The following is a 144,179-nucleotide window of genomic DNA, read 5'->3' on the forward strand; positions in this document are numbered from 1 at the left end:
TAGCATCCATGAATCAACTATATCTTTACAGTTTGGGCGTTTAGGGAAGACTGTGACAAAGGGAGAAGTTCATGATGATTATTTGGAGATTTAACGTGCGCTTTCCTACATAATGGTTATTTCACACACGAGCCCGACAGGCCATTTAGAGGCCATAGAAAGATGGGTGATTATGACTGAAAGTTATGGCAACCTGAAGGGGGCGTTAGTGTTGCATAGTTAAATTTGTATGAATTTTGAATTTGGAAATTTGCCAAAAGTTGTAGGGGGCATGAGCTATGGGATGGTTTGGTATTTGTTAGATTTGCGACATAAAAGGCCAGTTTTGACAAGAAATATGCCTACGGTTTTGAAGGTTTGGGTGTTATTTAGTAGACTTAGGAGTGTTTGCAGTGATAGGTGTGTACTTGTCCAGTGAACTCTGGAGAAGGCGTTACTGACCCTTAACTACCGACAGATGTCGTGAGTTTCAGCCAATGGGAACTGGCGCTGAATATGAATGAGCCGTAAAGGTACGTTTCTAAAAATATTGAAAACAGTCATTCTGCAGTAAGGGGATGCACATATATATCTTGATGCGTTTATTGCGGTAAAACATCAGATGAGGTGAGGTGAAATTGGGTTTAACGTCGTGCTGGAGAATATTTCGCTCATATGACGACGTGCATGCGTGTGTATGTGTAGGTGCGGCTGCTTGTACTAGCCCAGACTGAAGCTGGTTTTATAGTGCTAGCCCACTGAGATACCATGCCGCAGTGAAGCATGAATACCCCACTCAGACACATTATACTGACTCCGAGCCGACCAGTCCTTGTTGTACCCATTAATGCCGAGCGCCAGGCAGGGACCAACAAGTACCATATTATAACGTCTTTTGGTATGACGCGGTCGGGGATAGAACCCGCGACCTTCCGCTCTCCGGGCGGACGTTCTAACCATTACACCACTTACAAAACACGTTGGCATCATGTATCTTTTGCCGGGTTCGATTCCCCACATGGGTACAATGAGTGAAGCCCATTTCTGGCGTCCCCCCGCCGTGATATAGCTGGAATATTGCTAAAAGCGGCGTAAAACTAAACTCACTCACTCACTCTTGTATCTTTTGAGGGCTGATCTATGACGGTGCCAGACCCAGTAATAACTTGTTTAAAAGTAACTGTATAATCTGAATGATTTCTTGTGTTTTTCATGATGTTGGTACGTGATACTGGTACGTGATCTGACTGATTTCATTTCTTTTTCATGATGCTGGTACGAAGTGTATCAGACCCGCGAAGATCCGGGTTAGAATTGATCTTCAGTAACCCATGCTTGTCGTAAGAGGCGACTAACGGGATCGGGTGGTCAGGCTCGCTGACTTGGTTGACACATGTCATCGGTTCCCAATTGCGCTGCTCATGCTGTTGATCAATGGATTGTCTGGTCCAGACTCGATTATTGACAGACCGCCGCCATATAGCTGGAATATTGCTGAATGCGGCGTAAAACTGAACTCACTAACCCACTCACTCACTACAAGTGTATCAGCGGGTGTAACATCATAAACAACTCATAGGAACAGAATATGGACAAACAAAAGCTTCATCTCAGAACATTTCAGACAATTATAGTTGTATAATATAGTTGTTAACAAAATAATTTTGTCCGAACCCGAAGATGACACTCAGGTGAACATTGTTCTTTCCATACGCCATACTTACTTTGGCGAGAAGTCATCTGGGGCACTGAGACTGTAGCAGCATACAGCCATGGGTCTGAACAGGATCCCTTGTTACTTACTGAATGTGTACGAAAGTACCTTTGAAACATTTCTCCACTATTAGATTGTTAGTACGTCTATATCTGAAACGACTATGTATATTACTGTGTCCTACGTTGATACACCGTGAATGTAGAGTCGACAGAACAAATGGTGAGAAACTCAGTAAGGCAGGTAAAGCATGCACTTGAGGATATCTACCAGTCAAGCATCAACGGACAGTTTAAACACACATGCTGATGGGACTGGTAAAATAAGACGCATGGGTTAATAGGCACATTTAGGAAGGTATTCAATGACGAATTCTAATATGAAATATTATCTCACAGTTTGCGTATGCTACGAATGGACCTCAACTGACATTCGTAATTTGGCATTTACACTTGACGACCTTTTTTGTTTGTCTTTAAATCCTTTGAACTTTCTGCTCAACAAGGGAGGGGGAGGGTTACCATCCCGAATTCGAACCTCCACAGCACAGATCCCCAACACCTCTTACTCGTCTCCTTTACATGGATGACATCGAGCTCCTTGCCAAAGGTGATACCAGTTTGAAAGAACAGGTTCTCCCTGTCGAGTTCTTTTCTTATGATATTGGCATGACATTTTGACTAATGTAATACTCTGCATGTGAAACGTGGCAAGGTAAATAATGATAGATCGGTCAGGTTACAAGGGGAAGGAGTTATTGAGCATCTTGTGCAAGATCAGGCCTACACTTATCTGGGAATGCAAGTTGACGACAAGCCGAGTATAAACCTCGCTTAAGAAAATCTGGAGCTCAGAGCTAAATGCTCGAAACAAGGTCAAAGCCACCAATACGTTTGTTGTGCCAGTCCTTTCCTATTCCTTTTGAGTATGGACAAAACAAGACAACAGTTTTGCACATATTTATTTATCGGATGATTCTCTGGTGATGCATGTCAAGACTCATGATGAAAGCAAGGAATTCCACAGCTATTTTAAGCGTGCTAAGGTTGTTGGACAGATTCTGAAATTTGAGGTTGAATTTGTTGATGGTGATGTACTGCTGGATGCTACAGTGGTGGGAGTAAACCAGGTGAAGTCCTTCACCAAGTCCGCCCAGAGTCGGTCATTTGTGGAGATGCTTTCCGAGAAGCCACTGTATCGTGTATACATGCAGTGTGTGGAACAGAAGGGCAATCCCACCGACTCCTTCGCCTGGATGAAGTCAGATGGTCTTAAATGTGAAACTGAGGGTTTCTTTTGCTGCCCAGGACCAGTCACTTCCCACTCGCAATCGCTTAAATGTGATTCTTGAAGAAAATATTAATATGAAATGTCGACTGTGTAATGAAGTTACAGAGACTAGCCAACACTTCGTCAGTGTATGCCCTTCCTTGGCACAAACATCATATCTTAAAAGATCCGGAAGGTTCTTGGTGGGTTCAACTAGGAAGCGTTTCCAGGGAGAAGTCCCATTCGCTGTCTGGGCCAGGATCACCCAAACCCTCTCTGCTGCATTTTGCATCTTAATCTGTAAAATAATAATAATAATAATAATAATAATAAGGGCCTGATGATGTACGCCTCTCCGTGGTGGGCCTAGATAGGGGAATTATATTCCCTGAACCAAACGTACATCACCCAGTTAGGGCTGACCCCCCGAAGCTGGTTTTTCACTGGGTTACTAACAGCCAAGAAGAGTATAGTCTTTCACTTCCGCAGCCCAGTCAGCCTTTCTCCGGTAGTCAAACCAACCTTACTGGAGATGGGACTTGCCCCAGGGGAAGGCACAGAACCCGACCAAGAATATCTTGGTCAAACCATCTAAAATCCACACTACTAGAGTGTGCGAAAGCGACAGGATGGCCTGATAATCCACGAATAAATGGCAAGTCGCTTAAGCTGCATTGGGACAATGCCATGCCCATGTATGCTTACCTGACGGAGCAAAATCTTCGAGATCAATTCCGGCGGCTTAAAATCTCTTGCCCCGTGAGCCAGTTCAACCCACAACTGGTGCCCGTCAGGAACCTTTGCATGAACAGAATGCTCATGGCAGCAGACCCGAAACTTCTAATGGACGTCCGTGTCAACCTCTTTCCTCTTGCTGATGGAAACTCTTCCGACAAAGAGCTAATTGGCCCCGAAATTTCAGACCCTCACTCTTCCTTCTTCAGTTGCAGATCTTTCCGAAAACCCTGTCTATATTTTGTTTCATTCTATTTATGATGAAATATCTGGCATACCTTTAGAAAATCGGAGGCCAATTAAACAAACAAATGAATCTTTTCCCAAAAATGAAATCAATTTATTAAATGATATTATTTCTATGAAACTTTCATCGGACTGTTCATTACATGAAGTTAATTGTTGTGTCTATGCTGCCGCTCGAACCTTGGAGGAAATTCACACAGTTTCCAAAGAAAAAACATCTAACACTAAGAACAATACACCAAAGAAAAACCGGTTTCAAGTAAAACTAACGGAAACTAGAAAATACATTTCCTGGATAGAACTGTGCCTGAAGTTAAGATCATCAGGGAGTCCAATGTCAAAACGGCAAAAGACAATTTGGAGAAAATTAAAAATACAATACAAGACAACAAAAGAAAAGGTACTTCTCCAAATTGTCGATTCCCTTAAGGCCAAAATAAAGGTTTGGACTGAAAGAAAGAAAAAATGGGAAAAGAAAAATAAATTCATCAAACAAAATAAACTTTTTAGAACCAATGAAAAACACTTCTACAGGCAACTGAAAACAAAAGGTGACGGTGAACATGACAAACGGCCTCCAATGGATGCCAATGAAAGGTTCTGGAAACAGTTGTGGTCTGTACCCGGCAACTGTAACCTTGAGGCACCATGGGTCCGTGATTATGACCATGCAATGCATGAGAAGGTAACTAGGTCGTTTGTCTGTTACATCTCACCAGATTGCCTGAAAAGTGTTATAAAAAAGTCCAAATCTAATACAGCTCCAGGGCCTGATGGCATTCGAAACCGGTATTGGAAACTGTTCCCCTGTGTCCAAACACCATTACTACACTGTTTCAATACTCTCGTGGACACAGGTGATGTTCCTCCATGGTTCTGCAAAGGTCGCACAATACTTCTCCCCAAGAAAGGAGACTTGACTGATCCCAAAACTTCCGCCCTATCACATGTTTGAATACACAATACAAAATATTCACAGGGTGTTTGACAAACCTCGTGTCATCTTACTGCTCTTCCAATGATATCATTTACAGAGAGCAGAAGGGAGCAAGAAAGGGATGTTGGGGGTGCAAGGATCAACTTCTTGTACAGAAAATGATTTTGGAAGAGGCTAAAACTTATCACCGCAACCTCTCCATGTGCTGGATTGACTACAAAAAAGCATACGACTCTGTCCCTCACGAATGGATTCTGAAGTCTCTTCATTGTATTGACCTCCTGAGCGACTACTTGATTTACTCAAGTCTTTGATGAGTTGCTGGTCGACTCAACTTGAGATGTACTCGCAAGGGCAGGTGCAGACTTCGGAATCTATTCCAATCAGAAGGGGAATATTTCAGGGGGGATTCCTTTAGTCCTTTGCTTTTTTGTCTTTCTCTAAATCCTTTGAGCTTTCTGCTCAATAAAGAGGAGGGTTACCATCCCGGACCTCCTCAGCACAGATCCCCAACACCTCTTACTCATCTCCTTTACATGGATGACATCGAACTCCTTGCCAAAGGAGATTCCAATTTGAAAGAGCAGGTTCTCCTTGTCGAGTCCTTTTCTAATGATATTGGCATGACATTTGGACTCGACAAATGTAATACTCTTCATTTGAAACGTGGCAAGGTAACTAATGATGGATCGGTCAGGTTACAAGGGGGGAGGAGTTATTGAGCATCTTGTGGAAGATCAGGCCTACACCTATCTTGGAATGCAAGTTCGAGACAAGCTCCAGAATGCCCAGATTCAAGACAAACTTCGGGCCGAGTATAAATCTCGTTTAAAGAAAATCTGGAGCTCAGAGCTAAATGCTCGTAACAAGGTCAAAGCCACCAATACTTTTGCTGTGCCAGTCCTCTCCTATTCCTTTGGAGTAGCTGATTGGACAAAACAAGACATCCAGAGTCTTGACCGTCTGACCAGAAGAATCATGTCTGCTAACAGAGCCCACCACCCTCGTTCCTCTCTTAACCGTTTATACATGCCAATCAATTCTGGAGGTCGGGGTTTGATTAATGTGGAGGCTCTTCATGACAGAATTTTATTGTGTACTTTTGCACATATTTATTTATCGGATGATCCTCTGGTGATGCATGTGAAGACTCATGATGAAAGCAAGGAATTCCACAGTTATTTTAAGCGTGCCAAGGTTGTTGGACAGAATCTGAAATTTGAGGTTGACTTTGCTGATGGCAATGTACTGCTGGACGGTACAGCGATGGGAGTAAACCAGGTGAAGTCCTTTACCAAGTCTGCCCAGAGTCGGTCTTTGTGGAGAAGCTTTCTGAGAAGCCATTGCATCGTGTGTACATGCAGTGTGTTGAACAGAATAGCCATCCCACCGACTCCTTCGCCTGGATGAAGTCGGCTGGTCTTAAATGTGAAACTGAGGGCTTCCTTTTGCTGCTCAGGACCAGTCACTTCCACTCGTAATCGCCTAAATGTGATTCTTAAAGAGAATATTAACATGAAATGTCGACTTTGCAATGAATTTACAGAGACTGTCCAACACCTTGTCAGTGGATGCCCTTCCTTGGCACAAACAGCATATCTTAAACGACATGATGGCATGGCTCGTTGCTTTTACTACCGTCTCCGACATGCCTGTGGCTTTGACTCAGAGGTCCATCCATGGTACGACCCTGAACATGTCCAGGGCGTCATGGAAAATGATGCTTTCAAACTTCTGTGGAATAGGCCAATATACAGCCTCAGAAGAATTCCAGCTAACAAACCTGATCTTGTCCTTTTTGATAAAGCCAATGAATTTATTTATATCATTGAATTTTCTGTCCCTTTTGACACCAATGTGATTGGCAAGATTAAGGAAAAGCATGATAAATATGCGGACCTCGCCTTTGAAATGTCTCGCTTGCATCCCAAGTACACTGTCGTCAGGCTCCCCATTGTTCTCGGTGCCCTTGGTTTGGTACCTCCTGATCTCTTGGCGCAGATCAGGAGAGTGCCTGGGTTCTCCACCGGGAGTACAGCCCTTCTGACACTCTGGGTAATGCAGAAGGCTGCAGTGTTGGGGAGCCTTCATATTCTCCGGAAAGTTCTTGGTGGGTTCGACTAGGCAGCGTTTCCTGGGAGAAGTCCCATTCGCTGTCTGGGCTGCGTGTAGAGGGGGCAAGGGCCCTGAGCTGATGATGAGCCTTACCAGCCTGACTGTGCCAGGATCACCCGAACCCTCTCTGCTGCATACAATTTTTAATCTGTAAAACATAATAATAATAATAATAATAATAATAATAATAATAATAATAATAATACCACCTTGTCAGTGGATGCCCTTCTTTGGCACAAAAACAGCATATCTTAAACGACATCATGGCATGGCTCGTTGCTTTTACTACCGTCTCCGCCATGCCTGTGGCTTTGACTCAGAGGTCCATCCATGGTACGACCCTGAACATGTCCAGGGCGTCATGGAAAATGATGCTTTAAAACTTTTGTGCAATAGGCCCATATACAGCCTCAGAAGAATTCCTGTCAACAAACCTGGATCAGATCTTGTCCTTTTTGATAAAGCCAATGAATTTATTTATATCATTGAATTTTCTGTCCCTTTTGACTGCATCGTGATTGGCAAGATGAAGGAAAAGCATGATAAATATGCGGACCTCGCCTTTGAAATGTCTCGCTTGCATCCCAAGTACACAGTCGTCAGGCTCCCCATTGTACTCAGTGCCCTTGTTTTGGTAGTAAATTGGTACCTCCTGATCTATTGGCGCAGATCAGGAGAGTGCCCGGGTTCTCCACCGGGCACTCTGGGTAATGCAGAAGGCTGCAGTGATGGGGAGCCTTAATATTCTCCGGAAAGTTCTTGGGGGGTTCGACTAGGCAGCGTTTCCTGGGAGAAGTCCTATTCGCTGTCTGGGCTGCGTGTAGAGGGGGCGAGGGCCCTGAGCTGATGATGAGCCTTACCAGCCTGACTGTGCCAGGATCACCCGAACCATCTCTGCTGCATATTATCTTTAATCTGTAAAACATAATAATAATAGCATGTTTGTACCGTGCATATACCCATGCTTAAGGACCCGGGTTCGAATCCCCACATGGGTACAATGTGTGAAGCCTATTTCTGGTGTCCCCCGCCGTGATGTTGCTGGAATATTGCTAAAAGCGGCGTAAAACCAAACTCAGTCCATGCTTAAGCATGTTTTACACGCACAAAATAAAATGCAATTGAGACAAAGAGCTACAGTGGAAAGGCTTTCTTGAACATGTGTGGTTTTAGATTGGAACTGAAAGTTTGAAAGTCACAACAGTCTCTGGGGCTCTTCGGCTCATGCCATTGATCCTGCATGGACAAAGGACCTGTTTCCATACTGCACTGTCTTTACTTTGGGAACAACAAGTAAGTTCTTATCCTGTGAGCGGAGAGATCGGGAAGGCGTGTACACAGCTACAAGATTGAATAGATAAGAAGGTGCAGTTCCAGTGAGACAGCGGAAAACAAGACATAAGAGTAGAAGGGTTGGACCATCCCTTTACTACATTTAAAATTTCAGGCTAGTGAATTATTTTGTGGGCTAGTAACTTTGAGGCATAGTTAGCCCGACTGGAAACTATTTTGCACACTGTTTTAACTGATGACAACTTTGCAAACACCGCTGTGACAGATGAACCCGTGCCTGAAACACAACAGGCCTCCGATGCAATATTGCCGTCAGAATAGCCAGATTCAGAGTCTGGAACATTAGATGTGGTATTGTTGCCAGGGGAACAGGGCAATTGCCACCGGATAATTGCCACCTAGGACAATTGCCACCCAGTTATTTTTACTGTAATAGTTAGGACAATTGACACCCAACATTTTTATGTATTTTTCTTTTCTCAAAATAAGCAAAAACCTTTGAAGTTTTGGAGCATTTTGTTTAATCCCACATAACTGGATATATATTTTGTCAGATAAGATAGTATGATTCAATAATCTATTAGTGTATAATGTTCAAAACCAAACAGGGTATTATAACAGACTAAGTTCTTTTTTAGTATAGATAATCCCATGTGAAAACTTGTATTGGAAATCAAGTAGTTTGACATCTTTCTGTAAGTCATAAACATCCTATTCCAATCAAAGGTTACATTAGCAAAAGATGCTTGCCATTTAAGACACACCTTAGGTAAATGTCCATTAGAAATCAAGGCGTCATAAAAAGATCTAGAGCCTTTGCATGATTTCAATAAATTCAAATGGCATTCAGTTATGAGTAAATCAAAAACTGGGATATTGCACAGAATCTTATCAATGCTTATTTTAAGTCCTGACATTTTATAAAAAAAACTAATCATTTCATCAATAGCAGCCTTTAAGAGGTACAGTGACAGAGAATGATACTCCTTCCTGCATTCGCGTTCATTTACGAAAAATTCAGAGAGTTTACCAGGTTGGATTTCACAGGATGTTATTTTATATGTCAGTATTATTTATCTAACGAATGATTTCAGGACCAAAACCAAATTTAGCTAAAACAATAGTCAAGAATTCTTTATTAGATACTGTTTCGAACGCCTTCTCAATATGAAAAGTGGTTATATGGAAGAATATGTTATTATTTGTTATCGATTACCATGTCAAACTCAATTAAAGTTGGTAAAGAAACTGAATTATTAATTTTCTTCTTTTTTTTTCCTTCTTATTTTTGGGGGGTTGGGGTGGGGGTTGGGTGGCATTTGTCCGGGTGGCAATTGTCCTGGGTGGCACCGTATATATAGGTGTCGACTGAAGGGCTGTTGCGGATGTTTAATGGGTGTAATTAAGGCTTTGTTTAGGATCCCATTGAGCCCATTTTAGGCAAACGTGTTTGAAGGTGCGCTTTGTCTTACCCTCCTATATTTCTTCCGCATGCATGCATCGCCTTACAGCAACAATCTCCAATTTACTTGGTTTCGTTTATTTTTTGGTCTTGGGTATACACTTAGAAGGAACATAAAACATACGTGAAAATACATAGCCTGTGAAAATATTATCCGTTTTGATACAAATCCATTTCGTCCCTGGTCCGTTTTGATTGACTGTTGCATTACCTCCCCGGTCAACCTCGACCTTCATCAACTTCCGGCTATTGGTAAAATGACAACACAGATCTCCGATATGTCACAGTGTCAAATGGATTTCAGCTGATATTCATCTATTACTAGGTATCATGATTTAACACCTTTCATGAAGGCTTTCCTATGTGGTTTCAATTCTTTCCCCATATTCTGCATATTGTGAATCCTTGGGTTACCTATATACCTCGGTCAATAACTTTGTGACAAGTACCAAATCGGGCAAGATTAGAGAGGATGTAAATTTCGTGTTCCTAGCCGAAACCATATCAACACCATTTAATAAACAGTAGCTGACACTATCAGACGTTCCTTCCTTTAAATCAGTACGACACAAGAACACATGATTGTTTTAGGTGTTGTTGCATTGTGTTTCTGTAATGAAAGCCGATTTCTGGCCGCTATTGTTTTGTATCGAACGGTCCTCTCAGAAGTGATTACTTTACGTACGAGAATCTGATTATTATTTTGCAAGGTCCTAACAAGATCTATACGAACAACTCTCTCAAGTGGTATAGAGAAGGGTTCACCTTTGTTTTGTGCCATTTTGCAGATTGTTTACTTTTGCTATTGGGGACGTGGCGACAGGCACCAAGGTGTAGGTCATTTTCCATCAGTACAATGAAAACCACCACGAAACAAACTATTTCAACATGCTTGGTTTAACTTGTTTTGTATGATTCAGTCATATTCTTATTGAAATGAGTTTTCTTTCATAGATAGTTTAAATTTGGCATATTTTCTACATATGTTGTTTGTGACAGATCTGACACAGTATGGGAAGTTTTCCTTCAATGACACAATGTCAACATAAGACATTTCTTCTTTTACTCAAAAGACTGTGGTTACAATAAACAAATATTTTGACTGAAAAGAACTGACTATTGCTAAATAAATAACTTTACACAAAGTTCTGAGAGATAAGGCCTTGAAAATGCCCAGGGGACCGTTTTATCCAAGAGTCCATCCCACAAAAAAAAACATACACATGCAAAATCTAAGGTAATTATGTCAATCTATGAACAAATCCTGTCCCAAGTTTTTTTTTAAGTCCGCTGCAGCATTTGAAATTTCTAAATTGCTGTTTTTATAGCACAAATAAGGGTTTCAGTGGGTGAGGATGAAGGCTTTTGGCTGTTTGGTAGCTGTGCTATTATTGTTAACATCTACACTGAAACATTGCTTTGGTTTTTAAAGAAATACAGTTCGCTCTACCCCAGTGTATAGTGTAATAAAGGACACTTGTGCGAGGTTGAAGTTGAAGTACGAGGCTGCTTGCGTCCAATTGCATTAAGATTATTATTGTACATGACAAAAGGTACTTTATTACACTATACATGGGGGTAGAGCGAACTGTATTTCTTTTCTAAGATGCCAATTTAATACACACAGGAATTAATCTAGGCTGAAAACAAACGGAAAAGTGACAGTGTTGGTGACCTAAATTAACAACCCTCGTTAAAATGCATGTTACCAGTAAAATGAAATGATAACAGTTTTATGACGGTTTACGTTCGATTTAAATATCTTCTCTAAATTATTTCAATTACATATGTGATTCAAGTAAACCATTAGGTGCAATATGAACGTCACATTTTTACTACCAACGTAAGTTACCGTAGATCAGGCCCCGAGGTTATAAAACTTTCTTGAGTACGATCTCATGCTCAAATCGGGTTTCGTGCTCAACTCAAAACTCAGACTTGGTAAATGGAGGTTATTAAAAATTCTGAGTACGTTTTCCTGCTCAACTTGAGCATGAAATGCTATGATCTCAAGTATGCTCTGGACCGTGCTCAACGCTGAGTTCGATGTCAACAATGGCAGCTCACCTGCGTCAGATTCGGCAAGCTCGGCGGACATCCCGTGTACCGAGAGTGTTCCGAGATCGCACGAACCCGCTCGAAGATTTAGGAGTCGATGAAGTGTTTGAGAGGTATCGCTTTAGACTAAGAACAATAATATATTTGTTTGGGCTTCTGGATTTACCCATACACACAGCTCGGAACTGTTCACTGCCACCTCTGTTGCAACTACTCCTCTGCCTGCTCGCTTTTGACGACAGGTATGCCATGCATCTGTTGGTTGGGGACAGTCTCAACATTTCTAGATCAACAGCGGGCAGATGTATACGGGCAGTGTCAGTAAAATAGCCGAACTGTCATGATTTTATCCAGTTTCCAGTTGGAAGGAGCGTACGTCAGTAAAGGAGGCATTCTGCAACATTGCAGGTACGCATACATGGGGTTTTCCCAATCTAAACATACATAAATGATTTCATTGGTGTGTGGTTCGCCAGTGATATTTTGATTGGCCACTGTATTGGGTCAGGGGTGGAGGACGGTCACAGATAACAACAAACCCTTAGAATTTAACGATGATTTTAATCTGGGGCTTTGGATTAATGAAAACTGTTTTAAAACTGAAAAATAAAATATGCTATCTATTGTGAGACTATGATATATTGTACTTGCAGGATTCCCGAATGTCGCTAAGTGCATCGACGGTACTTTTATCCTCAATACAGCGGGCCGACTGCAAAACGAGGGAGACTTCTGAACTGGGCGAGGTTACCATTCCCCTAACTGTTCAGGTAACCATCGATATGAATAAACATGAATTAACATAATGGAATGAGTTTAGGGTCTGCTCAAGATGGTGTAGGTGTTGGGTGTGATTTCTGATATGTACATTTGGAATGATGATATTAAATTTTTCTTCTGTTATAATCCTACAGATGCTGTGATGCAAACTTTAAAATCACCAGTTGCAACGCCTAGCTGGTCCGGATCAGTGCATGACAGCCGCATCTTCCTCGGACATCAACACTCAGCCGCTCTGTTTGAAAATGGTAACCTATATTTCAGAACATTTACCTAACAGTATTGTGCAAGTAAAGCAAGATATAGTTGATGGTTTTTACATATAATGCCAAAATATTACAAATAATGTTATTGTTATTATTGGTTAATATGTAGAGTGAAAGTAGTGATTAATTCTGAAAGTAGTAGATACTTTATTGAGTTTCAGTTGATATACTATGATAAACATTGTCTTTAATCAAGATGAATATAAGTATTCCAGCAGAAAGTGTTATTTCACACAATATGTATAATTTCAGCATTGCAATTCTTAATATCTGAAATTAATATCACATATGTTATATGTACACATTTCGCTTAATACATTATGCTGTCATCTTTTACAAGTTTTCAAATTTTTTTTGTTTAAGGACAGTACACTGGCTTTCTACTGGGGGACTCAGGCTACCCATGTCGTTGGTTCCTCCTGACTCCTTTACTGAACCCAACCAATCGTGTTGAGGAGCCGCATATAATGGTTCTTTGTGCAGGACAAGGGTGCTCATTGAGCAGACATTTGGCATTCTGAAAAGCGGGTTTCAGTGCCTGCACAATGAGCTTCAGGCCACACCTAAGAATGCAGTCACCTATGTTGTTGCATGTGTTGTCTTACACAATCTGGGGATTGAAAGGGGTGATATAATTAATAATGAAGAAAATCTTGTGCCTCCAACACCAAATGCTAATGACAATTATGTACCATTAGTTACAGGTCAAAATGATGGAGCTGATGTGAGACATCACATTATTCGACATTTTTCAATCAGTAATCATACTGCCATTGCCTCATTACAATTATATCCCTTTTATTGATTGTAAGTGAATATTGCTCTGCAGAAATTATTGTCACCCTAAAAAATACATGAATAAAGCTGACATTGTGTAACACTATTCCTTTAGAGGGGAATACAATACTGTCAAAATGTTATTAAAAACAACTGACAGAACTGAAGTAATATGGTACTTAGTAGACTTAATGAATTCTGCAGCAATACCATCTGGACCAGGAGAGTGGTGCAAATACTGTTTCAATTAAAGGTTAGGCTGATGAAATACTACAATTTACATCTTCTTGATGAAATAGTTCTTACTTTCCTATTTCAAACATTTCTGCTTAAAATGTAAGACAAAATCTTGAGTAAAATTTGATGTCATTTATTCTTCAGTTTTCCAGTTTTCCAATGACACTCCAAATTCGCATTCATCTTAAGTTGATAGTATATTGATCTGACATGGAGCAACTGAATTTCGAATCTAATTTCTTTTGATTTTTGCTAACATTTCAATTTCCATTTGCAGCTTCTTTTTGTTCAAGTTTAATCCTTTTAGTGTCTCCTCTATTAGTTGTGATATGTTGCCTCAGCTTGATTTCTTCTCTGCTTCCGCTTTTTATCTCTGTAAGCATAATGAAACAGACATTTGATATGTTTAGTGTAAAGTCAATTATCTAACAATGTTCTATCATACGCTCTGTTAAAATGACAACTTGGGATGATATTTCATGCAAATATGTTACTGTTTGCTAGTATTGCACTTGTATTATGGTAACCAAACTGTAACTTTGATATCATGTAACATATAAGCATATGTGGGATTACACTCTTTTCTAGTAGCACAGATTCTAGTGATCTTTTTCATCTGAGTCTCATTCAGGATTCGAACCCACACCCTCAGTGTCAGGCACCTAATCGCCAGCACACAAAGTCAAATGCCGATAACCCATTCAGCCACCGTGATTGTGTGCTGGTGATTAGGTGCCTGACTCTGAGGGTGTGGTTTCAATCCTGGATGGGACTCAATCCAAAAAGGTACTAGAATCTCAGACTTTTACTACTTAAAGTGTAATCCCACATATAACATATGTTACATTTGACCACTTTCTAAATGGCATTGTGTAATCATAACTTTGACAATACTGAAATATGCACATTAGTTCAAATTTTGTTTTTACATATATTATATAATATTTCAAATGTACCATCTGAATCGCTTTTCCTGTTGAGGCACTGCCCTTTCACCTTGTGGTTCTTCTCACCTACTGGGCCTGTAAAAGATGAATACCATTTTTCACATTCAAGGAATTAAAAATAACTTATCTTTTCCAAGACAGTATACTTATATTGTTCACATTAATGGAATTGATATTTTCACAAAATAAAGGTTATTGGTAATACTATTAGTTGAGATTTTAGGAATTATGCTCTTGAAATATGTAATTTAAGGGAAACAATCCAGCAAGTACTACAGATGTTTCATGTTATACATGAGATGTGTATATTACTGTATTACATGTAAATAGTATTCAGAGACCTTAAATGTTTGTTTTACCTTCTGCTGCAGTGTCAGTTTCATCTGTACAGGCATAAGCAATTGTTGTAAATAGGGAAAGCAAAATGTATTTTTCTAGCTATTTTAACTTTTTCAATTCTATTACAGTTACATACAAATACTCTGTACCTTCAAATGTTATGACTGAGTAATTGTCTTCAAATATATTATTTGACACAGATTAATCATTACCTGAATGCTTTGAAATCGATGTAATACACAACAAAATGCATTATATTTACTATGATCACTATGAATAGCAAGCTTTGTGTCTTAAAAATAGTAATTTGTTGTATTTGTCTCGACAGTACTTGATTTGTCCATGATGGTGGTGTCAAGAAAGTTTTTCTTATTCCTTGTTTGGTCATCAGAATGAAAATGTTCCAGGTTTTAAGTCTCACCACAGGCAGCAGTATTATCTGAATGTTTGCACAAAAATTGATATCATTCTTTAAAAAATATGGAAAAAGACTCCTTACCATCAGTGTCAATGCCATGGTCTAGGCCATGAATGCCTGGCCTCCCTTCCAATGAGACTGGACTGGGAAAGCACCTCATCTGCACTTGTTAGTGCTGGTGGTGGAGGCCCTCCTCCAGTAACGCCATTGACCTTTTGAGGCCATCGATCTTTATGCTAGCTACAATAAACAAATTGCAGGTTAAATTCACTTATTAATACACATATTTTATATTTGGAATATATCTGAATAATAAACAATGATTCTTACATGCTGACATGTATTCATGTGTTATGGAGAGATTAAGAATCATTTTCTGTATTTAAATAATAAGTACCTAATACATTATCATGGATGAAAACAAACCCACTACTATTTACATCAAATGTGAAAGAGTACCCTCTTTGCTTCAGATTAAAATACTTCTTCTTCACCTCCAGTGTCTCTCGCTTACATTGATGTCTACTGAAAGTATACAAGTTTTATTATCAAATTTGATATTTCCACACACAAATGATCAGTTACATAATTATGCCACCCATCAAAAGTTTAGACTCACTTAAAGCACTCACAATATGTTATGTGTAAAATATATAAGTGGTTACATTGAAGATGAATTTCTCCACTTACTTTGGGGAAACTTATTCAGATGAATTGCATGAGGTTCATGCATCAAATTACTGAAAAGAATGTGCAGATATCTTGCATGCGAACAGCTGCATTTTGGTGTAAAGTTTTGTTACGATTCACCAATTTTCACTGAGTTTCATCATTTATTGAACTCATGACAATAATTTTTCTCTAACGTTATGGATTTGTTTTTTGCAATACATCAGTTCATGTAAACAGTATCCTTAAACAGTATGGTATATTTTGCAAAAATCTAGTTTTCCACAGTTGACTGAAGTAAGTGGCAACATTTACACTAGTGAGTCTAAACTTTTGATGGGTAGTATACATTTGTGGGTGGGGTATGGGGAACAGGTTACAGTTTCACACAATACAGGTCACACAATATATATTCATCTCATTTAACAATGACATTTGTCAACAGTAAATAAATTCATAGCTATACAGGCATTGCTTTGATCATCTGATCCAGGCATAAATCAATAATCTCAATGTTAACAACATGAACAAATGGGACCATTCATAAGTTTTGACTGGGGTCAGGGTTTGGGAGTCATTCCCATTGTACATGCTTCTCCAATAAATTAATCAACCACTCACCCCGTGAGGCCATAAATTATGAACAGTCATAGATCGAAATTGTTTCGCTTTTGGAAATGTTATTGTCTTTACAAACTAAGATAATTTGTTATTATTTTCATTGTTGGGAAAATATGGTAGTGGGAGTGGTGAGGGCTTTGGTGATCTTTTTTGAGGAACAGTAAATACAGAATATGGAACGATGTTGAACAACTTACGCCGCTTAGGGTGTTCAGATTTCTTGCCATCCATCGTACGCTTGTCGATGGATGGACTTTACTCCACACCCTTTCATGTCTCCAAAGAGAGTTTTTCTCGCTGGAGCACTTCTTGTATGAGGCAAACCTCCTCCGGCCCTCCTCACCATCCTTTCCCACGCTTTCTTCAACTCAGGCACTCCGCGTTGCCATTGTAAATATAGCAGACGCACAACATCCGGTCGCTTTTCTTACCTTCTTCACAGAAGAGTTCCAAATTGCCGCCAGTGATAAACAAACAAAGAGTACCTTGAGCATACTCAAGCCGAGTGTGAGTTGTACTCAGCTGAGTACGTGCTCAAAACGTTTTATAACCTCTGCTTGAGTACGATACTCAGCTGAGCGCGATTTTGAGCATGAGCACGAATTTGAGCATGAAATTGAGTTGAGCACGAAAATTTTTTTATAACCTCGGGGCCAGTACATCCAGATGAAGCTGACTAGTCACGCGACAATCCACAGATGCATTGTTGGAATAAACAATGCGAATGTTGTGGTACCGCTGTTTAATTGTGAGTCGAAACTGAGAAATTTTTTCCGTCGAAAAACATAAATGTAATGTTTCCACCAGTGATGTTAGCCAAAAGAAGCAACTGCAAACCAAGAATTGGGATGCTACGGAGTAGTTTACTGTAGGAGGCTGTATGAGGCGATAACAGTTGGCATCCATTGTGATGTCTGTTTCAAGGGTACATGTGATAATGAAGGGGCAGAGAATGGCGTAGTGATGTCAATAAAGGGTGACGTCATGCAAAAAGTGTACTTTATCGCCTGACCTTTTATCAAAGCATCTTTGAAAATATAATGTTGATCCTCCATGCCTTCTTGTGAGTAATGACCGCCTCCGTGGTGTAGTGGTTAGAGCGTCCGCCTGGAGAGCGGAAGGTCACGGGTTCGATCCCCGACCGCGTCATACCAAAAGACGTTAAAATATGGTACTTGTTGGTCCCTGCCTGGCGCTCGGCATTATTGGGTACAACAAGGACTGGTCGGCTCGGAGTCAGTATACTGTGTCTGAGTGGGGTATTCATGCTTCACTGCGACATGGTATCTCAGTGAGCTAGCACTATAAAACCAGCTTAAGTCTGGGCTAGTACAAGCAGCCACACATACACATACACACACATGCATGTCGTCATATGAGCGAAATATTCTCAAGCATGACGTTAAACCTAATTTCACCTCACCTCACCTCACCATGTGAGTAATGTGCCAACCAGAATCTAAATGCCACTCAAAGACCATGTAATAATTGATGTGGCCCCATCATACCTGTCTATCTCACTTTACTGCAAATTTTGCTTCCTATAAACTTCTGGGTTTATAAAGTTTGTGCATTGTGTATTTGTCCTGCAATTGTGTATCTAAAAATTCATTCAAGATTCCAATAAAATTCTATTTCACCATTTCTGGGAGTGTCTGTGGGTCAGCTTGTTTAAGTTTTTAATTGAAAATTCAGGTGTTTATGTCAATATATAACGTGTCCCTTGTCATGCTTGCTATGTTAACATGGTTACGTAACACCTCTTGCAGGTTGCTACATCTCATACACACATATGAAGAGGCATATTTCACCTAAAGTACAACTGTATTCAAACGTTTTATCTGAATATTGTACTTTTATGTTGTTAAGACCTCTTTAAGATTTAGGGTAGCTAGGATTTCATTTTTTTTCCTTTTTTTTAGAAGTAAAGTACAAACTAATAACACATTTATCCATGTGTAATTGTTTATTCAATCAAGCTTGTGGCCATCATGTCAACTTTCTCTATGAGAATGACCAATGTCCGTCAGTCCCAGGATAAATTAATGGTATCTGGAAGCTTAATTATTCATATTGCTTACAAAAAATAGGGTCGGCACCAGAATTCAAGGGTCAGGCGGGTAATCGGAACCACAACAATATTTTGGTTTTGCCTTTTGCAGAGAGAGGGATCATGTATGAATTTACGTTTGTTCTGTTTGCAGAGATTTTATCGTATTCTTTACGAAAGAACAACATAATATACGCGACTACGATAGCAGTAGAAATATACCAATTTTATAAAAGATACATTAAATCAAATTATCAAATAGCATACGTACCATACACATTAAATTTCAACCACAGTATATTCAGTATCAAGCTATATGTGGATACCTAATACTAATTTAGATGAGTACACTGTTGATAACAAGCTCTAAGAATATATATATATATATTATATATGACCCCAAAATACTAATTTTTGCATCATTTTTTGGTCAAAATACTTATTGGGCTAAATTAGGGTTGGCATCTGTGTGTTTGAAGTGCAGCTGTGTTCTGGTTTGCAGGCAGGATGGAGAGTTGGCCTCGCGAACATGCCGGCAACCCTGGAGGATCTCTGTGTGCAGTACTGTGTGAAGAACCTGGAGACCTTTCACACACCAGGCCACAACAACACACCACACCACAATGTATACCCTCTTCCCAGGAGTGTCCCTGCCCAAAACAATCTGTGATAAGATATTTCACTTCTACATGGAGCATGTCGATCATGCACATTCCACTGCAGATGGCTTCCTCAATATATTCAGTAACGTTCGAGGGACACAGCTCAGTCGACTAACCTTAGCAAATTCTTATGTGAGTGACTGTGGACTAGGTCTAGTAAAACATCAACCTATTGTAGAACTAGACCTGTCCTGTTGTACAAGACTGTCATCGGACTGCATCCCGTTCATCAACAAAATGGGGAAAACCTCCACGGTCACTGCGGCTTGGAGAACACTACAGATATGTTTGAGGAGCTTAGAGATCATGTAGATTCTATTTCTGCTGCACAGAACGAAGATTATATTGAAAAAGTGCCAGTAGAAAATGTTGAACAGAATGATGACCCTATTTTGAACTGTCCTCATCTCCTCAGTAAATTGTGCATGAGAGATTTCCAGTTGGAAGACAACTTGCTGATTGGAAACGTCCAACTACATGATGTATTCCGGCTGGTGTAAGCTGCTGACACACCTGGACCTATCTCAATGTACTGTTGCCATGGAAACCTTTCCCCACTTCCAGTGCTTACATCACCTATTGTCACTCAGCCTTGCGGATGTCGACATTCAAGACATGGATGCAGTCATTGACAACTTGTGCCAACTCAAACAGCTCAAGTAAGTACTGTACAGTTATAGGTATTACCTTTGAATTACGCCTCCGTGGGTGTAGTGGTTAGAGCGTCAGCTGGAGAGGGAAGGTCGCTGGTTGATCCCGACCGCCATACCAAAAGACGTTTAAATGTGGTACTTGTTGGTCCCTGCCTGGCGCTCGGCATTAATGGGTACAACAAGGACTGGTCGGCTCGGAGTCAGTATACTGTGTCTGAGTGGGGTATTCATGCTTCACTGCGGCATGGTATCTCAGTGGGCTAGCACTATAAAACCAGCTTCAGTCTGGGCTAGTACAAGCAGCCGCACATACACACGCATGCACTTGTCATATGAGCGAAATATTCTCAAGCACGACGTTAAACCCAATTTCACCTCACCTCACCTTTTGAATTCTTAGGCCTTATGCATTTCTAGGACAGAATGAGATTCATGCTTGATTCGAAGAAATTATGTGTGTGTTCAGCATGTGCTTTGATGGGCATTGTAACATGACACAGAGCAGCCTCATGTAAATGAGTAAGTGAATATGGTTTTATGCTGCTTTTAGCAGTATTCCAGCAATATCACGGCAGGGGACACCAGAAATGAGCACCACATGTAAATGGGGATGTTTGAATTCCCCAAGGAAATTGCTTCTGTCACATTCTGTTTTGGTACTGCACTGTAAGTGAACGTCCTAGTTTATAATGTCATGGATGTCTCCTGTGTATAGCCCTGAGAAACCTTTTGGGCTTATTGATTAGTAATTTCTAAAGGCATTTAAAGAATAACTCAAGAATCATTGTAAGGAGATGACACTGAGATATGAACATAGCATCCTAGGGACAGGAACACCATTTAAAAAGTTTGTGAGTGACCTATGGAAAGGTCAAGGTCACAGTGAAGGTCAGTAAGAATATATGTTTTACATGTCCACAAAATGTCCTAGTAAAGGTAATCCTATGCCATCTTGTGTTGTTGAGAGTGGCAGTGGGGTAGCCTAGTGGTTAAAGCGTTGGCTCGTCACGCCGAAGACCCGGGTTCGATTCCCCACATGGGCACAATGTGTTAAGCCTACTTCTGGGGTCCCCCGCCGTGATATTGCTGGAATATTGCTAAAAGCGGCGTAAAACTAAACTCAGTCAGTCAGTTGTGTTGTTGAGTGAGTGAGTGAGTTTGGTTTTACACTCTTTTTAGCAATATTCCAGCAATATCATGGCTGAGGACACCAGAAATGGGCTTCACACATTGTACCCATGTGCGGAATCGAACCCGGGTTTTCGACGTGACGAGTAAATGCTTTAACCACTAGGCTACCCCACCGCCACTCTTGTGTTGTTGACCTACTTTCAGTGACTGGCATACGCTATATACCCCCATGAAAAAATGTGGTGTTTGTACATTTTATATCTGTATATCTTTAATTTAGGGGCCGCCATATAGCTGGAATTTGCTGAGTGCAGCGTAAAACTAAAGTCACTCACTCACACCTGTATTGTATCTCTACATCATGATCACACACCTGTATTGTATCTCTACATCATGATATCATCACACCTGTATTGAATCTCTACATCATGATCACACACCTGTATTGTATCTCTACATCATGATCACACACCTGTATTGTATTTCTACATCATGATCACACACGTGTATTGTATCTCTACATCATGATGAAACACCTGTATTGTATCTCTACATCATGATCACACACCTGTATTGTATTTCTGCATCATGATCACACACGTGTATTGTATCTCTACATCATGATGACACACCTGTATTGTATCTCTACATCATGATATCATCACAACTGTGTATTGAATCTCTACATCATGATCACACACCTGTATTGAATCTCTACATCATGATCACACACCTGTATTGCATCTCTACATTTGATCACACACCTGTATTGTATCTCTACATCAGGATCACACACCTGTATTGTATCTCTACATCATGATATCATCACACCTGTATTGAATCTCGACATCACAATCACACACCTGTATTGTAATTTGTATCTCTACATCATGATATCATCACACCTGTATTGAATCTCTGCATCATGATCACACACCTGTATTGTATCTCTACATCATCATCACACACCTGTATTGTATCTCTACATCATGATATCATCACACCTGTCTTGAATCTCGACATCATGATCACACACCTGTATTGTATCTCTACATCATGATCACACACCTGTATTGCATCTCTACATCATGATCACACACCTGTATTGTATCTCTGCATCATCATCACACACCTGTATGGTATCTCTACATCATGATATCATCACACCTGTCTTGAATCTCGACATCATGATCACACACCTGTATTGTATCTCTACATCATGATCACACACCTGTATTGCATCTCTACATCTTGATCACACACCTGTATTGTATCTCTACATCATGATGACACACCTGTATTGTATCTCTACATCATGATATCATCACACCTGTATTGAGTCTACATCATGATCACACACCTGTATTGTATCTCTACATCATGATCACACACCTCTATTGTATCTCTACATCATGATATCATCACACCTGTATTGAATCTCAACATCATGATCACACACCTGTTGTGCTCTACATCATGATTACACACGTGTATTGTATCTCTACATCATGATGAAACACCTGTATTGTATTTCTACATCATGATCACACACGTGTATTGTATCTCTACATCATGATGATACACCTGTATTGTATCTCTACATCATGATATCATCACACCTGTATTGTATCTCTACATCATGATCACACACCTGTATTGTATCTCTACATCATGATCAAACACCTGTATTGTATGTATACATCATGATCACACACCTGTATTGTATCTCTACATCATGATGACACACCTGTATTGTATCTTTACATCATGATCACACACCTGTATTGAATCTCTACATCATGATCACACACCTGTATTGTATCTCTACATCATGATCACACACCTGTATTGTATCTCTACATCATGATCACACACCTGTATTGTATCTCTACATCATGATCACACACCTGTATTGTATCTCTACATGATGATCACACACCTGTATTGTATCTCTACATCATGATCACACACCTGTATTGTATCTCTACATCATGATCCCACACCTGTATTGTATCTCTACATCATGATCACACACCTGTATTGTATCTCTACATCATGATATCATCACACCTGTATTGTATCTCTACATCATGATCACACACCTGTATTATATGTATACATCACTATATCTTCCCACCTGTATTGTATCTCTACATCATGCTCACACCTGTATTGTATGTATACATCATGATATCATCACACCTGTATTGTATCTCTACATCATGATCACACACCTGTATTGTATCTCTACATCATGATATCATCACACCTGTATTGTATCTCTACATCATGATCACACACCTGTATTGTATCTCTACATCAGGATCACACACCTGTATTGTATCGGTACATCATGATCACACACCTGTATTGTATGTCTACATCATGATCACACACCTGTGTTGTATGTATACATCATGATATCATCACACCTGTATTGTATGAATACATCATGATATCACACCTGTATTGTATTTCTCATGATTTCATCACACCCGCTTTGCTACATAAAAGATGCCTATGAAATAATGGCTCATCAATACCATATTTTCCGTCATGCATGTATGTGTGTTATTTAGACACCTGGATGTTTCTCAAGGCCAGTTAGACACTCCTGTGATGTACCTCCATCCTGAACAGTATCTCCAGCAGCTCATTGCCGGCCTCCCTCTTGTGACATCACTTGACATCTCAGGCACCAACCTGGCTGGCTTTGAGAAGACTGAGATCCAGTCATTCAGGCCCAGTAAGAACCACCATGAGGAGGCATCACAAGAAGCAGACAGGTATGGATATATCACACCTGACACATGCAGCCACCGTCTTATCTACAGTACATCATCTAATTACTGGTTACAAAGTTAAAAGTTGACTTAACGATATAAGCTCAAACATAAGCTATATGAATAGCTAATAACTAGAAATGACACGATTGCAATACATGATTGCTTTGTTTTATTATTGATTAAGATTTTGACATATCTATTATTATTTTAATGTTGCAGCAATGTTCGTGTAAAAATCCTTACTAAAGCCTGTTTGTAATCCATTTAGCCCAGTGGCGAATATGAGACTGTCCTGTCAAGTCTTGCTAGCTTTACCTTTTAGCCAAAGATAATACATACAGTGGAATCTGTCTATTAAGGACTGGCCTGGGACCGACTCATTTGTCCGGATTGTAAAGCAGTCCGGATTAGAGTCAATTTAGACAACTTTTGCCCGTTACCGTAGACACTGCTACGATGACTTATGCTATTTTCTTTTCAAAAAGCTGACGGTATTAATGTTCACTTTGCTAATACACTCTGTTTGCTTATCTTGTACTTCTCAGTGAGATCTTTCTGTTTTGACCTCTCTGACTAGTCAATAAGTTTCACTTTGTCAGCAAGTGACAAAACAGGCCGCCTACGTTCCGCTGGTTGGTCTGCCATAACTATGAAGTGAATGTGAAACAAGCAAGTAATCTGTCGTTAATAAGACTGCGAAGTGACACTGAGTTAACTGACATTAATTAATGTGTGTTCATAGAATTAATTCATTCATTAACCATTGTGAACAGAAGTAACGGAAATGTTTATTCAACAGACTGTTATTTTAGTCAGCTATGTCCTGATTACAAAGCATTATTTTCATAGCAAGTTGATTTTCTGGACTGTTATTTTAGTTAGTAATCTGTAACTGAGAGAGTCCAGATTATAAAGCAAGCTTTAATGATAAAATATGAACAATTTTGCTGGGACTCAGAGAGTAGTCCGGATTATGGAGAAAACCGGATTATGGAGAAAACCGGATTACACAGAGTCCGGTATTGACAGATTCCACTGTATATGATTGGAAAAGGCCAGACTATGCTAGAGACACTAGCCAACCAGATACAATGAATACCAGTAGCATCCTGGATTTTGCTAAAGGCAAGTTTGAGAACACGCTTTGTTTTGTTTGGCTGGTTGTTGTTTAATGCCGCACTCTATGATAGCGGTCTGTAAGTAATCATGTCTGGGCCAGACAATCCAGTAATCAACATCTTTTGCATTGATCAAGTGTGTATAGTCAGTTCTCATCTGATGCAGCAGATGTTGTAGAGTCAGTGGTTATTAGGGGTGGGCGATAATACCGGTTAACCAGTATATTGCAATTCGAACTTCACAATACGACATATTGCGGTACACTTTTCGCGAACCGATACGATTGGTAATTTTCGTCATGTAGTCAAAACTAGTAATAGCATTGGTATTTCCTTGATATTATTGTACATTAATAGTTTTGAGAATGTTTATTGGTCATATATTTGCATTTGCGTGACTTTTAAGCCATTTAAATAGAAAAATAGATTGGTACCGGCTAAGGGTGCAACGATACACCGGTACACCGATGCATCGCGATCTATGGCGTACGATACGATACGCGATACGTATTTGCCCGTGAATCGATCCGCTACGATACAAAACTGTAAACAGTGTTTTGTGTGCTGTCAATTACAGTAAATGATCTTGTTCACATAATATAGCGTCCATGTTGTTAACATTGAATTGAATAAACGCATCTTACCTGAGAGTGTCTATGATTGTCTCTGTTGTGCAAGTTAGATCGACGTTTGGCACAAAACTGCTGTATTCCCTCAAATGTTTTTACTATACGTTCCGAAAATATCCAGCCTTTTTCTCAGTGACAAAACGTTTATGATCATAAATATTTTCCATCAAACGATAAAGCATACCTATCATCAGAATATACTACTTTTCCTAGCAATCTGTAAAGCTTGTGTTATTAATAATTCGACAAAAAAACTAATGATAAAATGTTCTGCATGAAACCATGACTCGAAACACTTCACACAAACACGCCTTTCCCAGAAAACGAAAGTACACAGCCAATCAGATCGCATTACTGCGAATGTCAAGCTCAAGTTCACTGTCAGATGTCATGTGCTTTTTGAGCTGTGAAAACAATGGCTGAAGACGGACTGGTAAGCACCGAAATCAAATGTGAAGTCAAAAAAACCCCGGCTTCATTCAAATCTTCTGATTGGCAAGCATTTGGTTTTCCAATTGAATACATTGTGATGAAACTTGTTAAAAAGATGAGACCGTCTGTGTCGTCTGTGTTACCTGCGAATCAAGTAGATGGGGAGCACAACTAACATGTCCACACATCTTCGGCGACATCACCCCGATATTGATTGCAATGATTATGGACAATCAAAATGTTCAAAACCTTTGAACATTTCTGACGATAAGAAACGCACATCGTTAGCAGGTCAACTTTGACTTAGTGAGGCTTTCAAGACCAAACTGTCGTCTCGTTCGACACGGGAGCAAGCAATAACAAATGCAATTGGTACATTTAGTCGGGTGAATATGGCAAGTAACCTTAAAAAAATTATAACAAAAGGTTTCTTGGTGACGTTGACTCCTACCAGGTATGCTTTATAACAGAAAAAAAGTCTACCAAAATCCAACCGTGCATTATGGGTAAAAAAGGGTATTTCCAAGATGGCCGCCGTTGAGACTTTCCAATCACCAGAATCACTATACCTTTGTCAATAATTGAGTCCAAAGCATAGTTTTTTGTTGTTATCTATGGTTTTGAAGGATGACCAAACAACTGGTGACAAAATATTTAGGATTTGACTTGTGGAAATTTGAAAATGTTGCCATTGGTATACATTTTAAGTAGAAGAAATCATCTAAAAAAACAATTTTAGGATAATGTTCCATAACAAGGTTTTTACCAAGGACACTATTTAGTCCTCATCTTTGTCCTCATCATTGTCATTATTGTCCTCATCACTATCCTCCACTTCTTCTTTGAGGGTTCATTGACTGGATTGTCACAACATGTCACTTGGCACAGTCCACAGGCAGTCGTGCATTGAAGTCCATTCTTTCTGCAGCTGCATCGTGCGGAACTGCAACTAGTTGTGCAGTTACAATGTATGATCTTGATAAGACTGTCTGGAGCAGCATTTAGTGATGTCATGATGGGAACAAAGTGGTTGTCTTCAAGTTTCCAACCCCATTGCAATGGATCGAGGTTAGTTTGCATGTCCATCCAAACCATGACCTGATAATAGCACGCAGACAGTGAAACTTGGTGGCTGATTCCGTTGGGGGAAGGCGTTCAGGTGTAACAAAAGATTTAGCAGCCACAACCTTCTTTGCGAATACACTGTAACGCAATGCAGCCAGGGAACATCTTCTCTCTCCACCAAATAGGATCACCATGGCCTGGCGACCGGTTTCCTTCTATCTTTGCTTGTTCGACCTCTTTGCAGTGAAAGTATCTGCACATAGCTGGAGGGCTTGATCACCTTTGACAAGTTTCTGGAACACTGATTTTTCCCAATGCCATAAATCCGAGACGTGGAATCACAGCCTGTAAATGAGTGCAGAAATAACAGTTGGGTGCACAGCTTATTGCCAAGAAGTTGCTTCATCCAGTTGATGTTGTACACTTTCAGACTGACTTTTGAAGAATTGTCTGATCTGAAATAGAGTGAATTCCCACCTGCTATACAGTAATGCAGCACAAGAATCAATAAGTCAGTGTCCTCTCCGATCAGTGTGGTAGAATGGGTCTTTGCACTGTTTACTGCAGTCTTTCTTGATGTCAACATCTGCATCTCCATGTGCCTGAATGACTTTACATCCAGCTTCCTTAAGTTTCTCACTTATCAAGTTGATTAAACCTTGTTTGTTTTTGTCTATGGATAGGAACTCTTCCTTCTTCCCTTCAAATTCAGTTTCATGTGTAAAGTTAACAGTCCGGAAGCTGTTTTTTGTCCCCCGCCGTTGGTGTGTGTTTATCCTTTATTGAAGGGCCAGTCCCATACCCATCAAAACAATAGTTGCCATCCCATAGTGCCTTGTTGTGAAATCTGCATATCCCTTGGCAATTTTCCCCGTAAGTGTCACCGTTGTTCCACTTTAGCTGGTGTAGCAAGGCCTCCATCTAGCACATACTTTTCAGTCTGTGGATGACATCTGATGTGTGATCACATCTTGCTATCTTTTTACAGTGATCATTGACAGCTTCAGCTAGTTGAGGTTTGTCTGCCTTTCTCATAATCTTATTGTCCTCAAACAGAGATGGTGGGTATGGACTTAACTCATATTTCAGCACTTCTTCAAATGCCAAACCCTGTTCTTGACACCACCAGGAATCGTTGAAACAGCAAATTGGGATCCATTGTTCTTCAGGAGCAACCTGGACAGCAGTAGAATTTCCTCAAGGTCTTGGCTTTCTCTTTCCTTTGATGGAGAAAGAATATACAGGCTGTCCAACCATTTTGTCAATAATATTTTTCCCTATTGAGTCATATTCATGAACATTTGCATCCTCGTTTGCAACGATACCATTGATGATATTTCTCAACGCAGGGTCTGAGGTGAAAGGAGAGCAAGAAGAGAGTTTGGAATGTATCTTCAACAGATCAGAAGCGTCTCTCTCAATCCTGGCAACACTGGCTTCTTTATGTTGCTCACTTGTGGAGTATGTGAGTTCATTGAAGTCTTGCATGGCAATGTTCAACTCAGAGGTAATGGGTGCTGACATTGTCCATAGTGTTCGCTGTTCTTCTGTCATCTTACTGCCATGGGTCAAGCCTCCTGTGCTTTTTATTGATCTCATTAGTGTTTGTTCGATGACTAGATCACTACTGAGGCCTGCCCAAAACTGGTTTGTTCTTCGGATCACATAGAAACCATCTTGAAACTTCTTAAAAACTTCTGGGTTTCTGGTGTCCAGCTCAGCCATATCTTGACTATAGAGGTAAGCCGATTTTAGGTAGTTGTAATGTCCAGCTGCAGCAAATATTGGCAATGCATTAGCTATAGCACAGAGATGATCATCCCAGGATCCAGTGCGATCAGCTTTGATCAGTTCTCGAGCCGTGACAAGCATCTTCTGATATCCTATCCACAACTGGCTTGTTTGGAGTCTGCACTAAGTTTGGACCTCTTTTGTCAAGTTCATTGATCACTTGAATGAAGGACACTGATTGTCTTAGTTCTTCAATGTGTTTGTCTCCCCTTAACAAGGAGGAATAAATTTTAGCAATTTCAAGCACATGGTTTGCAAGATCTGGGTTATCTTCCACTGCCGATTTCAAGATCATTTGGTGGAGACATTTGTCTACTAGAAGGTGCCCAACAATGCCCTTTGAACAGCCTTGCCAGACATCATATGAACCGCGGCATTTTCACCATACACTATTTCAGAATGTTTTTCAGACCTGACCCAGCCATCAGTGTGCCTATTGCTCCAAGTAGATTCATGAACATGTGGAAAGTACCTAGCCTAAGTATGATACTCTTCAAAGGGCTATTCCCTGGTGCAGCTTGAATGACCTCGGATGCTTTCCAATACAAGGGCTGGTCGAATGTTACCACTGGAAAGATATTGTGTCTGAAGGATAGGCTGGTCAGGTATTCCAACGTTGACAGAATGCATGACTTGTCACCTGGATACATATCAATCATGGGCAGATAGACTATAGAGGACACACCGGGATGTTTCTGTTTTTGATGAAGGATGTGCATCATCCTGCCAATCGGAACTGTCTGCTTGAAACTGAAGGATAGTTCCCATAAAATATCAACCATTCTGTCACAGGCCTGAAAAACAAAGGGAGGTGTTTGAACTTAACCTTGTGAAGAACATGGCTGGTGAATCTGTATTCTTTATATCAATTTTGACATTCTTGCAATGTTCAGTTCTGATGTTCTTTGCCTTGTTACCAGATGACATGATTTTCCACCTGGAGTCATTGCAGCTATCATGCCCATTCCATGAAAGGTACCTTTCCCATCGATGGTAATGGTGTTGTGATCAACATTGTCACAGGCAAACAATACTGATATGTCTGGCACATCCTGCTCTTCAAGCAGCAAGTCGGGTAATGACACAACTTGCAGCATTTTTTCAAAGCGTAATACTTCCCTGTATGATGAACTGTACCCCATGCAAGACAATGTTTCCACAAAGGAATTTTGAGCGATAAAGGTGATGCACTTGTACCCCGAGGCCAATCTGGAGAGGTGCAATAACAGCCCTTGGTCTGACTGCCTGTATTATGGCTTGGCCAATAGCAGCAACTTTTCTTGATTTGTTCTTTCCAACAAACAGACAGTTGAGCAAGTTCTGTAGTGTATCTGGAAGGAATGACAGTGCAGAATCAAGTCCAAGTTCTTCTGACTTTGGATAGCAATCAGTAGAAGTTGGTACATCTGTTTTAATGTCACTCTTGATCAATCTTGCAGCGGTTGCAATTATGGCCTTCTTTTGTGTTTCCTCGTCACCTTCACGTTCTGCATTTTTGTAATATGCTTGGAGGATATTAGATGTTTTCTCCCTGAATGTGATAATGTCACTTAGTCCTCTGTCAGCTATATAGATAGAGTCCCCATAGCGTTCCTTCAGTTTGTTCTTCAAATGGGAGTTGGTGTAGGGGAGAGAATTTTCACCCATCAGATACTTCCTCATTCTTTCCGAAGGTATGTAATAGTCATCTGTTCCTCATCATTGTCCTCGAGATACAAACACATTTTAGCAAAAGCCTGCTCTTGATCACTGTCTTTAGGGAGGGGCCAGGTGTTTTAGTTCTAGGGACATCACGAAATTTGACTGGTACATCACTGCCATTACGGAAGTGTACACTGCACTGATGATGATAGATGCAATCGGCTGCATGCAGATCTCCTCCATAGTACTGAATCGCGCCCTTTCACTGCAAGAGACCAATCATCACATCTTTTTCGTAACAATCTAGTATTGATTTTGCAAAGTTGAAAGTCTTAACGTAGCTGAAATCTGGACTACCTTAAAGGAAACTGTGTTACCACAAAATATACAGTCGAATTACTATTGAAAGTATCCTTCAAAAACACGAGAACTTACCGCTTCAAAGGGGGTTTTGCATCTCTTGTTTCTTCTTCTGATTTTCAATATCATGCTGATTGATATACTGTTTCGCGACAGTGCAAGTGCACCTTGCATCCTGCTTCCACACTAATGTCATCACCTGTGTGAAGCACTAGCAGCGTTGATACCATCGGCTCCCTTCTGGCCAATTTTCACAATGTCACGGCCATTGTCAAGTCTTTTCAGACATAACTGACACTTGAATAAGTGTTCTCCAACTGTGGTCTGAAACAAATGATGAAACAGTGGTACAATTCACACTGGCATTTATATAGAGAAAAGATGGTAATATTTATTTCCTATAAAACATTTTTATTTTTCCTCGATTTCAAAGTTTTTGCTAATACTAGTATATTGGAACATCATAAGACAACATTAAACTTAAGTTTTATTATAACCAAAAATATATGTAGAGAGATAATAACATTTTCATACCTATTCATATGTCAATGCTTTAGATAGTTATTTGTTCAAAAATCCAAATTAAATAGCAAGATCTTATATTCATGCAATTGAATTTTATTAGGCAAAGCACTTAAATATTTCATGTTCATTGATTACTATAAATCTAAAATATCATGATCAAAATAGGATTTTTTGCATTATATTTTATTTGAAAAAACATTAAAATTCAGATTCATTTTTCTTAATCAGGGCACTTAAGTGTTTTATGTTTGTGGAAATTATATCAATCAATATAAAACTAATTGTTTAAAATGGTTCACATGTAACTTTATAGGAAATTATGATAAAAAAGTAGGTACTACTTAAAAAAAAAATCATATTTAAAAATTCATCTGGGTATTTAAGAATGTATGATAAGGCATCAAGAAAACAGTTTTTTATATAGGTGAAACTCCATGCAGAGAAAGTGAAACACACTGCAGAGGAGCTTGGCTCCAAGCAGAGGGGCTGGAGGTGTTGTAAATTTGCTGCACTTTTCTTTGAATTTAAGCTTTATATTACAATTTCCTCAATGAACATTGTTGTGAATCTTGTTTGTTTGGTATTTAACAACTATTATCATAAGTTTTATTATAGATTACCCATTATTCGATGTAGATATGCTTCTGATGGTCATATTGACATCATAGCAGACAGCACATTCATTGAGATGGATTTACTTATACATTTAATATCATACACCATTTTTTGGAGTAGTTTAAGCTGATGTATATTCTAACTCAACAAAATTCATATCTCAATAATTACCATTTCCATTAAATTGACATTATGGGCAGGAAGAAGACTTCATGTAAATATGCTGGCAAATGTGTTGTCTCCAATGTAAACAAGCAGTGGATACTACTCACCTAAAAACTTGTTCTTCATCTGTATCGCTTGTAGTTGGCTGCTGCTTGATACCATGTTATAGAAATAACCGATTTTAACCCCTTTTGCACAGTGGGATTTTGGTAGACTTTTTTTCTGTTGATAACCATACCAAGTAGAAGTGAAAAACACTGAGAAACCTTTTGTTAGAATTTTTCAAGGGTAGTGTGGTGTGATGCGTATATTCCCCCGTCTAATTCATTGCGATGGACATGCGACCTTATTCAGTTGTAGAGAACATCGGTTTCAAGTACCTCATCCACACACTTGACCGAGATATGAAATCCCATCGAGAACCTACTTCACGAATTATGTGATACCTGAAATGTACAAGAATGTAAAATCAAGTGTGATGGAAAGTATTGCTCGTGCGTCATCAATGGCTGTCACTACTGATGGTTGGACCTCACGTTCCACCGAGAGCCTATATTACCATCATGCTCACTATGTTAACGAAGACTGGCAACTTGACAATCCGGGTACTTCAAACACCGAACATTACAAGAGAGCCACACTGGGGCAAACCTGGCTAATGTCCTGGAATCAGCTGTTGACGAATGGAATTTAGGCAAATTTTCTCAGATTGCCATTAGCACAGACAATGCTAGCAATATTGTTAGTGCTGTAAAGCAGTCGAGATTTGCACCTCATATAAGGTGCTTTTCTGCGACACAATTAACATAGCAAGCCAAAAGCCATGCAGGTGCCGCGAGATGTCCAGAATTTTGGGGAGAGTGAGAAGAATAGTTTCATTCTTTCACAGAAGCTCACATGCTGCATCTGTTCTCAGGTCAAAACAGTTACTTCTTGAATTGCCCGATCACAAACTGATCCAAGATGTTTCTACGAGATGGAATTCTAGCTCGACATGCTTCAGCGATATCTCGAGCAGCAAGCTGCAATCTTTCCTACTCTCACAGTGAAGGATATCAGGAAAAATGCAGACACCCTTGTTACTCTGTCAGAGGAAGATGTCAGCTTAGTAGAAGATGCGGTAAGTGTTCTTCGACCATTGAAGACAATAACAACAATCCTCTGTTCAGAGAAAGTGCCCACAGTGTCCTTGATTCTACCATTAAAGAAGCTAATTCTTAAATCCATGGCTGTCACTGAAAGTGATTCTGGCCTTGTCAAGTCTGTGAAGTCGGCAACTGTCAAAGATCTGAAGACCAGATATACTGAGCCTGACATCAACAAATTTCTACAGGAAGCAACTGCCCTTGACCCCAGGTTTCGATCACTACCCTACCACAATGAAGCCAACTGGCTTCTTGTATTCAGTGCCCTGACCATGAATGCGATCAACATGGCAGAAGCAAACAAGGTAAATAAACAGTTCAACAATTGAATAATTAAAATACTGTTAATGTAATTAATTAATGCCTTAAAAATTTAAAACAAAAATTCCACAGAAAAAGGTGTTTCAAACAACAAAACTTCATCTTAATTTGTTTCTGAATATTTAATTATTTTTATTACATAAAATGATTGAAATTCTGAATGGTAAAAACGTTTCAACAGTGTATCATGATCAATTAATCATGCTACATTTCAAATATCACTTTAGACATTTTAGCTGTCGGTTGAACTGTTATAATTCTTCTTTTAGGATGAAGTGGCTCCACTGAGAGTGAAGGAGGAACCGAGTCATCCTACAGATGAAGCGATAGCACAGCCCCCCTACCTGTATTGCCTCAAACCGACAGTCAGCCCCCTGAATGTCATGACACTGAGACTGGTCGGACACAGACTTGCACTTCAGACTCTGTTTCTGACTCTGAGACACCATGCCCATCACAACCTAAGAAAACCAAAAGTGCAATTGAGGAGATATTTGGGGAGGTGTTCATTACACATGTGCAAGAGGCAAAGCCACTTTCTGTTTCCATTGAGGAAGAGGTGCAGAAATACAAGCTTGAGGAATGTACATTGTATTCCATAAACTGAAAACCCCCTGCTTTGGTGGAAGATGAACGCAGTCAGATTCCCAGCCCTTGCCCGTCTTGTGAAGCAGTATCTAGGAGTGTGTGCTACTTCAGTCCCCAGCGAGAGAGTATTTTCCTCTGCTGGGGATATTGTCACTGCTCAACGTGCTTCACTTTCAGCTGAAAATGTTGATGTTCTGATTTTCCTAAAAAAATTTATGAAACTGTAATTGTAACAGAATTATGATGCATGAAGCACACTGAGAAAGAGTATGTAACCATTTGTCTGTTTGACAATGTTGTGTTAGTCAGATTTTCAGACTCCTTGAAAGTGTCAAAGTTTATTTCAGAATATCCAGATGGCTGACTGCTGTTAAAGTAACAGATTTGTTTAGTGTTTACTTTTAATTTTAAAACAAAAGTAATTGTTTTCAGGTACAAGAGACTTGGTACAGTTTACTAACTGTGACTGAAGATTTCTTCTTTAATTCAAATAAAAGTTGTATGCTTATATTTTGTTATTCTTTTTATTTTGTGTATCGCGATTCGTATCGAATCGTGGCAGCAGTATCAAGATACGTATCGTATCGTGGCCCACCTGCATGGTTGCACCCCTAGTACCGGCACTCATTGTAGGGATAAACAAAGCAAAATGGTGCACGTCGCTGCAGACGCTTTTCCTCGAGTTCCAAACTTTAGAGCGAAGACTTCAATTTGGATACATTTTCAACTGATCTCTTGTACAATCACATCTGAGTCCTGACAGTGGCCAGTGGCATTGTTTCAAAAGAAATCTTCATTACTTTAACCCATGTGTTACACTTTCACAATATATTGCAATACATATTTCAAGACGACGATGTATATTCAGTCAATACATATTGCAATACGCCAACACATATCGCAATACGAAAATTTGGCAATACCCAACCCTAGTGGTCATGTGATGCAGCAGGTGTTGTAGAGTCAGTGGTCATGTGATACAGCAGGTGTTGTAGAGTCACTCGTCATGTGATGCTGCAGGTGTTGTATATGCCACTTTGTGTTGCAGTGCCGGAATGTGTAGTATTCCTGGACTGGAAGGACGAATGCTTGAGTTTTTGGGTCTGTTTGGATGTGCCCATGATGCTTGCTACAGAAAGAATATACCTGCCAAACGGGTGAGTAATGGTCTCTCTCTGTTGTTTTCCCCCGTCGCAATGCGGAATGGGGTACTATGTATTCAGCGGCGACCGTCTGTCCGTCCCATTTCTTGTAAACGCGATATCTCATGAACTGATGTACACAATGTCTTCAAATTTGGTGACAGCCTACATTGAGGGATTACCCAGACACGAGTCGATTTTGGTGACCTTGACCTCATCTTCAAGGTCACCACGACACTTTGACCACTTTTCAAACTCTTGTTATGTTGATATCTCATGCACTGTTGTATCCAATGTCTTCATATTTGGTGACAGCCTACATTGGGGGATTACGCAGACACCAGTCGACTGGGGTGACCTTGATCTTATTTTCAAGGTCACCACGACATTTTGACCACTTTTCAAACTCTTGTTAACGCCATATCTCATGCACTGTTGTACCCAATGTCTTCAAATTTGGTGACAGCCTACATTGGGGATTACACAGACACCAGCCGATTTTGGTGACCTTGACCTTATCTTCAAGGTCACCACGACACTTTGACCACTTTTCAAACTTATGTAAACGCGATATCTCATAAAACATTGCACCCAATGTCTTCAATTATGTCGACAGCCTACATTGGGTGATTATGCAGACATCTGTGATTTCAAGCATCTTGTATGTGAGCAAAAAAGAAAAAGTAGTAAATATGTTATGAATATTCCATTCTTTAGCGGCGGGGGACATTGCCTTATTAGTGGCAAACACTTGTCTGTTTTATCCCGGGGGTCAAGTGACCTACATACGTGTAGCAATGATTAAGGGGTTCAAATCAGCCATGCTTGTATCAAATCCAGTCAGGACCAAAAACTTGGGTGAGCTTGTTGGTTCACCTAAAAGACATGATGTAGTTTCTGACTGTGCATTATACACAAAATGTTCCCCAGACTTATACCCAATAACAGGAGGTTGACATTATACTCAAGAGTTAATTATCTCCCTTTGAGAAATCAATTCATGTTTAGTATTTGCATTTTTTAAAAGAATATAATCATTGTTATCCATTTTTCAAAATCAGGTAAAAATGTAAAATTGGTTCTGATGATCTGTAATATGTTGGTCAAATTTGGTTGGGCATTTTAATGCTCTACACTTTTGTTTTATTCATCTAATGTCTGTTTATGGTTGAAATTAATCAATGAACCGCCACTAGGACATAAATCGACATCACATGCACTAGGACTGGGAGGGGTAGGAAAAAATGGAATCGAGTACCCACATGCACTTACCCGAATAGGAATCGAGTACCCGGAAATGTTAGGAATACATAGCTTCTGTCAACTTTCTGAATATTCAGTCACGATTTGACAGAGATTATTATAGAAAACCTGAAATGAACTAACTTGATAAGCAGTAAACACAGTTACACAATGTAAAGAATACGTCGTTTATTTTTTTTTGGTTGTGTTTTAGTTCAAGATGTTTGTGCACTGAACTTGTACTGTTTCCGCAGTAGATTGCCATGGTACCACAGAGTCGGCATTTGGTTCTCTTGCCATCTGCATCTAGTTCAAAATGAGCCAAAACTTAGCATGTGTCGTCCATATTGTTAGCGTTACCTGCCCGTGTCATTACAGAGTTCTCTCCCTTTCCGGGTACTCGATTCCAGTTGTACCCGGGTATTCGTCCCAGCCCTAACATGCACACAGCCATTTAGTTCTGTAGCTCATGCAAACCTGAACATATTTTTTCCTCTTGAGTTAACTGTTTCATAAGTTTATAAGCTTCATAGTGAGTGAGTGAGTGAGTTTAGTTTTACGCCGCAGAGATCCGATAATCTTTAATGAGATTATCAAAAGGCTTCAAAGGTGCCGATAAGGCCTCTTCTACTGTGCTTCACTGACTCTGGTGTAGCAGGCGGAGGTGTTTCCAGATCAGATGAGTCAGAGGGGACACCTAGTTCCCCGGAGTCCGACTGATTATCTGACATGATTTCAGCGTCTGTTAAGAGTCCTAGTGCTTAAATTCTTAGACATCTTCTACTGACCATTCTTAATGGTAACACATACTTCCCAAAGGGGGGCGGTGGGGTAGCCTAGTGGTTAAAGCGTTTGCTCGTCACGCCGAAGATCCGGGTTCGAATCCCCACATGGGTACAATGCTTGAAGCCCATTTCTGGTGTCCCCCGCCGTGATGTTGCTGGAATATTGCTAAAAGCGGCGTAAATCCAAACTCAGTCAGTCAGTACTTCCCAAAGGTGGAGTGAGTGTGAGTGAGTGTAGTTTTGCGCCACTCTCAGCAATATTTCAGGTATATGGCGGCATTCTGTAAATAATTGAGTCTGGACCAGACAATCCAGTGGTCAACCACGTAAGCATTGATCTAAGCAATTGGGATACGATGACATGTCAACCAAGTCAGCGAGCCTGACTACCCGATCCTGTTAGATGCCTCTTACGACAAGCATGGGTTACCGAAGATCAATTCTAACCTGGATCTTCACGGGTTTATAAGATTTATAAACTGTTGTGTACAGTTGATAATGTTCAAACATGTCCTTGTTTCACAACAGGTGTTGTGCAGGTTGATCATGTTGTGTGTGGAGTCTGAGCCCTACAGGTTGTTCAGGACAGGTGTTGTGCAGGTTGATCATGTTGTGTGTGCAGTCTGAGACCTACAGGTTGTTCAGGACAGGTGTTGTGCAGGTTGATCATGTTGTGTGTGGAGTGTGAGCCCTACAGGTTGTCCAGGACAGGTGTTGTGCAGGTTGATCATGTTGTGTGTGGAGTCTGAGACCTACAGGTGTTGTGCAGGTTGATCATGTTGTCTGTGGAGTCTGAGCCCTACAGGTTGTCCAGGACAGGTGTTGTGCAGGTTGATCATGTTGTCTGTGGAGTCTGAGCCCTACAGGCTGTTCAGGACAGGTGTTGTGCAGGTTGATCATGTTGTGTGTGGAGTCTGAGACCTACAGGTTGTTCAGGACAGGTGTTGTGCAGGTTGATCATGTTGTGTGTGGAGTCTGAGACCTACAGGCTGTTCAGGACAGGTGTTGTGCAGGTTGATCATGTTGTGTGTGGAGTCTGAGCCCTACAGGTTGTCCAGGACAGGTGTTGTGCAGGTTGATCATGTTGTGTGTGGAGTCTGAGACCTACAGGTTATCCAGGACAGGTGTTGTGCAGGTTGATCATGTTGTGTATGGTTGTTGGTGTTGCAGGTGACCGGTGAGAGTGATGAGGAGCAGGTCCTGCTGTCCCTACAGGTGTACCAGGACAGGTGTGGTCTGCTCATCAAGGCACTCAACAGTGTCTTCCATCTTTTCCGTAACTTTGCAGTCAGTAGACAGTGTGCAGTTCTTGAGGTAAGTTGACCAAGAGGGACTGATTATTCTTTTTCAGAAGAAGTCCTCCTTGGGGTACATATAAGCATTAAAATGTCCATTTTAAAAGCCTACGACAGTTGTAACAATATTTCAATAAAATATTTTACCAAACAAAAAACTCGTTATGTGTGGTGAGACCACCCCTACAGGGCCCCGTAGAGGTCCCCTACAGCCAAGAGCAGGTAACTCTGGTTGTGTACCTCGTGACTCTCACTTTTCATGCTGTCGTCGGGTCGTGGTAGGTCGCATTGCATGGTCCAAGAAGCTACCTAATAAGAGAGCGAAGGAGTGAGATAGAGTCAAATCCTGTATGTATGGTTCCTTTTTTCACTGGCGCTAGCTGGAATCTTTGTATGACTTTTTCATTCATGATTTGTTGTAACTTTGTCGGGCGTGTTCGGCTGTCTCCAGCCGTGGCAGGCAAGATGGCGGATCGCTGGTCCTCGCTTGCTTTCCTTCTCCTGGCTTTAGAAAAAGCCTTGTAGTCGGTCGTGAAGGGGCTGATATTTCATTTTGTAGATTATACTTTGCCTAAATTCCTCTTTTTCCAGGCTTTAGGTAAGTTTTGCTTGAGGAGTTTTCGCGATCGTAGCGTTTACGTGTTGCTCACATGTTGCTCTTTGTCACCTATGTAATGAATTACGCCGCTATTATGGCTTTGGCGCTAGTATTTAATAGCTTTGCTGTAACAGTTAAAATATCGCCCGGCGCTGTATTTTGTTCTGTTTTGTTGTGTGCATATTATATTATATATATCGATACCTCCTTGCTATTGTCATATAGCGTGGTTCTGTTTTTGCAGCCTGGGGCGTGTGTCACCTGTAGCGCAGTTTGTCGCCTTCAGGATCGCCACCTGGTTTGCTTTACGTTGTTTTAGCTACAGGAGGAAGCCCATGATCTAACAAGGTTGTTCTATGTGTCAGGTTTTCTCCCCGCATTCATCAAGTCCAGACGCGTTGATTACATGTTCTACACGTCCTTACTTCAGGTGGGGGACATTTGGGGTCAGGAGCCTAAAAGACAAAGATAAAAAGCAAAGAAAAAAAAGAAGGCTTTGGCTTCCTCTCTTTGGGGATGCTGCTCCTAAACGCGGGCGAAAGGTGCGAAGGCCTCCGCCTTCACCTGCCATCTCCCTCCACATCACAGGCACCTTCCCCTCCTGTCCCTGTTTCTAACCAGCTAACAATTGATTTTACTTTCTGATATATTGCAGAAGCAGATGGATTCGGTCCACACTCTAGTGGCTGACGCGATGGCTGGCCTCCGTCAGGAGATTGGCGTCCGGCCGGGTATGGGTGTGTGCTCCGGGTCTATGGCGGGCAGTGCTCCAAACCTTAGCTTAGGCTCTGGTGTGGGGGTTTCTGTCGGGGGTGCGTCGGCTCCGAGTCTCGTCTCGGTTGCTGGCCACCCCTCCGCTGTAGTAACTACTACCGGCCCGAGCCTTGGCTCTGGGTCTGGTCCAGTAGTTAGTGCCAGTTTTGCAGGCTCAGTCCCTGTAGTTGCCGCTACTTCGCATTTGGTCCCACCGCTTGCGCCGGCTTGGCCGGGCCATTCGGTGTCGGGATCATTTTGCCTACCATTGAGGAATCCCAGCACGGGCTCTTCCTCGTCACGCCACCGCGACTCAGTGTCGAGTCTTGGGTCAGGTGTGCTGGGCAACCCAGCTCTGCTCGAGCCTTTGTCCCTCTCTGTAGACCCCTCGATGATCCCTCAGAGCTCTCTCTGATTACAGAGACCTCACTCATTGAGGATCGATTCGAGGAGGCTATGGAGGAGGATGAGGGTCGGGAGGAGTGGGTACGCCTCTTTGGTTCGCCAGTGCGTCCCTCGGCAGGCAATGGGATGATTGCCCTGTCCTGCCCCAGGTAGTGGTCAGTACTGGCCATCCGACCCTCAGGAGTTTCGGGCTCCCAGGGAGGCTTTTGCTCCCCACCAAGGTGGGGACACAAGGCGCGATATTACCCTCAGTCTTGTCTGAGGTAATCAACCCTCCTCTGTGGTACCAGGTCCAGGTTCGACATTTGCCAGAACTTCTGATCCCGTCGGTACCTCATGGGGAGGCTTGTTTTACAATCCCCCCAGTGGTTGACGATTGTGTTTACGCATCCGTCAGCTCTGGGGGTTTGTCGGTAATGGTCTGCTGGCTTCAGCCTGCAAGGTCGCCGTGGCTTCTCGTTGCTCACGCACTAACGCTACAGCTTTAACCCGCCTATGGATCCTTGAAGAGCAATACCCAATGCGTTCAATGCCCTCAAAGTGACGCATCCATTCCGGCCACATCTCCGGTGTTGCAGAGGCAACTACTGGATGTGGGTGGGGCGGAGGAAGATTCGCCTCCTCCACCTTTGGCTAAGCAATTAACGGAGGTACAGTCACATCTGGCGCCAGCGATTCTATCAGGTCGCCGCTTGCGCTAAATGATGTCGGCGGTGATTGGCCTCCGTCGCTTCGTGGCTTCTCGGCGCATGCAGGTATTCGCCTGCCACGCAGAACAGGTGTTCTGCTGGCTGCTGCCATTCCGGGATGGGTTCTACCCTGTTCCCGGGCAGTTACAGTAGTCCGGGGAGGCCGCTGGAGGCTGTCTCAACCTTCAAGGACTCTAAGCCCTTGCTGGAACAGCCTCACATGTCCTCGCCACGCCCCCGTTGTCTCTCTCGCGCATATCCTTCTGCCGCGCGGCGAATCTGTTAAATGGGCTCAGCCCTTGCAGTCGCTGAGGGGTAAGTGGGCAGAGGCAGGGGCAAGGGCGACCACGGCTGCCCACCAGCCTTTTCAGAGGAAGGGAAGTCAGCCCCGGCTTCCCAGCTATAATTCCTCGAGCCCTTGTTGGTACCAGACCAAGCAGTCGGAGAACTGCCGAAGTCAGGTATTCAATGTCTCATGCCACATATCCCTGTGGGTGGTCGATTTTCCTCTTCCTGTCGGAATGGGAAAAGTCACGCCCAATCCCTGGGTCCTGTCCACACTCAGGAAGGCCACATGCCACAGTGGAAGCGAGACCCACCCCCTTCTCCGGGATCCGTTGCACTCCAGTGCCGGCTGCCCTAGAGAAGGCGGAAGTGCTCCGTGCATGTCGAGGTCCAGTCGCTACGCTGGACAAGGCAGCCATAGAGGTGGTTCCTGTGGGACAAGAAATGTTGGGTTTTTACTCAACTTATTTCCTTGTCACCAAAAGGACGGAGGGTTCAGACCTATTCTAAACCTCAAAGGTCTGAACGACATGTTAGAGGTACCAGCCCTTCAAGATGGAAACACTGCGCTCGGGTGATTTCGGCCTGTGGAGAAGGGAGATTGGCTCACGCCAATCGACCTCAAAGACGCAGTACTTCCATGTCCCTATGCACCCCTCGAAGTTCAGGAAATACCTAAGGTTTTTCTCTTCGGACGGGAGGTGCTATCAGTTTCGGGTACTCTTCGGCATCTCCACAGAAGCCACGGGTGTTCACCAAACTCATGCTAATTCCAGCTCAGGTAGCCAGGTCACAGGGCAGGTGCTGTCAACCCGTACCTAGACGATTGGCTCCTTCAGGCGCGCTGCCACTCACTTGAGTCGAAAGCGCGACACTTTCTGTGATGAGTATTCTCACCAAGTTGGGCTTGATTATCAACCTCAAGAAATCAGAACTGGTTCCCACCCAGGATCTGGTGTTCTTGGGAGCAAGATCGGAGACAGCTGAGGGATAGTCTCCTGTCTCCGGACCGGCCACCAAAGTCCAGAGTGTTGTGTTACAATTTCTCGAAGTTCCCAGGGCCTCAGCTCGACTTGGCTCCAGTTGCTAGGCAACATGGCGGGCAACGGTGGACATCGCTTGGCAGAAGGTTGAGGATGATAACCCATTCAGCAGGCTCTAGCTTCGAATGTGGGTCCACACCCAGGGTTACGAAGTTGATTCTCCACACTCCAGGGTGGCTAATTCCTCATTTCACGGTGGTGGACACTGGCAGGGGAATTTATCCAGGGGCTCCCTTTGGACATCCCATCGCCAGATCTCTCAATTCAGACGGACGCTTCCTCACAGGGTGGGGCGTGCAAGCGCCTCTGTCGGTCTCTCAGGCCTGTGGTCACAGAGCGAGCGCAACTGCACATCAATGTGCTAGGAATTGAGAGCAGTCAGGTTGGTGTTCAAACGACTGGAGCAGGTTCAAGGTCGCGTGTGGTCCGGCCTCAGAGATGGACAACCAGACGGCAATGACCTACATCCTGAAGCAGGGCGGTACGGTTTCCCCGCCTCTTCTGCAGGAGGCATGGCAGTTTCTGCTCTGGTGCTGACCAGTTCGACATACACGGTAATGCCTGTTTATCTCCCTGGGGCGGACAACGCTCGAGCAGATGCACTCTCTCGTCAGATCCTGGCCCCAATAATGAAAGTGGATGCTCCATCGGGGATATTCGGGCTATCTCCCAGTTGTTCGGTCGCTCCAGGTGGATCTGTTTGCATCTGGGGACGAACCAGATTCGGTGTTTTGCTCTCGGATACGGATCCAGAGCCATCGCCCCAAGACGCTTCCAGCTCGATTGGACGGACAGGGTTCTGTGGGCTGCCCCGCCACTACTACCCTGATTCCCAAAGTCCTCTTGCAGCTTGCCAATTCAACCAGCTCGACTTCTTGTGCTCCTTGCACCCCTTGGTCGGGCTCAAAGCTGGTTTCCGGGTACTACTCAGGTTTCTGGCTCAGCCTCCTGTACTATTACCCTTTCGAATTTGGACTTACTATCCCAGAACGGAGCGCCGCACCGAATCCCAGGATTCAGTGTGGTGGCTCTGGCTTCGTCCGAATCGCCTCCACGCTGAAGGGAATTCCTGCACCAGTTGCAGACACAATTCTGGCTTCAGCATGGAGGGATTCGGCTACAAACGCTCAGTATGAGGATAGATGGGCCTGTTATGCGTGCTGGTGTGTCGGCAGAGGGATTCTTGATCCCTTTTCTTCAACTGTAATTGAAGTACTGGAGTTCTTGCAGTCTCGGTTAGAAGCCGGTTTAGCCGCGTCTACTATCCGGGGGTCTTTCATAAAGACAGAGTCAGTATTCGGTTGCCAGACTCCTACCGTCCTAAGGTCGCGAGGCTTTCATATAACGGTTTCTATCGAACTGGGTTAGCTTTCACTCAGCCTCCATCGTCCGGGTACCTCTTCGGCGTTAGCTCACGCCTTAGATGTCCGTAAGACTCAAGGCTTATATCAAAACGAACGGCTGCTACCAGGAAAGATAAGCAGCTGTTCTGTTGTTATGGCGGTGGCAAGGCTGGTCTTCCGGCGAACAAGCAGACCATATCTAGGTGGCTTGTCTCTGCCATTTGTTCGAAAGTTACTTTACAAAGGATTAACCATCCCTCAGGGTTTAAAGGCTCATTCGATTAGGGCAGTGGCTTTTACATCAAAAGCATATAGCCGCGGCACTGCCCATTGAGGAGATCTGCTCAGCTGCTATCTGGAGCCGACTGAGCACGCTCATCCGCCACTATCAGCTGGACAAACACTCACGGGAGCGTTCGGGTTTGGCCAGACAGTTCTCACCAGTGGACAGTGTCGTGATTCTCTCAGTCCGAATGAGCCTTAGAAATCACGCTTGCTTTTCTCATGGTGTAGGTGTTAATAAATTCCTCAATTTTTATCGGTGGTGGTATCACATTGGTGGTGGTTTTACCGCCTGTAGCGACATTATCACCGCTACAGTCACTGTGTTCATCCCTGCACCACACTTCGCTGGTTTGGGTTGCTGAGGGGATATGTATTGACTCGCCTATACTTTCCTCCCATTTTGATGGTTGGGGGTGGACTTGCATCCGCCTTTATAAATTCCACCAATAGCCTATCGGCTAGGCTCCTTTTCCCCGCCTTTGCCACGCCTTCTGATTGACTTCAGCGGTCAGGTGACTAGGTGAGTGTACTTTCTCTCTCTGTCGCTGCCGGCTGTGCCTTCGACTGAACTAGGGGGTATGTTAGGCAGACAGAATACCGCCTCCCGACTCAACATCGCTGGGAGTCTGTCTTATGCTTATATGTACCCCAAGGAGGACTTCTTCTGAAAAGAATTTTACAAACCTGGAGAGGTTATGAATTCTTTGAAGAAAAGTCCTCCTGGGGTACGGTCGCCCACCTCCCTCATTCTGTCTTGGACACGCTCAGCATGAAAAGTGAGGTATTCGAGGTACACAGCCAGAGTTACCTGCTCTTGGCTGTAGGGGGCCCTCTACGGGGCCCTGTAGGGGTGGTCTCATCACACATAACGAGTTTTTTGTTTGGTAAAATATTTTATTGAAATATTGTTACAACTGTCGTAGGCTTTTAAAATGGACATTTTAATGCTTATATGTACCCCAAGGAGGACTTTTCTTCAAAGAATTCATAACCTCTCCAGGTTTGTGAAAATGTTATGACAGATTTATGTGTGTTGCATTCACAGATGATTTGTTAACAGATACAAACATTGGTGAATATTTTTTTGTATGCATCAATAGGAATCAATTCCAGCCTCTGAAATTACTGGACATTCTAACTTTGTACCTGTCAAAGGCTGGTATATACCGGATAACGGAAACACTGTTTTCCTTGAACTTTATGTTCAAACAGTGACATTCAGTTGGTTTAACTGGGGTTTTAGATCAGTAAATTGAAAACATAGACAACACACAACTGAAACATTGTCACAGTGTTTCTGTTATCTGGTATATACCGGTCTTTGACCGGGACAAAGTTAGAATGTCCGATAATTTCAAAGGCTGCCAGTCATCGTGTCACTCAAATTCTTAAAATCAGTTTTCTAATTTCTGCATTTCTGATTGGTTGTTAGAGTGCAAGGTCTCACGTACAATGAAAAGCGTGATCACTTGACAGGTAAAATTTACAAATGACCGGTATTTGAAATGCTAGCCGATCACAATGTCCAGCTGTATAAATAGCCAGCCGAAACACTGGGGAAATTATTCATGGGTACACAGCTGTATTGTTAGTTTTCATAAGGCATTAGGACACAAGATCGTTTTTTCCACGTTATTTCCATTTGATTACAAGACAACACAATCTCTAAATCACTGCTCGTTAATGACACCCACTTCAGCATTTGTCAGTCAAATGTCGCAAAATGTGTTAAATTAGTGTTTCACTGTTCACTACTATAAATAACTGCTGTGAACTTGTATCTGACACCTAATTATTCCTTTGGAACCTGTTCTGATATATTTAGTTAAGAAGATGATTTGACGTAAATATGTATCACATCGTGACCTGTGCATCATATGTACCATATCATAAACCTTGCTCGATTGTTTCACCTACCTATAACATAGACCGAAGCCAAATGTCAAGGTCATTGTCAAGATCTCTTCATTCATTATGAATAAAGCAAGTTTATTGATGACAATTTCTTATATATTGCATAGAGCGATGTGTCGGTGTAGATTCTTACACCGTTATGAAGCTGAAAGCACTCTTATCTAATCTGAAATGTTACTCTATGCAATAAACAAGAAGTTGTCATCCATAAAGTTGTATGCTTCATTACTGATTCACCAACTAGAATGCTGATAAAACAATTCATTCACAAAATTGATTGTACCTTTGTTTCAGAATGTGCTAGTGAGTGGGTTTAGTTTTACATCGCTTTGAGCAATATTCCAGCAATATCACGGCTGTGGAAACTAGAAATCGGCTTCACACATTGTACCCATGTGGGGAATCGAACCCTGGTCTTCAGCTTGACAAGGAAACGCTGCGCCGCCGTCCAGAATATACTAACCATCTGTTTGAGAAATAATGAAATAAATATGAAAACTATTTTGGGGCATTTTGATTTATTCTGCATGAACTATGGTGTGTCTTCTATACTGTACTCCACCATGTATGAAAAGGTGTGGAGCTTCAAAGGACAACATCACCACCTGATTTGATGAAGTTCTGGAATAGTGCTTGTTAAAGTCACACATGACAATGTGATCTGACAGTAGGCAGCCATACTGAACAGGCATGGAGTCATTTAATCAAATTCTTCAAATACTTGCTTGTATTCAGGTTCATACAATATATGATTGATGACAAGACGTTTTGTTTCAGGCCATCTTGGCTGGCATGAAGCGCCACATCTGGGACAAACAGGTGCAGATTGTAGGCAGGTAAAGTGTACACAGTTTTAATTCACCAGAAAACTCAGACAGCTGCAAGTATATGAAGTATTCTGTCGTCAATCCATTTCATATGTTTCTGACAATGCCATTTAGGGCTCGATTTAAGCATTTAGAACTTGCACTGGTGCAACCTGAAACTGCTAAATGCAACCTCTCACAGTGCATGTTAATATTTTGTGTACAAAGAACACAGACTTCAGCTGGAAAACAGAATGATGAGGAACTGACTTGGAACAGTGACTCTGATTATTGTAGGAACAGTGACTGAAGGAATTGCTGTTCATGAAATTTTAGGAAGTAAGATAACTACAGATTTCATTTGTTATAATACTGTTCTTAATCGTCTTTACCAAAACTCAAGCATTATAAAAGAGTTTTTATCAAGCAGGAGGTGCAACCTGTTTTTATTGGTGCAACAAAGTGATTGCCTTAGGTTGCACTGGGTGCAAGTAGGTTTCATTTCCTTAAATCGACCACTGGGATGTCTGGAAGAATGTCATGTCTGCTTCATTGAATGTCATGTAGGACCATATTCAAAAATAAATAATTAATTGTGTTTTTATTTCTGAAAATTGTGCTCCACTGTCTGATAAGTGACTGTGTTGTTTCAGTGCATCATTGTTCTATATAGCCAAGGGGGATCAAAAAGACTACATCACTCAGAAACAAAGGAGGTAAGTCAGTGGCATCTAGGGGTGACTATTGAGGGGAAAACAACTGTGGCAATAGTGATAGTCTTTTGCAACATACTATTACGATAGCGATAGTCTGTTGCGACCAACTATTGCAATCCTATTGCAATAACATTTTTCTCCTTGATATGTGTCATTTGAAGTTATTTCCCAATATTTCAACAATTGCAATCCATCGATAGTTTGATGCATCGTTACAGCCGTAGTGGCATCTCTTGCTGGCACAAAATACCAAACAAAAAATAACCCATCCTGAGTAATGTAAAACACCAAGTTCCAAGGTATAATTTGTGTTCTGGTAGAATTTATACTGGAACATTTCCCATGAAAAGTTCTTTTCCTGGTAGAATTACTGCAGAAATGTTTCTCAGGGTAGAATTATTGCTGGAAAGTGTTCATGGTAGAATTGCTGGTTGAATGTGTCCCTGGGTGAAATTACTGCTGGAATGTGTCTCAGGGTAGAATTACTGCAGAATGTGCCTCAGGGTAGAATTACTACAGGATGTGTCTCAGGGTAGAATTACTGATGGAATGTGTCTCAGGGGCAGAATTACTACTGCAGAATGTGCCTCAGGGTAGAATTACTACAAGATGTGTCTCAGGGTAAAATTACTACAGGAATGTGTCCCTGGTGGAATTACTGCAGGAATGTGTCTCAGGGTAGAATTAATGGTTGAATGTGTCCCTGGGTAGAATTACTGCAGGGTGTGTCTCAGGGTAGAATTACTGCAGGATGTGTCTCAGGGTAGAATTACTACAGGAATGTATCCCTGGTGGAATTACTGCAGGAATGTGTCTCCAGGGTAGAATTACTACAGGGTGTGTCTCAGGGGGTAGAATTACTGCAGGGTGTGTCTCAGGGTAGAATTACTACAGGAATGTGTCTCAGGGTATAATTACTACAGGAATGTGTCTCAGGGTAGAATTACTACAGAATGTGTGTCCCAGGGTAGAATTACTTCAGAATGTGTCTCAGGGTAGAATTACTACAGGATGTGTCTCAGGGTAGAATTACTGCAGGGTGTGTCTCAGGGTAGAATTATTACAGAATGTATCTCAGGGTAGAATTACTTCAGGAATGTGTCTCAGGGTAGAATTACTTCAGAATGTGTCTCAAGGTAGAATTACTACAGAATGTGCCTTAGGGTAGAATTACTACAGAATGTGTCTCAGGGTAGAATTACTACAGGAATGTGTCTCAGGGTAGAATTACTACAGGATGTGTCTCAGGGTAGAATTACTGCAGGGTGTGTCTCAGGGTAGAATTATTACAGAATGTGTCTCAGGGTAGAATTACTTCAGGAATGTGTCTCAGGGTAGAATTACTTCAGAATGTGTCTCAAGGTAGAATTACTACAGAATGTGCCTTAGGGTAGAATTACTACAGAATGTGTCTCAGGGTAGAATTACTACAGGAATGTGTCTCAGGGTAGAATTACTACAGGAATGTGTCTCAGGGTAGAATTACTACAGGAATGTGTCACAGGGTAGAATCACTTCTGGAATGTGTCTCAGGGTAGAATTACTGCTGGAATGTGTCTCAGGGTAGAATTACTACAGGAATGTATCCCTGGTGGAATTACTGCAGGAATGTGTCTCAGGGTAGAATTACTACAGGAATGTGTCTCAGGGTAGAATTACTGCACAGGAATGTGTCTCAGGGTAGAATTACTTCAGAATGTGTCTCAGGGTAGAATTACTACAGGATGTGTCTCAGGGTAGAATTACTGCAGGGTGTGTCTCAGGGTAGAATTATTACAGAATGTATCTCAGGGTAGAATTACTTCAGGAATGTGTCTCAGGGTAGAATTACTTCAGAATGTGTCTCAGGGTAGAATTACTACAGAATGTGTCTCAGGGTAGAATTACTACAGGAATGTGTCTCAGGGTAGAATTACTACAGGAATGTGTCTCAGGGTAGAATTACTACAGGAATGTGTCTCAGGGTAGAATTACTACAGGAATGTGTCTCAGGGTAGAATTACTACAGAATGTGTCTCAGGGTAGAATTACTACAGGAATGTGTCTCAGGGTAGAATTACTACAGGATGTGTCTCAGGGTAGAATTACTGCAGGGGTGTCTCAGGGTAGAATCAGGGCAGAATTACTACAGGAATGTGTCTCAGGGTAGAATCACTCTAGAATGTGTCTCAGGGTAGAATTACTACAGGAATGTGTCTCAGGGTAGAATTACCACAGGAATGTGTCTCAGGGTAGAATTACACACAGGAATGTGTCTCAGGGTAGAATTACTACAGGAATGTCTCAGGGTAGAATCACTTCAGGAATGTGTCTCAGGGTAGAATTACTCAGGGGAATGTGTCTCAGGGTAGAATTACTACAGGAATGTGTCTCAGGGTAGAATTACTCACAGGAATGTGTCTCAGGGTAGAATTACTACAGGAATGTGTCTCAGGGCAGAATTACTACAGGAATGTGTCTCAGGGTAGAATTACTACAGGAATGTGTCTCAGGGTAGAATTACAGGAATGTGTCTCAGGGTAGAATTACTACAGAATGTGTCTCAGGGTAGAATTACTACAGGAATGTGTCTCAGGGTAGAATTACTACAGAATGTGTCTCAGGGTAGAATTACTACAGAATGTGTCTCAGGGTAGAATTACTACAGGAATGTGTCTCAGGGTAGAATTACTACAGGAATGTGTCTCAGGGTAGAATTACTACAGGAATGTGTCTCAGGGTAGAATTACTACAGGAATGTGTCTCAGGGTAGAATTACTACAGGAATGTGTCTCAGGGTAGAATTACTACAGGAATGTGTCTCAGGGTAGAATTACTACAGGAATGTGTCTCAGGGTAGAATTACTACAGGATGTGTCTCAGGGTAGAATTACTGCAGGGGTGTATGTCAGGGTAGAATCACTACAGGAATGTGTCACAGGGTAGAATCACTTCTAGAATGTGTCTCAGGGTAGAATTACTACAGGAATGTGTCTCAGGGTAGAATTACTACAGGAATGTGTCTCAGGGTAGAATTACTACAGGGTGTGTCTTAGGGTAGAATTACTACAGGAATGTGTCACAGGGTAGAATCACTTCTAGAATGTGTCTCAGGGTAGAATTACTACAGGAATGTGTCTCAGGGTAGAATTACTACAGGAATGTGTCTCAGGGTAGAATTACTACAGGAATTTGTCTCAGGGTAGAATTACTGCAGGAATGTGTCTCAGGGTAGAATTACTTCTGGAATGTGTCTCAGGGTAGAATTACTACAGGAATGTGTCTCAGGGTAGAATTACAACAGGAATGTGTCTCTGGGTAGAATTACTACAGAATGTGTCTCAGGTTAGAATTACTTCTGGATTGTGTCTCAGGGTAGAATTACTACAGGAATGTGTCTCAGAGTAGAATTACTACAGGAATGTGTCTCAGGGTAGAGTTACTTCTGGAATGTGTCTCAGGGTAGAATTACTACAGAAATGTGTGTCAGGGTAGAATTACTACAGGAATGTGTCTCAGGGTAGAATTACTGCAGTTTGTGTCTCAAAGTAGAATTCCTACAGGAATGTGTCTCAGGGTAAAATTACTGCAGGATGTGTCTCAGGGTAGAATTACTACAGGAATGTGTCTCAGGGTAGAATTACTGCTGGAATGTGTCTCAGGGTAGAATTACTTCTGGAATGTGTTTCAGAGTAGAATTACTTGTGGAATGTGTCTCAGGGTAAAATTACTGTAGGATGTGTCTCAGGGTAGAATTACAACAGGAATGTGTCTCAGGGTAGAATTACTTGTGGAATGTGTCTCAGGGTAGAATTACTTCTGGAATGTGTCTCAGGGTAGAATTACTACAGGAATGTGTCTCAGGGTAGAATATCTACAGGAATGTGTCTCAGGGTAGAATTACTTCAGGAATGTGTCTCAGGGTAGAATTCCTACAGGAATGTGTCTCAGGGTAGAATTACTACAGGAATGTGTCTCAGGGTAGAATTCCTACAGGAATGTGTCTCAGGGTAGAATTACTGCTGGAATGTGTCTCAGGGTAGAATTACTGCAGGGTGTGTCTCAGGGTAGAATTACTTCAGGGTGTGTCTCAGGGTAGAATTACTACAGGAATGTGTCTCAGGGTCGAATTCCTACAGGAATGTGTCTCAGGGTAGAGTTACGACAGGAATGTGTCTCAGGGTAAAATTACTGCAGGATGTGTCTCAGGGTAGAATTACTACAGGAATGTGTCTCAGGGTAGAATTACTGCTGGAATGTGTCTCAGGGTAGAATTACTTCAGGAATGTGTTTCAGAGTAGAATTACTTGTGGAATGTGTCTCAGGGTAAAATTACTGTAGGATGTGTCTCAGGGTAGAATTACAACAGGAATGTGTCTCAGGGTAGAATTACTGCTGGAATGTGTCTCAGAGTAGAATTACTTCTGGAATGTGTCTCAGGGTAGAATTACTTGTGGAATGTGTCTCAGGGTAGAATTACTTCTGGAATGTGTCTCAGGGTAGAATTACTACAGGAATGTGTCTCAGGGTAGAATTACTACAGGAATGTGTCTCAGGGTAGAATTACTTCAGGAATGTGTCTCAGGGTAGAATTCCTACAGGAATGTGTCTCAGGGTAGAATTACTACAGGAATGTGTCTCAGGGTAGAATTCCTACAGGAATGTGTCTCAGGGTAGAATTACTGCTGGAATGTGTCTCAGGGTAGAATTACTGCAGGGTGTGTCTCAGGGTAGAATTACTTCAGGGTGTGTCTCAGGGTAGAATTACTACAGGAATGTGTCTCAGGGTCGAATTCCTACAGGAATGTGTCTCAGGGTAGAGTTACTGCAGGGTGTGTCTCAGGGTAGAATTACTTCAGGAATGTGTCTCAGGGTAGAATTACTACAGGAATGTGTCTCAGGGTAGAATTACTACAGGAATGTGTCTCATTGTCGAATTACTACAGGAATGTGTCTCAGGGTAGAATTACTACAGGAATGTGTCTCAGGGTAGAATTACTGCAGGGTGTGTCTCAGGGTAGAATTACTTCAGGGTGTGTCTCAGGGTAGAATTAGTGCAGGAATATGTCTCAGGGTAGAATTACTGCAGGGTGTGTCTCAGGGTAGAATTACTACAGGATGTATCTCAGGGTAGAATTACTTCAGGAATGTGTCTCAGGGTAGAATTCCTACAGGAATGTGTCTCAGGGTAGTATTACGACAGGAATGTGTCTCAGGGTAGAAATTGTACATGAATGTGTCTCAGGGTAGAATTACTGCAGGAATGTGTCATTTCTGAAATTTCCCATAGTTAATTAATGCCTGAGAATTTCTGATGGTTCCATTTTAACAGTACGTGCTTATTGAAACATCTGTAGAAAGGAATTTTGCACTTGTACAATCTATGATCGCGCATGTCACATGGTGAACATATTGAAAAGTGGTGTTTTTGAGAAATCATGAATTAAGCAAAATTTTATGTATGGACAAGACTTATCACTTATGGTATTCCAACTCCAAGGGCATGTATCTGTACATTATACTGATATCAGAGATGTTTTCAGGAGTATCATCAGTCTTCTACTGCGTGCAATGGAGACGTTCCCCACAGAACAAACGGTGAGTACCAGGAAAAACTTGAGGCTTGTTTTTTTTGTATCATAGTAACTTAATTAGTTTTTAGAAAATACACTAGTAAAATATCCTAATTATTCCTCACCGAGTGGAGAGACATCCCAAAGCCAAGGAAGTTGCTGCTTCACATTCTTGATTTTCAGTTTTCAACTGCCATATGTACCTGATGTATACAGAGATGATAACCCTCCTGAGTTTATCGGAATCATCCCCAAAAATGCATGTCGATTCCGCCATTCCGACAAAGACAAATGTATTCCGATTTTTTAAAAATTTCGTAACATTATAGATAGTCTTACTTACTGGAGGGCTAGAATCATCGTTGACTAAATAATGATAATTGAATAAATATAACACTTTGTTTACAGAAGCTCTCAAATTGTTTACACAAGAAAGTAATCCGGAAGTTGAGTAGGCTGCCTGATAAATTCCACGCACTTTTTATTTTATTCACTTAACATTCACAAACACTGCTGCTGAGTACTGCAGACCGGTTTCAGTTGTATAAGGATTGCTATGTGTAATGGCATTGAAAAGTTTCTGGGAAAAAGGCAATCAGGTATTAGAGTTATTATTCTAAGAATCATTATCATTGATTTTAATGTTCCAATATGCTGTTTGTGTGGGTGTAGAGATACATCTGATATATAGATATGAACTGTTGTGGATGTAGAGATTTATCTCATACATATAAATTTGTTTTCTGGTTTATGTATCGGATGTATTTGTATGCCATCTTGTGTAAATCATGTCAGTGTCACATATATCTGATATATTCTCACATTGTTGTTGCACAGATGCTGAGAAATGGATGCCTGACTCTGTCAGTCTTTAACATCCCCCATGATGTGGTAAGTACTGTAACCAATATCTCTTACAAATGGGTAAAACCCGGGCAGATGTTAAGATGACATTACTGTAATCAATACCTGTCACACGTGGGTAAAACCCAGGCAGATGTTAAGATGACATTACTGTAATCAATACCTCTCACACGTGGGTAAAACCCGGGCAAATGTTAAGATGACTTTTACTGTAATCAATACCTCTCACACGTGGGTAAAACCCAGGCAGATGTTAAGATGAGATTTACTGTAATCAATACCTGTCACACGTGGGTAAAACCCGGGAAAATGTTAAGATGACTTTACTGTAATCAATGTTCACACGGGTAAAAGAAAATGTTAAGATGACTTTTACTGTAATCAATACCTCCCGAAAATGTTTAAGATGGGTAATCAATACACACGGGTAAAACCCGGAAAATGTTAAGATGACTTTTACTGTAATCAATACCTCTCACGCGGGTAAAACCTAAGATGACACGTGGGTAAAACCCGGAAAATGTTAAGATGACTTTACTGTAATCAATACCTCTCACACGGGTAAGACCCAGGCAGATGTTAAGATGACATTACTGTAAAACCGGGTAAAACCCGGAAAATGTTAAGATGAGATTTACAGTAATCAATACCTGTCATGTGTGGGTAAAACCCGGGAAAATGTTAAGATGACATGTACTGTATTTCTATTTAGCTCACAAGTGATTCAGTTGATGAACATATCAATTAGTATATTTTCTCTGGAGGGTATTTTAAAAGATCATTGGTTCGGCATTGTTGTTTCTGCACCCCAGATGTACTGCTATGAAAAGCTGGTTAACTTTCTGCTGCGGATGTTAGAGCGAGCACAGCGAGATGACTACAGCCATCGCATTGGTATCTTCCTCCTCAACTGCTTGGCTTGTCAAGTGGATGGCAAAGAGAAGGAGATTGTGGGCAGCTTAGGAGCTATAGAGGTAGGGAAGTCATGCAGAGAGAAGAGAGATTGTGGGCAGTCTAGGAGCAGAGGAGCTATAGAGGTAGGGAAGTCATGCAGAGAGAAGGAGATTGTGGGCAGTCTAGGAGCTATAGAGGTAGGGAATTCATGCAGAGAGAAGGAGATTGTGGGCAGTCTAGGAGCTATAGAGGTAGGGAAGTCATGCAGAGAGAAGGAGATTGTGGGCAGTCTAGGAGCTATAGAGGTAGGTAGTTCATGCAGAGAAGGAGATTGTGGGCAGTCTAGGAGCTATAGAGGTAGGGAAGTCATGCAGAGAGAAGGAGATTGTGGGCAGTCTAGGAGCTATAGAGGTAGGGAAGTCATGCAGAGAGAAGGAGATTGTGGGCAGTCTAGGAGCTATAGAGGTAGGGAAGTCATGCAGAGAGAAGGAGATTGTGGGCAGTCTAGGAGCTATAGAGGTAGGGAAGTCATGCAGAGAGAAGGAGAGAGTTGCCATAGGGCAGTCCATAGGAGCTATAGAGGTAGGAAGTCATGCAGAGAGAAGGAGATTGTGGGCAGTCTAGGAGCTATAGAGGTAGGGAAGTCATTGTGGGCAGTCTAGAGAAGGTAGAGTCATGCAGAGAGAAGGAGTGTGGGCAGTCTAGGAGCTATAGAGGTAGGGAAGTCATGCAGAGAGAAGGAGATTGTGGGCAGTCTAGGAGCTATAGAGGTAGGGAAGTCATGCAGAGAGAAGGAGATTGTGGGCAGTCTAGGAGCTATAGAGGTAGGGTAGTGTCCATGCAGAGAGGGAGATTGTAGTCTCATAGGCAGTTCATGCAGAGAAGGAGATTGTGGGCAGTCTAGGAGCTATAGAGGTAGGAAGTTCATGCAGAGAGAAGGAGATTGTGGGCAGTCTAGGAGCTCATAGAGATTGTGGGCAGTCTAGTAGTTCATGCAGAGAGAAGGAGATTGTGGGCAGTCTAGGAGCTATAGAGGTATAGTTCAGGTAGGTAGGAGTTCATGCAGAGAGAAGGAGATTGTGGGCAGTCTAGGAGCTATAGAGGTAGGGAAGTCATGCAGAGAGAAGAGAGATTGTGGACAGGATTGTAGGGCAGTCTAGAAAGAGAAGATTGTGGGCAGTCAGGAGCTATAGGTAGGTAGTTCATGCAGGGAGAAAGAGATGGTGGGCAGTCTAGGAGCTATAGAGGTAGGTAGTTCATGCAGGGAGAAAGAGATGGTGGGCAGTCTAGGAGCTATAGAGGTAGGTAGTTCATGCAGAGAGAAAGAGATTGTGGGCTGATAAGGTCAAAGCCACAGTGATGATCATACAAAGGTATGGCACTGTCTGTAAAATGGCTTTTTCTTTTAGTTCATGTAGTCTTATGCCTGTAGTGGTATATAATTGAAAGAGGTAACTCATTCTGTTTTGCATAATCAGTATATTTTGTAATAGTACAGTGAAACCTGTCTAAACCGGCACCCCGACCGAAATAAAATGCCATTTAGACAGGGAGCCGGATTAGACAGTAATGATTATTTTCCAACATGGCTCGTCAATCTCTTTATCTCTATAACGCCTTTGATCTTTTTTGTAATTATGCAACAAATTTAAACAATGTTGATGACAGATGATCCAACGAGCTTTTGATTCACCGCGCAATCACTACTTCCTGATTATCTAGCGTGCCATGAGGATTAATTAGTGTATTGGATTATGGGTTCTTGATTGGACTGTTCATACCCATGCTGGTTTAGACAGTGTTAATTACAGTTAAATTGCTTGTTGGGACCGGGGAGTCATGCCAAATTGCGGAATTAAGAAACTATCATGTAATTATGTCATGCTTCAACCGAGGGTGATAAATGTCTGGTGGAACAGCACCAGTAATGCAACAACAGACAGGCTTGTTGGGACCGGAATACGGAATAGACAGGTGTCGGATTAGACAATGTTTTAATGATCATAATATGATTGTAAAATGCCGGGACCAAAATTTTATGCCGGTTTTGACAGTGTTCCGGATTAGACAGGTGCCGTGTTGGCAGGTTTCACCGTATATGCTTTTCATTACTAACTGACTGACTTGATATTGATTAGAGGTAGTTGTTTCACTGTATATGCTTTCACTTGGATATTGTGAGCGTGCTTGTCATTCATGTTTTCACTGTATAACATGGTATTTCTGAAAGATGTCATGGGTTACAGTGACCAGACTTCACTGATTAGGACACATTAAGGCCACAGTGTTTATGCTAAATGTAAATTTGTCATTTCCACAGACAATGTTGAGCATCATTAGACGCAAGCTCCTGGGTGATGTGTGTGATGATGTGATGGAAGTAGCCTGGAGCACTATGTGGAATGTCACAGGTAGGACAGCTGAAAAATAGACCACAGTGGGTTGACACCTCAGGAATGGTGTGCCATGGTAGTACTGACTGACTGACTGAGTTTAGTTTTACGCCGCTTTTAGCAATATTCCAGTAATATCACGGCTGAGGACACCAGAATCGGCTTAACACATTGTGCCCATGTGGGGAATCGAACCTGGGTCTTCGGCGTGACGAGCCAACGCTTTAACCACTAGGCTACCCCACCGCCCCGCCATGGTAGTAAGAGTATTGTTGTCAAGTACTGTACCATAGTGGAGAGTGTGGACGACACAAAACTACAGTCCGTTAGGGTTCAAATAAGAACGATGAATTATTAAATAACTCGAAATAGGGATAAGTGCACAAAACATAAATAATCCCATGGTCCTGAAACCTCTGTACCCAACAGGATCTGAAATCTGATGTTTTATGATCGATCATGGAAATAGCTGTTTAAGAAACTATCATGTAACATTGTTCTATCTTCAGTCTTCACACCGAGGGGTGATAAATGGCTGGTGGAACAGCACAGGTACGCACTTCCAGTGCAATTTAGCACAGCCCCCTACTAGTCAGGAAACAGCCGGCACTGTTCCACCAGCTGTTCGTCACCCCTAGGTGTGAAACATGAAAATAGAACAATGTTACATGATAGTTTCTTAAACAACTTTTTCTGGGATTGATCATAAAGCGTCAGATTTCAGATCCTGTTGGGTACAGAGGTTTCAAGACCATGTGTCTTATTTATGTTTTGTGCACTTATCACTATTGCGAGATATTTAATCATTCATCGTTCTCATTTGAACCCAAACGGACTGTAGTGTACCATAGTGAGGTGAGGTGAGGTGAAATTGGGTTTAACGTCGTACTTGAGAATATTTCGCTCATATGACGACGTGCATGCGTGTGTATGTGTATGTGCGGCTGCTTGTACTAGCCCAGACTTAAGCTGGTTTTATAGTGCTAGCCCACTGAGATACCATGCCGCAGTGAAGCATGAATACCTCACTCAGACACATTATACTGACTCCGAGCCGACCAGTCCTTGTTGTACCCATTAATGCCGAGCGCCAGGCAGGGACCAACAAGTGCCATATTTTAACATCTTTTGGTATGACGCGGTCGGGGATCGAACCCGCGACCTTCCGCTCTCCGGGCGGACGCTCTAACCACTACACCATGGAGGCGGTCGTACCATAGTAGTGAGTGTGGACGACAAAGGAGAAGTTTTAAGGTGGTTGTTGCAGTGTTGGCTGTTACATTCTGCCTGTATGTTTGTTACAGATGAGACTGCTGCCAACTGTGAAAGATTCATGGACAAAGATGGGATGGGCCTGTTCCTGAGCTGTCTGGAGGTTGGTGGACCTTAGCTTGTGTCTTGTCTGGAGATCACACAGTTGTAATATTCTTCAATATGATTATAGTCCAAGGATTTCACCAATTTTGATCACACAGAATACTGAACATTATTTTATCAGTGAGTACATAAGTCCTCTATATCTAATTACATGACGTTAACTGATATTGTCCCAAGAAAGATTGTGTATTACCATTGGTCAAAGTTCAAGGTCATGGATCTGGCAGCTTAGTGTACTTAAGCACACCATGTATGTTCCCAAATTTGTTTTGACATATTGATTATTGACATTGATTTGACATTGTAATTCAATTCATTCATTGTTCATTCTTATAATATTTTCAAATAAGCCCATTGGCATATCCCAGTTGGTCCTGCTCTCGATCTACTGTCTCAAGAACCTCAGTGCACATATATCCCTGTCTTGACCTCTGCCCTTAGACAAGTGCAGTTCCTGTTGTGTCTATGTTCCTTCCTGCTCTCCATCTACTGTCTCCAGAACCTCAGTGCACATATATCCCTGTCTTGATCTTTGCCCTTAGACAAGTGCAGTACCTGTTGTGTCTATGTTCCTTCCTGCTCTCCATCTAGTGTCTCCAGAACCTCAGTGCACATATATCCCTGTCCTGATCTCTGCCCTTAGACAAGTGCAGTTCCTGTTGTGTCTATGTTCCTTCCTGCTCTCCATCTACTGTCTCCAGAACCCCAGTGCACATATATCCCTGTCTTGATCTCTGCCCTTGGACAAGTGCAGTTACTGTTTTGTCTATGTTCCTTATCTCATTGCAGAAATTCAAAGACCATGCAGAGCTGCTTCGCAACATGATGGGGTTGATGGTGAGTGAGGGTCAATGCCTCGCATTAAAGTGAAATGGGTATTAATATTATTAATTGTGTGCCATGGATTACTCATGTGATTGCCTATTTCAAGATCCTGTCACATTGTTTTCTAAAACATTTGGAGAAATGCAATTTTAGGTATTTGTGACCTGATGGTGCAGTAAAATGATGCTGAGCGTAAAACTGGATGTTGATTCTTCAGAGGTGCTGGTCAGAAAGCAGGGCTTGATTTGAGCATTTAGAACTTGCACTGGTGCAGCCTGAAACTGCTAAATGCAACCTCTTATGTGTATCAACTTGCACTCAGTGCGTGTTAATATTTTGTGTACAAAGAACACAGACTTCAGCTGGAAAACAGAATGACGAGGAACTGACTTGGAACAATGACTCTGATTATTGTAGGAACAGTCACTGAAGGACTTACTGTTCATGAAAGTTTAGGAAGTAAGATAACTACAGATTTCTTTTGTTATAATACTGTTCTAAACTGTCTTTATCAAATCTCAAGCATTATATAAGATTTTATAGTAAGAAGCAGGTGCAACCTGGTTTTGTTTGGTGCGACAAAAGCGGATTGCCTTAGGTTGCACTGGGTGCAAGTGGGTTTCATTTCCTTAAATCGACCCCTGGTAGGGCAGTGATCATCTTTGGTGTTTTCACAGGGTAACATAGCGGAAGTAAAGGAGCTTCGTCCTCGGCTGATGGTCCCAGAATATGTCCAGGTGTTCAGGTACTGGAATCAGTAACAACAGCACAATACAACAAATGTAACACTTCAGCAAAGAATGGTGGTGACTAGAGAGCTTCTTGGATGACAAAACCTTTGTGTATGATTACATCCATGTATCTCTTGAGGTACAGGGTAAGGTTTGCCTGAAGGCAACGTGTTTACCACTTACATCATGCTATGATTTAACCAACCTGAGAAACTAGAAGAAACATGGTATGCTGCCTTAAGTTGTGTACCTTATCTTTGTCCTCTGAGAGTATACTGTAGTGTGTAGTGTTGTGGTGTAGTGAGATGTGTAGCGTTGTGCTGTAATGAGATGTATGTAGCGTCATGCTATAGTGAGATGTGTGTAGTGTTGTGCTATAGTGAGGTGTGTGTAGTGTTGTGCTATAGTGAGGTGTGTGTAGTGTTGTGGTGTAGTGAGGTGCTATAGTGAGATGTGTGTAGTGTTGTGGGTGTAGTGAGGTGTAGTGTTGTGGTGCTATAGTGAGATGTGTGTAGTGTTGTGCTATAGTGAGATGTGTGTAGTGGTGTGCTATAGTGAGATGTGTGTAGTGAGGTGCTATAGTGAGATGTGTGTAGTGTTGCGCTGTAGGGAGGTGCTATAGTGAGATGTGTGTAGTGAGGTGCTATAGTGAGATGTGTGTAGTGTTGTGTAGTGTTGTGCTATAGTGAGATGGAGGTGCTATGGTGTAGTGAGATGTGTGTAGTGTTGTGCTGTAGTGAGATGTGTGTAGTGTTGTGGTGTAGGGAGGTGCTATAGTGAGATGTGTGTAGTGAGGTGCTATAGTGAGATGTGTGTAGTGTTGTGCTGTAGGGAGGTGCTATAGTGAGATGTGTGTAGTGTTGTGCTGTGTAGTGAGAGGTGCTATAGTGAGAGATGCGTGTAGTGCTGTAGTGTATGTGGTGTAGTGTTGTGCTATAGTGAGAGGTGTGTGTAGTGTTGTGAGTGTAGTGAGGTGCTATAGTGAGAGATGTGTAGTAGTGTGGTGTAGTGGAGGTGCTATAGTGAGATGTGTGTGAGTGTTGTGAGGTGTAGTGAGGTGCTATAGTGTAAGATGTGTGTAGTGTTATGGTGTAGTGTTGTGCTATAGTGAGATGTGTGTAGTGTTGTGGTGTAGTGAGGTGCTATAGTGAGATGTGTGTAGTGTTATGGTGTTGTGTGCTATAGTGAGATGTGTGTAGTGTTGTGGTGTAGTGAGGTGCTGTAGTGTTGTGGTGTAGTGCTAGTGAGATATGTGTAGTGTTGTGCTATAGTGAGATAGTGAGTGTTGTGTGTAGTGTGTAGTGCTATAGTGTGAGATGTGTGTAGGTGTTGTGCAGTAGTGTGTGTAGTGAGGTGCTATAGTGAGATATGCTATGTGTGTAGTGAGGTGCTATAGTGAGATGTGTGTAGTGAGGTGCTGTAGTGAGATGTGTAGTGTTGTGTAGTAGTGGTGGCTATGTGAGATGTGTGTAGTGTTGTGCTGTAGTGAGATGTGTGTAGTGTTGTGGTGTAGTGAGATGCTGTAGTGATGTGTAGTGAGGTGTGCTATTAGTAGATGTGTGTAGTGTTAGTGTTGTGCAGTGTAGTGCTGAGATGTGTGTAGTGTTGTGCTGTAGTGAGATGTGTGTAGTGTTGTGCTGTAGTGAGATGTGTGTAGTGTTGTGGTGTAGTGAGATGTGTGTAGTGTTGTGCTGTAGTGAGATGTGTGTAGTGTTGTGTGTAGTGAGATGTGTGTAGTGGTGCTGTAGTGAGATGTGTGTAGTGTTGTGAGCTGTAGTTAGAGGTGTGTGTAGTGTTGATGTGTGTAGTGGTGAGATGTGTGTGTGTAGTTGTGGTGTAGTGAGAGATGTGTGTAGTGTTGTGCTGTAGTGAGATGTGTGTAGTGTTGTCTGGAGATCTGTAGTGAGAGTGGACTCTGTAGTGAGAGGTCAGCACACAATGTGCAAGCGTATTAGCTCACCTGGCATCTGCTGTTTTACTACTGAGGCTAGCCAGCTGTAATGAGGCTATCTGTATATGGTGTTGACACAGCTTCTGTTTACTATTGAGGCTATCCAGCTGACACAGCTGTAGTGAGGCTATCCAGCTCCATCTGACACAGCTGTAGTGAGGCTATCCAGCTGACACAGCTGTAGTGAGGCTATCCAGCTGACACAGCTGTAGTGAGGCTATCCAGCTGACACAGCTGTAGTGAGGCTATCCATCTGACACAGCTGTAGTGAGGCTATCCAGCTGACACAGCTGTAGTGAGGCTATCCAGCTGACACAGCTGTAGTGAGGCTATCCAGCTGACACAGCTGTAGTGAGGCTATCCCTGACACAGCTGACACAGCTGTAGTGAGGCTATCCAGCTGACACAGCTGTAGTGAGGCTATCCAACTGACACAGCTGTAGTGAGGCTATCCAGCTGACACAACTGTGGTAAATGAATTAAAATCATGTTAGTGAAGATATGTCAAAAAGAATTTGTACAGTTGGTTCACAATAATATGAGTGTACTGTAATTTATTTTTGTATGGATTACTCAATCAGCATTATTATAAGTAACTAAATAATGCTTCAATTATTTTGCTGAACCCAAGCTGACTTATGTCAAATAGGCTTTTGTACAAGACATGTTGTGTGTGTATTTTTCAGCTGAGAAGTACTGTACCTTGCTGGAGAAAGAGTGTGGAATTTGTTTGTTGGAGAGCATCCAGGCTGATCCCCGCCCCTACAAGGACATACAGAGACTGGCACAACGGGTGCTCAAGCAGGTGCATGTACGCTCATCCTGGGAAGACCAGGAGGAGGAGGAGGAGGAGCAGGTGCTTGTTGGAGCCAGTGGAGAGGGGGGTCAGGGGGATGGACGACTTGGGGAGGATGTGGATAAGCATATAGTCAAAGACAATGATGATGACGACATGGGTTTCGTTGACTCAGACTCAGATGAAGATATCAGGTTGTAGTATCTTGAAATTATTTTCAAGCAATTCAAGTGTATGCATGTTAAAATAATTTCATAACCTGTGAATACTAAACATATTTAATTTAATCTCTTCCTCTTGTAGTTACCTCTTTGTGAATAGTGACTTTTAGAGTGTTTGTAAATGGATGCATTAATGTATGATATTCTTTGATAAACTGGTGCAAGACTGAAATCTGTTGTCAACACCTTGTTTGTTGAGCCTTCAACTAGATATTACATGCTAAATGTCAGTAATTGCAGTGTCTGTAATCAGTTTTACAGATATGACATAGCACCCCATATAAAGGTTTGCTGTGCTTCAATATCAAACACAGGAAATTCACAACATTCTGATGTGAGTGAGTGAGTTAAAATTTAACGTCACACCGGCAATATTTCAGCCATATAGGACCCGTGAAGGTCCCAGTTAGAATTGGCTTTCAGTAACCCATGCTTGCCGTAAGAGGCGACTAACAGGATTGGGTGGTCTGGCTGGCTGACTTGGTTGACACATGTCATCGGTTCCCAATTGCGTAGATCAATGCTCATGTTGTTGATCACTTGATCACTCGATTATTTACAGACCGTATAGCTGGAATATTGCTGAGTGCGGCGTAAAACTAAACTCACTCACTCACTCAGCCATATAGTGACGAGAACAAAGTTGTATATATACATGTATATGATAAATATCTGTCATGAAAGCAACGTACCACAGAATTCAAGTCTTAAAAACTCATCATTTCCAATTCTAGAATGAATGAGTTGGGTTTTACGCCGCACACAGCAATATTCCAGCAATATCACGACCGGGGTCACCAGAAATGGGCTTCACACATATTACCCATGTGGGTCCAATTCTAGAAATGCAACTCGATATGACATATATTAACATTAAAACACAGGCTATGGACCACCAACAACCAAAGCTCTGCCACCTTACTGGGGTTACAACATTCTGGATATCAGAGTTGCTGACATTACTGTTTATAACACACTTTGAAGAGTTTACACACAATTGCAATGCAATACAAGATTGGCAAGTGAATTGGTCATCCAGTTTTGAAGAGGAATACTCCTCCAGTATTGTCTGCTGAACAGCTTGATTTTGAGACTTGTGTAAGAATTTGGAAGACTGGCTTTAGCATACACTATTGAAAGAACATTATACAACCTTGAGTCCTGGAATTCAGGCTGGAGGAACATCCCACTCAAGACTAATACAGATGTGGAGAATCACCTTGCCTGATGTACTGAGGGTCTGTTTCACAATCTGCTTCACATTCAAACAGTAAAAGAACAAAAAAGAAAATAAATTATAAATATACTGTTTTACAGACACAGTTGAGGTGAGGTGAAATTGGGTTGTACGTCGTGCTTGAGAATATTTCGCTCATATGACGACGTGCATGCGAGTGTATATGTATGTGTATGTGCGGCTGCTTGTACTAGCCCAGACTTCAGCTGGTTTTATAGTGCTAGCCCACTGAGATACCATGCCGCAGTGAAGCATGAAAACCCCACTCAGACACATTATACTGACTCTCAGCCGACAAGTCCTTGTTGTACCCATTAATGTCGAGCCCCAGGCAGGGACCAACAAGTACCATATTTTAACGCCTTTTCAGATGACGGGTCGGGATCGAACTCGGCTGACCTTCCGCCTCGGCGGATTAACCACTACACCACGGAGGCGGTCTTTTCAGACACAGTATCATGGACATATACATGTTTACACAACAGTTAGTGATCCATGAAAAGTCTTATTTTGTTCTGCGTGACTGAGTGAGTTAAAATTTATAGTCACATCGGCACTATTTCAGCCATATTCTGACTTAAAAAGTTATAAATTAACAATAAACACATTTACATTATAAAACACCTGTCAACGAAGAACAATAAAACAACTAGATTATCACACAATAAATTTAAGACTATTTTAGTAATTAAATCTAAAATATTTTACTTATAAATGACAATGCAATATAAAAACCGGCTATAGATCGCCAACAACCGAAGGTAGACCACCATACCAGGGACCATGGTATTTTGTTCTGAATATTGGTTGAAGGTGAGGTGAGGTGAAATGGGGTTTTACGTCGCATTTAAGAATATTTCGCTCATATGATGATGTGCATGTGTGTGTGCGTGGCTGCTCTTGTACTAGCCCAGACTTAAGCTGGTTTTATAGTGCTAGCCCACTGAGATACCATGCCACAGTTAAGTATGGTATCTCAGGTATCTCATGATATACCTAAAGGGTGGTCTGACCTTGTTTTCCACATACCAACAAAGATTCCTTTTGTTTTAGACATATTCAATTTGGACCCAGACGGCTTCCCAAATTTTTCATAGATATCCAAAAGATTCTTAATTGAGGCGTCTTGTACAAAATCCCAGCCCATCATCAGCATATGCAGATATCTTGCTGAATCATCAGTACCTGGTAGTTGCACACCGTTTATTGACTAATTTTGACGATTTGTTTAAAGTAGAGGCTCCAGTGTAAGTACATACAAAGAGGGAGATAATCCACAACCCTGCCTGACACACCTCGTGACCGGAAAAGACCGATATATGTGTTGGTTAACTATAACTGCACTGGATATGTCAGTATATATAATTTTTACCCATTTTTTAAAATCTGGACCAAAGCCAAATGCGTCCAATGTTTTAAATAAAAATTCATGGGAGACTCCATCAAAAGCCTTTTCTTATTCAAACTTACTAAAGCATAGGAGAGATTTTTTTCTCCACATATTCCAACACACTGCGTTGTAAGTGTCAATTATCTAACATAGATCGACCAGGAATAGCACATATTTGATCCTGATGAACTACATCACCAATAACGCTACCTAAACGGGTCCATACTGTTTGAGATATAATTTTGAAATCAACATTTTATAACGAAATAGGGCGCAAATTATGGATTTGCATATTAAAGTAATAATGGAGGTTTTGGAAGAGCTAGGTAAACGCCCTTCAGTGAAACACAAATGCACAAGACGAAGAAGCACACCACCTCAGACGTCAAAGAGAAACAAATAAAACTCCTTGGCAGGCCCTCCGAACCTGGAGACCCATAGCTTTAAGAATTTCTGATTTTGGTATTTCACCTTCTAGTACAGCCGAACGTTCCGAATTTAATTGAGGTAAGTCTTTACATGTTTCGTCGTCAACGGGTTCACCCGAAAATAAATCTGAATAGTAATCTACAAACACACCCATGATGTCTTGAGGGAATTTAACAAGAGGGCCTGAAGATATTGATTTCTTTTGACCTCTCGTAGCTTCCTTACGTAAGAAATAACTAGAAGTTTTTCTCCATTTTCCAGGCTCTTTGCAATAGATCTAATTAAATGACCTTTAGTCATAGAAAAGTCAGAAACTCATTGTCTAACAATATTAGCACCTTGTTGTGTACTGCAACTACTTCCACCTATCTTACTGAGTTTTGTATTGCAAACACAAGTAAAATTCCCTCCAACTATTACTAATCTATCCGTGACTAAACATCTGAAATATTTTCAAAAAACACCCCTCTATCTGCAGATTTATTAGGAGCAAAAATGTTAATCAGTCTAACTCTAACTCCATGTATTCTACATCTAATATTATATATCTCCCATCAATATTAAATCTAACTCAAAATCAATTGTGTCTTTAATTATTAAACCGACTCACCTACTATTATTATTCCCAAAGGCTCAGAAACATTTCCCCCCTAAATTTACCTCCCAACCCTTTAGCAGTATGATTGTTATAGACATGGGTTTCCTGAAGAAATATAAAGTCAATACATGCATAATATTTTTATTTTATATTATTAATTTTATCAGCAGAATCAAGTAACACATTACAATTTATTGGAGTAAAATTAAACATTGGCGTTTTTTGTTTGTGACATTACTAAAACATACATTGGAAATAATTTAAGATAATTGACATATATACAACGTTGATATAATGAACTCCCTTAAGAGGAAGAAATTTTGTTTGCGCCGCTGTTCTTTTAATCATAATCCATAGACATAGCATGATCAATTGGTTTTGTGAATTAATACAGTTTACTTGTAACGGAGTTCCTCTCCCCCTCTGGGCTTCTTTAAAGCTGTCCTTGGGGAGGTCCTCTGTTACTCCGATATTTCCCACCGTATTAGCAAATGAATGCCTCCTTGTAGGGGAAGGGGATGAAGCCTCAGAGCTCCTTTTATTCCCTTTAGCACCACTCGATCTACCCGCCTTCCTACTACGAGGAACTGTAGCGGAGGGCAAAGGAAACTCTACTTTGAACAGCCAAACACTTACCCCCCTCTTGGGAAAAGTTGCATCTGCTCACTTCATGATGGGTGAGGAGAAGGCACATTAACTTCACCCTCTTCTTCCGCTCTACTTCTCTCATGTCTATCACGCTCTCCTTCTCCCTCCCCACATCTACCTCTGAATCTACACCTCTCTCCTCGTCCTCTCCATACTCTGGGTAGCCTTGTGGTTAAAGCGTTGGCTCGTCACGCCAAATACCCGGGTTCGAATCCCCACATGGGTACAATGTGTGAAGCCCATTTCTGGTGTCCCCCGCCGTGATGTTGCTGGAATATTGCTAAAAGCGGCGTAAAACCAAACTCAGTCAGTCAGTCCTCTCCATACTCAGAAGTCAAAGAAACAGCAGAACTCTGATCGTTTGTCTTTGCTGCATCAGCGATACGATGGTCTAGCACCAATAGTAATTGATACTGAAGGTCTGTACGGACATTTGTCTCTGACATGACCAATCTTGTTACATTTAAAACAGATTTGGAGACGTCCAGCTGTGGAGATAAGCATGGCCATCTTCTTGCCAATCTTACCAATGTATGGTAAGTCAATATCAAATGACTTTAGTTCAAGAGTCACATACCTGACGCCAGTTCCAAATTCAGTCTGGCGACGCACATCCAGGACTTTCGCATAGTCAGCAAAGAATTTCCATAAATAGTCATCCGAGATAATGTCATGTGACCATTGAACTTTCAGCTCAGTAACTTGATGGTCATACAGGGAAAATAAATAGTGTTCACCCTGCACAGTAACTGTTCCCATGGAACTAAGAAGATTGGCTTGAGTGGGGTATCTAAATGTCCCAAAATATTCATTGCCATTTTGCCCTTTCCATATTGATGCAACACCAACAGGATGAATGGTGACTGGTGAGCAAATGAGAATCTGGAATACCTGTTCGTGACTGAGTCCTCTTTTTCTTGGATACATGTTCACTGTCGTCATGGCATCCTCATCGAAGTATTGCCTGGGCACTGCAGGAACACTCAAAGCAGAAGCCTCCGCTGGTGAAAACTGTAAGATGAGGAGCGACCACTGAAGGTCTCAAGTACTAGGTACCCCCACCCACTCGTAGACATGAGAAAAAAAGCGTCAGTACAATGACAAGTCACATAAAGAGGACCACACACAAAAAACGAATATAGTCACCATGAATCCTTCAGGTAAAACCGGCTAAAGCCTCTTTTACATGCACACATTTATTCTTGTAAGCATATTTACTTGTGGAGTAAATTAACTTACAGGAGTAAAAATATATTTACTTTCTGTTTACATGGATATTTAACCAATAGGAGTATATCTGATTTGCATACCACCCAGACATCTGGTTTTGAAAACGTTTGGTCATTTAATCTTCAGACACGAAATGAGTAGGCTGTTGATTTTAAAACGCACAGGAGATCTGCAGTATTCGTTAACGGCAGTACTTGTCCAAGGTCTAACAAAGGACAAGAATGATTGGAAAAAGACCCGTTCAAGAACCTGATGGGCAGACAGTGTGCAAGGCACCTTTGATGATGACCAGTAGGTAGAGAATTTTCGAATGACTTAAAAAAAACCGTTTGCTGAACTGGGACCCTCGTTATTAAGGTTTTGTAGCAGCGACCTGAATCAGTTCAATATCGAAACGTGTAAACCCACTTGTCGTAACGATTTGAAGTAGCTTACGATGTGTCGCGAAAATGAGAACATGCCCTATTTGTCACAACTGATCGCATGCTATTCTTTACTACAGAACGTACCATGTAAAGGCACCTTTATCATTGTATCCTTACAGTGGTACTTGTATTTTATGGCTATCATTATCCTAGTAACATCTTCAACGCAATGGTGTAGTGAATACGGTACCTCTGTCCACAATGTCCCAGTCCACCCAGCTGTAAAATGGATACCCATGAGACTGACAATGTGAGCCATTAGTTCTCTAAGCACCTAACACACAGCGAGGCTGTATGGTCCCCAAGGAGTTGAAAAAGTACCGGAAGGTACAATGGTGTCCAGTGACAGGGATAGTGATGTACGTAGCACCTTGTTCATGCATAAGGCACGGATATGACATATAAGCGACTATTACGTACTGATGTTTCATAGTTTATGCATGAAACGTGATAGATATGCATCATAACCACGGCACAGGTCGAATTGTGTTCAAACAATCAAACTGTACAATCCGCAGGGTGAGGTGAGGTGAGGTGAAATTGGGTTTAACGTCGTGCTTGAGAATATTTCGCTCATATGACGACATGCATGCGTGCGTATGTGTATGTGCGGCTGCTTGTACTAGCCCAGACTGAAGCTGGTTTTATAGTGCTAGCCCACTGAGATACCATGCCGCAGTGAAGCATGAATACCCCACTCAGACACATTATACTGACTCCGAGCCGACCAGTCCTTGTACCCATTAATGCCGAGCTCCAGGCGGGGACCAACAAGTACCATATTTTAACGTCTTATGGTATGACGCGGTTGGGGATCGAACCCGCGACCTTCCGCTCTCCGGGCGGACGCTCTAACCACTACACCACGGAGGCGGTCAATCCGCAGGGCTGTTACAAACTACATGTAGAAGAAATTAGTAATCGCTCTATTCACAGGAAAGGAAGAGACAGTTTGAACAACTGAGATAAAATGTAAAATCTTTAAATAAACTCCTGAAACTGATATTGCTGTCAAACTGACTTAATGCTCGGGTTACACCATGTTCCCGGCGGCCACGGCAGCCCCGTAGTGAAACGGGGACAAAACGGGATGGACAAACGGCATCTCACGGTCCTTTAAAGTTTTGTCACGTTCGGCCACATTAAAACGTGAGAAACGTGAGGGAACCCATCAGGACGCGACAGGCCGGGAGGAAACGTAATGGCATCCGAAGTGGACTGCGGGCCGAGCCGTAGTGTGTCGTTGAGCTTCCGGGACTCAGCAGCCCGTTTATCCCAACGGCCCATCACGGATACCGTGAAAGACCGTGAGAAAACTTAGCCGGACCGAAGAAAACTTGACTTTGGAGGGAAAAGATGACCAAAATCCCACGGCGCACTACGTTTCGGTGAAACGGGGCTGCTGTGGCCGCCGGGGGGCATAGTGTAACCATAGCATAAATGAAGTAACATCCATGTCATGTAACATGGTCGTACAAAAAGAAATTGAAAAAAGCAACAAAGACGGATTATGAAAACAATTTAATTCCAAGGAAACTTATGTCTTTTGATGAAAAATTGATAAAACATAATCATAATGGAATAATAGTACATTTGAAGATATGATGCAATTCATTTACTTACAGGAGTAAATCAAAAGTGTCATTTACAAGGTCAATATACTCCTGGAGTATTTTACTCCAGGAGTAATTATACTTTTACTTTACCTCCGGAGCAGGTGTAAATTTACTCCAGGAGTATAAATACTTACGTCAGTAAATTCGTTTTGTGACGTTTACATGGTCAATTTACTTTCCATTAGTAAATTTACTTACATAAGCAAATATGCTCCTGTAAGTATATGTGTGCATGTAAAAGCGGCTTAAGGTACGTTTTTCCTTTTCAAATAAAATTTAATACCAGAAATAAATACATGCGCAGACAGTGCACTTGGCATACCACTCTCAAATTTGAAAAGGTTATCACAAAAGGGCTGGGTGTGGTAGCTCTGACAATGAAAATGCTACAGAAGGAAAGAATAGACCGATCCAGTCCCGGCCGATAAGACCCGCCCACTTCGGTTTCGACGTTAGTGGGGACAACCACTGACTAATCACAAAGGCGTCACTGCCGGCGAAACGTGATTGCGAACATTGTTGATGAATTCTGCTTGTGGTACTTTGGTATCCGTCGTTTGTGAATGATATTTAAAGAAGAAAGTTCTACGCATTTGATTTTTAATATATTTTAGTTGACAGGTTTAATTGGCGAGTGAAAATGAGTTACATGCCCCATGAAAAATCGTCTCGGTCAGCTCCTGGGAGTGGGATGCGTATTTTCTTTCGAACCAATTAATCTATCTATCTGGCAATGCACATCCGTCAAAGATATTAGCAGGGAAGAGTAACTGAATTATGTTGTTTGTTGTTGTTTTTCAAAAATTCCCATCGTAATTTTAAGGAAAACCGTGAACACAACCACATGTTCAAGTTGCAAATCGTTTCGGTATCTATAAACATATTGTCAACACTGCGTGTGGCGCCTTTATTTATTTATCGGTTGTTCAAATTTAGTTGGGGCGGTGGGGTAGCCTAGTGGTTAAAGCGTTGGCTCGTCACGCCGAAGACCCGGGTTCGATTCCCCACATGGGCACAATGTGTTAAGCCCATTTCTGGTGTCCCCCGCCGTGATATTGCTGGAATATTGCTAAAAGCGGCGTAAAACTAAACTCAGTCAGTCAGTCAGTCAAATTTAGTTAAATCAATAATCTGAAAGCATGGGTTTCTATCTTTTAATGAATTAAAAGAATGGTAAAATAAAAACAAAGCAGACAACATCAACTACTACTTTGTGAACCTTATTTGTATATATTAATGTTAACAAATCAATCACACTGTCAGCATAATTTATTTGATCTTATTTTGGGAATCTGAAAAAGGTGATTGGGCTTGTAAACAGTCTGATTCCATGGGTGTATCTGGGCATACCCAGAAGCAAATATCCAGCAGCATCCTAAAATGACACTGAATAGAAGGAAATACATATATTTAATCACCCTTTCCAATGTATTTTTCTATGTGTACTTTGCTGTGGAATCCTAATTTACAACAAACTTCCACAATACTTGCCTTCCTATACTGCCAGCGTTTATGTACACGTATTGTCACACCACCACAACACAAAGAAGATCCAAGATACAGTTTGTATCTGCACACTGACCTATCGTCTAGGAAACCAGTGATGCAAAATCTTTGAACAGAGGATCCACAGTTATCCAAAAGATTAACAATCATTGAAATAGAATGTTTTATTAGATCTGAGACCATATCCCTAGAGGACATAACACTAATTTTGATCTATTTCTTTTTCAGAGAAACTTACTAGTGTCATAAAAAATATATTAAAGTTGTTTCAAAATTTGGTATGTCATAACAAAATTTAGGAAGACACACATGGAAATGTCTTGAAGCTTTTACCTCCTGCAAACCAGTGTGCAATTTCATATGAAGTTCATTTTCCAAATAACCATATAAAACCTTGAACAATTTGTCCACAACAAACATCTTAATAAACACTGCTTTAGTCCAGTCTTCAAATGTTGGTTACCTCCTCAAAAGCTGATGATTTCTAACAAGAATTACATCAAATCTGGCTTAAATATATTAAATATATATTTTAAAGGTATTCTTTTCCAAGACTGAATAAAGCCTGACCAGGGTGTAACCAAACCGTAGCCTTTGTTTTATCCAAATTCTCTTGATGTTGAAATAACTGTAATGAGTTATGATACTGTGATCACTTTCAGAATTATCTTATTAGTAAATATATTATTTAAAAAAATAAATATATCTTAAAGCAGGAGCCAGCAAGCTAAGTAAGTACCAAGTGATTGTTCTGCCATGATATGTATATAGTGTTTGTTTGCCTAGTTCTGCCTTAAAATAATATGACTCTGATATATCTATCAGTTAAATAGTTATTTGTAATTGATTAGATTATTATTTATTGCATTACCTTTCCACGTTTACTAAAGGACGCAAGATTCTTATAACATATCGTTGCTATAATTTCCAGAATTAATTAAAAAGACGGTTGTTTATTACTCCTAAAATGTACCAATATACTTCACCTACGTGCGAATTACTTTATGTTGTAACAAAAATTCAAAACAAATAATGTTCTGATAGTTAAGAAATACCCTTTTTTTCTCCGTGCGGGATGTGCTAAATAGTAATAGCCCTGTATCATATCAGACGAATATGGATACTCTACAGTCAGTGCATCAATTCATTATTACATCGAAACGATTTGATTCATGAAAGTTTTGTAGTTTATTGTATTTTCTTCTTTGTATCAGCTGGCCACGAAACAAAACTAAGGTAATTTGTTAATATCCAAGATGGTTATCATTCAGAGATAACTTGTATTTATTTTCACAGCTTGTTATAATTATTATCTACAACATTATGTATTAATGTTAACCTATACATGTATTATGGAGCGGCATTGATAAATCCATTCAGGCATGTTTGCCAATCCTTTTCGTTTCCGAATAAAATATGTTTAAACCAAACATGGCACCTAAACTTATCCGCGTTTAAGTCGCTGTAGCGGTGGACAATCTGGCAGAATCTGGAACCACAATTCAAGTCCAGGTTATTCATAATTTTATCAGAACGATTGATTAATGATTTAATTTCTATTAATGAGCGTGCATTAGTTGCTTCATCACGTAGACTATTCCACGAGTTGGTCGTGTCCGGAAGAAATGATTTAGGAGATAAACGTACTGTGTTTGGAAATTAGATGAATGTTAGACCGAATTGATAGTCTCTAAATTTCATTTGAAGCCGAACGCGTAACCGATTTAACATCGAACTCCCTCGTCCTGCGGAAGACAGTGCGTATTCCCGGCATGGGACGAGAAATCGCATGTACACAAAGCAGCACTGTCACTCTTCCGTTGATGCCGGGGTGGAGGCACGTACGTGAAATCATGATCGACACTCGCCGGTCATTAAAATCGACAGTCTTTGATGAGTTACAGGTCATAGGTCGATCAGATCAGTCAAGTATTTTTCACTGTCACTTCGAATTTCAACCTCTCGCAAAATGTAAACACTGCCTCGTCCGCCATTTCAAACTGTTGCGTAACTGTCTACTTCCAAGAAAATAAGTAGGTCAGACGATTCCATTATAGTGTGGCCAGGGGGGTACAGTAACACGGCACACAAAACAATAGGCTGGTTTCGGTCGTGTGGAGTTATGATTATAAAAACCAAGCTCTTAGGTGTTACATTATTGCATTGAATAAACAGTAGTTTGTTTTCTTTGGACAGTATATTTTTTATGTTGCAATGTTAAAAAAAATAGGAACGGAACCTACCACTCCCTTCCCTTGAGAAAAATCAAATAATTGTACTTGCTCACAGTATAAACTGTATTTTTTTTATCATGTATGCTACTTGTTACAAAAACAAGCATACTGGTTCCTGAAATATAGCATTTATGTTGTTGAAAATGTCTTATTTTGTTCATTACACAACCTGTCCCTCAACGGGACGATTCCAAGCGATTTCCGGTTTTAAAACGCTTATCAGTTGTGCTAGAATGAAGATAGAGCTACTCTGTTTTCAATTTTGCGGTCCTTTATCGTTGATTTAAGACCGCTAAATGTTTAATTTAAAACCTCACGCAAAATTGAAAACAGAGTAGCTTTATCTTCTAATTATTGAAACACATCCTTCGGCAAGAAGATACTTATATACTGAGTCAAAAAAGAAACTTCACAAAATGTAATTTGAAAAATAATGAATAATATTTCTCTGATGATACATCTATGTATCCGAAATGGGATCCCTATCTTTCGACTCTAGAAAAACGTTAGCAAAACCCACTCAAACCCATCCATTCGTCGTGCAAATGGCGTTAGTGCCAAATCAGGTTTTACACGTGCAGTCGATCACGTGATCTTCGCATCGAAGTTTTCTGCATATGCACGTGTTTGCATTGGCCTCAAGAATTGAAAAAACACTTTTAAACCACAGTTCTAACGGTACTTGAAATGCCACGATTGTCAAATGTGCAACGTGAACGTGCCGTTGGCATGTTGCAAGCGGGAAGATCAGTTATTGACGTCGCAAGAGCAATGGGATGCAGCCGTCGTACTGTGTATGACTTGCGAGGTCGTCCACAACAAACTGGCACCACTTCTGATCACCCAAGGTCGGGTCGTCCACGTGTGACGTCACGAGCAGAAGACCGTCAAATCGTCCTACGTCTCCTACGTGATAGATGTCTGCCAGCTACACGAACCAGGGCTGAGATGTTTAGAGGTCGACTGTCCTCACAGACCATTCGAAATCGGTTGCGGGCTGACAATCTCCATTCTCGACGTCCATATCGTGGGCCAATATTGACGCCGTTTCATCAACGTCAACGTCTGCTGTGGGCCCAACGTCACCTCCGATGGACCCAGAGAGACTGGAATCGAGTCGTCTTTAGCGATGAATCCAGGTTTACCCTCAGATTCGTGGACGGCAGGCATAGAGTCTGGAGACGACGTCGTGAACGGTATGCCCAATGTTGTGTACAGGAAGTCGACAGATTCGGGGGCGGAAGTTGCATGGTGTGGGGTGCTTTCTGTGGGAACAACCGTTCCCGACTTCTGGTCATCCGTGGAAACCTCACAGCTGCTGCTTACCGCGACCAGGTGCTCACCCCTGAACTCGTTCCTTTCATGGCGGCTCATGGCCCAGGTCTACAGTTCCAGCATGATAATGCTCGGCCGCATACCGCGATGTTGACACGAAATTTCCTTCAAAACGCTGGAATCAACGTCATGGACTGGCCATCGAGGTCCCCTGACCTTAATCCAATAGAGCACGTTTGGGATGCACTTGGGAGAAGGCTTCGTGGTCTTAGGAACCAACCTCAGAATTTGCAGGAACTTGGCGCTGCCTTGCAAGAGCAATGGCGCAGAATCCCCAACCACGTGTTCACAAGCATCAGGCAGTCGATGAGGAGACGGTGTTTGGCAGTGGTGAATGCGCGGGGCGGCCATACACGATATTGAACTGAGAAATTTCGCATTTTTATTCTTGTGACTTGACATTCTGTATACCCATGTTTTGGAACGGCGGTGTAGCCTAATGGAACTGATTATGGCACTGTCAGTGTATCGAGTACATCACACAGATCTCAGCAATGAAATAATAACAATGTAACCACCTTACCATCTCTTGTTCTTTTATAGTGCCCTGAAGAAAGAATGTGAAGTTTCTTTTTTGACTCAGTATATTTATAGGGGTTAGTTTGCTGGCTGGAACTGTATGACATTTTGCTGACAAATAGTAATCTTGTTAAATGATATGGTATATTTTAAAATTGATTTTGACCTCAAGCGGTGCCTCCGTTTCGCTTGATTCTTCTTTTTCATCTTCAGTGGAAGATTGTCTTGCAAGATGTAAAATCGGATCGTATGTAACGATGTAACATCCATTCAGAAATGACATCAGGAACATCTTTTACTGCTTCAGAATCCATAGACACTGTTAAGTTGTGAGGTAAAATCAAAGAGGAAGCCATCAGCAACAGGCACTTATGACGTCATGTCACGTGATACCCCCTCTGCTCATTAACTGTCGGGTGTTTCCGTAATAGGCGGAAATACGAGTACGTTTTTGTGTTTTTATTGCTATTTTACAAACTTTTTGTTCAATATTAATCACGGAATATGACTTTTAGAATATCCTTAACAATATATCAAAAGTTTTGTTTTCGTTCGTATTCTCCTTTAAAGATATTACCAAATCATGTTATAATGTGTCTCCCATTACGTCTTTATTACCTGCATTAATGATCTAGACTTTATATCTATTATTTAAATAAGTATCATAATTTCATGCCTATAATACGACGGGGAAATGTTATCAAGTTCACAATTTAGTACTATTCGGAAAAAGACAGTGAATGCATTATATTTATACAAGGATACTAAAATGCCAAAGAATATAATATTGATCCCATGTTACTTCGGATAACCACAAAACATTATTTATACATATACATGGAGATGATAATACAGCGAATGAATGGGTGAGTGAGTGTGTTAAGATAAATATATAGTCACATTGGCAATATTTCAGCCATATCGTGATTGCAAAAAGTCATGAATTTATAATAAACACAATTGAATTATAAAAACCTATCGACGAAGGAGAGTAAAGTCACTAGATTATCACAGATAGAGAATTAAAACTAGTATGTGACGATTAGGACTGTCGTTTTATCGTTGTTTTGTTAAAGTATTTTTAACTTTTTCAATTCAATATATATATATTATAAAACTAGACGAAGGATAGTAAACAACTAGAATATCACGGATATATTGTAATTAAACATGCTAATATAGGGGACAACACAATATAAAAACAGGCTATAGATCGCCAACAACTGAAGGTAGATCACCATGCTAGGGACCATGGGGATTTACAGTACCTTTGCTACCTGCATGGACCGTAGCTGGATTTACACCATCCCTTCAGCCGCTGGCGATTGTAGGAAAGTTTAGCCGAAATTTAAAGGAACAAAAATACTACGATTAAAATGTGGTAATTTAAATTAAACTTTGAATGTTTTGGGACTTAACGTACCCTCTCAGGAGGACAATAATTTTACGATACTTTAACCCCTTTGAGGGTACAGCCACTAACAATCTCAGTTATTAATCTATACTACCATGTTTAAAATATTTATCTATTTACAAATCATTAAGCAATTTATCTAATAATTCTTTTAAAAATTCAACTATTAAATGATTATTAACATTATAAAAAGATCCTTCAAAGTTTTGACATTGAAAATATTTATCCCTTGTGATGGAATATTCAACACAGTCAAGCAGGACATGCTTGACTGTGATTCTTTCATCACAAGGGATACAAAACGGAGGATCCTCACCTTTTAATAGGTACTCATGAGTATATCTAGTGTGGCCAATACGACATCGTCGTATGATGACCTCTTCAAATCTGGACTGACAACCCAAGTAAGTGTAACCAATATAGGGTTTTATTGCATGTAATTTATTGATATCTACTTGGGTGTCCCACTTCTTTGCATCAGATCACGGATGTAGGTTCTAGTGATAGCTCTGTAATCCGAGTATGGGAGCAGAAGTGGTGTCACAGATTTGTTGAGTGCAGCCTCAGCAGCAATATCAGCCATCGTGTTCCCAGAAAATGCCAACGTGGCTGGGTAACCAACAAAAGACGATGTCGCATTGGCCAGTAGCAAGCTCATTATACAATTCAATAATTTCTAATAAAAGTGGATGTTTGCAAGAAAGATTTTTAATAGCCTGAAGACACGAAAGAGAATCTGAAAAGATGATGAATTGTTTATATTTACGGTGTTTATTAATATATTTAAGAGCTGTTAGTATTGCGTTTGCTTCTGCTGTGAAAATTGAACTGTCATTGGGTAGTCTGGAAGATATTGTTTTGGACCCAATGACAGTGGCACAAGCAACCGCGCCACCATCCTTGGATCCATCTGTATATAAGGATTTATAGGTATTATATTTATTTCTTAATTGACTAAATTCTTGTTTATACTGTAAATCATTAGTTTGGGATTTTTTAAATGTGGTTAATGTTAAGTCAACGTCTGGCCTCACCAATTGCCAAGGAGGAGAAGAAAGAAGACGAGAAGGAGATATATTCTCCAGCTCAATGCCGGCAGCAGAAAGGAATGGTTTAATTCTGTGCCCAAGAGGCGGAACAAGAGAAGGCTTTTGTTATACAAATCCTCATAAAGAGGAGTGAAGATGCAGTGAAACGCAGGATTAGACTCGTTAGAATATAGCTTCGTAATATACTGTAATGATAATTTTATACGGCGTTGGGTAAGAGAAGGCTCATCTGCCTCGACGTAGAGACTGTCAACAGGAGATGTTCTGAAGGACCCAAGACAAAGTCTCAGACCTTGATGGTGGACTGAATCTAAGAGTTTTAGGTTGCTTTTGCAGGCTCCACCATAAACGATGGACCCATAATCAAGCTTCGAGCGGACAAGTGATCTGTAAAGGTGTAGGAGCGTAGTTTGATCCCTCCCACCTGGAATTAGACACGACTTTCAACAAATCAAGTGCCTTCACGCATTTAGTTTTAGGATTTGATATGCGGAAGAAAAGTCAAATGGGAGTCGAAAATGAGACCTAAGAACTTGGCCTCTTTTACAACCTTGATGGGAGTACCATTTAAAAACAGTTCTGGGTCTCCATGTGGTTTATATTTACGGCAGAAGTGTATGCAATTAGTTTTTGATTTAGAAAATTTAAAGCCGTTTTCAAGACACCATTTATGTATTTTATTTAAACACAACTGTAGTTGCCGTTCAATGGTATGCATATTCTTACCGCGACAAGAAATATTAAAATCATCCACAAAAGTGATCCATCAATTGAATCATTTAAAACCTTGGATAAGCTGTTAATCTTAATGCTAAATAAAGTGACAGACAAAATACTGCCTTGCGGGACACCCTGATCCTGATTATAATGGTCAGACAGGGTTGAACCCACACGGACTTGAAATTGCCTGTCTTTTAAAAACTGTGATATAAAAAGAGGTAAACGACCCCTTAAACCAAAATCATGTAAATCCTTTAAAATGCCATGCTTCCAGGTGGTATCGTATGCTTTCTCGAGATCAAAGAATATCGATACGGCATGCTGTTTTTTTACGATTGCATTTTTAACAAAGGATTCTAATCGTACCAAATGATCAATGGTACTTCGATTTTTCCTGAAACCACATTGAATATTGGTTATAAGGTTGTTGGTTTCAAGATACCAAGTTAATCTATTATTCACCATACGTTCCATGGTTTTACAGACACAGCTAGTTAAAGATATCGGTCTGTAATTAGACGGATCTGTATGATCCTTGCCAGGTTTTGGTATTGGGACTACAATGGCATCACGCCAGGAAGTTGGGAAATTCCCTGTAGTCCATATCATATCAAATATATTTAGCAGTGTTTCCAAACACGATTCGGGCAAATGCTTGAGGAGCTGATAGTGGATATCATCAGCCCCTGTTGCTGTATCATGAGCTTGCTCAAGAGCAGTATGTAGCTCATGGAGTGAAAATAATTCATTATAATCTTCACCATTGTCTGAGTTAAAATTTATTCTTTTCTTCTCCTGTTGTTTCTGATGTTTTTGAAATTCAGGGACATAATTTGATGATGAAGAATGTTTGGCAAGAGTTTCGCCAATTTTATTTGCTATGTCAGTTTTATTAGTTAAGAGATTACCACCATCCTTCAGATGGTGTACAGTAGATTTAGAACCTTTGCCCTTAATTCTTTGGACCATGTTCCACACCTTGGACATAGGTGTACGTGAGTTTATTTTGGAAACATAATTCCTCCAAGACTGACGCTTATTTTGTTTAAAGGCACGTCGAGCCTTGGCATTTGATATTTTAACTTTGTCTAAATTATGGACTGTAGTATGTTTGCGAAAATATTTTTCCGCTTTCTTCCTGCACTTTCTGGCCTGTTTACATTCATTATTAAACCATGGTTTACGTATGTGTGGAGCTGCAGAGGACTGTGGAATTGTTTTTGTCAGCAATGTCATTTAAAATATCCGAAAAAGACTGTATAGGATCTTCACTGTTCCTAAAAAGATCATGCGTAATGTGTTCAACACACAGAGTCTTATACAATGACCAATCAGCCCTGGCAAAGTTCCTTCTGAATATAGGTGGATCATCACCAGGGTTGATGTTTTTGAGAATGGTTGGGAAGTGATCACTCCCACATAGGTCATCATGTACCATCCATTCAAATTCATCATATAAGGTTGAATCAGTAAGTGATAAATCCAGGGAAGAATATGTTCCCGTAGCTGGATGTAAATAGGTGGCTGAATCGTCATTAAAAATACATAAATTGTTATCGGAAATGAAATCCTCAAGTATTTTACCTTTAGTATTAATGTGGGCACTTCCCCAAAGCGGGTTGTGTCCGTTAAGATCTCCCATAATGAGACATGGCTTCGGAAGTTGATCATATAAATTTTGAAGATCTGACAGTCGAATGTCAGAAGATGGAGGGATATACAAGCTGCACAGGGTCAAAGCAATGTGCAAGGTCAGCCGAACAGCTACAGTTTGAAGATTGGTATTCAGAGATACAGGGCTATGAATAATGCCCTGGCGCACCAAAATGGTAGCACCCCCAGTTGCTTTATCTCCTGGAGGAGAAAAGGAGTGATAATCAGTATACTGTCTCAGATTAAAGTTATCAGTATTTTTTAGATAAGTCTCTTGAAGACATAATGCTGCTGGTTTACAATCTTGTATCAACAAGTGAACCTCACTGAAGTTATTTTTCAATCCTCTGCAATTCCACTGCATTAAAGTCGACAACTGAGTCATGGTGGCTCAATTGGCGATCGTTCCCGTGAATGTGAGGAGGAACTGTTCCTCTGTCTGTCTTGTGTAGACAGAGTAACCTCCATATCTAGAGGCCCAAAAGAGTTTTCTAGAGGGACCTCTGAAGATGAAGGGGTGGTAGGGTTGTTTTTGTTTAGTTTCCTTTCTTTCTTTTTCTTTGTATTCGCACTTGATGGATGAGACGAAGACGTTTGAGATGAATTGCCAGGCAGACGGTCTGTTTGGCTTCCCGACGTAGATGTAGTGACCGGGGGGTGGAGACTGAGTGACTGCAGCCGTAGTTACAGTAGCTGACACGATAGGTTTCTCTGACTTGACCCAAGTCAAGTCAGTCTGACAGGAAATAGAGGACGTTGCTACGGAGCGTGTAACCGCAGCAGAATATGTGAAAGTGGATGGAGTTGATGTTTGGCCTGATAACATTTTTTTTGCATCAAAGTACGAAATATTGTTTTCACACTTAAGTCTCATGATTTCGGACTCCTTTTGCCACACAGGGCATGCCCTGGAAGAAGCAGGATGCTGACCCTCACAGTTTGCGCACTTGTGATCTTTCTGACAATCTGGTTCCTCATGGTGGTCTGAACAACGGGGACACACCAGAGAGTTACGACAAGACTGTGATCCGTGGCCAAATTTCTGACATTTATAACACCGGAGTGGATTGGGGACATACACCTCCACTCCGATGTTGAAATATCCTGCTTTAATTGATGTTGGAATATGAGTCCGAGCAAACGTCAAAAGATACGTATTGGTGTTAATGATAACACCATCTCTCTTGACTGTAAAACGTTTTACTGCCGTCACTGCTTGTTCTTTTAGTTCTGTGGCAATGTCCTCTTCACTCATGTCAGCAAGACATCTGGCTCTGTCACGAACGATGCCGCGACAGGAATTTAACGTTCTGTGCACAGACACAGCAACCTCAATGTTGGCAAATGTTTTGATGGATAACAAATTGACAGATTGCTGTTTCCGTGCACACTCCACAAGAAGTGAACCACTACGAAGACGGGTGACATTCTTTACTTCACCACAAATACCAGATACAGCCTTTGAAATGGCAAACGGATTTAATTTGATTGGCAGAAAATCTGCAGCCTCAATGACTAAAAATCGTGGCCAAGAATCACTGTCAGTAGACTTTGTTACAGATGTGGGATCTAAATCTTCAAAACGTCTTTTCTTTTCACTACGAGATGAACCAGCATGTGATAGTGCCATGGCGAAAGGAAATGATTCAACACCCCTGCTCCCCACCCACCATGGAGTGTCAACAAGGACGGTGTCAATATGCATCGGATATCCTAGATGCTGACACCAGGGATACAGGGTGTTATACTCCAGAGAATATGACATGAATAGCTGTATTTATCTACCAATTTACTGCCAGACTGGTTCGGCCCTTGACAAGAAATTGGAGACATACATTACCCAGAGGTCAACATCACCAGATTGGCCCATGAGCCACCGCCTTCTGGCATAGGACTCTAGGCAATTTAAAGTTATTAATAATTTAAACATTGAAAATAAATATTCCAAAGGCCCAATCATAGTTTATTGTGCAAATAAAACCACCATGCACAGGGCTTGACGTGACCAGCCGATTGATAGAACCGGGCCAGTTCTACCTCCCGTCTAGGTGAAGTAAGGGCCGAAGTGGTGTGTTGGGCAAAAGGAACACGGTTCCAGGCTCCCAGTGCCCTCAACCACCAGACTCCCGTCCTCCACCGACACAGGGGCGCAACCCACGGCAAACGGGTTGGTGGACCAAAATATGCCCCCGGGTCCACAACGGGGGGTTGAAAGGCGCTTAGCGTGACCCAGCACCCACCACGAGGAGGTGGCCTTTCATGGGTGCCTATACATATACATGGAGATGATAATACAGCGAATGAATGGGTGAGTGAGTGTGTTAAGATAAATATATAGTCACATTGGCAATATTTCAGCCATATCGTGATTGCAAAAAGTCATGAATTTATAATAAACACAATTGAATTATAAAAACCTATCGACGAAGGAGAGTAAAGTCACTAGATTATCACAGATAGAGAATTAAAACTAGCATGTTACCGCAAAATTAAAAAAAATAATTATGGACTGTCGTTTTATCGTTGTTTTGTTGAAAGTATTTTAACTTTTTCAATTCAATATATATATATTATAAAAACCTGCCGACGAAGGATAGTAAAACAACTAGAATATCACGGATATATATGTAATTAAACATGCTAATAACTATAGGGGACAACACAATATAAAAACAGGCTATAGATCGCCAACAACTGAAGGTAGATCACCATACTAGGGACCATGGGGATTTACAGTACCTTTGCTACCTGCATGGACCGTAGTTAAATTTACACCATCCCTTCAGCCGCTGGCGATTGTAGGAAAGTTTAGCCGAAATTTAAAGGAACAAATATACTACGATTAAAAATCTGGTAAGCTTAAATTAAACTTTGAATGTTTTAGGACTTAATTACCCTCTCAGGGGGACACTAATTTTACGATACTTTAACCCCCTTTGATGGTACAGCCACTAACAATCGCAGTTGCAAATTCATACTACCATGTTTAAAATACCATTTATCTATTTACAAAACATATTATTCAAAATTTATCTAATAATTCTATTTCCTTTAAAAATTCAAGTATTAAATGATTATTGACATTGTAAAAAAGATCTTTCAATGTTTTGACATTGAAATACTTATCCCTTGTGATGGAAAAACCAATACAGTCAAGCAGGAGGATCTTCGCCTTTCAACAAATATTCATGTGTAAAAATCTTGTGTGGCCAATGCGACATCGTCGTATGATGACCTCTTCAAATCTGGACTGACAACCAAAGTAGGTGTAACCAATATAGGGTTTTATTTCATGTAATTTATTGATATCTACTTGGGATCTGCATCAGATCACGGATGTAGGTTCTAATGCTAGCTTTGTAATCATAGTATGGGATAAGAAGTGGTGTCACAGATTTGTTGAGTGCTGCCTCAGCGGCAAAATCAGCCATTGTCTTACCAAAGATTCCAACATGACTAGGCAACCAACAAAAGACGATGTCACATTTGCCAGTAGCAAGATCAGTATATAATTGTATAATTTCCATTAAAAGTGGATGTTTACACGAAATATTTTTAATCGCCTGAAGGCAAGAAAGAGAGTCTGAAAATATTATATATTGTTCATATTTAGGGTGTTTTTAAATATATCTTAAGGCTGTTAATATGGCGTTAGCTTCAGCTGTAAATATAGAGCTGTTATGCGGTAAACGAGAAGATATTGTTCTGGATCCAATGACAGTGGCACAAGCAACCGCACCATCATCCTTGGACCCATCTGTAGAGAGTGATAGCGAGAGTGAATCGGATTGTGAAAGTAACTGACGTCTGTAATTCCCAATTGTGCAAATCGATGCTCATGTAGTTGATCACTGGATTGTCTGGTCCAGACTCGATTATTTACAAACCGCCGCCATATAGCTAGAATATTGCTGAGTGCGGTGTAAAACTAAACTCACTCACTCACTTTAAGTTGTAAAGTTAGTAAACCAAACTAGAAAGCATATGACTGTATGAAAAACTCAAGTAAAACATGAAATGATTGTTTTTTTAAATGTGTTGTTTTCCGGGACAAGTTCTGTAACGAATCCATGTATGCATGCTTCGCACGAACGCAACATTAATAACATTCTCTGCTCCCCTATTTAATGAAGTTAACCCGACCTGCCGTTTGTGCCAGGTCTGGTCAAGCTGAAAAAGCTGTTGCTACCTGCATGGACCCTAGCTGGATTTACACCATCCCTTCAACCGCTGGCGATTGTAGGAAATTTCAGCCATAATTTAAAAAAGCACAAATACTACGTTTAAAAAACATGGTTAGTATAAATTTACTTTGAAAGTTTTGGGACTTACGTACCCCCACAAGAGGACAATACTTTTACAATACCACATCCCCCTGTGAGGATACAGCCACTAACAATCTAAGTTGCTAATTTGAACTACCCACAATAAACTACATATCTATATACAAAACATATCAATCAAACTTAAGACATTGAAGTATTTCTCCCTTATGATGGCAAAATGAATACAATATGTGATTCTGTCATCACAAGGGATACAGAATGGTGTGAATTAAAATTTAACGTCACTTCGGCAATATTTCAGCATATAGTGACGAGAAAGATTTTACATACACAATAAATATAACTTGCTAAATAATCAGTCATCGAAGGACTGTCAAATAACTAGAGTTTCACATATGGAGTCTAAAACTAGCATGGACATGTAAAACAATACAATATAAAAAAACAGGCTATAGGTCGCCAACAACTGAAGGCAGCTTTTGCTACTGTTATAAGGTGAAAATGCATCCCTAAAGCATTAAGAGAATTACAGCAGATTCCGTACTTCGATTAGCAGCATGACTCAGAACTGATAACCTTTGGCTCATGACTAAGAACAGTTAAACACATAATGGAGACAGAAAGTCGGGAAAAAGAGAAAGATAAACATTGAGATATGAACTTGGTTAAAACTTTCGTGACGCAAGGACACAACAAGGTCGTCAGAAGAAAAAATACATGAGTTAAAGGGCGGAGACGGAAGTAGCAAATCACTGAAAAGGGGAGTCACTGAACGATGCGGTCAGAGACCCCTCTAATTATAATACACGTGAGTGAAAGGACAGATACAGTTATTAACGAATCAAAACAATATGTTGAAATATGTGATCAAGATCAGGTCAGGCTCGTCTCATTTAAAAAGACATGTTTGGGCGCTAACAGCTTAGAGGGTGCGGAGAGTACTAGCTCAACATTTCGGAAGCCAATCCACTTTACTAAGTTCCCCGTGGGATACGAGCCTGCTCTGTCTTGTGTTGGAGTTGTACTTGGAGAGATATGGACTGAGAGACAGTAAACCTATGTGAGTATAGAACTTGGTGTTTCGTCTATCTTTGAATGTATGTAGGCCAGTACATGAATGTGATGTAGTTAGTTAGGAGTCACGATCGCCCGACCCCTCACTCCTTGACTGAGCATTCCCCATGGACCAAGCGAGTGCAGAGCTGGATCTTACATCTCCCCTGACAATGTGGAACGACCATAATCAATAGCTAACTGTGGTAGGGTTTACTAACACCCAAACGCCAGTTACGACAATACCTGCATAGGCCCTAGTTGGATTTACACCATCCCTTCACCAGCCGCTGGCGATTGTAGTCAAATTTAGCCGACAATTAACATAACAAAAATACTACGTTTAAAAATCTGGTAAGTTTGAATTTCATTTTGAAAGTTTTGAAACTTACGTACCCTCTCAGGGGGACAATACTTCTACGATACTTTAACTCCCTTTGAGGATACTGTCACTAACAATCGCAGTTGCTAATTTATGCTACCATTTATAATAAAATAACATTTATCTCTTTACAAAACATATTGTTCAAAATTTAATGTTTAAGACTGATTCCAGTAAGTGCTTCAAGAATTGATAATGCCTGTTATCAGCTCTTGTAGCAGTATCGTGAGCTTGTTCAAGAGCAGTATGAAGCTCATGAATAGAAATGTTTCATTGTAATCTGCCCCAATATCTGAATAGTTTTCTTTTCCTGTTGTTTTTTTGGAATTGAGGTACATAATTCAACGAGGAAGAGTGTTTGGACGAAATTTCTCCAAGTTTATTTGCAATATCAGATTCACTAGTTAATAATTCGTCTCCGGCTTTAAGATGCTTAATGCTAGATTGAGAGCCCTTTCCTTTTACTTTCTGGATCATATCCCATACCTTTGATATCGGCGTTCGTGAATTTATTTTTGACACATAATTTCACCAGAATTGGCGTTTACTTTGCTTCAAAGTTTAAAATTATGGACCATAGCATGGCGACGGAAATAATGTTCAGCTTTCTTCCGTGCCTTCCTAGCCTGTTTGCACTCATAGTTGAACCATGGTTTTCGGATGTGTGGAATTGCAGAGGATTTGGGGATACCCTCGTCACCCATCATTAAGCTCATCAGAAAAATCCTATTTGGCATCAGGAACTTCTATAAAAAGTTTATGTTTAAGTCTGTCGCAACACAAAGTTTGATATAAATGCTAGTTAGATTTTTTAAAGTTCTATCTTGAGGATGGAGTAATTTCAGATCGGTTGACAGGTTTTAATATTGTTGGAAAATGGTCACTTCCACAGGGGTCATAGTGGACTGACCATTCAAATTCATTCAATAAGTTTAAGTCTGTGATTGATAAATCAAGTGCTGAATAAGTTCCTGTGCCAGGGTGTAAATATGTGTTGGAACCGAAATAAACACAATGATATTTAATGCTAACACATTAAACAACATGTTATTATAACCTGGGAACATGGAATATTTAACGGATTCCGTTGGTTTGTTGTTTAACGCCGCGCTCAGTAATATTCCAGCAATATGGCGACGGTCTGTAAATGATCGATTCTGGACTAGGCAATCCAGTGATCAACAGCATGAGCATCGATCTATGCATTTGAGGGAGTGAACTTAGTTTTACAACGCACTCAGCAATAATTCCAGCTATGTGGCAGCGGTTTGTAAATAATTGAGTCTGGACCAGACACACCAGTGATTAACAGCATGAACATCGATCTATGTATTTGGGGAGTGAGTTTAGTTTTACGCCGCACTCAGCAATATTCCAGCTATGTGGCAGCGGTCTGTAAATAATCGAGTCTGGACTGCACAATCCAGTGATCAACAGCATGAGGATCAATCTACGTAACTGTGAACCGATGACATGTGTCAACAAAGTCAGCGAGTCTGACCACCGAACCCCGTTAGTCACCTCTTATGCCGAGCATGGGTTACTGAAGATCAATTCTAACCCGCATCTTCGTGGGTCCGTACGTCCTACAATAATGAGTGAGTGAGTGAGTTAATATTTAACGTCACATCGGCAATATTTCAGCCATATCGTGACGAGAACATTTGATATTGAAGTGAAAAATATGTATATTATAAAAAAAAACCTGCCAACGAAGGGCAGTAAAACAACTAGAATATCACATATACAGATAAAACTAGTAATAGAGTCTAAAACATTTTAACCACAGGGGACAACACAATATAAAAATGGGCTATAGATCACCAACAACTGAAAGTAGGTCACCATACTAGGGTCCATGGGGACTTACAGTACCTTTGCTACCTGCATGGACCCTAGTCGGATTTACACCATCCCTTCAACCGCTGGTGATTGTAGGATAATTTAGCCAAAATCTAAATGAACGAAAATACTACGTTTAAAAACTTGGTATGTGAAAATTCTACTTTTGAAGTTTTGGGACTTACATACCCTCTCAGGAGGACAATAATTTTACGCTACTTCAACCCCCTTTGAGGGTACAGCCACTAACAATCTAAGTTACTAATCTAAACTACCAATCATTAAAATACATCTATCTACAGAACATGTTAATCAGAATTCATCAATGAAGTCAATTTCTTTTAAAAAACCAATAACTAAATGAGAATTAACAGTAGTAAAAAAGATCCTTAAGTGTTTTTACACTGAAATACTTATCCCTTATGATGGAGAATTCAACACAGTCAAGCAGGATATGCTTGACCGTAACTCTCTCATCACAAGGGATACAAAACGGAGGATCTTCACCTTTTAGCAAGTATTTATGAGTATAACGCGTATGGCCAATGCGACATCGTCGCATAATGACCTCTTGAAATCTGGACTGGCAACCCAAGTAGGTATAACCGATGGTTGGTTTAATTGCATGTAATTTATTGATACCTACTTGGGCATCCCACTACAATAATGACAGAGTAATGGTCATATGACCGCATTCCATCAAATGAGGGTCTAAACTTAAGAGTTGGATAGTTCCCACTGTGGTAATGCTTACGACGGAGTATATCTGACTTACCTCATCATAAAGTTTAGAGAGCTGAGGTAACATGACCTTCAAAACTCCCAACTTCATGATTGCCGATCTGTGTTGATCTGATAAGGTGAGGACCTTTGTGTACATATCATATCTCCCATCGATTTTCCTGGTGATCATTAATAATACGTGTTCGATGGTTAGTTACTATCCTATCAGCATTTTGAGAGAGCAAGTACGCCCTGGATGACCAACAATTCAGAACAATCAGAGTCAGATATTTATTCCACAGGTATTAGTTTTCTACAATTGGTTGAGTTGAGCTTATAAGGTTAAGTGTTCTCATCATACTGACCAAAACAGGTTAAAGAACACACGATTCTTTCATATATTTCATAACCCTTCTCATGTAGTAATGAGTTACTGTTTGTTTTAAAAAAGACATTGATTACTTTGACTACCATTGTCCTCTGTCAAACTCCCCAAGAGACTTCCTTCCGTTGATGAGGCAATGGGATAGCCTAGTGGTTAAAGCGTTCGCTCGTCACGCCGAAAACTCGGGTTCGATTCACCACATGGGTATATAACAGTTGCAAAATGTGTATATTTTTAACTAAAATTATTCGGATATTTCTCAACAAAGTCGATTTTATATCTGTCACACTTTGTTAAAGTATTCACGTTGTAAGAGACTGGTTATCGGCAACCTGTGTAACTGACAGCTGTCTATGCCGCCTTTATACTTTCTATACTGAGCCGTTAACAGCTTAGTTGTTATAACACATGTAGTGACTTTGTTTACATTATCAGTTTAAAGCACTTCAGTGGGTTTAACGAATAAATGCTAACGCTGTAAAATCTGTGCAAAAATGCAACTGTAAAGGTTCATTAGCATGCCGCCACACTGGTCAGTACAGCTGGTCCACTTATATATTGCTTACTTGTGACGTAACGTACCGTAGTCAATCTCAGTGCGTTCTAACGATCAGTCACATTGTCTTTCATTTACACCCATGGAGTAGCTGTATATCACTCCTTATTTTGAACTGGTTTAAGGATATTTATTTGTCAAATATATCATTGCTCATCTGTAACTGTAACTGTAATGTTAAATTTACCGTACATCCGGTATTAACGGTATTAAGGAACACCGTACGGACGTACCGTATTTGATGTAAAGGACGCCCCTATATTGAAACAGGGTCGCTGTTCAAGAAAGGTGTAATGTTTTATGAGTAAAAGTTCACAATAAATGAATACAGATCATGTTAAGTCAGATATTATTAGTACAGACATGCAGTTGTTAACTATAACTTTATAAATGTTTGCATTACACCTTCGTAACGGTAGAGGTACCTTGTATTGAGTTTAACTTAATTTATAATGATGTATTATATAGTAATGTATGGAGATCCCTCCCGGCTAATTCCCAAATTCTAGGTACGAAGTAGTTTGGTGATAAGCCAAGCACGACTTCAGGTACAATATGTGAAGCCCATTTCTGGTGTCCCCCCGCCGTGATATTGCTGGAATATTGCTAAAAGCGGCGTAAAACAAACCTTTCTCACTCACTCTTTCCGTTGATAATGAACGAGTAGGTTTGGTGTTTCAGTAATAGGGAAGTGTGTGAACTTGAGTTTAGAGGAATGGATGTTGGAAAGCATCACACTCTTTGCAGACACAATGCTAAGGCACACAAATTGACACCTCTGATTGTTTAGGGGTTTTTAAAATAATTTCTGATAGAAACAGTTTATATAACGCGGAAATACCTTATTCATGACAGTTGTGTTTAGCGCTGTTTCCAACGCTCGATGACCCGTGAAGATCCGGGTTAGAATTGATCTTCAGTAATCCATGCTTGTTGTAAGAGGCGACCAACGGGATCGGGTGGTCAGGCTCGCTGACATTGTTGACACATGTCATCGGTTCCCAATTGAACAGATCGATGTTCATGCTGTTATTCACTGGATTGTGTGGTCCAGACTCGATTGTTTACAGACCGCCGCCATATAGCTGGAATATTGCTGAATGCAGCGTAAAACTTCACTCACTCACTCACTCACTTGAACATTGTTGAAGATATTTTTTGGCGTGTCAGCCTAATTTTGGAAGAAACCTTGAATGCAAGTCTCGGATGGATACTGCATGGGTGAAGCCTACGAGCACGTGTGCAGTGAGCAGTGTTATCTGTTCTCATATCGTGGGAAACGATGCTCCCGCTGGCAATGTTACAGGGCATATATTTCTTGATACTATATACATATATAATTTTCATGGCATTAAGCATGACGATAGGAATCATCGGATATCTTGGTCACACTACCGTTTGTCATCCATAGGAAAATGCACTTATGTGAACCTTAAAATATATAATCATAGATAATCATAGAAGTCACTGGGCACGGTCGGTATCGGCTTTTCTTCTCTTGGCTAAGCACTGATGAAACTACATATGGAAAAAAATGCATCGCAGCATATTTTTCATCGTATCAACATGAAGGATCACAATAGTGCAGTGGTAAAGTGTCTGCCTATCACGCTGAAGGCCCGGTTCGATCCCCGGTGGAGGCACCTAAGTTCGGGTCCCGAGGTGAGCACATTTGCGTAGTATCCTTGGACAAGATACTTAGATCCACATTCACCCAGCTGTTAAATGGGTAACCGTGAGGATGTGCTGGCAATGTGAGTGTTTAGTTAATTGCTGTAAAAAGTATCTGAAAGTACGATAGTGTCCTGTGTCTTTTTTTAGATAAATTGATCATCAACAAATAATTAGATGTTAAATCTATGAAAAAAATGTAATTATATAGAGAAGCAAACCTAACAAAAATTACTCGTTTAGCAATGCTGGTCAAGTACGATCATTTTCACGATTCTGGCATACTGTCCTCAAGATATGACATACAAATCAATAACCGAGCACAATGTCAATATATGGTGTAACCTGCGCGAACTGCAATGACATCCCAGGGCCCAGTTTCACAAAGCTCTCGTAAGCCTAAGATCTCGTAACTTTTCTCGTAGCAGTCGTATCTCCTTTGTTACAGCATAGGAGGAGATACGACTGCTACGTGAAAAGTTACGAGATCTTAGGCTTACGAGAGCTTTGTGAAACGGGGCCCGTAACGTGAATATGGCATATTGCGTTTCATTCTTGAGTGAGTGAGTGAGTGAGTAAGTTACGATTTTAAGTGAGTGAGTGAGTTTAGTTTTACGCAATATTCCAGCAATATCAGGGCGGGGGTCACCAGAAATGGGCTTCACACATTGAACCCATGTAGGAAATCGAACCCGGATCTTTGGCGTTACAAGCGGACGCTTTAACCACTAGGCTACCCCACCGCCCCTAAGATTTTAAGTCACATCTGCAATATTTCAGCCATACTAAAAGTAGTTCTAAATTCACGATAACTACATATCATTTATAAAACCCTGTCAACGAAAGACAGTAAAATTATTAGATTATCACAGATTTGCTAAAACTAGGTCAAGAAAATTAAAATCATATACCAACAATTAACGATACGAGATAAAAAGTACCAAGAGTTCGCTAGCAACGGAAGTTAGGTAAAAATACTAGGGACCGTGGGGACTTACAATACTTCTGGTTATATAGGGCAGGACACAAACCTGATATTCCTTCAAAACCATTTGAAATCACCAATGGTTGTTAGCGAATGGCATATCTGCAAGAGAGGTATACACAATCTATACATGAAATGAAAGCTTGTGATCTGAGCATTAAGACACAAACCTGAAAAAAATGATGTGGTGAAATTTATGTGGACATTTTCTTATAAAAACGTTTTTATGTCACACCAATAAAGTCTGTAGAGAAACTCTGCCGTAAAATGAGTCATCAAGAAAACAGTACTACCAGTACTTCCTGCAGTCTGCTGAGACCACTTCCTGTCCTAGCAGTGTTGACATTTGGAACTTGACAGCTTGTTAAATCTTTTTCCAAAGATTTTCATTCGAAGCATTGACAAGTCTTCAGATTTCTTCAATATCATTATTGAGGTAAGTTGTTTTCTAATTGTGTACATTTCCACAGAACCTTATGTTTCAATGATAGAAATTACAGAAGATTACCAGTGGGTTAGTTATGCACTAATCTTGTTTGATGATAAAATTTTGAAATGCATTTCAAATAGGTAATTTGTTATTGTACCTGATATCCTAAGGTATTTTCATGGCATTTTACATGTTTAAAGTCAACTGTTTCATTGACAGATTTCAAGATAACTAACTCTAAAGTTTTAACTGATGAAACTCCTTGAGAGGCCATTTTAAGGATGAAAATATTCATCAAATCCTATTCAGAGAATCTTATGCTTTATCTTTCTATTATTGGTCCAATTATATTTCAGATATTATAAAATTATGATTTTATTAGGTTTTTGATGATTCTTTTCAAAGAAGTTTTGAAAAAATGTACAGATAACATTCTGAAACCCTGAGAGGGCCACCCTGTATAAAATGCATTGTCAGTGTAAGCAATATTTCCCTACAACTTAATATTACCCGATTGTGATCCTCAACTAAAAAAACACACCAATTTTAGCAATAAATATGTTTTGAAGTGATTTTTAAAGAAGATATGTTGATTATAAAAATGTAGAAATGAAATAATTTCTTTCTTAACGTATATAATTTCCCCAAACATAATTTTGTTATATATGTATTTTTTTTTCCACCAAAATATAAACACTACCTTATAATTTGACAGGACAATTTCTTCAAAAAATATTTATTAGATTGAATTATATTTATAAACATAGATATAATTCAATATGTGCATGCTGTCCAAAATTATTTTCACTAAAATACCTTTTAATTTATATTTGAATTTTTGGGGTAAAATATAACAAGAAAATTGATTGCAAAGGTTTTTTTCAAAACTGCGCATTAGATTTCTTTATTTGTTAAACTTTTACCTTTAATAGTTTCACATACATTCTTTTATTTATTAATAATATCTTGATTTTTTAAAATACAATGTACATATTTAAAAAAAAATTGCTATCATTTTCATGTAGCATCATAATGAAAGCTTGTATTTTTTAAAAAGACATTTCCCTTTTTGAAATAGTTTTTCTCTTGTTTTTATTGATACATTACGAATGTAAACAAATTTAATGATTAAACTTAAACTTATACAGATACATAAGTGCCCAATTCTGTCAAGATAGGTCAAGTCCAAAATTGAACACTTTCACGTACCTTTTAGGTATGTATGTATTTCACAGTAGTTTCGCATACAGTCACATATATTCAGGGATGAGATCCTAACTTGTTTTTATAATGAATATTAAACATAACAAAAAGCTCTTATTTTGTTGTGTCAAAATGAAATTTTTGTTTAAGAAGGGCATTTCTTTTCATGAAATGTTTTCCTCCCTGAAACAATGATATATTTTAAATCTTTGAAGATTTCAAGTTTAATTTTTTTTCATTCAGGTATATTTCTGAAAAACTTAAGCAATGGAGCCAAAGCCAGTGCAGTTTGGACAAGTCCAAAAAAGATCACTCTCTCATGAGCCTTTTAGATATATATATATCTATATATAGTATCACAGAAGTTACACCTACATTGACTTATTTATTGATAAAATCCTACCTTTATTTGTAAGACGTATTTACTTTAAATGTTGCTCTTAACCCAAATCATAATGACCTTTCATGTTTAAGAAAGGAATTCTCTTTATGAGTGAGTTTAGTTTTGCACCGCTTTTAGCAACATTTCAGCACTATCACGGCAGGGGACACCTGAAATGGACTTCACACATTGTACCCATGTGGGGAATCAAACCAATGTCTTCAGCGTGATGAGCGAACGTCTTAACCACTGTACTACCCCACCACCCACTCTCTTTATGAAATATGTTCTACTGTTAATAAATGTAAGAAGATTTAATGATGAAACTTTCCTTATTTCAGGTTAACTTCAAAGAGAAATGGACTTAAAGGGGCCAAGTCCAAAAGAGTAAACATTCATCTGCCGAGTACTGCATCATAATTAGTGCTCGAACAAATTTATCACCTGGAGAATTACAATCACTGCCCAATTGAGCCAAGACGATGTTTTTACCAGACTTGTGCAGTTGTTTGGAAATGATCTTTGTGGTCAGGATTTGCTTTATCATAGATGTTTCTTAGTGAAGATGGGACTGTTCGACTTGTGCATTTGCACGCAGAAATGGTCTTTAGAAGACCATTATGTCTGACAGATTGTCGTGATGATGTCACAATGGCTAAGGTTCTCGCACATCCCATAGGATCAGTTCCTACATTACTTTTCAATGAAGATGGATCAAGGAGGAAGACATCCAATGCCGATTTGACAGACAAATTAGAAGAAATTGTACAGAATATTGACACTTTACCAGACTTTGACAAAAAGACACTGTCCACATTCGCGATACAATGGCAATATTGATAAGTATGAAACCTGCCATTCCCTCCGCGTTGGATAGTGTTGCTGACAGTTATATGCAAAATATGAAGCAGTGTTTCACAAGGGCTGATACTGTCATAGATATGTTCGACCAGTATGACAATCGCAACTCCACTAAGTCTGCAGAACGTTCACGAAGGGCTGACCTCAACACCGGCAAGAAGTATCAAGTGTCATCAGGCAGACAGATTCCACAGTGGAACAAGTTTCTTGGTGTATCTGAGAACATGTCACAGTTAACAACATTTTGTGTACCAAAGTCCAAGTTGCTACAATGTCAACAGAACAACAAGGAGGATTGTATCTCTCAGGAAGATATGAAGATGGAATGGTGACCAAGTTGATCCCTCTACTGGTGATGCTTGCATTGATGCACTTGAATGTTCTCAAGAAGAAGTTGATACATGCATGCTCTTCAACGCCATGTACTGCAAAGGTGAGTTTGAAGAGAGGCATACCCAAGGAAGTATCATCATCAAGTCCCCTGATACAGATGTTCTCATACTATATATCTGCTATTGTCCACAAATGGAGCATGTCCGTGAAAACTGGAGTGTCTTCTGAAGTCACGGACAAGCACCGGTTCAATCATGTCCATAACATCTGCCATCTTCTTGGATCATCAATGTCATTTGCTTTGCCAGGAATCCATGCCTTTACTGGCTGAGATACGTCATCAGCATTATTTTCATGTTGGCAAGAAGACAAAGACAAAGATGAAAGATAAAGATCTGTTTTCAAGTCATCAAGTCTTATCTTCAGGAAACCTTGATGCAGCAGTGGAGGTCTGCAGGCAATCTAACGTCAGCCTTGTATGACCCCAGGAAGAAGGTTAAACCACGTCACTCTTTGAATGACATGAGATTTCAACAGACATTGAGCTTGCCAAACTTCCCTCATGCGAAGACAGCTTTCGACAGCACGTTAAGCGTGTGATGCCGCAAACTAGCATCTGGACAAGTTCTCATTGTGGTAAACCAGAGTTTGGTAACCTTGAAGATTTTGCCTGGACTAGGGTGAATGGATTGCTCAACCCCACATTGTTTGAACATCAAACTGCTTCGGAAGTTCTTGACTGCCTTGTTTGCACCTGCTGCAAGTCCCCATGCTCCTCGGTGTGGTGCATTTCTAGACAGAGCAATCTGTATTGAACTGTGTCCTTGCAAGCGTGGACAGAATTGCACTAACACCATGAATGATCTTGGTGAAGATAACCAGTGACAATGAAGAATGACCTGTGTAATAATCATATTCCTTTTCCAAGTTGTTAGTTATTACAATAACCTTTAACACAAGACATACTATTGCTTTACAAAAGAACAGCAAGTGAATCTAGTTTGAAGGATTGTTGGTTCCTAACACATTACACTTATATTTCAGTATCTTTAACAATGTTCTATTTTAGAGATATTAATGTATCTTTACCTGTAATGATGATAGTGATGAGTGATTAAAAGGTAATTTTGAAATTATACCAATTAGATTTATTATTCTTCTACTGTATCATACCTGACAAAAAGGAGGACCGAAAATTACATTTTTTACCCAAATTTTCAATCATGCAATGAAAATTTTATGTCTAAATATTGCAATCACTATTATTTTTCTATTGTACAGAGAGCAATCTTTCAGTTGATGGTGAATTTGTTTGAATGGGGTCAATAGTTTGAAAATTAATAAGGATATTTGGAAAATTATGATTTTTAGTGTTTTTGACCCAAAATCCGGTTTTACCAGAAAGTGTCCACGCGAATATTTCCACATCATGTCTAATATTATTCTATAGGTCTTCAGCTTTAATTTGATACATAGATCATGTATACCTCTCAATTTGATCAAATCACCCCCCAATAATGGGTTTGTTTCCTGCCCTAATATGTTCCGCCATCGAGTTCGGCCTGAAGTTCGGCTATCAGGCATGAACAAAAGATATGGACTTTCGTCCGACTAGTGGATCTTTCCCCATGATATCAAGGCTGGACATAAGATACATGTGGTTCACTGGTCTCGAGGGGGACATGGGCTGATGTACCCTCGATGTTTGTTTATGTTCCCTGAGCCCGAAGGGTACGTCAACCCATACGCCCCGAGGGACCAGTGAACAACGTATATATCTTACGGAACACCTCAATGGTAATTTTGAACTGTTTGAAGCACGGGTATCGGATCATAGTATGGAGTACCAGATGACAAGAAAAACAAATTTAGAATTATCTCTGCCATCGATTTGCATTCGCATCGGCAATTTCCGTACATCATACGTGATTCATTTTATTCGAGATAAAGAATTACTACTACGAAGTACCAAATGAGTTCAATTCAAGCCGGGTACATAGAAAATGTTACTCGCTTGTAAGCGGGTTACATTGAAAATAATAGAAGAGTGCTCAGCCAATCATAAAACGACATCTAAGTGTCAGGAAAGATAATTATGATTAAACTTTCTCAGTACAGATTCTATTACTTGTTTGGTTTGAGTCCCATCCGAGTCAGGCACCTAATCGCCAGCACACAAAGTCAGCCGTCTAACCCACTCGGCCACCGCTGCTTCCACAAAAATGATAGTCGGACAACTGGTAGCCTGTACCACGGGCTTTGTGTACCCCTGTGATAAGCTTTAACTAGCACACCTCCCACGATCGAAAGCTATGAATACACAATGCGATTTAGGAAGTGGTCAGATGTAATTTCACGTGTTATATTTGGGATTACACCTTCTCAGTAAAGTACTGATTCTAGTACGCTTGTTACATTTGACCACTCCCCTGTGGCCTTAAACTTCATGTGTAATTTCAAAGCTCACCGGTCACGTCCTAGCCTCTATAAAGCTCATGCATGCATTTGAAGCACATGCTTTCCAGAGTGTATTCCTGCATGGTGCCTGGTTGGTTGTCACCATGTTTCTAGGTCTAGGTCAGTCAGCATCACAAAAGTACTACCCAGATAGCGTTCGGGCGTAGACCCAACGTTGGCAATGTTGGCAAAACCACCCAAAATGGTATTATACATATGAGACTTCCATTCAAGGCTTCAACCAATAGTAAGCTGACAGATCGAAAAATATCTTCAATAGTGTTCAAATCAGCGTAATACAGAACTGTCATAAATAAGATAATGCCGCTGTAAAATCAACTGTTTCTATCAGAAGTGGCTATTGTGACTTCCGAACCTCATAAACTCATACCATAGGTGTCAGTGTGTCTTGGGCATGTGTCTGCAACGAGTGTTGTGCTTTCCTGCTGTCTTTCCTCTAAAATCACGTTCACACATTGTGCTACCACTAAAATATTGTTCAACGCAAAACCCAACTCAATTTGCTTATAAATAACCCATCGACAATATATACTGAACATCATTGAAAACGCACCACTTATAAAAGTTCAGATTATTAAAAGCACGTGTAAGGAATTGATATTTTTTGAGTGGATAATAACAGATTGACGACTGACAAATACAACAACACAGAAAAGACGCTCATTTATTGAAATGTTCCACAGTCAGAAAGGGTCAAACACACGTGGGGTCAAATCGAAAAGTCAATATCGCGTGTGACCGCCATTTGCATTGACACATGCAGTTCAAATTCTCCTCATTGAGTCAATAAGCGTCCGAATGGAGTTCTTGAGGATGGCATTCCACTTCTGCAGTAGTGCAGCCTCAAGTCCCCGAAATTTCGCATTTGTTGTCGCCGCGAAAGACTTTGACCAATTTCGTCCCACAAGTGCTCCATGGGGGGATACATCTGGCGACTGTGCTGGCCAATGAATAGCCTGGATGTGTTGCTGGGCCAGATACTGCATGGAAAGTCTTGTTGTGTGTACCCGTGCGTTATCCTGTTGAAAAGTATGAACATCTTGGTGGTGATTGAAGACAGATACGATGTGATTCTGAAGAATCTGCTCACGGTAATAAAGGGCATTAACTCTCTCATGACAGACATGAAAGCAGTCCTGTGATTGTAAATTATTCCACACCTGACCATGACACTCCCACCACCCAAAGATCTGTCTGAACCACACACTCATCAGCATAACGTTCACCACGTCTACGCCAAACACGTAATCGGCCGTCGGCATTACGTAGATAAGACGTGACTCGTCAGTGACTACCACACCATGCCATTGTTGTAACCTTTACTGAAAATGCCTGCTAGCCCATTGTATACGCTCATTACGGTGTCTGTCAGTCCCAATTGGTCCAACGTAAGGACGTCGAGCATGGAGCCCTGTAGCGTGTAGACGGCGTCGCATGGAGTCAGCGCTGATGACCCCCACGTCAACCTTGAACTAGTGCAGCAGTCCTGGCAGTCGGCAGTGTTCAATCACTGATATGGACAAGGTCAATATGGCGATCCTGATGGAGCGTCGTAACACGTTGTTGCCAAGGTCATTGAAGGTCACGGGTGCTGCCTGTCTACTGATGTCGTCTATGAAGCCTAACGATGGTGGAGTGGCCAAGTCCAAGTTGTCGAGCAATATCCCTGCTGCTGGTGCCAACCTGAATCATGCCTAGTGCACGTTCTCTTTCGCGAGGGGTTAACCTCGGCATCTCTGTCCTCGTTTCACAATCGTTAGTGAAGCAATGAGAATCGGTTCTCATACTCCTGCTTTTAATGTCACAGTCAGTATGATTTCAGAATGAAATTCGCGCTTTTTTCATGGCGTGGCTGCATGTTGACGCATTTTGGAATTAAGAGTCATACTGTGGACAGGAATTTGTTTCTAAAGCATTTTTTCAACTGGACATGCCCTTCGACTTCATGTGAGTTATATTCATTGATCATTGTCATGCTGAAATCCATCTTGACGAAAATATGGACAATTTTAGACTGGTGCGTTGTCAGTGATGTTCAGTATATTATTGATGATAATCAGGAAAATCAATTGCAGTTATATGAGCACACAGAACTTCACCTTCTCAGATGCTTGAGCTCGCTTGTACAGCGATCATGTATCCAATGAGGATAGCACTGCTGTTTACATGGACGCTCTTCAACGAAACCCATGCCTTGATGCACAACACAGTCTTCTATAGTGTTGATCCATCATCAGTTTCAAGTTACCCGCTGCTGAACAGAGTAGAGGTGGTGTCTGTTCTCGATTGTGGTGCGCTTAGCAGCAGTACACCTGGTTCCAATGTATTTGGTTACGAAAAGGATACATCGCAATGCTCTCTCATGCGAAGACACATCGGCAATCGTGGAGTTGAGAGATTTCAAGGTCGCGTTACCTCTCTAATTCTTATGATGGGTAAGTCATTTATACTCGACTTTTGCAAGAAATTTGTTAGCCTTGCTTCGCCCGTTGTAATCATCAACAACACAAAAAACAGCAACTCAACATTCAGATACACATCTGAACAATGTATTAATTACCATTAGTCACTATTTTAGGAAATGTAATGACATTTGCTTCATGTGAAGTTTGTTGTTGGGATATATGCATTCTGTGAAGGTGTGTTTGAACGATGTGGTATTTACTGAGAGCTGAAAGTGTGTGGAGCCCTGAATTAGCTCAACATGTAATCAAATATGTTGCATGTATGGTTACAAGTGGCGATCAACACATAAATTACTTCTATTAGCAAAATCTTATAATTTGGCCTTGTAAGATCCTACTGTCTGATTCTAACAAATTGTTTGTTTCCCTTTGTTCACTTCTCCTGCTGAAATGTTGCATGTATACATATATCCTTGTGTTGACAATCTCACTTTTTCAATGCTTTAGAGTTTTCGTTTGTATGTTGTTTAACGCCGCACATCTCGCTACACCCGAACCGGGAAATAACAAAGGGAAAGAAATAACATTTGACAGATATATACTGGTTGTGAATTCTATTTCTGTGACATACTAGTGGTTTTATACTGTCCTTCAATGACATGTATTTATTATCTGAATTTATAGCTAAAATGAAGAGAATTATCATTAAAACGCCCGCATGTTAACAGAAATGAGCGGGCCAATAATGCCCCCAAATGGCTTGACGACAGGCCATCATCATGCCAGTTGTTATGTGATGCCATAAAGAGTTCAGCTTTTGATGTTCAATCACCTACGGCTCGTTTGAACTTGGGTTCAATAGTGACGACATTTCTGACTTACATTCGTCACATGTACTTGTGCCATTATGGACATTCTTGCCGGTGCCAACCTTAACAATTGTACCATATATTACAACATGCAGCAATGAAAACATCGACTGGAACTCTAACGTTGTTGAGCATTGAAATAATGGCGGCTGGTAGTATGGGCAAAGGTCAAGGTCGAATGTCGTCACTCTAACTAGTGACGTCATATATTTTGTTCTATGACGTTTCCATATTTGTAAAAAAGTGTGTCAGTCACCTCCGTTGTTTGTTGTTAGCAGTAAAGGCTTCAAAACCGATACCGTTGTTTTTTCAGGTCATTATCATTTGCAGAAGCCCTCAGTCTTTTAAGCTGCACTCCTTCGTCAGGCAGTTAATGATACCTCGGGCTTCTGCAAATGAAAATGCCTTGAAAAATAGCGTTACCCTTATAGCATTCATCATGCATTTAGAACTTGTTTAGTCATATCCACTCACTCACCCACCCACCCACTCACTCTTGTTTAGATAGTTATTCTACAAACCGACCATTGAACAACAACAACAACAACACCAGATTGAAAAGGCAACTCTTAAAACCATTTTTCACAAACCGTTTCTGATTCAGAAGGTGCAAAGAATGAAACGGATTTGGTTGATTCATAAGAACAGCCTAAATTGAAGAGACAAAAACACTCTTAAAACCCGAAGATTCACTATGAAGTAGTGATGACACAAACACATGCAAGAGCACGTCAAATGTTCACCAGAAATAAAACACGGGAACATGGTAAACATTTAAAAGCAGACAGGCAGTAAAATCATTTCATTAGCATTCACATCATGCACAGACATCATCTCATGCAAGTACGCATTTTTTTAATATTTGATATTCCGGGATGATGTCCTGAATATCACCCTTGTGACAAGCAATGTGTCATTATTTTCATACTTTCCGAAACAAATTTGAAAGTCAAGGATATAGTCATTAAAATATCTGCTAAAAGCACGGCCGTTTATACAATAGACCGCGATCCAGTCCCGGCCGATAAGCCCCAAAACATTGTTTTTGACGTTAGGGGGGACAACCACTATGGACAATCACAATGGCGTCACCACCGGCGAAACGTACGTGATTGAGAACATTGTTGATGAATTATGCTTGTGGTACTTTGGTATCTGTCGATTGTGAATGATATTAAAAGAGGCAAGTTATAGGTATGTGATTTTTAATATAATTTAGTTGGCAGATTGCAATTGGCAAGTGAAAATGAGTTACATGCCCCATGAAAAATCGTCTCTGCCAGCTGCTGAGAATAGAAAGCGTATTTTCCTTTCGAATCAATTAATCTATCTGGCAACTCACCTCCGTCAAAGATAACAGCAGGGGAAGGGTAACTGAATTTTGTTGCTTGGATTTTTTTCCCAAAAAATTCCTATCATAATTTTATGAAAACCGTGAACACATCTATAAATAGATTGTCAACGTTGTGCGTGGCGCCTTTACTTAGTTATCCATTGGCGGATAGTTAACTTAGTTAAATAATCTGAAAACATGGGTTTCTATGGTTTAATGAATTAAATGAATGGTAAATAAAAAGCAGAAAATATTCCCCGTTTACTACTTCGTGCACCATATTTGTCTGTATATAATTAATCCAAACAAATCAGTCACAGCGCATAACTTATTTGATCTTATTTGGAAATCTGGAAAATGTGATTGGACTTGTAAACAGTATGTTTTCATGGACGTATCTGGACATACCCAGAAGCAAATATTCAACAGCTGATCTGCAGCAATTCTCAGTAAAGTTTCCCTCTTCAAAATCTGTACACCGTCCTAAAATGACACTGAATATAAGGAAATCCATTTTTTAAACCATCCTGTCCATTTTATTTTTCTATACAATGTATGTAGTTTGTTGTGGAATCCTAACTGACATACAAACTTTCACAATACTTGACTTCATGAACTACCAGCGTTTATGTACAGGTATGTCACAGCACCAGAATACAAAGAAGATCCAAGATTCAGTCTGCACCTGTACACTAGCAGAACTATCTTCCAGAAATAGGAAACCTGTGATACAAAATCTTTGAACAGAGGATCCACTAGCTGTTATCCGAACAATTAACTAGCATTGAAATAGAATGTTACACAAAATACAAAAATATTGTTCTTCTTCAGAGATTTTTAACTGCTAACTACTAGTGCAAATAAGGTGCAAATAACATATTTTGTCAATACAAATACATATTGACATTATTCCATCTTAAGCAATGATAATCTTTGTTTTATTAGATCTGAGACTATATCCCTAGAGGACATTGCTAAATTTTGATCTATTTCATTTTTTGTGATACTTACTAGTGTCATAAAAGCTATAGTAAGGTTGATTCAATATTTGGTAAAGTCATAGCAAAAGTTTAGGAAAACACACATGAAAAGCGTTCACCTCCTACAAACCAGTGTGCAATTTAAAATGAAGCTCATTTTCCAAATAACCATCAACAAACCTTGAAGAATTTGTCCAAAACCAACATCTTAATAAACACTAGCTTTGGCTCGGTCTTCAAATATTAGTAACCTCCTCAAAAACTGATGATTTATTAGAAACATTACATCAAATCAGGGTTAAATATATGTTTCAATATTTATTTCATTACATGAAAAGTCAACTGAGATTTTTGTAAGTTATTCTGTTCCAGGACTGGATAATGCCTGACAAGGATGTGACCAAAACGTAGGGTTGCTTTTTTCAAATTCTCTGGATGTTGAAATAACTTTGATGAGTTATGATACTAGCAATACATTAGTAAATGCATTATTTAAAAAAGACATCTAAAAGCAGGAGCCAACAAACTAAGTTAATACCAAGTGATTGTCCTGACATGATTTGTATAGTGTTTGTTTGCCTAGTTCTGCCTTAAAATCATATGAATCTGATATGCCAATCAATTAAATAATTATTTATAATTGATTAGATTATTATTTATTTTATTACCCTTCCACATTTACTAACAAGAGCAAGATTCTTAAAAAATAACTTGCTATCATTTCCAGTGAATTAATCAAAATGTCACTTGCAATATTGCTCCTAAAATGTACCAATATATGTGAATAAAATTTATGTTGTAACAAAGCTTCAAATGTCCTCATCGACACGATATGGCTGAGATATTGCCGATGTGACGTTAAATATTAACTCACTCACTCACTGAAATGTCCTCATAATTAAGATATACACTTTATTTCACTCCGCCCAATACTACAGAAAGTCCATATTCTTCTCACATAGTTTTTGTATTCGATCCACATGGAGGAACGTAATTCAATTCAAAGTCCCATCCATCTCTTCATAAAAATTCTGAAATATTTAGGGAAGCATAGTTTTATAGGCACTCATATGACTTACTGTTGATATTTGAATATTGCATGATAGTCAACTGCTGACACTGACAATATTTTCGTTGGAATAAAAAATATTACTCCTCGAATATTTTGCACTATTAATAAGAAACTGTGCAGTAGGCCTTCAGATTGTGCTTTTGATACTTAAAACATCCTAAAATGTGTGACAAATTTAAGAATATCTAAGGCCGAAGGGAACAGTATCCGCCACACTGTTCTTTAATATAAAAAGTTTTGCTATTTCGGTCGACCCTTACCGAAAGCAGATCTCTGTTAGATTTGTTTACATTGTGTCACGGCTTTCTCGCCTGTCTCATTTCAGTTTTATGGCGTACCGACTCTATGCCCAGTAGTGACTAAAACGTTAAGTAAAAACAATTTTGTAGTTACAAGAATTGCCTGAGTTTATAACATTTGCAAAGTCTTAAACTGCTATTTGTTGTCATCAATTGGTAATGATTTTGCACAAGTGCAAAAGTGTGGAAATTCGTGCAAATTCTCATTTGCGGGCATGACGTAGGTTTCGTGAACGATGGTGCAGACAATTATTTGATCGCGAGACCTATCTCGCTCCTTGATCCGCCTCAATTTTTTTTGTCTTGACCGTAATGGTTTTGTTAAAAGTACACATCAAATCACAGCAATATTTAATAGATATAGCGTGTGTAAATGGCATAATTCGAAGCACATCGCTTCGGAGGCATCGTTTGACTCCGGAAATAAGTCTGACAAATCCACACAGCGCGCCTGGCCTGCTGATTGGCCAAACTGGACGCATGAGCCAGTTTTGATTGACAGACTGGATCGGTCTACTCCAACAATGTTAGGAGTGAGGGAGTGAGTTATCGTCACATCGGCAATATTTCGGCCATATAGTGACGAGAACATTTAATTGTTATACATAGTAATTTATGGTAAATTATAAAAACCTGTCATCGAAGGACAGTAAAACCGACTAGAATATCACAATATCAAGAAATAAAACTAGCATATATCTCTAAAATTGGATTTCAAATTAGGACAATACAATATAAAATAGGCTGAGGATCACCAACAACTGCAGGTAGATCACCACTCTAGGGTCCATGGGGACTTAAGTACATTGGCTACCTGCATGGACCCTAGTTGGATTTATACCATCCCTTCAGCCATTGGCGATTGTGCTGAAAGTTAGCCAGAATAAAACAACAAATATTCTACGATTAAAAAAGTGTGTAGATCTGAAAAGACTTTGAAAGTTTTGGGACATTACGTACCCTCTCAGGAGGACAATAAATTTACAGTACTTTATCCCCCCGTGAGGGTACAGCCACTAACAATCTAAGTTACTAATCTAAACTACCAATTATTAAAATACATCTATCTACAGACCATATTAATCAGAATTCATCAATGAAATCAATTTCTTTTAAGAAATCAATGATTAAAGGAGAACTAACAGTGGTAAAAAGATCCTTAAGTGTTTTTACATTGTAATATTTATCCCTTATGATGGAGAATTCAAAACAGTCAAGCAGAACAATGTTATGAACACGTGATAATGAATGACTATCAAACAGTAATGATACCGGGTTTTAGCAGAGGGAGACGGAGAAAAGGGACCCCCTTAAAAATCGAGAAAACGGCCACCGCGCAGGAGAGAACGGCCTCCGAACCTAGAGAAAACGGCCATCACAGTTGCACCAAGATCATCGAAGGTACAGTCACCAGGTGGGTAACTAAGTAGAACGGATACGTCTATTTGACCATTACTGAATTACGTACTACTGGAATACAGTAACTGTGCATTATTTGATGTTATGCCATTTTCCAATGCAAAAAGATAATAACATGATTTGTGGTGTTTTCCTTAATGACTGTTTAAATGTTGACAGTATAATGTCAAAATCTGTATGATTTGACACTAGGCATCGTGACACGTCTCTTTGAAGAGATGCGGTGTTAAAAGTTAGTTCACAAATTCAGTATCACGTGTGTCCACCATTGGCGTTGATGCAGGCTTGACAACCACGACGCTTACAAGACACTAAGCGAATGAAATAGCTTTGGGAATGTTGTTCCATGTCTGGGCCAAAGCTTGTCCCGATTCAGCTGACCCCATTGGCTGATTCTGGGAGACGTAAACGTCTCTCCATTTCATCCCAAGCGTGTTCGATAGGGGGTTGCAAATGAGGAAAATCCATATAATAATATCCAATATAAGGAAATCCATTATTTAAAACCATCCTGTCCATTTTAATTTTCTATACAATGTATGTAGTTTGTTGTGGAATCCTAACTTACATACAAACTTTCACAATACTTGACTTCATGAACTACCAGCGTTTATGTACAGGTATGTCACAGCACCAGAACACAAAGAAGATCCAAGATTCAGTCTGCACCTGCACACTAGCAGAACCAACTTCCAGAAATAGGAAACCTGTGATACAAAATCTTTGAACAGAGGATCCACTAGCTGTTATCCGAACAATTAACTAGCATTGAAATAGAATGTTACACAAAATACAAAAATATTGTTCTTCTTCAGAGATATTTAACTGCTAACTACTAGTGCAAATAAGGTGCAAATAATATATCCTAAGTTCAAAGCTTTTTGTCAATACAAATACATATTGACAATATTGCATCTTAAGCAATGATAATCTTTGTTTTATTAGATCTGAGACTATATCCCCTAGAGGACATTGCTAAATTTTGATCTATTTCATTTTCTGTGATACTTACTAGTGTCATAAAAACTATAGTAAGGTTGATTCAATATTTGGTAAAGTCATAGCAAAAGTTTAGGAAAACACACATGAAAAGCGTTCAACTCCTACAAACCAGTGTGCAATTTAAAATGAAGCCCATTTTCCAAATAACCATCAACAAACCTTGAAGAATTTGTCCAAAACCAACATCTTAATAAACACTAGCTTTGGCTCGGTCTTCAAATATTAGTAACCTCCTCAAAAACTGATGATTTATTAGAAACATTACATCAAATCAGGGTTAAATATATGTTTCAATATTTATTTCATTACATGAAAAGTCAACTGAGATTTTTGTAAGTTATTCTGTTCCAGGACTGGATAATGCCTGACAAGGATGTGACCAAAACGTAGGGTTGCTTTTTCAAATTCTCTGGATGTTGAAATAACTTTGATGAGTTATGATACTAGCAATACATTAGTAAATGCATTATTTAAAAAAGACATCTAAAAGCAGGAGCCAACAAACTAAGTTAATACCAAGTGATTGTCCTGACATGATTTGTATAGTGTTTGTTTGCCTAGTTCTGCCTTAAAATCATATGAATCTGATATGCCAATCAATTAAATAATTATTTATAATTGATTAGATTATTATTTATTTTATTACCCTTCCACATTTACTAACAAGAGCAAGATTCTTAAAAAATAACTTGCTATCATTTCCAGTGAATTAATCAAAATGTCACTTGCAATATTGCTCCTAAAATGTACCAATATATGTGAATAAAATTTATGTTGTAACAAAGCTTCAAATGTCCTCATCGACACGATATGGCTGAGATATGGCCGATGTGACGTTAAATATTAACTCACTCACTCACTGAAATGTCCTCATAATTAAGATATACACTTTATTTCACTCCGCCCAATACTCCAGAAGTCACTATTCTTCTCACATAGTTTTTGTATTCGATCAGGACTGGGCCTATCGCGCTCCTTGATCCGCCTCAATTTTTTTCGTCTTGACCGTAATGGTTTGTTAAAAGTACACATCAAATCACAGCAATATGTAATAGATGTGTAGCGTGTGTAAATGGCATAATTCGAAGCACATCGCTTCGGAGGCATCGTTTGACTCCGGAAATAAGTCTGACAAATCCACACAGCACGCCTGGCCTGCTGATTGGCCAAACTGGACGCATGAGCCAGTTTTGATCGACAGACTGGATCGGTCTACTCCAACAATGTTAGGAGTGAGTGAGTTATAATTTATCGTCACATCGGCAATATTTCGGCCATATAGTGACGAGAACATTTAATTGTTATACATAGTAATTTATGGTAAATTATAAAAACCTGTCATCGAAGGACAGTAAAACCGACTAGAATATCACAATATCAAGAAATAAAACTAGCATATATCTCTAAAATAGGATTTCAGATTAGGACAATACAAATATAAAATAGGCTGAGGATCACCAACAACTGCAGGTAGATCACCACTCTAGGAACCATGGGGACTTAAGTACTTTGGCTACCTGCATGGACCCTAGTTGGATTTATACCATCCCTTCAGCCATTGGCGATTGTGCTGATAGTTAGCCAGAATAAAACAACAAATATTCTACGATTAAAAAAGTGTGTAGATCTGAAAAGACTTTGAAAGTTTTGGGACATACGTACCCTCTAAGAAGGACAATAAATTTACAGTACTTTAACCCCCCGTGAGGGTACAGCCACTAACAATCTAAGTTACTAATCTAAACTACCAATTATTAAAATACATCTATCTACAGACCATATTAATCAGAATTCATCAATGAAATCAATTTCTTTTAAGAAATCATTGATTAAAGGAGATCTAACAGTGGTAAAAAGATCCTTAAGTGTTTTTACATTGCAATATTTATCCCTTATGATGGAGAATTCAAAACAGTCAAGCAGAACAATGTTATGAACACGTGATAATGAATGACTATCAAACAGTAATGATACCGGGTTTTAGCAGAGGGAGACGGAGAAAAGGGACCCCCTTAAAAATCGAGAAAACGGCCACCGCGCAGGAGAGAACGGCCTCCGAACCTAGAGAAAACGGCCATCACAGTTGCACCAAGATCATCGAAGGTACAGTCACCAGGTGGGTAACTAAGTAGAACGGATACGTCTATTTGACCATTACTGAATTACGTACTACTGGAATACAGTAACTGTGCATTATTTGATGTTATGCCATTTTTCAATGCAAAAAGATAATAACATGATTTGTGGTGTTTTCCTTAATGACTGTTTGAATGTTGACAGTATAATGTCAAAATCTGTATGATTTGACACTAGGCATCGTGACACGTCTCTTTGAAGAGATGCGGTGTTAAAAGTCAGTTGACAAATTCAGTATCACGTGCGTCCACCATTGGCGTTGATGCAGGCTTGACAACCACGACACATACACAACACTAAGCGAATGAAATAACTTGGGGAATGTTGTTCCATGTCTGGGCCAAAGCTTGTCCCAATTCAGCTGACCCCATTGGCTGATTCTGGGAGACGTAAACGTCTCTCCATTTCATCCCAAGCGTGTTCGATAGGGGGCTGCACATGAGGCCCATTGATCCCATCCCTGTATTGCAGACCTGTCAGATTGCCACCTACAAATTGTGTCAGACCATAAGTTGTGTCACCCACCTACCATAACACTGTCACCACCAAAATGTCGACGTTGTTGAACGCACGCGTCAGCATACCGTTCACCTCACCGTATGTACACGCATGCCCTGCCATCTGAGCTGTCCAGATGAAATTTCCACTCGTCAGTAAACACCATCCCAATCTTGTCTCCTGTACCCTAGATGCTGTCTGCAGGAAAGACGTGCCTGTCGGTGACGTTGGAGCAAAATCGGATGTGTTGCAGGCAGTCGGGGCCTGATGTTGTGCTCCATCAGTCGGTTCCGTACATTGCTGGAACTTATTGGACGTAAGCCAGGAATGGTCCGAGCAGTTAAACTGGCAGTCTGGAATGGATTCCTTAGATTGGTCAGCCGAATGTGGTTGTCAACCGAATTTGGTGACGTCACGCATGGCAAATCTTTCGTGTTCCCATTATTTGAAAACGTCTCCATAGAGATGAGATCGTATTTCGAGGGACACCAAAATGCCTGGCAAATACATTTTTCACCATTCCAGTCTCCAGCATACCCAAGGCGCGGTGATGCTGATTTTCTGTAAGTCGTGGCACGACCTTTGCGCAGTTTTCCACTGCATTCAGAGGCTAGAGAATAATTACCCGTTCTTCAATTTTCAATATCAGGGGGGCGAACTTCAGGTCACAAAAAGCATGCAAAAAGTGAGCAAATTCATTGTGTACAAAATGCACGTGCCACGTGCGATATGTGAGATCAAATGAGATTATTTTTATACCTTTGCAAAAAACTTATATTTTATGCAATTTTATGTTATGCACAGTTACTTCTTCCGTTGTATATTACATTATCTATGTACCTGAAGTCTTAATAATATGGTGATGTTAATAACGTGATCACACATCTAACTTGTATCGGCCCATGCAGGTAGCAAAAGTAATGTAAGGCCCCATGGTCCCTAGCATGGTGATCCACCTTCAGTTGCTAGCGATCTATAGCCCGGTTTTATATTGTGTTCTTTTGAAATGATTTAGCATTTTACACTGAACTTAAACTAGTTTTAATTAATTTGTGATAATCTAGTCGTTATATACTGTCCTTAGCTGACAGGTTTTTAAAAATATATATCTGAAATATGGCCGATGTGACGTAATATTTTAACTCACTCACTCTAATTTGAATCTAATGAGGTTTGTAACCCAAATTTTATTAGCCCTCACACCAGGATATGGCCATTTATATAATCACTTGTCTGTAAATATCATGTGATGTCTGAATGCTTGTAATTTTCATATCTGGAAGAAATAAAGCCATCTATCTACCCCCCAAATGGTTTTCAGCCCCAGGATGTGACCCTCCAAGTGACAAGACCAATATGGCACTAGCAGCTCCTTCATCGAATGTTGGAGACGTGGCCACCTACACCTGCAACAGCGGCTACGGCTTCTGTGGTAACGTTAACTCCGTAACCTGCCTCAGTTCAGGAAGCTGGAGTCCCCTCTCGACGTCAGCTGAGTGTCTTAAGGCTTACTGGGATTTGAGAGTAAGTATGTGTCTGTCTGTCTGCCTATGTCCATCCGTGCGTGCATGAAATCTGATGCTTACAACCATCAATACTTCAGGGATTTGTTCCGTCTATCAGAGGAATTACGTATAACTGACCTATTTCTAGAGACGTTGGAACTGGAGTGGGTTCATGTCATTGGAATGCTGTTTCGTGATCAATACATCACCTGCATATATACATATGGACATTAATAAAGCAACGCTCGTAATATCCCAGATTGACCAACGTTGATGAACTTGTGTAAAAAATTAAATTTGTAGTGAAAAGAAAGGGTTGAGGAGAAACATATCCAAGATTACCATGACACATATCTGGTTTATTTTAAGATTGTACAGATTTGGAAAATGACGTCATGTAATACAAAAACATTACGAATGTCAGTTATCTTGCATAGACTTAACTGTGAGTACAATGCACATATCGTGTTCATGGAACTGAAGAATAATATCTTGCAATTCCATCAGTACCTTGTGAAATCTTGTGCACACGAACAACTGGTTCAAGACACCTCATGCCTTGGATCAACCGCCGGGTTTGATTCTGAAGAATCCTGTTCCATTCTTCATGCAAAGCATCAGGCAATCCATTGAGAGTCTGGACACGTGGGTTTCCCTGCCGAACACGACGTCGCCTACCAAATGTCCCACAGATGCTCAGTTGGATCGATATGCTCAATGGTTGGCCATGGGATGGCCTCAACAGCATTCTGCTGCAAGATGTTGGTGACAGCACGTGCTTTTTGAGGCCTGGCATTGTCATCCATAAAGCTGAGCCTTGTGAGCAGAGGATGGTTATCAAAATGTGGGACAACTACCCTCTCATTGATCCCCTGTCGATATTGAGGTCATTATAATTACCAGGAATGGTAATGAGGTCCATCTTGCAACCCAAAGGAAATGCATCTCATGCCATTTTACTCTGCCCAAATGGTAACCATCCCCTGGATATTGCGGAGAATCATAGCTGTGTGTCTTTGTCTCCAAACACGAGCACGACCACCCACAATAGGCAATAAGAAACGACTCTCAATGGGAAAGTCTCCGCTTTTTTACGCTTGATGGGTCTCCTGTCCTTGTATCCTGCTGCCTGCAGCCGATTTCTTACGGTCCTGCTTTTAATGATCCAAACTCGATTATTTAAAGACTGCCACCCAAACAGCGGGAATATTGCTAGGTGCGGCCTTAAACAAACAAAAAACAAACAAACAGACAAACTTTGTAGTGCTAGCCCACTGGGATACCATGCTGTAGTTCCACATGGATATCCCTCTCAATATTTCGCTCATATGACCACGTGCATGTGTGTGTATGTGTATGTGCGGCTGCTTGTACTAGCCAAGACTGAAGCTGGTTTTTTATAGTGCTAGCCCACTGAGATACCATGCCGCAGTGAAGCATGAATACCCCACTCAGACACATTATACTGACTCCGAGCCGACCAGTCCTTGTTGTACCCATTAATGCCCAGCGCCAGGCAGGGACCAACAAGTACCATATTTTAACGTCTTTTGGTATGACGCGGTCGGGGATCGAACCCGCGACCTTCCGCGCTCCGGGCGGACGCTCTAACCACTACACCACGGAGGCGGTGTTATGTTACAGTGAATGTGTCAAATCAGGAAATGTGTAAATATGCTCTTCTTCATATTTCAAGCTTGAATGACAACGGCTATTACACTTAAGTCCTGCTCTGTAACATCTACATTTGTTGGTTTTGCACTGCTTAGCACTTTGCGCACAATTGCACGTAGTGTATCCTTGACCGCCACAGATTGATTCTTGTTGCACAGCTTGACGCAGTCCAATTTCTTTGTCAGTTTGTACATCAACCATGAACAAAAGTTTGGTAATCCCAGATGGGATAACACATGTCATAATACACTTCCTGCTACCTACAACAACAAGTCACCTGCAGCCCCTAGACGCTGGGATTATCCAGACATTGAAGGCTCATTACAGGAGACATCAGCTCAATCACCTTGTTGATTGCACAGGTCCTCTAACTATCCTCCCTGGCTATAATGCCGACCTAGATATAATGCCATATTTTCTCCTGGACAAACGGTGGCATTATAACCAGGGTACAACATGTATCATGTCCGCATTTGGCATGTAGATAGGACACAAGCCAAGACTGAGAAGGTCACGAATCTTACTTTTGTATAGACTTATAGGAACTGTTCGGCATGCTAAATTTTCTTGTCAACAACCAGGGGAGGTAAATCCAAATTCCATATCACCCACTGCCGCCGTTAGCCCGTTGTGTTTGTTATTTTACAACCACTTCAATTGTGTGCTTCCACAATGACTACATACAGATTTACAAAGTTTCTACTTACACATGGCGTACAGGTTCACAGGTAACATTGCTGAGTGCGGTGTAAAACTAAACTCACTCACTCACCCATGGAGTTCCAAGAAAGATGTGTCAAGCAAAGCATTGATCTGAGCGCATTACATGTACTATCAAGCTAGTTGACGCAAATACCAACTAAACATAAAGGCGCTGCATATAAATATAGTTAATGATTTTTCAGATTTGCTGAATGTTTTTCAGAATACACGTAACAGACCCTTCCTTCGCATCATATTACCTTGTAAGGCCTACAGAGATTCCCACATCATAACTACAGGAGTGCCAGGGCCCTATAACAGGTGAGCAAGAACTATTATGAGTATAGGGGAACGGGTGTGTTGTTATGTGGGATTACAATTTGTTGTTAGATATTGTTGTACTCGTATTACATTGACGTGCCATTAAACCCCACGTTTCCTCAACTTCACCCCACTAAATACCACATGTAGACCTATAGAAGTAGCACCTTTTAAGAAAGCCCTCGAGGAAGAGACCACCTTCATGCTAAATGTGCTCGTGCTCGTCTGAGAAGGATACTCCACGTGATCAATTTCGTCTATGATTTTCAGTTACCGTGGCAGACGGGGAGTTGGTAGACTTTTCGACTTTGGCACAATTGATGTGACATTTAAGTACAAAAAGAACTCATATCTTCTTGTGCGAACCAGAAAAATGGACGTCATACGTGGACCCAGCTTCAACACACACGACAAAGTTCCAATCAAGCTAAACCTTTCCTCTGAGATGGTCTTGAGGTTAGAGGAAACCAAAGTTGTGGTATGTATGTCGAAATATTGGACGTGTGTAATTCATTTTATATCTTAGCTCGATAGGTAGCTCTTTCTGCAGGCAATACCTACCTACTGCAGTTAGTGGTTAATACTGTTTTTCAATCTATAATGAACTACGTTAGAAACGCATCATTAATAACACGTCATACGAATGTGTGGAGACTGTGCAATTAATGTATTGCTGGCACTTGTATCAAACTTGTAACAAACAACAAGATCAAGATTGTATAGGGGTCAGTATCTGATCTTGGGGTATCTGTTGCCGTATTGAAGGATGTTGACGGGTGGAGGTAGGGGGGTGGAGGGGCCATTGCAAGTTTTCTACCAATGTCATCCCAGATGTGTTCAATGGGCGCCATTGGGGCCATTGCAAGTTTTCTACCAATGTCATCCCAGATGTGTTCAATGGGCGCCATTGGGGCCATTGCAAGTTTTCTACCAATGTCATCCCAGATGTGTTCAATGGGCGCCGCTAAATCTGGTGAAAAGGTAGGGAAGTCTAGCACAGCGAGGTAAGTCAATAGCCTGCCTCTCTGTGTGCGCTCGGACATTGTCTTGCTGTAACGTGTACATGTGTAGACGTGGATGGGCGGTCATATGGGGAATGGTCATATGGGCGGTCATATGAGTCCGCAACCCTTCCTGTGTAGGTAACATCCGTGACACGTTCTCTGTAAACATGCAGAGGTGTTTCAAATGTGGACTGATGCCCCCACAAACCATCACACTACCGCCACCCCACATATCGACCTGTCTTCACCCCCACAAACTATCACACTACCGCCACCCCACATATCGACCTGTCTCACCCCCACAAACTATCACACTACCGCCACCCCACATATCGACCTGTCTCACCCCCACAAACTATCACACTACCGCCACACCACATATCGACCTGTCTTCACCCCCACAAACTATCACACTACCGCCACCCCACATATCGACCTGTCTCACCCCCACAAACTATCACACTACCGCCACCCCACATATCGACCTGTCTCACCCCCACAAACTATCACACTACCGCCACACCACATATCGGCCTGTCTTCACCCCCACAAACTATCACACTACCGCCACACCACATATCGGCCTGTCTCACCCCCACAAACTATCACACTACCGCCACACCACATATCGGCCTGTCTCACCCCCACAAACTATCACACTACCGCCACACCACATATCGGCCTGTCTCACCCCACAAACTATCACACTACCGCCACACCACATATCGGCCTGTCTCACCCCCACAAACTATCACACTACCGCCACACCACATATCGACCTGTCTTCACCCCCACAAACTATCACACTACCGCCACACCACATATCGGCCTGTCTCACCCCCACAAACTATCACACTACCGCCACCCCACATATCGGCCTGTCTCACCCCCACAAACTATCACACTACCGCCACCACCACATATCGGCCTGTCTCACCCCCACAAACTATCACACTACCGCCACCCCACATATCGGCCTGTCTCACCCCACAAACTATCACACTACCGCCACCCCACATATCGGCCTGTCTCACCCCACAAACTATCACACTACCGCCACCCCACATATCGGCCTGTCTCACCCCCCACAAACTATCACACTACCGCCACACCACATATCGGCCTGTCTCACCCCCACAAACTATCACACTACCGCCACCACATATCGGCCTGTCTCACCCCCACAAACTATCACACTACCGCCACACCACATATCGGCCTGTCTCACCCCCACAAACTATCACACTACCGCCACACCACATATCGACCTGTCTCACCCACCCCACAAACTATCACACTACCGCCACCCCACATATCGGACCTGTCTCACCCCACAAACTATCACACTACCGCCACACCACATATCGGCCTGTCTCACCCCCACAAACTATCACACTACCGCCACACCACATATCGGCCTGTCTCACCCCACAAACTATCACACTACCGCCACACCACATATCGACCTGTCTCACCCCACAAACTATCACACTACCGCCACACCACATATCGGCCTGTCTCACCCCCACAAACTATCACACTACCGCCACACCACATATCGACCTGTCTCACCCCCACAAACTATCACACTACCGCCACACCACATATCGACCTGTCTCACCCCCACAAACTATCACACTACCGCCACACCACATATCGGCCTGTCTCACCCCCACAAACTATCACACTACCGCCACACCACATATCGACCTGTCTCACCCCACAAACTATCACTACCGCCACACATATCGACCTGTCTCACCCCCACAAACTATCACACTACCGCCACCCCACATATCGACCTGTCTCACCCCCACAAACTATCACACTACCGCCACCCCACATATCGACCTGTCTCACCCCCACAAACTATCACACTACCGCCACCCCACATATCGACCTGTCTCACACAACGGTTCGCATAACGTTCACCACGGTTCTCCACACACGAACTCCGCAGTCAACGTGACTGATATGGAAACGGGACTCATCTGTGAAGAGGACACTTTGCCACTGTCTCCGCGTCTTTCGATGTCGCTGAGGCCACTTCAATCGAAACTGTCGGTGTCTATGTGTCGGATTAGAATGTAGCGACGCCGAGCGATGAGTCCATGTTACCAGAGACGACCTGGAACAATTGCAGGACTGATGCATCTCATCTCAATCGAATGCCTGAAGCTGTACAGGTGGCAGGCAGAAATCGGTTATGAAGCTGAACAGAACAATATGGCGATCCTGTCTGGGGGTTGTCCAGGACGATCACTGGTGCTCCGGTTTGCTGTAGATATTGGGGTAGTCTAAAAATAGTGGAATATGGATCTTTGACATTCCAACATTCCAGCATTCCAGACAACCCACTCCTCTCTCTCTCGCTCCTAAGCTGATAGGCGTGGCGTCGCAGTAGCATCACTTGACGTTGGATCAGTTGGTTGAATGGTGAATTATAATTCATAAAGGGTCTCTATACCCTTGCGATCGGGGTAAACATCACGTTTAAGGTTCCTTTTTTCGGTCTTGAACAGCTTTGATGAAAATATTAGATGAAAATATTAATAACAGTACCTGTTCTTGCATTGTATATAGGTGATGGCAGGCTCACGGCACTTGACCACACAGAAATTCAAGACGCCAGCTATAGGCTTACACCGAATTGTAATATCTTTTAATCTTTCCGTTGATACCATGAGAATAAGATATCCCTTGGCCACGAAATAACTATATGTCTGACATACGAAGGGCGTTCAATAAGTTTTGCAACTTGGGCAAAGTGAGTGAATTTGATCCTAGCTACACTGATGTACATTCAAGCATAACTTGCTCATGCACGACAGATACCGTTGATTCAGTTACTACTGAGGTTCAGGCCTCAAACGTGCCCGAAAAGACTAAAAGTGCAGTAAAAAAGTTGGATCCAGTTAAACAAGATGCATTTGTACATCATTTTGATGAGACATTTGTAGGCGATATTGGTAAGAGAATTGATAAACTGGATGTGAGCAATGCTGAGGAATGTATTGATATTGCTACCAATCTAATTTATGACAAACTAATTTCTAGAACAGCGGCTACTATGAGCAGTATATACAGTAATACATTTCAATCAAAATCTAAACCATGGTTTAATCAGGAATGAAAATTGGCACGTAAAAAGTATCATAAAAGTACAAAAACAATATGACAAACATCATTGTGACCGGAATAGTCCCAGAATACGTTTACAAACGTATAGTAAAATTCTAAAAAAATCTTTATTTAATGCCTGAATCTTGGCTAGTTGGTTATATGAATCCTATTTATATAAACAAAGGGGACCCTGCTGAACCATGTAACTACGGGGGCATTTCTTTATTAAGTTGTTTAGGAAAGCTTATTACTTCAATTTTAAGTGCACAATTTCAAAAGTATTCAGACAAAATTGATTAAATAAGTAAGGCACAGACAGACAGACAGATGATTTTATTTGTATGGATGGCCATGAGGCCAACAGTACATCAACATTCACAATAGTAAAGAGTCCGGAGCGCCTGGACATTGATTCACATATGATCTGTATGTGATGGTACTTTTGTACAATACACAGCTAAACGTACTAGTATATTAGTTGATTTTGAATTCAGAAGAGTTACAAACTTGTGATAGTTGGGGTTGGTGTAGTAAGAACATGGTAGATATTTTTTCCGTAGATCGTTGTACAATGGACATTCTAGTAATACATGATATTCATTTTCTAATTTATTAAGGCAATGTGGACACATGGCAATTGCGATATCTGCACTCTTCGATCTTCTGTATAATTGTATGTTAAAACCAGCAATACCACATCGAAATTAGGCACAAGCCAGCTTTAGAAGTAAATATTCTACGATGGATCAAATTTATGTTCTGAAATCATTAAATGACATTAACCAAAATTTAAAAGGGAAACTCTTTTGTGTTTTCGTTGATTTTAGTAAAGCTTTTAATTCTGTTTGGAGAAGTGATCTTTGGTATAAAATAATTCAGAGTAATATCGATGGAAACTGTTTCTGTATCATAAAGAATATGTATGAGCATATAAAATCTAGAGCTGTACATGTTGGTGTAGTAACAAATGCCTTCACGTGTAAGATTGGAGTTAAGCGGGGTGGAAATCTATCTCCATTCGTCTTTGCTTTGTATGTAAATGATCTTGATGTAACTGGCCTCGAACATGTAAATAAGCTTATTGAGGGCCAGCTTGGTATCTTTATGAACATGTTGATGTTACTTTACGCTGACGATGCTGTCATATCAGCTGAAACAAGTGATGATTTGCAAAACTCTTTGAATGTGTTTGATCACTATTGTAAAGAATGGAAACTTAGTGTGAATTTAGAAAAACAAAACAAAGTTTGTTATATTTCCCAAAGGATATTGTAAATTGAAATACAACTTGACGTTAAATGGTACATCTATTTACATTTCAAATGAATATCTGTATCTTGGTGTACTTTTCACAGGTAATGGTCGGTTCGTTAGAGCAATCACAAGCCTTACTATACAAGCTAATAAGGCAATGTTTGTTATCTTTAAAACTTGATATTCAAATTAATAATACACTGCTAATTGAAATTATTTGATAATCTTATTAAACCTATCCTTCTCTAAGGCGCCGAAGTTTTGGGGTTTGAACATCTCACCATTATCGAACGTGTCCATATTAAATTTTGTAAATATATTTGAACGTGAAGCAATCAACTCCAGATTTTATGATTTACCGGGAATTAGGTGGATACACCTTCAGTTTATCCGTACAAGTCAGAATTATATCAAACTGGGCTAAAATGTTATGTTGTAACGGCAAATTAAATACCATTTTTATAATGTTATGCACAACTTAGTTTCTTTCAATGCTGATCTTAATTTTTCATTGTTGTTAAGTGTCAAGTGAGTGAGTGAGTTAAGAGTTAAAGTCACATCGGCAATATTTCAGCCATATCGTGACTAAATCAAGATATAAATATAGTAACAATTAAAGGTAAATTATAAAATTCTGTCACCGAAGGAGAGTAAGACAACAAGTGTCAAGTCTATCCTACAGGATACTTGATTGTATTATATTTGGCTCACCCAATCTGCACCTAGCATTGTTTGGTTAAAAAAATGTACAATTCGTTCTCAATGATTAGTTTAAGCAGTTATGGTGGCGCTTTGCTGTTGACTCATTGAAGGGTTATTTCTATATAAAGTATAAGCATTCACTAATTTGTTTGTTTTATTTGTTACAATTACCTTATTAATATAGACGCTGGTTAACTAAATTTAGAACTTCAAACCACAGGTTGGACGTTGGTTCAGCATTGAAAGATGTAAGAGAATCTGTCAATTATGTACATATTCTGTCCGTGATGATCTTCACTTTATATTGTACTACCCAGCTCTAAATGCCCTTAGACATCAATTTCTTCCCCAATATTTCTGTAAACATCCTAATATTGAAAATGTGTTTATCTAATGAAATGTGATTATTTACCACTAAGACACCCTTGAGGAGCAGCCTCCTCGTGGTGGGTGCTGGGTAACGCTAACAGCTCTCCGCTGTGAGCTGATATCCTTCACCATGCGGCCTTAGACCACAATTATTTTTCTTCTTTGCTATCTACAGTGACATGCCAGTGCACCATAATTAATATCGGTCGTAGGCTGTTCTCCTGTTGCATGCTGACCAACCTGCCACTTGTCACTTAACTGGCAAAATATGGGCCTGGATCAGCCATGTCAATTTTGCTGTATCCACTGTAAACAATGATCACCGGAAGTTACGATCCTAAAACACAGCATTGAACTTGGGGTCAAATCAAGGAAGGCTGGTGTCAATACCATGTGTAGATTGTGGACCAAAACATTTTTGCAATAAAGTAACTGTGACTTTGTAGCACCTGAAATGAAGTTATACAAAGCAATCGAGACGGGTAAACCTGGGCCAAACCCAGCAGCACCCAACGTCGGACTTGCCTTGGGTCTACAAGACACACCTATAGGAAATACGAGAGCGAGGTTACTGATGGCCAACATGGACATTCCACCCCCATGCAGGAGCAGTATGCAGAGGACCTCCAACAAGGTGGCTAAGGCTGTAACTGAACTTAACACTAAGGATATGGCAGAAAAGGTGGAGTTAGTGAAGGAAGTTAATCGAAAGAAGGGTACTGAGCCATGTGGGATGAACATTGCTATGGATGGCCGATACAACTCGACAACAATAGCAAGCAGGAAGAAGCCAGGGCGAAATGCATCACATGCAATCGGCATCACCTGCGAAACTGTTAGTGACAAGAAGTTCATCATCGGTGCGTCATTCCAGAATAAGCTCTGCTGGACTGGTGCCTGGCTGAAAGGAAAAGGCATGGATGTGAAATGTCCAGGGGGGCTCCCAGACTGTACTGCGAACATGTCGGCCTTCACTCCATTCTCTGAGTTCAATATGGGAGAGGACATTGGTAATCAGCTCGCACTACAGGGTGTACTCATAAAGTATGCTACAACCGATGGGGATTCAAAGTCTGCAGATGGAGTAGACAAAGCTCTGAAAGTGTTAGACCCAAGTGTTGGAAGGTGCAAAGGCTAGCTGACCCCACCCACTTGGCTCAAGGACAGTTCCGACAATGTTACAGAGCTGATGTTAACCCAGATATGTTCCCCGGCACTACCCGTACACATAAAATGGAAGCAAAGAAGGTGCTGAGCCAGGATGTCAAAGCACGGTGCAGCATGATACTAAAAGAACTCATGAAAGATCATGCAGGTGACATGAAAACACTTCGTAGTATCTTACCAAGAGTGCTCGAAGCAACCCTCAAGTGCTACAGCGGCGACTGCTCCAGGTGTGCCCGGTACTCAGTTGTGTGTGGTGGCGGTGTAACAAACAGCTGGTGGCAGCGATCCATGTTCCTCGGCTGCAATAGTATCACTCATTATAATATGGATGACAATGATAAACACTTGCTTAATGAAATTCTCAAAATGAAGTTAAGTGTAGAAGTGGTGGAACAAATGAAATCGACACAGACACACAGAAATGTGAAGCTGCCAATCGATCACTGAGTATTTCTTTGCCAAAGAATGTAAACTTTTCAAGGAACATGATTGGGAGGGCTTCTTCCACAATTCACAGGCTCAACAATGGCCCTGGGACATCAGCAATCGACAAGTTCGACCATTCTGGGCTGAAACTTTCAAGCTGAGCTGTGCGGTCACTTGAACAAATGGACAAGGAGGCTACCTATCACAAAGACTATCAGAAAAGCCCCCGTGTTGTGAAAAGGAAACTAATACAGCATGGAAGCAAGATCTGTGAACCTCTGAAGTCTAAACAGACTGACAAGCAGAGTGGGGACTACAGAAAGTTAGACCCTGTACCGTGTTTCAGCAAAAACCATGAACATTCTTATTCAAAATATTGAAAATGAGCAGTGATGCTGCAGAACTGTATGTGCTTATTACTTGCTAAAGACAGATACTGTGTAACTTTAAGTTTAAATACATCATAATGCCTCTAAAGCTATGTGTTGTGAATAAGTGCTATGTCAATAATCAGGAAATATGAATACAATTTTACTATATTATATGATAAAGTAATTTTCCGAATAAAATTGATATATTATACTTATCCTGACTCATGCTATTTTGCTTGTCTTCTTCTCCTTGCGAACGTTAGTGGAACACCTGAATCCCCTTTTTGAAGCTCCCTTAAAATAAACAGACGTAAAATCACTACTCACCAAGAGTAATGCCCCTTCCCCAGTCCGGCGGGAAATGGCGCCACCTGTCTCCCAGCTCCTCACTCCCTCCGTATATCAAGCCCGACACTTAGATTTGCTGGGAAATCCAAAGTGCCTTGAGGGGAGAATGGGAGGGCTGACCTCATGAGTCAGGATAAGTATAAAATATCAATTATATTCAGAAAATTACATATTTTTCCTTATCCTGACTCATGCTATTTTGCTTGTAGAATCCGACGGATTTGGTGGTGGGTCAGGCCACTTCTGGATTCCAAGCTTGGTGATTTACGTCCTACATACCCACCTATGGGAACTTCATGGTAGCACAGCTAATTTACTGCTAGGTTCTGCTGCTGCTGACCTTATCTTCCAGCTTTCTCTGATAGGGGGACCACAACTTGTCAGCTTTAAGTGGCTTCTTCTGCTAACATTATGTGTGGATTTGTGCAACTCCACCCCTTGGTGCTTGCATCAAGTGGAGAAGCGACCCTTCTTATGTATGAGTACGTCCTTACAAGTACAGGGTCTATCACTCATGCTGGTCTGTCTTAGACGTGCTCATGGACTCTAAAGCACTAACTCCCCAGAGTGTTGGCTTTTGCAAGTCACGTGATAAAAGGGTGAGACTCTGTCTCAGCGCCTTTGTGGAACCATCAGTTGTTGTGCTACAACAAGAGGCCCAAACTGGTGAATGTCGGAGACGTCCTCGGTGGCGATGTCTCTCAGGTAGTGGTTGGCAAACACCGTGTCTGATTTCCAGAAGCAGTCCTCCATTATCATGGTGATGAAGCAGTTTCCATGTAGAGCGAGTGTTGATGAAAGAGCTCTAACTTCATGTGGATTGGAGGTTCGTGGAGGATCAAGTCCTGTTGCTTTATAGGCCCTTAGGATGACAGCTCTCATCCATATTGATATCATTGTGCGAGAGATCTCCGTAGGTGTCTCTGCCGATATAGGGATGGAAAAGCGCTTGAATTTTCGTCTCCTGGTCCTAGACCTTTGTAGGTAGACATTTAATGCTCTTACTTGGCACAAGGATAGGTCCTGTGTATCCTGAGGCCCAAGGACTGATGATAATGCTGGTATGTGGAACTGTCTGTCAGGTTGACCTGGCAGTTGATTCTTTGCTATCAAGTCCCATCTTAGTCCCATATGTACGATGTATGATGTGCGCATCAAATCGTGTCCGTTCAAAGTCCAGAGCATGTATTTCCACCATCCGTGCTGCTGATGCCAAGGCAATCAGAAATAGAGTTTTCTGTGTCAAGAACTCATAAGATGTCCTATCTAATGGTTCATAAGCGTCACTGGTGAGATGCTGTAGAACTATATTGAGGTCCCAAGGCAGAGCTTTAAATCTCTGTTGTTGGTCTTCCAACTTGAAGGACCGTAGTAAGGCCAGTATCTCTGATACCTTAGTCAGTTTTACACCCGTCCTCATGGTGATAACTTTGTTTGTCTTAGATGACAAAGATAGTCCGCCACTTGAGGATGTGTTGCTTTCATGGCTGTGAAGCCTTTCCTCAAGGCATAGTACTCAAAGCTTTGCCACTTGTCATCATACAAGTTGCGGGTTGATCTGCGTAGAGCTAGCATGATCGCTTTCGCTGCCCTGGCAGAGTATCCTCTCTTAGTCAAGCAAGCCTTGATACAGTCCATGCGTGTAGGTGGAACGCTGTGGGGTTCCCGTGTGCTTGCTTGGTGTGCGGATGTACTAGCAAGTTCGTCCACTCTGGTATTTGAAGTTGAGGAGGTCCTAGTTATTGTATGAGAATGGGAAACAACATTCTAGCTGGCCAATAAGGCGCAAACAAAATGAGTAGCAAGTTCCTCGTCTGCTTGATTTTCTGCAACACTTGCTGTATTAGAGCTGTAAGCTGTAAGCGTCAAGTCCTTCCCAAGAGATGCTTGGAGCATCTGTTGCCCATGTTCGTGGATCTAGTATTGGAGAGACGAATGTTGCCAGCTGATTGTTGAATCTTGTGGCGAACAAGTCTATGAGCGGAGCTCCTATCGATTGTATGGTCTGTTTGAAGACCTCTGGATGTAGCATCCATTCTGTTGGGGATGGTTGTGTTGGACGAGATAGGGCGTCTGCTATCACATTCTTAGCTCCTGGAATTTTGCATGCTTTTGTGTAGATGTTCAGATTGTCCAATATGCTGAACAGATGAAAGCAGAGTTCCAGAAGGTTCGCCGACCTTGTTGATCCTTGTTTGTTTATGTAGAACGCCACTGTGGAGTTGTCCGCATGGATCATCAGATAAGCATTTCTTAGAATGCTGGTCCACTGAAGTATGGCGTTTGTTACTGCTTTCATCTCTAGCATGTTGATGTGCAGACTTTCTTCCTGTAATGTCCATTTCCCAGCTGACACTTCGTTGTCGAGGTGCGCTCCCCATCCCTGAAGGGATGCATCTACGTAGAGATGAGTGTTGCACTCGGGCTCTGCTAATTAGGTCCCTCCGCAAACATTCGATCTCGGAGTCCACCATAGTAGATATGGTTTTAGTCCGTCCGGAAGGCCGAAGGGGTCCGGGTCGTCCAGATGGCCATTCACGAAGACTTGGAGTGGCATAGATGTAGTCTTCCTCTGCAAGTCATGTCTTGTGCTGACGTGAGAGGACTTCGTAGAGATAACAGAGAGAGTAGTGCTTGAGATACAATGGCTTGTATCTAGGACAGTCCAATGCTGACAGGGATGGTCTCTAAACCCCATGAAGACAGTCGAATCATGCTGTTCCCTGCTAACTGGACTGTAATTGAAGCCCTCCTCCCACGTTGAAAGGTTGTTGTCACTTGTAAACAATTTCCTGACATGTGAGCGACATCCTAGTTCTGCCCAGGGCGTTGTCTCTCATGGACCAATCAAAATGAAGCCTTTTGATTCCTTTAGATTCCCGCGATGTGACATCACCAGTGTAGCAGGAAAAAGGCCCTTATAGAATCTTGTGCAGTCGTTGATATCTTATCAACACTCGGCCTTGTCCGTAGCCTCCCAGAGTTACACGGGTGACTACGTGTATAGAGGGCTGAATGGTAAACGTGCAAAGGATTTCGCCGCGTAATACCGATGTAGGTAGACTGTCTTCCTGGCTGCTGTGACTGTTCCTTCATTGCTAAAGGTAATGCCGTCGTCCTCTTATACAGATGATCAGCTGAAATCCATACATCTGCTGTTACTTGTAGACTGTATTCATCGGTCTCAATGAAGCGCCGTAAAATACCCTGTTTGTGTTGAAACACACAGGTCTTTGTTGAGTTCATGCTCAACTTTAATGTAAGTTCTACAAAGGGAGTCGTTGATGATTTTGTAGTTTACATCAATCTCTGGAGCCTTCATGAAGGGTCCCATGTGAAGTAGCGGGAATTCCCTGGCTTGGACATCGGGAATATGTTGACTTTGTAACTTCATAGCCTGAAACACGCCAATGTGACTGCCTGAACATCTGTACGCAGGTGAAGATCTCTATGTGGACATGAGTCCCTCCTGGATTCTTCAGATACATCTCTAACCTTCGTGAAGGTGTAGGTTGTTAGCACCAAGGAGTGCTTGTGTGCAGTTAGTCCCGCTATTATCTTCTGATGTAGATATATCTATCTAAAGATTCTCAATGATGTGAATCCCGTCCTGGATTCAGTCTGAGGATCTGCTTGAAGATCTGCCTGAAAATCTGCACAGGTGATGAATTTGGAAAAGAGTACCCCTCTTGAACTTCAACACGTATGCCTCTGTCTTCGTGCAGGCGAAGATTTCTTCCACCATTCTGAAGAGGCTCACAACGAAGATCCAGGTCTGAGGGTGAAGTGGGATGGTCGAAAGGACGTCTATATTAATCACCGAAACTGCAGAGGATGACCGTCAAGTGTGTGATCCTTCACATATTCCTTCATGCAGGTTACTTCCCGCAGCTTCGTCCTTCACGCATGCTTGCGCGAACAGTCCATCAGGTACATCATGTGCTGCATAAAGATGCCTTGGTTGAAGGTCTGCGACGACTGCAGATGTAGTGACGCATCTGAGAGTGTTGTGGTTTCGTCCAAAGACCGCTACACCTCTCTGGTCCGTGATGTCTGTGTCTAAGGAACCTCTGTTTCATGTCCAGATAAAAGTCGTCGCTGAGCATCCTCCCTGTGTGGAGACCTGTGTGGAGACCTGCATGGCGATCTGTATGTAGAACTTTGAGAAGTTCTATAAGGAGATCTGCATGGAGACCTGCCTGGAGACGTGCGCATCGGCTTCCGTGACTGCCTTCCTGAAGGCAAAATGGTCCTCTGTGGTGACCTTCGTGGAGATGTGGACGTTCTAGAAGACCTTCCTCAATGATTGCGTGCAGGCGAATGAGGTGTGCGTGAAGGTGCTTGATAATTCTCATCCTCCATGGATGACGGTCTAATTAGGTCCGGTGAACGTCTATTTCTCCTTCGTGAAAGATCATCCGAGTCGTGCACTGCAGGTCCTTCATTGGCAGGATTGCTAGGTTCTCTAGCAGACATCGCAGACGCACAACCAGTGCGGGGATCCTTCATGCAGCAATGTTCCTTCGTGCAGGTTGTTGACATCTATATAAGCATGAGAGCCACTCGGCTTTCATCATGCAGGTCCATCTTCGTGGTCTTTTCCTGCACGAACCGTTTCTCCATTGCTGGGTAAATTGCTGCATAAACGTCCCGAGGTTGAACATCTGCGATGACTGTTGTAGTGACGACGCATCTGAGAGGGTAGCGATATGGTCCAAGGACCGCTGTACCTCATGGGTCCGTGATGTCTGCGTTAAGGGAACCTCAGACGTAGATGAGGCTTTCCTCTTCTTTTTAGGCAATACATCTGGGGATAAGGATAGGAGGTTCGTCGTATATGCCTATTTCATCAATCGGGACGATCTCAATAGAAAAGGTCCTCGTTTTCTGTGATGAACCCCCGGAAGACTCCGATGAAGGATTAACTGAAGAGTGCTTCTTCTGAGACGATGATGGCCTCTTCTTCTTAGTATGGGCTGAGGAGTTGTCCGAAGTAGACGATCTCTTCCTCGATGTAATGGTCCAGAAGATCACTGGAAGGAAGCATCTCGTCAGACAACAACAAACGGTTCCCTGTAGACTCAGCCAGTTTAGCCATGGCTTGCAACAGCCATCTGGATTTATCCTTAGCACGTCTAAGCAGAGAAAATTGATAGTTATTAAATTCAATTTCAGATAAATGCTGACAAATATTACAGCGCGAGCTGGAAGTACATGATGTTGTGCAACTAGGACACAATAAAAGTGGGTCTGCAGCGGAGAACCTAACCTGCAACGAAAACTGAACAACCACGTAAAAACGTGAATAAACAGACAAATTTGATAACAAATTTCAAAGCATATTGTAGAAGGACACTTCCTGAAACCTTATACAGCTAATTTAGAGGGAAATATCTAAAATTAGAAAAGGATATAGTGCCGTATAGGGGACCCAGGCACACTCCCAACTGTCCACTAGGGCGAAGAAGGAGAGAGTGAGAAGCTGGGAGACGGGTGGCGCCGTTTCCGGCCAGACTGGGGAAGGGGCATAACACTTGGTGAGAAGTGATTTTACGTCTGCTTTTTTTAAGGGAGCTTCAAAAAGGGGATTCAAGTGTTCCACTAACGTTCGCAAGGAGAAGAAGAAAAGCAAAATAGCATGAGTCAGGATAAGGAAAAATTAGTATTTTTCATATACTTTGCCTTTGTTTTTCTGTTCTCCTATAACTTCAATGCCAAAAGGCAATCTGGGAAAGGTGCATGGCCTTTACAAACACCCGTGTTTACACAGGCCATTCTGTCAGCATTTATGCTGTGTGGCTCAGCAGACAGACTATGAAACTCAGCCTGTGAGCATGAGTAGTGCGCCACTGGTAGGCTATGGGGCAAAAATACCTCAATACCCCATACCCACTGTGCTTGCATGCTTCAGTCCACATATGACATGCCATTTTCCTCACTGAGGACTGAATTCTTCACAAACTTGGTTCTATATCTTTTGAAAAAGGCTTAAATATTAAGTATCACATGCATCTAAAAGGCACGTGCGGCGCAGTGATACAAACATTCACCATAATGGAACCAATCTGACTAAATATGATGCGTCCGCTCACTCACTAAAACAATATGCAATCAGAAAATTGAAATAAATTCATAAAAAAAAATATTAAAATATTTTCAGTTGAAAACACATGTATGCATATTTCAAATGTTCCTGGCGGTAAATATGCAAAGTTTCAAGTGAATATTTTGTAAAATAACAGACATATAGCAAATTAAACACTTGCACTACCTTCACCATATCAGGCCTCAGACCACAATTATTTTCCTTCTTTGCTATCTACAGTGACATGCCAGTGCACCATAATTAATATCGGTCGTAGGCTATTCTCCTGTTGCATGCTGACCAACCTGCCACTTGTCACTTAACCGGCAAAATATGGCCCTGGATCTACCATGTCAATTTTGCTGTATCCACTGTAAACAATGATCACCGGTAGTTACGAGCCGAAACACACTAGACAGCCTTGAACTTGGGGGTCAAATCATGTGTATGTCTTGAGTTTCCAATACATTTTCTAATACATATACCTGCTTGTCAGTGCCAGTGACAACACACAGAGATGGGATATATAGGTACATGCTGTGCTCAGAGCTCATTAGTTCTATTCGACACAATCACGATGAAAGGCGACCACAAGAGAATCAAGTCACAGTTCAGCAAAGGCCATACTCCCTGGAACAAAGGTCTCACCCTTGAATCGGAAGAGTCTGAGAATGCCTCTCCACCCCAGATACCCAAGACTGTCACTAGGTTGAGTGCAAAAGACTTCTCCCTGGTCACCAAGTCAAGGCTGGATGTCACTGGGCTGTCAACACCTGACTGCGATGGCATCTCTACTTCAGTGAGGCTGCTGCGTCCCACTTCAACCAGCAAGCATGACCTGAAACAAGAGTCGAGCAAAGATGACTTGGAGGGTATGCGATTAGTCGACAATGAAAAGGTGTCCGAAGCATGGAACACAGCTCTGCGACTGCATCGGTCAGCATCCGGTGACTGTGACGACCCTCAGCTGCAGATAGCCAAGGAGTGAGTGAGTGAGTGAGTTAATATTTAACGTCACATCGCCAATATTTCAGCCATATTGTGACGACAAAAAGTTATGTACTAAGAATAAACATATGTATACTAATTTAAAAACCTGCCAGCGAAGGACAGTATAACGACTAGAATATCACAATTGGATTAAAACTAGTTTGAGTTCAGTGTAAAATGTTCAATCATTTCAAAACATCACAATATAAAATCAGGCTATAGATTGCCAACAACTGAAGGTAGATCACCATACAGATAGCTAAGGAGAGAAAATTGGGAGCATGCTGGAAAATAACACTGAAATGTGTCACATGTGACTTTGTAGCACCTGAAATGAAGTTATACAAAGCTATCGAGACGGGTAAACCTGGGCCAAACCCAGCAGCACCCAAAGTCGGACTTGCCTTGGGTCTACAGGACACACCTATAGGAAATACGAAAGCGAGGTTACTGATGGCCAACATGGACATTCCACCCCCATGCAGCTGACCCCACCCACTTGGCTCAAGGACAGTTCCGACAATGTTACAGAGCTGATGTTAACCCAGATATGTTCCCCGGCACTACCCGTACACATAAAATGGAAGCAAAGAAGGTGCTGAGCCAGGATGTCAAAGCACGGTGCAGCATGATACTAAAAGAACTCATGAAAGATCATGCAGGTGACATGAAAACACTTCGTAGTATCTTACCAAGAGTGCTCGAAGCAACCCTCAAGTGCTACAGCAGCGACTGCTCCAGGTGTGCCCGGTACTCAGTTGTGTGTCGAGGTGTAACAAACAACTGGTGGCAGTGATCCTATTCCTCGGCTGCAACAGTATCACTCATTTCAATATGGATGACAATGATAAACACTTGCTTAATGAAATTCTTAAAATGTAGTTAATTGTAGAAGTGGTGGAACAAATGAAACTGTACACAGACACACAGAAATGTGAAGCTGCCAATCGATCACTGAGTATTTCTTTGCCAAAGAATGTAAACTTTTCAAGGAACATGATTGGGAGGGCTTCTTCCACAATTCATAGGCTCAACAATGGCCCTGGGACATCAGCAATCGACAAGTGCGACCATTCTGGGGTGAAACTTTCAAGCCGAGCTGTGCGGTCACTTGAACAAATGGACAAGGAGGCTACCTACCACAAAGACTATCAGAAAAGCCCCCGTGTTGTGAAAAGGAAACCTATACAGCATGGAAGCAAGATCTGTGAACATTTGAAGTCTAAACAGACTGACAAGCAGAGTGGGGACTACAGAACTTTAAGTTTAAATACATCATAATGTCTCGAAAGCTATGTGTTGTGAATAAGTGCTAAGTCACAACCAACTGTGACTGTGGTGAAAATCTGGAAATGTGAATAAAATTTTACTATATTATATGATATAGTATTTTTCATATACTTTGCCTTTGTTTTTCTGTTCTCCTATAACTTCAATGCCAAAAGGCAATCTGGGAAAGGCGCATGGCCTTTACACACACCCCTGTTTACACAGGCCATTCTGTCTGCATTTATGCTGTGTGGCCCAGCAGACAGGTGAGGGACATCAGCACGTCTAAGCAGAGAAAATTGATAGTTATTAAATTCAATTTCAGATAAATGCTGACAAATAGTACAGCGCGAGCTGGAAGTACATGTTGTTGTGCAACTAGGACACAATAAAAGTGGGTCTGCAGCGGAGAACCTAACCTGCAACGAAAACTGAACAACCACGTAAAAACGTGAATAAACAGTCAAATTTGATAACAAATTTCAAAGCATATTGTAGAAGGACACTTCCTGAAACCTTATACAGCTAATTTAGAGGGAAATATCTAAAATTAGAAAAGGATATAGTGCCGTATAGGGGACCCAGGCACACTCCCAACTGTCCACTAGGGCGAAGAAGGAGAGAGTGAGAAGCTGGGAGACGGGTGGCGCCGTTTCCGGCCAGACTGGGGAAGGGGCATAACACTTGGTGAGAAGTGATTTTACGTCTGCTTTTTTTAAGGGAGCTTCAAAAAGGGGATTCAAATGTTCCACTAACGGTCGCAAGGAGAAGAAGACAAGCAAAATAGCATTAGTCAGGATAAGGAAAAATTAGTATTTTTCATAAACTTTGCCTTTGTTTTTCTGTTCTCCTATAACTTCAATGCCAAAAGGCATTCTGGGAAAGGTGCATGGCCTTTACACACACCCGTGTTTACACAGGCCATTCTGTCTGCATTTATGCTGTGTGGCCCAGCAGACAGGTGAGTGACTGAGTTAAGATTTAAAGCCACATCGGCAATATTTCAGCCATATCGTGACTAAAACTAGTTTCTAAATTCCTAATACATGCATATAATATATAATACCCTGTCAGCAAAGGACAGTAAAACCACTAGATTATCACAGATTGAGTTAAATCTAGCTAGCATATATCTTTAAAAGTACAAAACTATTTTTTGACAATGCAATGTAAAAATGGGCTATAGATCGCCAACAACTGAAGGTAGATCACCTTAATAGGAACCATGGGGACTTACATTACTTTTGCTACTTGCATTGATCCTAGCTGGATTTACACCATCCCTTCAGCCGCTGGCGATTGTAGGAAAATTTAGCCAACAGTTAAAATAACAAAAATACTACGTTTAAAATGTGATAATTTATATTTTACTTTGAAAGTTTTGGGGCTTACGTACCCTCTGAGGAGGACAATATTTTTACGCTACCCCTTTGAGGGTACAGCCACGAACGATCTCAGTTTCTAAACTAAACTACCAATAATAAAATATTTAGCTATTTACAGATCAGTCAACAAGTCTAATTCTTTTAAGATTCAACTATTGAATGATAACTAACATTATAAAGAAGATCCTTCAATGTTTTGACATTGAAATACTTATCCCTTGTGATGGAATATTCAACACAGTCAAGCATGACTCATGAGTATATCGTGTGTGGCCAATAGGACATCGTCGTATGATGACCTCTTCAAATCTGGACTGACAACCCAAGTAGGTGTAACCAATAGTTGGTTTTATTGCATGTAATTTATTTATACCTACTTGAGTATCCCACTTCTTTTGCATCAAATCATGGATATAAGATCTAATAGCAGCTTTGTAACCAGTGTACGTGATCAGAAGTGGTGTCACAGATTTGTTGAGTGCGGCCTTGGCAGCAAGATTGGCCATTGTATTCCCAGAAATGCCAACGAGGCTGGGTAATCAACAAAAGACAATGTCGCATTGGCCAGTAGCAAGCTCATTATACAATTCTATAATTTCTAATAAAAGTGGATGTTTACAAGAAAGATTTTTAATAGCCTGAAGACACGAAAGAGAATCCGAAAAGATTATGTATTGTTCATATTTATGGTGTTTATTAATATATTGAAGAGCTGTTAATATGGCATTAGCTTCTGCTGTGAAAATAGAGCTGTTATTTGGTAGTCGAGAAGAGATTGTTCTGGATCCAATAATGGTGGCACAAGCAACCGCACCACCATCCTTGGACCCATCTGTAAATAAGGATTCGTATGTAGTATATTTAGTTTTTAATTGATTCTTGTTTATATTGTAATTTATTTGTTTCTGATTGTTTTAAATGTCAGTGTAAGGTCAACTTGTGGCCTCACCAATTGCCAAGGAGGAGAAGAAATAAGACGGGAAGGAGCTATATGTTCTAGCTCAATGCCAACAGCAGAAAGGAAAGGTTTCACTCTTATACCAAGAGGCGGAACAAGAGAAGGCTCCTTGTTATACAGATCTTCATATAGTGGATTAAAGACACAGTTGTAGGCAGGGTTTGACTCATTGGAATAAAGTTTTGTTATATACTGTAAAGTTAATTTTATACGACGTTGGTTAAGTGATGGCTCATCGGCCTCAACATACAGACTGACAACAGGAGAAGTTCTAAAAGACCCAAGACAAAGTCTTAGGCCTTGGTGGTGAATAGAATCTAATAGTTTTAGGTTACTGCTGCAGGCTCCACCATATACGATGGAGCCATAATCAAGTTTGGACCGGACTAGTGACCTATATGGGTGTAGGAGGGTAGTTGGATCCCCTCCCCACTTTGAATTAGAAACTACTTTCAATAAATCCAGTGCCTTCAGGCATTTATTTTTAAGGGATTTAATATGCGGCAGAAAAGTTAAATGGGAGTCGAAAAGTAGACCCAAGAACTTGGTCTCTTTGACAACTTTGATTGGAGTGACATTTAAATTTAGTTCTGGGTCCTTATGTGGCTTATATTTTCTACCGAAGTGTATACAATTAGTTGTTGACTTAGAAAATTTAAAGCCGTTTTCAAGACACCATTTATTTATTTTGTTTAAACACAATTACAGTTGCCGTTCAATTTTTACCACGACAAGAAATGTTAAAATCATCCACAAACAGCGACCCATCTATTGAATCATTTAAAACCTTGGACAAACTATTTATTTTTATGCTAAAAAGCGTGACTGACAAAATATTTCCTTGAGGGACACCCTGATCCTGATTGTAATGATGAGACAGGGTAGAACCCACACGGACTTGAAATTGCCTGTAAGTTAAAAACTTGGATATGAATTGAGGCAAATGGCCTCGCAATCCAAAATCGTGCAAATCTCTTAAAATCCCATGTTTCCAAGTAGTGTCATATGCTTTTTCTAAATCGAAAAAGATCGACACTGCATGTTGTTTTTGAATAATGGCATGTTTTACAAAGAATTCTAAACGCACTAAATAATCGATAGAACTTCTATTTTTACGGAAACCACACTGGATATCAGTTATAAGGTTATTAGTTTCCAAGTACCAAACAAGTCGATTATTTATCATGCGTACCATGGTCTTGCAAACACAGCTAGTTAGTGAGATCGGTCGATAATTCGAAGGATCAGTATGGTCACATCCAGGATTAGGGATGGGAACAATAATAGCATCGCGCCAAGAAGCAGGAATTTTTCCAGATGTCCAAATATTATCAAAAATGTTTAAGAGGGTCTCTAAACATGATTCCGGTAAGTGCTTCAGAAGCTGATAATGTATGTTATCAGCCCCTGCAGCAGTATTGTGAGCCTGGTCAAGAACAGTACGAAGCTCATGAATAGAAAATAGTTCATAGTAATCTTCCCAATTATCTGAATTGAAATCAATAGGTTTCTTTTCCTGTTTTTTCATATTTTTGGAATTGAGGTAGATAATTCGATGAGGAAGAGTGTGTGGCCAAAGTTTCTCCAAGTTTATTTGCAACATCAGATTTACTAGTTAATAATTCGTCTCCATCTTTAAGATGCTTAATGCTAGATTTAGAACCCTTACTTTTTATTTTCTGGATTATATCCATACCTTTGATATCGGCGTTCGTGAATTTATTTTTGATGCATAATTTCGCCAGGATTGACGTTTATTTTGCTTGAAGGTACGCTGTGCCTTAGCATTTTAAATTTTAAATTTATTCAAATTATGGACCATAGGGTGGCGATGGAAATAATTCTCAGCTTTCTTCCGTGCCTTCCTAGCCTGTTTGCATTCATCGTTAAACCATGATTTTCGGATGTGTGAATTGCAGAGGATTTGGGTATACACTCATCAGCTACATTACAGAGTTCATCAGAGAAATCTTTTATGGCATCAGGAACATCTATAAAAAGTTCAGGTTTAAGTCTGTTACAACATAGAGTTTGATATAAATTCCAGTTAGCTTTTTTAAAGTTCCATCGAGAGGATTGGATATTATCAAATGGGTTCACAGGCTTTAATATTGATGGGAAATGGTTACTTCCTCAGAGATCATGGTGGACTGACCATTCAAATTCATTCAATAGGTCTGGGTCAGTAATTGATAGATCTAGAGCTGAATAAGTTCCCATGCCAGGATGTAAATAGGTGTTTGAACCGTCGTTATATACGCATAAATCATTATCTGAACAGAACTCTTCCAATAGTTTACCTTTAGCATTAGTATTTGTACCACCCCAGAGTGGGTTGTGGCCATTTAAATCTCCAATAATAATACAGGGTTTTGGGAGTTGGTCATATAGATTTTGAAGTTCACTCTTCTGAAGAGATGAAGACGGTGAGATATACAAAGAGCATAATGTGAGCGTAACATGAAAAGTGAGTCGAACGGCAACAGCCTGTAGACCTGTATTAAGTGAAACAGGGCTATGGATAATATTCTGTTTGATACGGACGGAACATCCGCCAGTGGCCCTCTCACCCGGAGGTGAAAAATAATGATACTCATTGAAATGGCGTAGGTCAAAAGTATCCGTCTGTTTTAAATATGTCTCCTGCAGACAGATTGTTGATGGCGTATAATCCTGGAATAATAGTTGCAATTCACTGAAGTTAGTCTTTAGTCCTCTGCAATTCCACTGTATGATATTATTCTGATAACCTATCTCTCGGGGGGATTTATCGGGGATCTACCCCACACTTGTTTGGTGGGCGACAAGCTATGTGCTCCAGTATGGACGGTTTCAGTCACGTCCATACCATCAAGAGATCCATATTTGTTGTACAACTGTATTCTGTTTTCGAACCCTTTGTGGGGTCTTCCACTTTGTGCTTTTGAGGAATCAGGCTTTGGTTCATTTTTGGCTTTAACAGTTTGGTGAACAGTAGATGACAATTGAGACTTTATGATTAGAAGATGACGTTGACTGCTTTTCAGACATTACAGGAAGTGAGTCTGTAGTTTAAGAAGACATTGCAGGGTACAAAAGCTGTGGAGAATCGCTTTTGACCCAAGTCAAGTTTGTTTGACAGCTTGTGGACAATTTGGGCACTTTAGGGCTTGACTCAGATGGTGTTGTGGTTACTGAAGCATAGATTTCTTTAAGTTCAGAACTCTTTACAAGTTTTTTGGTTTCGGAAAAGCTAATGTTTTGGGTAAATTTTATCTTGTTAATTTACATTTGTTCTTTCCCAATCGGACAATCTTTGGAGAAAGATGAATTTCGCCTGAGCAGTTGGTGCATGTTTTAAAATCACTGGTACAATCTTCTCTTATGTGTGTCTTCTCACCACAGAAATATGGTGCGTCCGCTCACTCACTAAAACAATATGCAATCAGAAAATTAAATAAATTCATAAAAAAAAATTAAAAAATATTTTCAGTTGAAAACACATGTATTCATATTTCAAATGTTCCTGTCAGTAAATATGCCAAGTTTCAAGTGAATATTTTGAAAAATAACAGACACATAGCAAATTAAACACTTGCACTACCTTCACCATATCAGGACACCAAAAAGTCTGCAAATTAAAAGAAACTTCATCAATACTAAGCCCGGACACTATGTAAGGCCCACAGAAAATTTGGAAACCTTAACTCATACACAACTTGACTTATACTCCTTTTACTCCATGCTGTATCTCTGGCATTTGAGTGTAAATTTTGGGAATTAATTAATTTCAAACACAATTCTAGTGTTCCTCTTTTGTTATTGCATGTGCTATCAAAGGACACTGGTTCCAGTCCGTTAAAGCATTTTTCTTTCATTTTTTTCTATTTTTGTATAAATACATGCATTTTATACTAAAATATTTCCATTAAAGTTCATATTTTTCAACAAAAATGAAAATTGAAACTGTTAAATATTTATTCATTAGAAAGCCCTATCTTTCCTCGTTAAATTTATTGGCTGCTCAAGTAGCTGTGTACAGCCAATCAAGTGCAGCGAGTCACCAAGCGTGACCACTGTCACCTGACACCTGACCAATACACGACTAAGATATATTAATAAACACCCTAAATATAAACAATACATAATCTTTTCCGAATCTCTTTCTTGCCTTCAGGCTATCAAAAACCTTTCTTGTAAACATCCACTTTTAATCGAAATTATTGAATTGTATAATGAGCTTGCTACTGGCCAATGCGACATCGTCTTTTGTTGGTTGCCCAGCCATGTTGGCATTTCTGGGAATACGATGGCCGATCTTGCTGCTAAGGCGGCACCCAACAAGTCTGTGACGCCACTTCTAATTCCATATTCAGATTACAAAGCTAGCATTAGAACTTACATCCGTAATCTGATGCAGAAGAAGTGGGACACCCAAGTAGGTGTCAATAAATTACATGAAATAAAACCCTATATCGGTTACACTTACTTGGGTTGTCGGTCCAGATTTGAAGAGGTCATCATACGACGATGTCGTATTGGCCACACCAGATATACTCATGAGTACCTATTAAGAGGTGAGGATCCTCCGTTTTGTATCCCTTGTGATGAGAGATCCACGGTCAAGCATGTCCTGCTTGACTGTGTCGAATTCTCCATCATAAGGGATAGATTTTTTAATGTCAAAACAATAAAGGACCTTTTTAGTAATGTTAATTATCATTTAATCATTGATTTTTTAAAGGAGATAGATCTGTTAAATGAATTTTGATATATGTTTTGTAAATAGGTAATAGGTTTTATAATTGGTAGTTTAGATTATCAACTTAGATTGTTAGTGACTGTACCCTCAAAGGAGGTTGAAGTATTGTAAAATTATTGTCCTCCTGAGGGGGTGCGTAAGTCCCAACACCTTTAGAGTAAATTTAGGCTTACCACGGTTTTAATCGTAGAATATGTGTGTTTTTAGTTTATGGCTAGATTTCTCTTCTGTCGCCAGCTGCTGAAGGGATGGTGTAAATCCAACTAGGGTCCATGCAGGTAGCAAAAGTAATGTAAGTCCCCATGGTTTGTCTAGTATGGTGATCTACCTTCAGTTGTTGGCGATCTATAGCCCGTTTTTATATTGTATTGTCATTTAAAAGTATCATATTTTAGTTTACTTACTAGTTTTACATACATATCTGTGATATTCTAGTTGTTTTACTGTCCTTCGTTGGCAGGTTTTTATAACATACATGTATTTCATTTCAATATCGAATGTTCTCGTCACGATATGGCTGAAATATTGCCCGATGTGACGTTAAATAATAACTCACTCACTCACTCACTCACGACTAAGTGTCAGTAGGTGTGTATGGCTCAACTGCGATTTACACCAGTGGCACAAGACATGTGTATGTCTTGAGTTTCCAATACATTTTCTAATACATATACCTGCTTGTCAGTGCCAGTGACAACACACAGAGATGGGATACCGTATACCGGGAAATTTTCGAGGTTTTCGAGGTTAGAACCGCAACCTCGAAAATATTATATCCATGAATTTTTCCGAACTTCGTACCTTTGGGTTAGATTTTCTATCAATAAGCATTTCAACTGCTGGCAAACAATGACTTCCTGACATGCGCATTAACTCTGTAATGCCTGTCTACAACCACGCTATTAGACTCATTTTGTCTCGTCAAAATGTAACGACATCGAATGCAACAAACTTTTATGCGTGCGATGGCACGTTTGAGTCAAGCTACTTACATGTATAAACTATTGTAAACAAAAGCGTTCAACTTCTCAGCTTTCTAACAACAACATAGTTTCAGCAGAGATCTATGCATACATGCTTATAATTAGTTGTTAAGAAAGCAATATCGTCTGAGAAAATATGGCGTCATGTTTGAACTCTGCCGACAGAGTGTTTCATGGGCCATTTATCACAACAAAGGATCAAACGCTTGTTTTCATTACTATTATTGCTGCCATGGACTGGTATACCGGTTGTTATAACAGTCAGACAGCAGTTATCACTGGCTACTAGGAGTTTTGCCGATAGCTCAGTGAGTATTGGTCCGGTTAGTGATGTTTCTGGACACTTTCTTCTAACTTAGAAATAACCATTGTCTAAAATATTTACATATTTTAGGTCCCCAGACCTCGAAATTTAAATCACCTCGTCTCAAACCTCGAAATTTTAATACCTTGAAAATTTCCCGGTATACGGTATATAGGTACATGCTGTGCTCAGAGCTCATTAGTTCTATTCGACACAATCACGATGAAAGGCAACCACAAGAGAATCAAGGCACAGTTCAGCAAAGGCCATACTCCCTGGAACAAAGGTCTCACCCTTGAATCGGAAGAGTCTGAAAGTACCTCTCCACCCCAAGTACCCAGGACTGTCACTAGGTTGAGTGCAAAAGACTTGTTCTGTCACATGTGACAAGTTTGTATGTATTCTGTTTTAGTAACCCGTGTTAGGGTTAGGTTTGGTTTTTGGTAGCCCATGCTTGTCGTAGAGGCGACTAATGGGATCGGGTGCTCAGGCTCGCTGACTAGGTTGACACGTGTCATTGGTTCCCAATTGCATGGATCAATGCTTATGCTGTTGATTACTGGATTGTCGGGTCCAGACTGTTGTTTTCAGACCGCTGCCATGTAGCTGGAATATTGCTGAGTGTGGCGTAAAACTCACTCACTCACTTATGTATTTGCAGTATGTTCTGCACAATTTATTTTAGTGGTATGCACTGCACAATCTTCTGTGTCGCAACTCACCGGAAGATCCTGGTTTTAGGTTTCAGTTTGTTATGGATCGCACACGCGATGTTTTTTAGTAATTTGGGTTTAAGGCATTGCATGCCAAACTATAGTTCCCCATGGTGTAAGTACACACTCAATATGTTTGATAGTGTTTTGCAGTACATTGTAACCCATATCTCTATCATTTAATGTAAATTTGGTTCGAATTTCTATCAGACTCTTTCAGAGTTTATGCCATGTGCTTTTTTAAACTGAATGAAGCATTCATAGAATCTCTTTCTGCTAACTTTGGCTGGGAAAACGTGTGTATTTTGGCCCATGTGTTTAGAACTTTAGATTGTAATATGTTTTGGCAATATAAGTAATTATCTGTTTTCTTATTGTAGCAATTTACCACACGATTGAGGAATAAAAAAGCTTACAGCACAGTAAATTGACCACGACCTCTTCTGGAGTTGAAGACATTGGGAATTGTCAGTATTGGGACAGGACCATTACTGGAAGCAGACAATAATTTTGAAAGACAATTTCTGAGTATGGAACGCCACACTGGCCCAAAATTATTAAATGAAATAGTGATATGAACATTATTCATGAACATATCTACAAAGAATTGTGTTGATATACAGACACATGAATATGGCAGAGGGTAAGCCTTCGGATTCAAATATGGATGAGTCATCATCACAAGTTGTTGATAGTGAGGAAGTTCTTGATAGTGGTGACGTTCAAAAGCGAAAAAGAACATTAACTGATAAAGGTCAAAGTTTATATGAATCACACAGACAGGATTTTAATGATAAACTAGACTCAGCTTGGCATGTTGTTGCTGTGCAAATAGACAACATCAGGAAGGGTGAATTGGATCTACAGACATTAAGAAAATATGAGAAAGACTTGAGAAGCAATTTCGACAAACTAAGAGACATTTTCATTGATTTTGTTGCTTTCCTAAACAGAACTGGTACGGAAGAAAGTACACTTGACTTTAACATACTAAAGGATACATTTAGTAGTTTTGCAATGCAAATGGACAGTGCTGTTCGTGACATTGATACACATATTGACAATGCAGTAAGGGAAAGGTCTGTGCCTTCACATGCATCTGGTTCACAAAATTCACAAGCCAGTTCTTACATGGCAAGGAAGTTGGCCAAAGCGGAAGCAACAAAGGCTGCTATAGATTATGCAGCAAAAGAAGCAAGTCTACTAAGACAAAGTGCTATTATTGATGAAGAAAATGAAGTCGCCGCAGCCCAAGCAAAACGAAGATTGGCTGAACTTGAAGCAGACCGCCATTTCCTACAACAACAGAAAGCTGCAGCTGAGGCAGAAGCTGAAGTAAAAGCCCTGCAGGCGGTTGGACAACAAATTTCTCTTCCAGAGGAAGATCCAAGAAAGCGGACACAGGCTTATGTCAAAAATTAAAGTCAGACAGAGTACAATTACCCTAAACAGCACTACAATCATGAGACTGCAGAACAGATGAGTGATCGCGATGAAAACACAGGTGTGAAATCTTATCAACTTAACCCAAACGCTGAAGTTTACACACCCACACATCAAGCAATGGACATTTCACGTTTCCTGTTGAGGAAAGATCTACTGTTCTCACGGCTCTGCAGCTGTAACGACCAGCCAGAGGCATACCGCACCTGGAAGGCAGGATTCCTAAGCGTAATGGAGGACATGAGTGTTTCGCCAAGTGAGGAGCTCGACCTGATGGTGAAGTGGCTAGGTCCAGAATCAGGAAAACATGCATTAAGTATTAAGACTGCGAATGCTCACAACCCTCAGGTAGCTGTCGAACTGCTATGGCAGCAACTGGATGAGCGATATGGTGCTCCTGAAATGGTTGAAGCATCTCTGAAAGCTCGGCTAGCACGCTTTCCAAAGTTGACTATTAGAGACAATAAGAAACTTTATGAACTGTCAGACTTAGTAAATGAAATAGAGTCGGTGAAAGTTGTGAGAGATACAGCATTTTGCTTGCATATTTTGATTCATCAGTAGGAGTTATCCCTATTGTTCAAAAACTGCCTCATTCATTGCAAGAAAAGTGGACAAGCCACGCCACTAATTATAAAGATAAGCATAATGTCTCATTCCCTCCCTTCTCTGTGTTTGTAGAGTTCTTGCGAAGAACAAGCAAAATGAGAAATGACCCTAGCTTTGCATATGAAACTGGCTCAAGTGTACCGCACACACAAGACAAATCTCTATCTACATTCAAACAGGTGCGCCCCTCTGTCAATTCGAGGAAGACTGATGTCGCAGAGAGCAAATCTGCAGACAGCCAAACTTTGTGTCCGCTACACAAAACAAAACATTATCTAAATCAGTGCAAGGCTTTCAGAATGAAGGAGTATGAGGAAAGGAAAGACGTTTTGTGAAGAAATCGCATTTGCTACAAATGCTGTTCATCTACTGAGCACATAGCAAAAATGTGCAACAAAGCAGAGAAGTGTGGGGAGTGCAATAGTCGTACACATGCTACAGCGCTTCATGTTGTCAACTACCCAAAAGGTAATCGTAGTCCCACATCGCCAAGAGATAATGGCGGGGAGCATGAACAGACTTTCAGGAAAAGTACACAAAATGACCCCATTTCAATAAAGTGCACTCAGAATGTAGGAACGGGTTCAGTGGAAAGTCTTGTGCCAAGACGGTTCTTGTAAATGTACACCCCAAGGGGCAACCAGACTTTACAGTGAAGATGTATGCTTTGCTCGATGACCAGAGTAACTCAACTTTGGCATGA

General features: G+C 40.8%; 1 protein-coding gene and 2 long non-coding RNA genes across 3 annotated transcripts; 2 read left to right on the forward strand and 1 right to left on the reverse strand.

Annotated features, from left to right (window-relative positions):
• The first annotated feature begins 20,054 nt into the window (after positions 1 to 20,054).
• On the forward strand, positions 20,055 to 63,616 carry LOC124257538 (protein zer-1 homolog). Its single transcript, XM_046691638.1, has 15 exons — positions 20,055 to 20,233; positions 23,938 to 24,144; positions 35,588 to 35,696; positions 38,879 to 39,022; positions 47,096 to 47,154; positions 47,778 to 47,840; positions 53,363 to 53,417; positions 54,230 to 54,283; positions 55,069 to 55,230; positions 57,471 to 57,561; positions 58,848 to 58,918; positions 59,710 to 59,757; positions 60,423 to 60,490; positions 60,616 to 60,622; positions 63,077 to 63,616. The coding sequence occupies exons 1-15, from the start codon at positions 20,055 to 20,057 to the stop codon at positions 63,422 to 63,424; spliced, it is 1,665 nt and encodes a 554-aa protein (XP_046547594.1). The 3' UTR covers positions 63,425 to 63,616.
• Positions 63,617 to 93,510: 29,894 nt separating this feature from the next.
• LOC124257542 lies at positions 93,511 to 96,246 on the forward strand. The gene is made up of 2 exons (XR_006893299.1): positions 93,511 to 93,766; positions 95,687 to 96,246. It is a non-coding gene; the product is annotated as an uncharacterized LOC124257542 (long non-coding RNA).
• Positions 96,247 to 103,598: 7,352 nt separating this feature from the next.
• LOC124257541 lies at positions 103,599 to 120,480 on the reverse strand. The gene is made up of 3 exons (XR_006893298.1): positions 120,470 to 120,480; positions 111,054 to 111,057; positions 103,599 to 103,735 (listed from the first exon to the last, which is right to left on the reverse strand). It is a non-coding gene; the product is annotated as an uncharacterized LOC124257541 (long non-coding RNA).
• Between the last annotated feature and the right edge of the window lie 23,699 nt (positions 120,481 to 144,179).

The sequence above is a fragment of the Haliotis rubra genome, unplaced genomic scaffold, assembly GCF_003918875.1.
Source record: "Haliotis rubra isolate DU_JTF1 unplaced genomic scaffold, ASM391887v1 Scf665, whole genome shotgun sequence".
Taxonomy (NCBI): domain Eukaryota; kingdom Metazoa; phylum Mollusca; class Gastropoda; order Lepetellida; family Haliotidae; genus Haliotis; species Haliotis rubra.

Excerpts from the sequence above, each read along its gene's own strand:
- LOC124257538 (XM_046691638.1), top strand. The coding sequence starts at position 20,055 with ATGTATTCCGGCTGGTGTAAGCTGCTGACACACCTGGACCTATCTCAA. Across the intron at positions 47,841-53,362 it reads ATCACTCAGAAACAAAGGAG|GAGTATCATCAGTCTTCTAC; the intron begins GTAAGTCAGTGG and ends AGATGTTTTCAG. Across the intron at positions 58,919-59,709 it reads TGTTCCTGAGCTGTCTGGAG|AAATTCAAAGACCATGCAGA; the intron begins GTTGGTGGACCT and ends ATCTCATTGCAG.